General features: G+C 39.0%; 4 protein-coding genes and 2 long non-coding RNA genes across 9 annotated transcripts in view; 2 read left to right on the top strand and 4 right to left on the bottom strand.

Annotated features, from left to right (window-relative positions):
- Nucleotides 1-11,466: 11,466 nt before the first annotated feature.
- Nucleotides 11,467-21,307, bottom strand: LOC132125288 (uncharacterized). Its single transcript, XR_009426894.1, has 3 exons — nucleotides 21,133-21,307; nucleotides 19,208-19,404; nucleotides 11,467-12,228 (listed from the first exon to the last, which is right to left on the bottom strand). It is a non-coding gene; the product is annotated as an uncharacterized LOC132125288 (long non-coding RNA).
- A 2,968-nt stretch (nucleotides 21,308-24,275) lies between these two features.
- LOC132125387 (uncharacterized) lies at nucleotides 24,276-38,435 on the top strand. Its single transcript, XR_009426902.1, has 3 exons — nucleotides 24,276-24,745; nucleotides 24,905-25,094; nucleotides 37,378-38,435. It is a non-coding gene; the product is annotated as an uncharacterized LOC132125387 (long non-coding RNA).
- Nucleotides 38,436-45,951: 7,516 nt separating this feature from the next.
- Nucleotides 45,952-61,452, top strand: bnip2 (BCL2 interacting protein 2). Of its 4 annotated transcripts, XM_059535594.1 has the most exons (12): nucleotides 45,953-46,793; nucleotides 51,711-51,806; nucleotides 53,741-53,814; nucleotides 53,926-54,111; nucleotides 56,474-56,656; nucleotides 57,143-57,245; nucleotides 58,046-58,177; nucleotides 58,852-58,938; nucleotides 59,041-59,139; nucleotides 59,412-59,447; nucleotides 60,335-60,380; nucleotides 61,014-61,452. In XM_059535594.1, exons 1-11 carry the CDS (start codon nucleotides 46,435-46,437, stop codon nucleotides 60,345-60,347), a joined length of 1,368 nt encoding a protein of 455 aa, XP_059391577.1. In that variant the 5' UTR covers nucleotides 45,953-46,434; the 3' UTR covers nucleotides 60,348-60,380; nucleotides 61,014-61,452. The 4 variants fall into 4 exon arrangements, with proteins under 4 accessions (XP_059391575.1, XP_059391577.1, XP_059391578.1 ...); XM_059535592.1 differs by lacking the exon at nucleotides 60,335-60,380 and having other exon boundaries at nucleotides 45,952-46,793; XM_059535595.1 differs by lacking the exon at nucleotides 59,412-59,447.
- Nucleotides 61,453-62,409: 957 nt separating this feature from the next.
- Nucleotides 62,410-65,102, bottom strand: LOC132124820 (beta-1,3-galactosyl-O-glycosyl-glycoprotein beta-1,6-N-acetylglucosaminyltransferase 3-like). The gene is made up of 2 exons (XM_059535968.1): nucleotides 65,010-65,102; nucleotides 62,410-63,456 (listed from the first exon to the last, which is right to left on the bottom strand). Exons 1-2 carry the CDS (start codon nucleotides 65,100-65,102, stop codon nucleotides 62,410-62,412), a joined length of 1,140 nt encoding a protein of 379 aa, XP_059391951.1.
- Nucleotides 65,103-77,821: 12,719 nt separating this feature from the next.
- LOC132124819 (beta-1,3-galactosyl-O-glycosyl-glycoprotein beta-1,6-N-acetylglucosaminyltransferase 3-like) lies at nucleotides 77,822-79,205 on the bottom strand. The gene has a single exon (XM_059535967.1). The coding sequence runs from the start codon at nucleotides 79,124-79,126 to the stop codon at nucleotides 77,822-77,824; it is 1,305 nt and encodes a 434-aa protein (XP_059391950.1). The 5' UTR covers nucleotides 79,127-79,205.
- A 36,258-nt stretch (nucleotides 79,206-115,463) lies between these two features.
- Nucleotides 115,464-121,896, bottom strand: part of LOC132124955 (proprotein convertase subtilisin/kexin type 5-like) — a 25,875-nt gene continuing 19,442 nt past the window's right edge. Inside the window, exons 14-16 of the mRNA XM_059536122.1 lie at nucleotides 121,460-121,560; nucleotides 121,125-121,296; nucleotides 115,464-116,158 (exon numbers count right to left, since the gene is read on the bottom strand). Coding sequence (XP_059392105.1) covers nucleotides 115,758-116,158; nucleotides 121,125-121,296; nucleotides 121,460-121,560 — 674 coding nt within the window. The 3' untranslated portion in view covers nucleotides 115,464-115,757. The remainder of the gene's footprint in view (nucleotides 116,159-121,124; nucleotides 121,297-121,459; nucleotides 121,561-121,896) is intronic.

Raw genomic sequence — 121,896 nt, 5'->3', positions numbered from 1 at the left:
TTGACGACTGTGTCAGGGTGTCTGTGTAGAAACAGATGCACACAGATGAACAAATCCAAACGTGAGCACAGCTTAACATAATGAAGCGTTGACTGACCTATTACAGCTGAAATAGAGCTGAAACATACAGTTCTGAAACATACGGTTGTGGCCTAATGGATAGAGAATTTAACTTGTACCCCAAAGGTTGTGGGTTCGAGTCTCAGGTCTGGCAGAGATTGTAGGTGGGGGTAGTGAATACCCTCAATACCACGACTGAGGTGAGACTCTTGAGCAAGGCACCCGAACCCCTGGCTGCCGCTACATTGGCTCCCCACTGCTCTGGGTGTGTGTGTGTGTGTGTGTGTTTGTTCATTACTCACTGCTGTGTGTGTGCACTTGAATGGGTTAAATGCAGAGCACAAATTCCAAGTAAGGGACACCATACTTGGCCACACATTCTTTTCTTTTCTTCATTACCCAAATCAGGAGATTTTCAGCTGTACCTATTAAATCTGGCCACTTACAAGGATTGTCTATGACCTAAAGGACCATTTTACAGCTGCATTTTGAACCATAAGTTATAGCTTTTAAGTGAACTTTGACCCCATTTTTATACTAATGGACCCCATATATTCACTTAAATGCATGAAATAGTGTGAATTAATATAGAGATAACTCCAAATGCCATGACACCATAAAGCTACCCCGTGCTCTTTTAAGAAATATGAAATGCTCTTCACAGGAAATGCTAATATTGAGGGCAGGTTACAGCAGTAACAAATTTCTACATAAGTTATAATGTTCCATGATATGAAGTATTTTAATCTAACACACAATTCATAAGCACATCTGGCTAAACTAAATGTAAACAAATTTTACTGCAATACTATGACCATTTACACAGACAAATTACTCTTTTTTTATTATTATTCTTTTTTATTTAAACCCTGACCATTTCTACCACAGTAGTCTCAAATTACATGTTTTGCGCATTCTTTGATGGAAATGACAGTGGAAACTTCATTTTCATTAATTTATTTATAAATAATATATATTAATAATATATTTTATTTTATTTTGTTATTTTGCATAATTTGGTTGCTTTGTCTTTCTGAGGCTAATTTTAGGCCTTAATTACATCATTATATATATATATATATATATATATATATATATATATATATATATATATATATATATATATATATATATACACACATATTAATCTATATATTAAAGATTTCACATTTTGTTTAGATTATATAGTTGGAAACAAAATAATTATAAATTAATATTTAGATTTCCATATTCCAGAATTTAAAATATGTGTCTGGGACAAGTATACAGCAATAATGTCTATAAATAAAAGTCATGAAAAAAATGTAAATTAAAGACCTAAAATGCCTTCAAAATAAAAGTGCCTGCAGTTAAAGGATCACACAGCACAATGCTAAAGGGTCCTGACATTCTTGCCATGAGCCTTCAGTTATTTGACCACATAGATGCTAATGCTAACATATAATCCATTTCCTAAGCTGTATATGTTTCCCATTCCTGAGTAGCACAAGCTAGGCCTCTCAATAAGCCTGTTCTAGTAGCAGTAAGTATTCAATTTTCTCTCTTGTGGTCAATAGAAGCACAATGGCAATCAGGGGGCAAAGCGGATTTCAGCAGGTATCAGTCATTCTCTTTGTAGGAATTAGCCTAGCGCTATTACTACACACTGATATCTGCTGAGACAGGCACTAAAACTCCGGCTGACACAGACCAGCTGATTAGCCAAGCTTAATTAGCCACGCTGCCTTTTAAATGGGGAAATCTGACTCTGCCATTAAACCTCAGTTGGGACCAAAGACTGTGGAGCTACGAAGACCATTTCAGCACCTTAATGATGCTAAAATGGACCACTTCAGACCGCATAGAGAAATCAAGAGCGGCCGCACATCGTGGATAATAACCAATTGGAAAAGGTCAAAAACAACATACTGTTAAATAAGCCATTTGGAAATTTTGTGGGATAAATACAGAGCGAATGCGAGAGTCTGAAAGGCTAATGCTATATGCTAAAGGGAGCACGAAGGTTTGTACTTTCGCAGCAAAAATTGCCAGGTGTTATTTGGAGAAACTGGCCTCAAATGTCGATACTAGCCTGTCAAATGGACAATCAGGAGATGCTGAATATGCTAATGCATTCATAAGTGTTACTAGATGTCACTCATTGCAATTCAGGTTTATGTATTTAAAGCTCAGTAATGAATCTCAACTGCAGTTACCCCCCCCCCCCCCCCCAAAAAAAAGTACTCTTAAAAAAGGATATATTAATAATGTTCATGTGTGCATCATTGTAACATCAGATGTCACCATTCTGGTAATGAATCTTCACAGGAGCTAAACTAGACACAACAAATGTATTTGGAAATATTCTTAGATAAATCCAGAGCAAATGCAAGAGACTGAAAGGCTAATGCTAAACATTAAAGGGAGCAGCTCCAGTTGATAAAAGATGCGAGGTATGATTTGAATAAAAATGGCCTCAAATATCTTTGCTAGCCTGTGAAATTCAGAAAGACAGAACATACTGAAAATGCTAATGCACCCATCATCGTAACTAGACGTTGGCCATTACGATGGCAGTTTGTTTGTGCACTTAAAGCTCAGTAACAAATTTCAACAGGAGCTAAATCAACTCAGGTAAATCGACTCAATAAACGAGGCCAATAAAAAGCTGAACTATTTGGAAATATTCTCTGATAAATCCAGAGCTAACACAAAAGGCTAAAAAGCTAATGCTAAATCATAAAGGGAGTCCAAAGGTTTGTGGAACAAAAATGGCCTCAGATATAGAAACCAGCATGTGAAATTAACATACAGGATATGCTTATAATGCTAATGCTAATCAGCCATTCCAACAGTGGTTTGTTTATGTACCTAAAGCTCAATAATGAATCTCAATAGGAGCTAAACTAAAAAACAACAAAAACAAAAATCTGTTTAGGTATTTGGAAATATTCTCAGATAAATACAGAGTGTACGCTAGAGGTTGAAAGGCTAATGCTAAAGGGAGCACAAAGGTTTGTACTGTAACAACATAAGATGCAAGGTTTATTTTGAACAAAAATTGCCTCAGAATATCAAAGCTAGCCTGGGAAATCAACAAACAGCATATGCTAATATGCATGCATCAACATAAGCAGATGTCGTCCATTGTGATACCATTTTGCTTTGAACTTAAACTCAGTAATGCATCTCAAGAGGAGCTAAACGAAAAACAACACTGTTAAAATAAGTGATTTGAAAATTCCGTGGGATAAATTCAGAGGGAGCGCAAGAAGCTGAAAGGCTAATGCTAAATGCTAAAGTGAGCACAATGTTTTTTTGAACAAAAATGGCGTCAGATATTGAAACTAGCCCGTGAAATTGACAAACAGGATATGCTAATAATGCTAATGCGTGCATCATCGTAACTAGACGTCGGCCATTCCGACGCCGGTTTGTTTATGTACTTATACATAGCTCGGTAATGTATCTCAACAGGAGCTAAACCAACTCAGGTAAAACAGCTCAATAAACGAGGCCAATAAAAAGCATTTCATCTGAGGTGTCAACATGATTAATCATGCACTAAAAAGGATCCGGGACCTTCGAGTAGACGCGGTGATAGCAAAGACGATTTACATCTCGGCATTAGCGGCGGCAAGACAAGCAGTTAAGTGAGGCAGCCCATGCAACAGTATGAATGTTTAATTAATAATTAGTCATGTAATTCCTCCTCAGGAATTATCATCCCTAGAACTGGTTTGTGAATTTAATTATTAGAAGCCTTTTTGTTTCCATGTCCCCCTCATTACTGTCAGGATTGATGTAACACAAACTTCATTAAAAATTAAAGCAAGAGTCTTAATTACAAGGCTACCCTGACTGAAGTTAGAATTAGCCAACTCAGTGATGTGCAAATGAGAGCATTATTTAAGAAACATGCTGGAAGTAGTTATGCTAATTTGGAGGGTTCACAGTAGCAGACCTTTTCACTTGCAGTTGCATATTCATTAAATACACTATGCAAATTTAATGTAGCAGTCTTGGTAATGCCTTGTTAATTTATTCAGATTTATTGAGTACGACTTGTAAAAAGTACCAATTTAATTACTCGATCTCCTTGGGAAGGTAGCGGGATACGACGGCGGAGGTTTTTCCACTGTGTAAATCAGGATTACTGTGCTTTGATAGAGAACGAAAATGACACAGTTTTTAATAACTGGGCTTGAGAGACATATTTGATTTACTTAAGCCGCATGCAATGAGAAAATCACTTAAGTCATCTTAATGGAGAAAGGAGAGAAACGGCCGGAGATGTTGTGCTTGTTTGACCGAATTAGAATAGATGCTGAGTCCACAGCAGTTGGTGGGAATGAGACCACTGAGACCAGTAAAAATAAATGGAGGTGCTGGAGAGCGTGGTGGGAACCCTCGGCTTTATACGCGCATTTCCTTGCTTTCACACAAATGGTTCTATAATATAACAGAGTACAAACTGTATTTAGGGATATTTTTCAGTTTTGCATCTCTTTTGGTAATTTATATGACTTGGTTTATGAATAAGATGGCTAAGTAGCTGTGGCGCTTAGTGAACAAAGTGGGTTCGAGTTTGGCTCGCATCATTTTCCGTTCCTTGTGTCTTTCCTTTCTCGGCTGTGCTCTTAGTTCTTCTTAATAATCAAAACTAATTTAAATAAAACTGAAATGAATTATGGTCAACTTAAAAATTACACTTGAAATTTTTTTTTATGTTGCTTTGTCAAATAACTGATAAAATAGATTTAAGTTGAAGTACCAAACCTACTAAAACTAAAATAAAACTAAAACTAAACTGAAATATTTTAAAACTAATAAAAAATTGTTAAAATATAAAATGAAGAAAGCACACAATTACTAAAACTAACATAAAATAACTCTAGATAGAAAACTGAAACCAAAATCTAATAAAAATTACCAATTTTTTTTATATAAAAATAAAACCGAAAATATAAAAATAAAAGGTAATTCTAATAAAATGCAAAAATATTTTGAATACACCAAACTCAAAGATCATGACTCGTAAATGTCTGTTGAGATTCACACAGAGAAAAAAAAAGTATAATTGGGATAGAAAATAATATAAATTCAACAAATGCACTTTTTCATTTTATTTGCAGTTATTAATAATTATACAAATGCAGTGTATTATTTGAGAGGATGCAACCATCTAAATTCAAGAAATATTCAGAAAACAAACCCTCAGATTGTAAATACAAGTTTAATTGATAATTTCTAATAATTATGTATAATATTAAGAAATAATCATTAATAACTTGTATGATCTAATGTTGATAGATCAATGAATTAACAAATTCATTACTCATTTATAAATTCAAATGAATAAAAAAATAAATATTATTACATATTATAGTTACTTAGAAGCTACTTTTGTATAATAAAAGGGTCACAACTTAACGCCCATCATAAAATCTGAAAATCGCAAAACAAAACCAAAAACTACTAAAACACATAAAGTCATCAAAACTGTGTGTAAAGCTACTAAAACTGAGTTTGCAGACAGTCGCAACTCAGGTACATATTTCTTTTTCCCCTTGACATTTTGCACTGATTTTCATTTCTGTACAAACATCCCTTGGGAGACAAATAAAAATCCAAGTCAGTGTAGCGTACAACCCATGACAGCTTTCAGCTACTTTACAAACTTGTTTTGTAGCTCAGGGGCTTCGTTGAGATGATAAGAGACTGCGAATGAAAAAGCTTCTTTCCAAAACAAAACTTTCATCTCCCCTCGACTCAAACAAAGGAATTGGACCTTTGACCGCAACTTGTTAAAAACAGACAGTAAAAGAGACGCCACGCTCTGTTTTTCCACAGGACTGATGGTGTTGAACTTGTTCTCTCAGATCTTTGTGCCGTGGCCAGTTGTTAATGACTGGATGCCGTTCTCAAGGGATCGTCCCGCTTCTGTCATACTGGAAAACATCCTCAGGACTGTGGGCCAGTGAAGCTCAAAGAGCCAGCAAACACAGCCTGGAGTGGATCCACACAACACTGGCCGCGTCTAACAGACCTGCTCTCACCCCAGGATCTAATTACTTACTCGCATCTCTCCTATCATCTCCTGCTTCCTCCAGCAGGATCCCCATGGGTCTCTTGAGCTCAGACCCACACGAAACACACTGACATGGGGGAAGAGCTCAACCTCCGGCCCGACAACTGCTACAATCCCTATCAAAGCATCTTATAGACCATACAAACTCCTACAGACTGATATTTTGTCTTGATAATGTTCAATAAAATCTGAGACGTAAACTAAATCAGTTAATAAACGACTTTAGGCTATGTTTACGCCAAACGTGTTCTCAAAAAAAAGTTTGTTTGCCACAGTTTGGATAAAAGTGCGAGACATGCAAGCTAAAAAACAAAAAGAATTGCCTGAAGATGTGTACGATCATACAGTGTAAAGGCCTTTTCAAATTAAAATTATTCATTAAGAGTAGCATAATTATGAGCATCTTTAATAAGGATCAATTTGATGTTTATTTAATGAATTATTTAAATTTAAGTTTTATTAACATTATACTTAAATTACACACACACACACACACACACACACACACACACATATATATATATATATATATATATATATATATATATACAGTATATATATTTATAGATAATGTATAAATTATATTTTTTCCCTATTTTGCTTTTAATAATAGTACACAACTAATTTCTTCTGTCCTCAGAAACACTGTGGCATATGAATATGCATGTTATTTTATCAGATAAATTATCTCTCGTGATCCTCAGAGGCTACAGCACAGTAAATAATTCAGATCCTCCCACGTCACGTAAAGCTTCTCTGCCTAGCCACTTTTACTATATTTGTTTAATGTATTATCTAATAAAATTGAACTGCGGATTTCGTAATGTTTTTACATTGTGATTTTTTTAAAGACAAGATAGATGGCTTTGACATGACAGACAGCGCAGCATGAAGCCGAGAGGACAAGTGGCACTTCATCTTGATTAATCCATCACAAAGCATGAGTGAATTGTCGTTCGGTGTGTGTGTGTGTGTGAGAGAGAGTCTTCTATAGATACAGACAGTCATTGTCATTGTCAACCAGCCGTCTCTTGTTCTTTGACAAAAATACACACATTTTTAAACAACCTCAATTTAATTTTCTATAACTTTTAACCCCATGTTATAGTAACAACACTCATAAATTAAACATAATCTAAAAAATATAATAGCTTGTGAAATAAAAGTTTAAAATGACTCCACTGATTTTCTGTTTTCGTGTTATCAACATGTAGCAGAGATTGGGGCAAGTTGTCACAGTGGTTAAATGTATCGTAGAACTAAAAGGTTTAGACTCAAGTCTAATTGCATGTGTGTTTTCTTCTGCAGTGTTTTTACAAACATCTAGTTTAAAACAGTCAGAAATCAGGATAATCTTTTCTGCCAAATGATTTAATCGTGATATTTTTCTTAAATATTTGTTTTATCATTGTTTTTGCTATAGCTGTTGAAGTGCTCACTAAAAAAACAGCTCTGACAAACATTCAGACAAGTGCCAACATTATATTGGAATTAAGGAAGATTTTTTTTAGGGGCAAGTTGTCACATGTGTTTTATGTTATTGTTGTTGTTTTTGTAATTTATTAAGATCCTATTGTGACACCTCTTACATTGTGACAACATGCCCCATTATAATACTTCAGTTTCTACTGAATTTATCAACAAATGAATTCAGTCTCAGTGAGCCGAAGAGATTTCTGTCAGAAACATTCTGACCCCATACTTTTGAACTGTGGTGTATGACAACTATACAGTTTTTCAGTAGGGTTAAGTTAATATTTTCATTTAAATTTTAAATCAATGCCAAATTTGAAAGACTAAGGTCCTCTATGTTCCCACTCATTGGGCCAGTGCATGGAGGAGGCCCAGCCTAAAAACATAGCACAGAGTAAGCAAGGGCCCTGCTAGCCTGCCTGTAATTACCCCAGGCCCATGAATAATGGCAGGTCCGCTCGCCCCGCGACGCTTTGATAGAGATGAGATTAGTTTAATCAAGTCCACGGGCCGGCCGAGGCCTCTGAATCTCATCACCTACCCCTCCAGTCACCCGTCTCAACACGTCCTGCCCATCTGCCATCCCTCGTTAGCTCCTACGCGCTAGCCGTGCTAAATTAATGTCTGTGGCGATTTCTATAGTCTTTACGATTTCTAGCCCGATAGTTTGATCCTTCAATCATCAGACGTGGGCAGAAAAAGCACACAGTTTAAGCCGTACTGATGGCCTTAACCTTTAAAACAGCCATGGCTTTTGCGGACCAGGCTAACAGGTTAGCGAGATGTGATATTTGGCATGGCGAAATCGGATAATGTCAGCGAGAAAAACTCAAGCGCACACACACACCCTCCAACTTTCGCATACAAAAGGAGTATACATTTCCATATGCTGAAATTTGACTGAAATTAGCATCACATTGAACGGATCAAAGGCGCGCATTGCCTCTCTATTGCACTATAGCACAGAAGCGCTAACGCTCCCTTAGGGTCTGCCAGTTAAACTAGGGGATTAGTGAGGGTCTATTAAAGATTAAAGAGGTGGGTTTTACTTTATTATCCCAAACCAACAACTGTCAGTGTCAGGGAGATCCCCATCGCTCATTCAGCACAACAGATTGTCAATAATTCGTCAGAAAAAGTATTTTATGGGGGGATTAATAATGCATGTGTGAATTTTAGAATTTAAGTCGCATAATTGTTATTGTTTGCGTCTCTTTCTGCGTGACTATTCCTCAGAGACGTCCCAACAAATGACAAATGAAAGGAGTGTTTATGGTTATTTGAATTGTGGGATACTACAAGTAAATTTAACAAGAAGATGTGTTTGTTTTGAAATACAAATCAAAACTAGCCTGGAATGTTCTACGGTTAAACTTTAGATCAATAAACCAATACATTGCTAATATTTGATTGGGCCCTGGGCCACTTTGTACTGTAAAATTTGGGTCCTGACATCAAAAAGGTTAAGAACCCCTGCCCTATAGACTTCCTTTTTAAATATATGACTGTAAACCCAATTTTTACTTATTTTTTTATGAACTGAATGTTGAGTTTTTTTTTATTGAAAACAGCCTCCAAACACACCTTAGAAACAATCAACCAAATGCTATTAATCACTTTTGAGGGAATTAGTGCGTTGTACAGGTAATTAACCAAAGAACAACCATCAATTATGATGACCTTGCTATACTGATGGCTTTACACACATTGTAAAGTCAACTTCAATGCGTCCCAAATGTGTAACTAGAGTAGTATGTTTAAAATCATTTAAGCACCTCTCATTAGAAAGATCAACATTAGATTACTCACACTAATGTGTTTACCCCCTGAGGCGCTGCACTTCTTCTTTACAGACAACAAATAATTTTTTTGTCAAAACTGAGTGACACAGCATGAGATGGGTGCAGTACGTGATGTGTGTGTGGGTTACGACTGCAGACTAGAGGAACTTTGCAAACAAAGCCCAGAGTGAAGGGCTCCCCGTTTTGACTTTCACACAGCCTCTGTCAACAGCAGAGCCTCCGAGCTGAGAGATATCACACCATTACAGCAGTATTTGGGAGCCATTCATCAAATCAGACACAAGATTAATTAAGCCTATGGACTGAATTACCCCCGGTCTCTTCTCATAAAGGTGTACCTCCAGCCCTGGATGGGGGTCTCTGAAGGTGGGGGTGGGGGTCTGCTTCTGTCTTACACATGTAGACATGAGCTTGTAATATAAGAGTGTTCACAGCCCAGCATGAAGCGAGTCATGTTCACATGCTAAAGTCTGACTGATTGGCACTGATCACAATGGCAGGGTCAAGTTTGTCAGGAAAATGCCCATTTCGTCCCAAAATGTGGAATATATAGTTTGCAGAATATTTTGCATAAAGAAAATTAGGCTCTGTTTTGTATTGTTAAAATGGTTTGCATTGGCATAATTGTGATAATTGTCATAATCCTAATAATAATCTTACTATTAAGATAATTGAAAACACCAATTTTTCATTACTGTAATGTGTTATTTTTATTTAATTGTATTTTTTTGCAAGTCTGCAAAAAAATTACATTTATAAAATTCATTAAATACAAATATACCCTACAGTACATGTTAACTATTATGATTATGATTTTCCTGCATTAAAGTAGGGTTACAAACCTTTTATCTTTGCTAATATATATATATATATATATATATATATATATATATATATATATATATATATATATATATATATATATATATTTATATGTAGTCCTTTTTTAAATTTTCCTTCTATTTTTATTGTTTGTAAGAATATTTTACAATATGACAGCTTTCATTACAATTAAGAATCACACCATTTATGTTCATATATATATATATATATTGATATATTACTGCAAATCATACAAACATACATATATTTTTTATAAAAATAAATATTTATATTTTTGTTTTTTTAGCATTTTAGAATATATAATTTAGATTTTTTTTTGTATTGTAAAATATATAATTGAAATAATTTAAGTATTGTTTTTATATAAAATGCAAGCATATAAATATATCAATTATTTTGTATTCAGTACAGTAGTACAATAGTTTACAGTAATACTCTTACAATAGAAGTCTACGTGGCAAAGCATTGCAGTTTCAAAGGTATAGCAAGACGACTAACGCTATAACATCAAAACTAGTATCATAAATTTGTTTACTAACTTTGTACAAAGACAAATCTACCCAACAGGACTTGTGTTCATAACGCATAACCAGAAGCTGATGCATTCTGGACTAAAAAAATATAAATATATAATTTAGGGTGTATTTGTATTTAATGAATAGAACTAGACTCTACATGTTGTTATGATTGTACTATTATTTATTTTTGTAAAATAATCAAAAAAAATGTACATTGAAAAAATGTATATTTACAATTGTTTTAAAAAATTATATATTTGTATATATTTGTAATATTTTTATGAGATTGTATATATAGTGTGTGTGTGTGTGTGTGTGTGTGTATACAGTATATATATATATATATATAGAGAGAGAGAGTATTCTCATTTAATATGTGACAAATCATTATCAAAACTGGCAGAAAGCTTGTCACCCACATTGCTTAGCTAATAATTATTATCTATAAATATTATGTCACTTCCATAAGTGAAGCTCATAATCAAGACAAACACAGGACTAAAAGCTTTTCCTGTACAGTACGCCGCCTATGAAGGGGGCAATTCTGAAATGATGGATCTGCATCTGGAATAATTTTCTTCATAGTCAGTTTTCCTGGCCTTTGAATCCGGCACATAGCAGATATACATCACAGCTTTAAACAGCCATCATATCTGCGAAGATAAATGCTTGCAATCTGAACTGTGAGGTGGGGCTTTCCCTCTTTCCCTTTTACACAAACATATACATTAAACCCACAAGGCAGACGCGCGCTCGCGCAAACATCCACATCCTCCCACACGTGCCGACACGCGCACACATTTTAATGAGTTCATTAGCCCAGTGCATCCTCCGAGTGGGTCATATCTTGATGAATTGTGTGTGGCGCCTTGCTCCGGGGTAGGATTCATCGCTCAAGTGGCATGAGGAGAGATAGAGCAACCAAATCTGGATGGAGCTAAGAAAAATAAAGAGGGGGATGAGGAAAAAAGGGGCAAGGTGTTTGGACCACCAGAGATTTTCCTCCCACATGAGCGCGGCATCAACAGAGACATTAAGAATCTAATGTGCTATTATTCTCCATTGCACCCCTAAGCTTTAAACATCTGTCCTGTGGGTGGCTGCGGTAATAGGCATGGGCTTTAGGACCTGTTTCCGAGACTAGACACTGGCCCTCATGAGGGCCCTTGACACGCCGGCGACTTAATCTGCAACTCCTTCCACAAAATTGACATTGTCTAGAGAGTAAAGCAATCACCCAAACCGGTATTACAGAGCATTTATGTTTGAGCTAGGCTTCCAAACAGCAAATCTTGACCTTTTCGAGACACCCCGTCTCCAAACTCCTTTTCCTGGCCGAGTATTTCCAAACTTCCTTGAAGAATTATGTTTGTCATTGGACTTGACTCTCCTCGAGGTGGGCTGTGGGTTTAAATTCAGACCGAGCAATCTGTTTCACCTAATACCGTCGTGGATTTGGGACCTGAGAGAAAGAAACAGAGGATGAAAAGTGGTAAAAGGCAAGAGAGGGGGATACATTTCTACACTTGAATGATGGAAGGAGATCTTTGGACAGATTTGGTTAAGCAGAGAGTAATTTAGGTATTTGGGCCTGAGGTCCCGTGTATTATGACATGTGTTCGCTGTCATACAAACAGACTGAAGTGACAAAGACGGACATCAAACAGAAAAGATTGCAGACAGTTGTAATAAAAAAAAAAAACATTTCCCATGTCAATATGTTACACCACACCAAATATTAAGACTGTTGCGTTGATTTTTTTTGTAGAACGCAAAAGGGGAACATTTTAAGAATCTTCATGAAGGCCTTTTTTTGAAGGGGGGGTGGTGTGGGGGGGCATAACAAAGGACTATTAAAGTGGTTTTGAAAACATAATTTCTAGAAAAAAGACTCAATTCAATTAAAAATGTCATGTGGTGCAACCGGCAAATGAAAACGTGTTTTCCTTACACCCTAAATGCATGAGTGTACACGTCCTAATAATTATTTTCACAAATATTTCCAAATGTATTTTCTAAGGTAAAGTTTTTTTTTCTTATGAGGTGAATTATTAATTCATAAATACCTTTACATATTTGTAAAGTCATACCACATGACATTTACATTGAATAATTATACGTTAAAATTTAATTAATAAAAAATACACAAATGATTATGATATAAATGCAATTAAGAATATTTAAATTAGTTATTCATATAACCCATTACATATTTGGGGAGTCGCACCACATGACATTTTGTAACTTGACATGTAAGTTGACTTTTAAAAGACTTTATGACCTTGACGCACAGTCATGAGGGTATGCATATTTCATCATGACTTTGATTTGCTGAACAAATTAATAAGCATTGAAGCAGGATTAATAATAATAATAAAATAATAAGCTTTTTCTTCACTATATCATCCTGATATTTTTTTTTACTTCATGCCCCTCAAAAAATCTAAATTAATTTTAGAAATTAAAAACGTCTCGGGTTACTTGACTGTAACCCTGTTCCCTGAAAAAGCAGGAATGAGATGCTGCTCTCAATAGCGCTAATGAGAACATTCTTTGTTCGACCGGTTGTGAAGCATTTGTGTCAAACACGCCAAGAATTGGCTTAAATAACCTCGGCAGGTGACGTCACTGATAACGTGCACCTGCAGGTTATAAATAGACGTGAAACGGAACATCCTCAGGTTACCCCTTTGTCTGAAGAGACGTCCGGACGCATTGACAGTGCGGCATTGAGGCGCAGCATTGAGGCGCAGCATCTCGTTACCGCTTTTTCAGGGAACAGGGTTACAGTCAAGTAACCCGAGACGTTCCCTATCAAAAGCTACTCTCGATGCTGCGCTCAATAGCGCTAATGGGAATGAGAATACCAACGCCGCCACACTGTAAGTGTCTGGACCCCCAAGGTTGTTTAGTGTGTGCGCACAAACATCGAAGAGGTCTCAGACATGTGGACTCAAGGGCATGCGAGCCCGGAGAAGCATCGACATCCAAACTATAGAATCTGACAAATGTGTGCGGAAAGGACCAACCTGCCGCATCACACACTTGCTGCAAGGGCGCACCTCTTGCTCAAGTCATTGAAGATGCAACCCAACTGGTTAAATGGGCACTAACTCCTAGAGGCGAAGGTTGACCACATGCCTCATAGGCTAGGGCAATAGCAACCCTTACCCAATGTGAAACTGTTTGCCTGGTGGCAGCCGCACCCCTGACTGCGGCCCCCACGGCATATGAAAAGCTGCTCTGACTTACGCTACTGGCTAGTGCGGGGAAGTAAATCTGAAGAGCACATACTGGACACAGTAAGTGAAGTCTTTTCTGCTCCGCTGTTGTAAATGGCGGAGGACAGAAGTCTTTGGAAATGAGTAGGATGGACATCCAAACTATAGAACCTGACAAATGTGCGCGGAGAGGACCAACCTGCTGCATCACACACTTGAGCAGGAGCATCCCTCACCCAATGTGAAACTGTTTGCCTGGAGGCAGACGCCAACCTCCCCCAGTTGCGGCCCCCATGGCATATGAAAAGCTGCTCTGACTTATGCCACTGGCTAGTGCGGTGGACGTAAGTCTGAAGAGCACGTACTGGATACAGTAAGGAACATTCGGAAGATAATTAGGGTGAGGATGCAAAATAGCTTTGACTCGCCTAGGGGCAAAATCGGAACAGGATGGCAGGACTGACAAAGCCTGTAAATCCCGAATTCTCCTTAGAGAGGTAATGGCCATAAGAAAAACCATCTTTAGAGTCAGAAGCCTGGCAGGCGCTGATTCTAATGGTTCGAAAGGGGTGCCAGCCAGCCCCTCGAGCACTATGGCTAAATCCCTTGAAGGGGCCATAGCTCTAGTGGGTGCCTCAACCTCTGAGCCCCATGAATGAAGCGGGCGACTAGAGGGCGCTTCCCCACAAAAACCCAGTCAATCAAACCATGGCAAGCCAAACTAGCGGACATGTAAGTTCTGAGAGTACTAAGGCATGTGCCTGAGGACAATTTCTCTTGCAGGAACTCCAGTACTGAAACAATTTGGCAGTGAGCTGGGTCCGCATGGTGTGTCATGCACCAGCCCTCAAAAACACTCCATATGAGGGCATAAGTTCGTCTAGTGGAGGGAGTCCTAGCACTTAGAATAGTCTCTATTACTGTGGCTGGAAGGCCAGTATCTCTAGTTGGTCCCCCTCAGGGGCCAGACGTGAAAGTTCCAGAGCTCAGGCCGTGGATGAAGTACTGTCCCCTGTGCCTGAGAGAAGATCTCTCCTAACTGGAATCGCTCATGGTGAGCCATCGAGGAGGGATATTAGATCTGAGAACCAAACTCCGGTCGGCCAACGGGGCGCTATCAGTAAGAGGCGAGACCCCTGTCAACGGACCTTGGCCAGGACTCCCGGGAGCAGAGCAATCAGAGGAAAGGCATAAAGACGCAGTCTGGGCCACGCATGGGCCATAGCGTCCAGACCCAGGGGAGCTGGATGAGTCAGAGAGATGTAGAGGGGACATTGTGCCATCTCCTGTGAAGCACAGAGGTCCACTTCTTACTTAAAATCTTTTCCAGATTTGACTGACTACTTAGGGGTGGAGTTTCCATTTCCGTGTTTCACAGCTTGTCTTGACAGCAAGTATGCTCCCACATTCATATGCCCAGGAATGTAAATCGCCCTGAGGGACAGGAACTTGTCCTGTGCCCAAAGCAGAACCTGGTGCGCTAACTCGTTTGAGCAGCGCAACTGCAGTCCGCCCTGGCGATTTATGTAAGAGACTACAGATGTGTTGTCCACCCGCACTAGGGCATGGTAGCCTCTCGACTGCTGGAGGAAGTATTTCAGGGCCAGAAATACAGTCTTCATTTCGGGGCAATTGATGTGCCAATTCGAGAAGATGACCTCTCCAGATCCCTTGGGCTGGATAGCCAACTAAGGCCGCTCCCCCGCCCATGAGGGAAGCGTCTGTCATTAGCATCTTGCGATGACAACACGGACCTAAAATGGGACCCAAAGTCAGAAACCGGTGCTGAACCACATAGATAGGGTACGAAGTCCCTGGCGCGTAAACCTTATTTGCCACTGGGGATTGGCCCTTGGATGAAATCCCCTGGCTCTGAGCCACAACTGAAACGATCTCATGTGCAGGAGGCCCAAAGGTATCACCGTGGATGCAGCTGCCATGAGACCTGACAGTGACTTTCTGGCCTAGCTTGATGTTCTTTAGGGTGTTTAGAATGGATTTGACGCATGCAGGAGACAGCTGTGCCTGCATTGTGATCGAATCACATACCACACCCAAATACGTTGTCCTCTGAGCCGGAGAGAGAACGCTTTTCTTGGCATTGAGTCTCAACCCCAGAGATTCGATATGAGCTAGGATGACATATTGATGTCGAAGCGCAAGCTCTTGAGACTGGATCAGATTCAGCCAGTCGTTTATATACATTTTAAATGTGGATGCCCTGGAGTCGTAGAGGAGCCAGAGCTGCATCCATGAATTTCGTGTAAGTGCGGGATAACAAAGCTAGGCCGAATGGAAGAACCTGATACTGGTAAGCTTTGCCCCCGAAAGCGAACCTCAGGAACCTCCTGAGTTGTGGCAATATTTCAAAATGAAAATACACGTCCATTAGATCTATGATTGGACGCAGCCCCCCATCTTTCTTGGGAATCAAGAAATACCGACTGTAATAGCCTGACTCTCTGTCTGGCAGGGGAACACATTCTATGGCCCCTTTGACCAGCAAAGTCTGTGATTCCTGTGTCAACAGATATGCACGTGCCGGTTTCACAGAGGTGGAGACCACGCTGTTGAAACGCAGAAGACGATTTGCAAACTGTATCCTGTAGCCCTTCACTACAGTTCTTTCGACTCATGGGGAGATATTTGGCAGTAGCTTCCACGCTGCCAGCTTCTCCAAAAGGAGCACTAATTGTGACACTTTGTTTGTTGTGGGGGGGGGGGGTGTTAGATGTCTGGTGTCCTGAAACGTGGCAGGAAGCAACAGAGCATGTATCATTTCACTGGAGACCACTGCCCCCCGAAACACCGGTGGTGGCGTAGGTTGTTCAGTGATCCCCAGGAAGGAGCCTTACACTTCTGATGGAATTTTCCAAGGCCCTCCCTGAGGGGACACACCCTTTGTCCTGGGAACAGCTTAAGGCCCTTGATTTGGTCATGATGACCGTACTTTAGTCCAGCTCCATCTGCGGCTGCCAAGTGTTGCAAGTTGTTCCCCAGTCTTATGAGGGGGCGCACAACTCGCCACACTCTCTCTTTGAACCTCCTACCCCAGAGGAACTGGATCGGGTCGGGACTGTTTATTTATTTTTTTAACAGCCCCGACACTTGAGCACAGTGAGTGAGAAACATATTAAAAGTCTCCTCCTGGCACTCAGATTTTTTAGATCAGCCTGATACGCCTGCAGAACCCATGGTGTGCAGGGCAGCACTAGTCTGACCCACAGCATGAAATGCGTTCCATCCAAGTGTAGATGTTTCTACAGTACGTTTGGCAGGAACAATTTCTGTCTTTTCGTATATTATATATATATATATATATATATATATATATATATATTTGTTATTCATCATCATCATTTCATAATTTATATTTTTATTTAAATGATGTTGCTCCAATAGGGGAGAGATAGCAGCTAGCGTCTCTCTTACCTATGAAATCATAATGTACAAAATCAAATTTTAAGGCTTTAATCTGGTCACTGCACGAGTCACTACCTAGTAACTCCTCATGTCCTTATAATCGCGAGAGGAGCACTAGGAGAGAGCACTCTCAATGTCCATTTCAACAGGAGCTAGAGCTACAGCAACCTCTCAGTCTGCCCAATCCGAAGAAGTGCCTGGGCAGGCTTCGGAGGTGGGCGCGAGAACCGTTCGATCTTCCAGATCGGAGCACAATCTTAAGGCGGGCGTACACGGTGCGAATTCGGATGGTCGGAAGATCATATGTTCACGCACACGGCACGAGTGAGTTTATCTGAAAATCGTACGGACGAGACGATATACGACACGATTTTACAACCTGCGAATTCCAGAAGCAATCGCACGAAGTTGATAGACGCGTTCGACTTGAAGCACCGCTGCACGCACAGAAGAATCACTGTATGACATTAAAGTACCGCGAGAGCGATAAGAGAGCACACATATCCAATGCATTCGAATCGCTCTCGCGGTACTTTGATGTCATACAGGTGATCATTCTGTGCAGCGCTGCTTCAAGTCGAACGCGCCTAATATAACTGCTCTCCCTCTCTCATAACTGCATATAAAATATTCATACGAGCCGTGACTGTTTCCTACACGTAACTTACAGGTTATTTTTCAGCGATAGGAAACCGCGACGTTTGGTCACCCTGTGTGTGTGTGTTCTTGTATATGGTTTATAAATATCTGAAATAGGTATTACAATGTAAACATGGTTTGTGAGGACAATTCCAGTGCCCCTCGTAAACCAAATGGCCACATTTGCCGTGGCGCTGCCGTCTTCTTTCTTCTTCTGTGGTTTTCCTAGTTCGTAATTGGTCAACTTCAGATAAATCAACAAATCGGCTCGTTCAACCGCGCACACGTCACGAATTCAAACCGATAGCTCACGAACTTTTTAGACATGTAAAATGATCGGGAGGTCGGGAAGTGCTCCACTCTGCTCGGCTCATAATTCATCGCAAATTATACGAGCCGCGACCATACGAGCATACGCGATTTCCACACGATTGAAAAAAATCGCATGCGAACTCATACGACAGCAAAAATCGCACCGTGTACGCCCGCCTTTAATGAGCAGGAAGCAGCTCGTTCCTCGTGAGAGCAAAGAGCCTAGCGCGGATAGGAAGTGAACCGCGGTGCTTACAACTGCCACTCTAGAACGCGAAAGCAGCCTTTTTTTTTCTTTTCTTTTTTCCAAACAATAAACATGCGATTTCTCTTCAGAGATCAGCGATGGAGAGTGAGGCACGCATCTCTTATAGAATCAGCAAGAATAGTTAGAACTTTCTTTTCCCTTTTTTTCTTTAACTCAACATACTTTCTTTTAAACTAATACTTTCATCAGCGTGACACACACACGAACACACACAATGCGGTCTCTGAAGACAAAGAAACCTGAGGATGTTTCCGTTTCACGTCTATTTATAACCTGCAGGAGTGCAGGTGCACGGTATCAGTGACGTCACTTGCCGATGTTATTTAAGCCAATTCTTGGCGTGTTTGACACACATGCTTCACAACCGGTCGAATAAAGAATGTTCTCATTAGCGCTATTGAGCGCAGCATCGAGAGTAGCTTTTGATAGGGAGCATGCTTATCATAGAAAAGGTGTATCTAAGTCATTGTGTGCAGGAATTGCAATTTAATGTTTGTTATATATTTATAAAAATGAATAGATCTGACAAATAAAACAAGTTTCATGTCATTGACCCCATGCAGGTTTTCCCAATTGACCTGCGATAGTTTATTATTAACAGTCTTGTGCCATAATGAGATCCTGTCTGGCTTCATCGTTGAGCTTTGTAGTGTCATTGTCACTTACGTCCCCGTGTTTGAATGCTTCATCACATGCCGTGTGAGCAGACAGAGTGACCACCGGGGATTTGAGGCGGCCGAGCAGAGCAGACATTCATATTTATAAGTCAGGCAATCTGTGTGATAAAGGGGGAAGGACATTAACAGCATCAAACGATGCAATTTTCACCAAACAGTCTTAAAGGGATAAATGTGCTGCTTTCATTCTCACTTAACCTTTGATCTGCTGTATGTTGCTCAAACACTTACAGTAGCAGCTCAAAGTGGACATTAATTTCCTCTGATTTGTTTCATTTAATAGCCGACTGGCATCATTCTTGAGACTTATGGAAAATGCTGTAAATAGCATTAAGTGAATTAAGAACTTGCCATTGATTTCTGTTATATGTCTCCAATAATGTCATAGATATATATTTTTAGAGTCGTGGACTGTAGTACTGCACTGTTAGAATAGACCTGTATTCTGTAGTGCTAGTTAAGTTTGAAATACTTTGTATTCTAAGCAAGTATGATTTTTGACAAAAATGAAAAATGAGTTTTTTTTTTCTTCAAAAATGTCAGGAAGAAAAAGGCCAGAAAAAGTAGTTTTGTATCATTTTTTATTATTTCTTTGAAAATAAAAGTATAATATTTAACAAAAATGCTCATTAATATATATATTAACCAATATGCAGAAAGACCCTGTCGACTGTCTTTGTGGAATATCATGTGGTGCAGCTTGCGGAATATGTAATGATTTTCATGAATCAATAATTGATGATAAGGTGTAAGAAAATCATTAAATTTCATTAAATTAAATAAAATAAAAAGTTTAAACCAAAATGAATACATTTCTAATAACCTGGCATGTGTGTTTCAAACAAGATTTTTTCCTTTTCTTCATCATTGACCCTCTTACCAATAGTCACCATCCACTATCATTGTACGGAAAAGAGCCTGGACATTTTTCTAAACTTCTCATTTTGTGTTAGGCAAAATAAAATAGTTTGGATCGACGTAAGAGTGAGCAAATGATGACAGAAAGCCCAATTTCACCCTCAACAATGAGAACTGGATAGTTTAAAAGGGATTCTTTTCACACTTTTTTTTCTGAGACACAAGTGGAATAAAATTTGCAATAGATAGTTAATTGCCTCAAAACTGGCACCAGAGAATGAAAAATTCATGAAATCGGTGTTGCTATTAACAAAAAGAGGGAGACCGAGAAATCTGAAACTATGGTTTCTCACCATTAATTGAATTCAATTCAGTCTGAGGACAGATAAATCTGGCTTAAAGGCACCATATTCCCTCCAGGACCTAATTAAATATACAGTCTTTAAAACACAAAAATAATCATTTGATTCATAAAATATTAATGAGATGATGGAAGGCGTGCACTTCCAGACTGCAACGTAGCAAGCACTCACAATACATACGCAACGCAACACACCACAAACAACTCCTTGTGTGTGTAATCCAAATAAGTGTTGTTTTCTGCTCAGAGAGCATCTGTTAGCGAAGGAAAAACAGTTGCAACCCTCTGCTCCTCTTTTGTTTTTCACAAAAACAACACATCCTCTTTCCGTTCAGTCGTGGAGAGAAAAAACGAGTCTATCTAAATAGTTAACAGATGGCTAAATCTGGTGTCTTTGAGCAGTGTTTCCCAGCAATTAAAAGTTTCTGCCTGTTATTCTGCTCCCAGAGTGCAGATTGCAAACAATGCAAGAGGTCAAATATCTGGAAGGGAAATGAGGGACTGGAGCAACCGCATGCCGGTCTCATCTGGCGCTGCGCAGGACGAGCATTCACCTGAACGTCCGTAATCACCCAGCACCTATGTGAATAATTAGTACAATAATTACCAGCTTTAAAACAAGGCTGAACGCTGCCCTCTCGTACGACGCCATCAAGGAAAACAGGTGTTGCCGATGCCTGGAAGGGACAGAGATTAAAGATTATTTCACTATCTGGTCTCTCCTTCAGGCTAAAGCGATCTCCCCCAATCTCTCTCTCTGTCGAGCACGGAGAGGGGGCCAAGCGGGGGCTCATTTTCCTCCAGCGTGGCAGTTTTGGGAATGGAGAGTTTGACAGAGAGTGAATATTGTTTAATCTGGGAGAGTGATACGTCCTTGAGATTCCTGGATGCTCGGTGTCCACATAACCTAGAGCCAGGTGGAGGTTGTCTGTTACTAATGAGGAGTTTGCACTGTGGAGAAACAGAAAGAAGTGTTATTAAACAAAACTACATTATACAGAGAAAAAATGTGACGGTGCCATGTTGCTGGGCTGTTGCTGAGGTTATTTGTTGCTTGCTGCAAAATTTTGCTATGGTGTTGAGTTGTTCCCAGGATCTTTGTAGTTGATAAGGTGTCCTGAGTGTTTAAACATGTTGACATGTTGCTGTGCAGTTGTTATGATGTTCTGTACAGTTGCTAGGGTATTGCTCTGTAGTTGCTAGGATGTTGTGAGTTGCTGGCTAGGTGTATTTGGTTGATAAGGTTTTTTGAGTGTTTTAGCATGCAGTTATTAAGATGTAGTAGATAGTAGCTACTGTAGTTATGCTGGGTGGATGGTTTGGTGTTTTGGTGGTTGCCAGGGTGTTTTATCATGTTGCTATGCAGTCCCAGGTTAAAAAAGTTAACTTCCATAATGTACTTAAAGTGCTCTATTTTTGCGCACTAATTTTATACTAAATATACTAGAAATGATTGTTTAGTACTCCGTCAGATAAACTTAAGATCATCTAAGTGTACTCAACTGTGCTATTTTGGCAAACTACATTTTTAACATACTGTATCTGCATTAAAAAAAAAAAAAAAAAAAAAAAAAAAAAAAATAATATATATATATATATATATATATATATATATGTATGTATTGTATGTGTATGAAAGATGTGTTCAAGTGTACTACTTTTTAAATACAGAAATAGCATAAGCGCATTTTTGTTCATGCTCATGGTGTCCCAAAACATGTATGTTGTATGTTGCTTTGCAATTATTTAGACGTACTAGATGGTCACTAAAGTCATGTTGGGTGTTGGTATGGTGTTTGGGGTGGTTACTAGGATGTTACCATGGTGTTTCTAAGATATTGTGAGTTGTTGCCAGGGTCTGTGCAGTTGTTAAGGTGTTCTTTTTGTTTAATAATGTTGCTATGCAGTTGTCAGAATGTTCTAGATGGTTGCTAAAACTATTTTAATAAAATAAAAATAATGGCCAGGGTGTTGCTATGTGGTTGCTAGGATGTTGTGAGTGGTTGATAAGGTCTTCTTTGTGTTGCTAGGTGGTTGCAAGGGTGTTTTCGATTACTTCCATGGTGTTGCTATGTGGTATCTAGGATGTTGTGAGTCATTGGCAAGGCATTGAAATGTAGTTGTTAAGGTGTTCTTATTGTTTAATAATGTTGCTATGCAGTTGTCAGAATGTTCTAGATGGTTGCTAAAACTATTTTAATAAAATAAAAATAATGGCCAGTGTGTTGCTATGTGGTTGCTAGGTTGTTGTGAGTGGTTGATAAGGTCTTCTTTGTGTTGCTAGGTGGTTGCAAGGGTGTTTTCGGTTACTTCCATGGTGTTGCTATGTGGTATCTAGGATGTTGTGAGTCATTGCCAAGGCATTGAAATGTAGTTGTTAAGGTGTTCTTATTGTTTAATAATGTTGCTATGCAGTTATTAGGTTGTTTTGTGTTTGCAAAGGTGCTGTGAATGGTTGCTAAGCATTTTGAATAATGCAGTGTTTTCAGAATGCTGTTTTTCAGTTGTTAGGGTAACATTCTAAATTATAAGTTATATTTTAATAGTTAGAGTGTAAGATCAATACTTGTAAAAAAGAGGTTTGTTGAAACCTTTAAAGGGATAGTTACCTGTAAAATAAACATTCTGTTGTCATTTACAAAATACATTTTGAATTAATTGGAATTGACACTTCCATTGCAGTGCTTCGCTCACCCACATGCAGTAATTGTGCCGCTCTCGTAATGTGCTTTGATGCTGTCCTCTCAACAACTTAAGCAATGAAGCCAGGCAGCCCAAGGGTGTTTGTTCTTGTAGGAATTACTTAAAGACTTGTCAAGATGCCACCGTCACATGGCTTATTTTCTGTTTGTTCTTCTCACTTGTGTGTTTTTGAAATTACTACAACAGGTGCGACAGATTTGCACAACAGCAGTCTAGGATGTTTGATTGCAGACAATAAGAAGAGAGTTGTTTTGTTCCTAATGAAAGCCATTTGGTAACAGTATCGCATACCAGTGCACAATATCTCAATCAATATCTGTCATAAATTAATGAAAAAAGAAATGAATGAATTAATAAATAATTAAAATATGTAAAAATAAATGAAATATTTATATATGAGATTAATTGTGATTAATTCATTAAATTGAACAGTAGATCTTGTAATTCATTATATTTGTTTATTCAATTTAATTACAAGATATGGTGTTTAATTATCTAACAATAAATCTCATACATAAATATTTGCTGACAAACACCCCAAAATATCCTGTCATATAGAATTTAAATGTGCACATTTAATAGCATTATTATTTTTATTATTTACAATTATAGCAAAATAAACTGATGAAAGTTTAATCAAATTAATTACATTATATGCTGCTTAATTAATCAAATTGCTTACATATATATCATGTAATCAATGTCATTTAGGGGGTAATCACATCAGGAAAGCCAACATTTATTTCAATAAAAAAAATTACATGATATGCTTCTTTATTAATCAAATTGCTCACAGTTAATATAATATATTCAATATTTGCTGAACATCATGGAAGTTTCTTGTAAAATTTTTAAGTGATTTATTTATTTTTATAATCAGTCACACACACAATGTCTTAAACTGACATCCCTAGCATTTAGGAACTATTATAAATTGTCAGTTGTCATGCTAACATATTAAAATAATGGTTTTCCATCTAAATATTTTGGGTAAAATTGAATATCTTCACTGTGAGCTTATTTCGCTGGTCTTGTGGTGTTCTATGGCTCTCACTCTAGGAGCTCAAGGCAGCCGAGACATTCTTTGTCATTATTATTTGATTCCATTCATCATCCCGGCCCACAACAAAGAACACTGCTATGTACAATTTAAATAAAGTTTAGTGTGACACTCGCACTGACAAGCTGAAGTATCCATTCAAGAAGCAGCAGAATATGTGCATGTCTATGCAAAATAAAGATGAATGCTGGGGGAAACAGACAGTGGGTGATTAAGGTGCACAAGTTTGTGGCCGATCTGTCATGCTATCCCTATTGTCTTATGATACCTTATCATTAGTTTCCCTGACAATGATTTAGCAGTCATTGTCGGGGAAGTATTCCCCCTCATTGCCTTGCACTGTGTTTAAACGTAACCTTCTTTCAGGAACAGCTGCCATTCGTCACTTTTGACCTGTCAAGCAAGACAAAATTGGACACTTCCAACCGTGGCCTTTTGTCCTGACACGGGCAGGCAGGTATGCAGAATCAGGATGGAGGACGGAACCGTATGCATCCATAACATTTAACCACCACGGAATGATTACTGCCTCTAATTTCTTTGGGGACAATGGGACTTTGGTCCCACTGCCAAGTCGTTTTTATTAGTTTGTGTCTCTCTTTCTGCTTTATTGCAGGTCGTGGCCTCGTGACTGTTAAATAAGAACCAGGGGCAGGTCAGCGTGCAGGCCAAGGAACGGTTGAAAGCGAGCCCCCTGGTCCCTCTCTCTGGCAGCCAACAGCTGATGCAGAAAGTCACCATCCATCTCTCGCAGGATGTTAATGATGCAGCTTTTGGGAGGAGAGGAACTAAGACCTACTTTGCAGGTAAATCTCTGTTGATTCGTGTCTGCTGTTTAAAGTGTACGCCAGCGAAATGCGATAGGAAATGGGCCTGTGGAATCCCTTGAAGACATGGAAGGTGTGTTTGATGTCCTTGTAGTCTCGGTTTAGGCCTTTGGTTGTGTTCTTCTAGCTATGCTTGGTGCTACCATATCATGGCTCTTTCCAACACAATTTCATGGCAATTTTTTCTTTTCTTTTTTTGTGAACTTACAGATCATATTGTGTCCTTATAGACGCGATGCAGTAAAGGTAATTTTACAAAGTTTATCCTTTGTCAAAACAATACCTGTGCACATGCATCTGCGAAAACTACTAAAAAGCTGTATAATGCATGCCAGGCCAGTTGTTGGCGATGTCACTTTGTAAAGAAACTTGTGCATGCCTATAGACTGAACACATAATATGCATTCACATTACATTACCAATGTAATGGCAATTTGAACATATTTTACGAGGTGGCTAATTCATTTAAATTTGTACGACCTCACTTGTACAAATTCATCCTATTTTTACAAAAAAAATGTTGTATGTTACAAGGAGGCAAATTCATATGAATTTGTACGAAGGAACACCCTTAGCCCCGACCCTAAACCTACCCCTCACAGAAACCGTACCAGTTGGGTCGTACAAATTTGTTTGAATTGGCCAACTTGTAAAATACGTACGAATTCGTCAAGAAATAGCGTTGAACATAAAATTCGTGCTTCAAGATGATAAAAGTATCATTTTGAAAAACTTGTACTTTGAAACTTATTTTCAACAGTTTACGTTTTCATGCTCCAAAAATGCTGAACAGCCAAAACGTATTAAAAAAAATTCTGGTCTTAGCTGAAAATGATGCTGTGTAAACAGCAGCGACAATAATTTGTCTGTCTAGACACGACATGGCTATAAGACACAACAAAATTAATTAATAAGTGACAGCTTATCCAAAGAGCTTGTGGGCAGAGTCTCTCTGTACAAGTACATATTCCATAAATTTTAAAGCATTTTTAACTTATTAAAAGTACATACTGAGTGACTCATACATTCTTTGACTTGGAATACACCTGTTCGCATTAAGTTCACAATTTTAATGTTCATGTGTTTTGTGTTTAATTTATTTTTATTATCTGCTTTCAGAATGGTTATAAAGCTCATGCAAAATGATATTCAAACTCACATTAGACACGTTTAAGTTTAAATGAAGCTCATAATCAGTACCCGAGATCATAATTGTTATCGTTTTTTGTTGTTCCAGCCATGACGTTGCAGAAATAGAAACTCTAAAACAAAAATAATAACAATGTTAAAGTAAAAAATATGCTGTTGCTTTCGCGTATCGCCATCGTAGCTGGTTGGAACAAATATTCTGGACATATTTTAATCCACATGAATTTGTGTGATCCCATTCATATGTTTTTGTACAATCTGTCTGCACCCTGATGGATAGATTCATGTTTACTTTTTTCCAAAAAGTGTATGTTCTCGTACAAATAACAGTGTATGAATTCATGCGAAATTGCTTGTTCTTAAAAAAGTTGCATTTTCTTAAGAGACTGGTTTGTCCTTTCTGCTTCTTGAACTTTTCTGAATGGTTTGGACTTGATTGGCGCCCCTTGGTAATTCTTTGGAGCTGTTTGCCAAATGCTGATTTCATCTGGCCTTCGTCCATCTGCAAACAGTAGTTTGGGCAGGTGTGAAACTGGCCCTTGGAAACGCCAAGATCTAATTCATTAGACTTCTGTGACATTTTCAGACTGAACATGTGTTGCCAGGAAGTGAAGCACATGTTGTCCACAGGAAAGATGTAAATAATTATCTGCTCACAACAGGTTTTCTTTCCCACTGGGTGTTCTTCCAAATTTGGCCAGAAACTTGGAATAAATAAAATTATACTAATGATCTACACACTTGAATGAAGGACTTGGGCAAGCTTCTATCAAAATTACAATAATATGCCCTATGTTTTCATTTGTAGATTGATCATTTGAGGCTAAAAAATGTGGTTGTACAAACTGATATGACGCACATCATCTCTGGATATTTCAGAATTACAATGAACCAAATGTTTCCAACAAGCAGAATTTAGCTGCAAACACTTTGCTTTTGCCTAGGAAATACATACAAAGCATGAGAATTAATTTAGATGCACAAAATATTTTGTACTCTGTAGAAAAAGAAAACCTTGCAGCCCTAGAAATGAAAAATTAAATATAATTAAATATGTCGGCGAGGTTTGTGGAATCCAGACAAACAAACATACAAATAAATACATACATGGATTCAATTACATATATAATAAATAAAAAAAATTATAATAAAAACAATATTTGGTAAATTATGGAATTTAATTGCACATTTTTTGTTGTATTACTTTTTCAAAATTAATTATTAGTGGAATTTTAATAAAATTCATTACATGACATTCCGATTAATATAATTACTTATAAATAAAATAACAAAACTAAATAAAATAAAACTGATTAAAAACACATCAGAGACACCAATTTAGCAATTGAGCAATATACAAAAAACATACAAAATTAATATTAATGAGTTAATCTAAATTTGTAAAATCTCGTTTAGCCATATAGAGTAATTGTAGCATCACACTGTAGCATCTACACAAAGCAACATTAGGCAAACATTCTCTGCATAAAATATCATCATATCACATAAATATATCAGTTACAGGATCACGTTTAAAGGATAATTGTCTCGTACCTGGATTGTGACGATCAGTAACAGCAGCATAAATCTCCAGCATTCACAATGAACTATGATTAATCAGTCTTAAATCTGACACGTAGTGATCACAGTCTTTATTCTGTTGCTGAGGGCTGGTTCAACTACAGCAAACGTCAGTTTTAAATCTTGCTTGAGCAAAGTTGTCGCAGCAGAGATGTAATATGTTTGCCTTTCGATTCAATTAGCTTACAAAAGACCTTGAAGCGATGCAATCAATTATGGGATGATGTTCTTTTACCTTGCAGAACTGCTGCCTTCAAGTCACGTAGGAATGATCACATTTGTGTGCACTCGGATGTCACAAAATCATCACTGACAGCATACATTTCTAAGAATAATGGTGGTGAAATAGTTTTGATCATAATTTGTTGACGGTAAAGTGCATTTTGTGTATTGTATGGATTTTTGTGTAAAAAATGTTAAACACCTATCGCACATCAGCACATCAGCTCCGTGTAGCTGTTTTTATTTAATTTTTTCTCTAGAATCTTTATCTTACTATCACTCTCTGTTTTTTAAAGTGGTAAAATATAACTTTATTCACACCATATTTCTGATATTATCGATCAATCTTATCAGATTAACTTTGATCGTTCACTTTTATTTTATATCCGTGAGTGCAGTACACCTGCAAAGCGTTAGCACTCGTTAGCTTGTCATTAGCGTTTTCATTCGAACCTATCGCTGTTTTCTTTTCTCCTCTCCCTCGCTCCAGTTTTTCACAAGTTCATCAAACAACCGCAGTAAGAATATTTCATCAAGCACGGTGAGTAATGGCTTCTCCTATCATTGTTTCTTGCACCTCTTGCCACATGTACAGTTTATCTATCTCTGTCGCAGATGAGGAATTCACATGTGATAAATGCAGGGAAATAGTTAGGCTGACAGAGAAGATTTCAGAATTAGAGACACGCATCCAAACTTTAATTGAGGATAGTAAGAATGTTAGGGCTCTAGATACGGCTTTGGATGTGTCTAGCTCAGGGATTCCTGTACATTGTTCGGTTCCGGAAACAGAGCCCCAGCAGCAGGGCAACTGGGTGACGGTGAGGCAGCGTAGTCGTGGGTCAAAACACCGCTCTTCTGTTCCGATCAAAACATTAAACAGGTTCTCCCCACTCAGTGATGCACCCACTGAGAAACCTGATGAAAGTGCTCTAGTTATTGGTGATTCTATTGTACGGAACGTGAATATAGAGACACCAGCCACCATAGTCAAATGTTTACCGGGAGCCAGAGCGCCTGACATCTTGGCAAATTTAAAAGTGCTGGCTAATGCTAAACGTAAATACAGTAAGATTGTTATTCATGCCGGCGCTAATGATGTTCGACTTCGCCAGACGGAGATCACTAAAAATAACATTAAAGAGGTGTGTGAACTTGCAAGTACGATGTCAGACAGTGTAATATGCTCTGGTCCCCTCCCTGCTTACCGTGGTGATGAGATGCATAGCAGATTGTCATCACTCAATGGCTGGATGTCTAAGTGGTGCCCACAGATTAACATAGGTTTCATAGACAATTGGACGAGCTTTTGGGGCAGACCTGACCTGTTTAAAAGAGATGGTCTTCATCCCTCCTGGGGTGGCGCCACTCTTCCCTCTAGAAATATGGCAAATAATCTTCGTGTTTATACTTGACTAACTGGGGCCCAGGTCAGGAAGCAGACAGACTGGCTAAACCGACCGTCTGCTAGCTGCCTCACGTCACAGAGGTCAGTTAATTCTCAGCACATAGAGACTCTTTCACCTAGATATCACACTATAGAGACTGTGTCTGTTCCCCGAACTAGAAAATACAAAAAACGTCCAAACCAAGTTAAGATTAACAATTTAATTGAGGTTCAACAAATAAAAAACAGAAGCAATATGGATAAACAAATAATAAAGCTTGGCTTATTGAATATCAGATCCCTTTCTACGAAAACACTTTTTGTAAATAATATGATCATTGATCATAATATAGATGTACTCTGTTTGACAGAAACCTGGCTAAAACCTGATGATTACATTATTTTAAATGAGTCCACCCCCCAAGTTTACCGTTATAAACATGAGCCACGTCTAAAAGGCAAAGGTGGAGGTGTTGCTTCAATTTATAACAACGTTTTCAGGATTTCTCAGAGGGCAGGCTACAAGTATAACTCGTTTGAAGTAATGGTACTTCATATAACATTATCCAAAGAAACAAATGTTAATGATAAATCCCCTGTTATGTTTGTACTGGCTACTGTATACAGGCCACCAGGGCACCATACAGACTTTATTAAAGAGTTTGGTGATTTTACATCCGAGTTAGTTCTGGCTGCAGATAAAGTTTTAATAGTTGGTGATTTTAATATCCATGTTGATAATGAAAACGATGCATTGGGATCAGCATTTATAGACATTCTGAACTCTATTGGTGTTAGACAACACGTTTCAGGACCTACTCATTGTCGAAATCATACTCTAGATTTAATACTGTCACATGGAATTGATGTTGATGGTGTTGAAATTATTCAGCCAAGTGATGATATCTCAGATCATTATTTAGTTCTTTGCAAAATTCATATAGCCAAAATTGTAAATTCTACTTCTTGTTACAAGTATGGAAGAACCATCACTTCTAACACAAAAGACTGCTTTTTAAGTTATCTTCCTGATGTATCCAAATTCCTTAGCATATCCAAAACCTCAGAACAACTTGATGATGTAACAGAAACTATGGACTCTCTCTTTTCTAGCACTTTAAATAAAGTTGCTCCTTTACGCTTAAGGAAGGTTAAGGAAAACAGTTTGACACCATGGTATAATGAGCATACTCGCACCCTAAAGAGAGCAGCCCGAAAAATGGAGCGCAGCTGGAGGAAAACAAAACTAGAGGTATTTCGTATTGCTTGGCGGGAAAGTAACATATCCTACAGAAAAGCATTAAAAACTGCTAGATCCGATTACTTTTCTTCTCTTTTAGAAGAAAACAAACATAACCCCAGGTATTTATTCAATACAGTGGCTAAATTAACGAAAAAAAAGCCTCAACAAGTGTTGACATTTCCCAACACCACAGCAGTAATGACTTTATGAACTACTTTACTTCTAAAATCGATACTATTAGAGATAAAATTGCAACCATTCAGCCGTCAGCTACAGTATCACATCAGACAGTGCACTATAGACCCCCTGAGGAACAGTTCCACTCATTCTCAAGCCACGTTTCTAGCATTTGTAAAACTGCATTTTTCCATCTCAAAATATATATCTAAATTACGGCCTATGCTCTCAATGTCAAATGCAGAAATGTTAATCCATGCATTTATGACCTCAAGGTTAGATTATTATAATGCTTTATCGGGTGGTTGTTCTGCACGCTAGGTAAACTAACTACAGCTAGTCCAAAATGCAGCAGCAAGAGTTCTTACTAGAACCAGGAAGTATGACCATATAAGCCCGGTCCTGTCAACACTGCACTGGCTCCCTATCAAGCATCGCATAGATTTTAAAATATTGCTTATTACTTATAAAGCCCTGAATGGTTTAGCACCTCAGTATTTGAATGAGCTCCTTTTACATTATAATCCTCTACGTCCGCTACGTTCTCAAAACTCAGGCAATTTGATAATACCTAGAATATCAAAATCAACTGCAGGCGGCAGATCCTTTTCCTATTTGGCGCCCAAACTCTGGAATAACCTACCTAACATTGTTCGGGAGGCAGACACACTCTTGCAGTTTAAATCTAGATTAAAGACCCATCTCTTTAACCTGGCATACACATAACATACTAATATGCTTTTATTTTCCAAATCCGTTAAAGGATTTTTAGGCTGCATTAATTAGGTAAACCGGAACCGGCAACACTTCCCATAACACCCTATGTACTTGATACATCATTAGAAGAATGGCATCTACGCTAATATTTGTCTGTTTCTCTCTTGTTCCGAGGTCAACGTGGCCACCAGATCCAGTCTGTGTCCAGATCAGAGGGTCACTGCAGTCACCCGGATCCAGTACGTATCCAGACCAGATGCTGGATCAGCACCTAGAAAGGACCTCTATATCCCTGAAAGACAGTGGAGACCAGGACAACTAGAGCCCCAGATACAGATCCCCTGTAAAGACCTTGTCTCAGAGGAGCACCAGGACAAGACCACAGGAAACAGATGATTCTTCTGCACAATCTGACTTTGCTGCAGCCTTGAATTGAACTACTGGTTTCGTCTGGTCAGAGGAGAACTGGCCCCCCAACTGAGCCTGGTTTCTCCCAAGGTTTTTTTCTCCATTCTGTCACCGATGGAGTTTCGGTTCCTTGCCGCTGTCACCTCTGGCTTGCTTAGTTGGGGACACTTCATCTACAGCGATATCGTTGACTTGATTGCAAATAAATGCACAGACACTATTTAACTGAACAGAGATGACATGACTGAATCCAATGATGAACTGCCTTTAACTATCATTTTTGCATTATTAACACTGTTTTCCTAATGAATGTTGTTCAGTTGCTTTGACGCAATGTATTTTGTTTAAAGCACTATATAAATAAAGGTGACATTGACATTGACATTGACATCCTTTGCACCTCATTAGGTTAAACTAGTGCTAGCCCAGCTAACAAGCTAACAAATGTTTTTACAATGTTATCTCGAAGTTACAAACAAATCTTCTTCCAGTAATGTTAAAAGAATGTACATTTGGAGTTGTCTGGTCTTGAATAATGTTCTCAAAAGTTTGGCACAAAAATGTTAGTTATACATCGTTAATGAAACATTTTGTTTTCAGATAAATTTTAATTGGATGTTCAGCTAACGGTTGTTAAAATATATCATGTGATTCAGAACGTTCAGAGAACATTCAAAAGTAACATTCCCTTATTTGCAAAATTCTAAAATGTAACATTCCCTTAAAGGGATAGTTCAAACAAAATAAAAACTGTCATGAATTACTTACTGATATTGTTCCAAACCCGTGAGACCTTCGTTCATCTTCGGAACATGTGAGTCCACGTGACATCAGTGGTTCAACAGTAATGAAACTACAAGACACTCTTAGTTCATTGTCTATATTCTGGTTTAAATAAGTTAGGCTTGGCAAAACTTTGCAAGTCATCCTCTCTTTCAAAATCTTTAGACATGTTTACGTAGAAGTTTTATGCACATTGTATGTCTTCCTCTGCTTGTAAACAAGGCACCACACATGCTGTTCTACGTCAAAACGCCGGCTCCTGCATCAGCAGCATCACATGCATTGTAATACTGTCGTGAACGCTCATCGGAGACTGACACGGAAGAAAATAAATGAAATGTTGTTGTTTTTTGTTGTTGTTGTTTGTGCACAAAGGGTATTCTCATAGCTTCATAACATTAAGGTTGAAACCCTGATGTCAAATGGAGTATTTTAACGATGTCCTTGCTATCTTTCTAGGCGTAGTACATGACAGATGTGTTGCTGTCTGTACAGGGTTAGACAGCTCTTGGATTTCATAAACAATATCTTAATTTGTGTTGCAAAGATGAACACAGGTTTGGAACGAAATGAGGGTGAGTAATTAATGACAATATGTTAATTTTTGGGTGAACTATCCCTTTAACGTCTGCATAACAAACTACAAAAGTAGTGGTACTGAATGTTCAGAGAAACATAACATTAATGGGAGCAAACTGTTCTTAAGAATATATTTTTGTTAGCTGAGAAGCCTCCAATTCATTACAACAAAATCACTTAATCATATAATAATCACTTTTTACTTTCCAAATTACTAGCACATAAAAGCTTTCTAAGGAACTTGAAATACACTGAAACAAAGTAGCAGCATACTTTTGTTATTGCTAATGTTAATAACGTAGCTTGCTAAATCACATGCTATACTAACATCTAGTAAATTTCTATAACTTCACATAATGCTAAAAAAAAAAAATCACAATTCTAAAATATTCACATTAAAAAAATGCTAGAAACTCCTTTAAAGCAAACCACAGTTTGTCAGCTGTATTCACACATGTCACTTTCTGAGCCACCAACCCAGAGCCACGGAAACAAACAAAAACCCATCATGACAAGCAGGATATGGACATATTACACCTCCCCTAACATTTACTTATAGAGCCTGTGTCCACTAATGGTCTCCTCTTTGCCACCATGTGTTCTATCATTTGATCTCATTTGGCTAACAATAAAAGAGCCAATTAAAGCATAGCCACATTACTTTGTTAATAAAGCAGACAGATTGACTCAAGGGAACATTTCATTGGCAGTTAATTATGCACAGTGGTAGTCTCGAACCCACTGAGCCAATGTGTAGCAATAAAAGCCGTTATACTGCTGCCAATTCCCACTCACAGCTGCATTCAGCTCTAAAACCAATGGATAGTGGCTTGCTGAAGCCGGGCAGACACTCTCTGAAGAGAAATAGAGAGATTTGCAATTCCACTGCTACCTCTGAGAGTTGGGGTTTTTTTAATGAACAATGGAACAATGACGTCACTCTTTCAACAGAAAGGTCAACTTTAGGTCGCTGTTGGTTTGCCAAATGCTGTGGTTCTTGGAGTTGAGCAAAAAACGAAAGGCAGCAAGAGAATTAGCGTTTTGCTGTACCTCTAAAGAATGGCTTCAGCACTTGCCTACAACAAATCTAACAAAGACGCCCCATTGTCTCAGAGTCAGTTTAAAGCTATCAAGCATGAATCGATGAAACTTAAGCCTGTCACTGCGTTGGATGGCTTGACCTTGAGTGATAAACTTGCGTGTCTATCAGCACAGGCTGTATCCTCATATATAGCAGTGTGTGAACAAGGACTCGGTGTGGCAGACTGACATTTTGTCAATACTGTATTGGCATTCCACTTAACCCTGGAGACAGAAGGATTATGATGTTGTTTCAGAGTGGTAAATGGGTTGTTTGAGCTGTTATTTTCCTGGAAGGTTTACTCACGCAGGATCAGTCAGTTATTTATGTCCCTGTGTGTGCTGCGCAAATGTAATTGTTAACTGTTTTGGCGCTTTCGTGATCCTAAACACCTAATTTTTTTCCACACATGAATGTTGATGAATAATAATTGTAACTTTATGCCTGAAGAACACAGTTTCAAATTATTATTGGTGGTTCTAAATTTGAAATGTTTTAACATTAAAGCAAATAAACCATGAGAATTAATAAAAATAATTCTGTCAATAAAAACATTATATAGCCCAGGCTTTCATCCGTTACACAACATTGAACATTAATAGCAGTGCCAGTGTTCAGAGGTTTCAGATCATTTCAAATAATATTTTTAAGCATAGCTTTTCCTGACAGCTTATAATTCTTTATAATTAGTCATCAATGCAATAAAAATGATGCTTATTGATATTACTCTACATTTCAATATTTATATTCTTAAAAAGGCACATTTTGCAATAATTGTAGGATATTCATGAATAAATATAAAATATGTATGTAATGATATAAAATATAAAACATGCTTGTATAAAATATTTTCTTGAAACTAGTATTCCTAATGAATATAATATAGTTTAATAATTCTAAATATTTAAATTATTTTATAATACTATTTAAATGTTATTTTATCAGCATACTATTATTATTATTATTTCAAATTGTTTGACATTTAAAATATTATTTAATATTTTAACAATATGTTATATGTAAATGTAATTAAATTAGTCACTATTTTTTCTTGAAAAGATTTAATCAAATGCCTTGCAAACCATGGTTATTGCCCAATATATTCATATTCACAGCAAGGTACAAACAGGCACATTTTGCAACCACTGTAGGATATTTATTATTAATAATAATACAAATATTTCATATAATATTATATACTCGAAGTACTTAATTATGAACTACTATTATGTTATGATATTATTATTAATAATATTAGTAATTAAAAACTATGACTATTTAAAATGCATTTTAAGTATTTTAGAATCATATTTAAATATTATTTAATCAAAATCCTATTTAGTCTTATTTAAACTGTATTTAAAATATTATTTAATATTCACACAATATATAATAATATGTGAATTATTATTTAATACTAATATTAGCTTTGTTGTTTAAAACTATTTACTGTTTACACATTTTCTTTTAAAGATTTGATGGAATTCCTTGTAATGCATGTTTATTAAGCAAATAAAATTAGCTGTATTTATTCAGATCAACATTAATACCTTGAACTGTGCTACTGTCCTAAAAAAAAAAAAACAGTCAGTCCAGCCAAAACCAAATCACTCCAGTTGTCTAGTTATGAAGATCAGTTACATCTTCATGTCATACTGCATGGCCTTCCAGCTGTTTGTGATAAATGATGCTTGAAAAGCACTTAGATCAGTCAGCGTTAAAAATCTGGCTGCGAGCTCGCTGGTACAACTTCATTTCCAAGGGTTAATATGACATGCCCTCTCCAAAACAATGAGAGTTTAAGCACATGTTCCTGTCTCTCCAGAACCTTGGCTCTTTGATGAAGTGATGGATGGGGTGGGTGAATGCAGATATGTTATACAGACACATACATCTTGACGTGATTACTTTTGTGGCCCCATAATTCAGCGAGAGCATGTCATCTACTTAGATCTTCCCATGATACTGCTTTCTAGCAAACCATTCAAAGACAATGGACAGGCCGGTGTCGCTGCTCATGAAATCCATTACCTGTTTAAAATTTATAAAAAATGATTTACTACCCTCATGTTGTTCCAGTGGGAGATTAAAATTTAATAACAAATTAAATTTAAGCCTTTTCCTAAGTCTAATGACTTCAGAAGAGTTGGAAAATAGCACACGTATAGACCAGTTTTATGGCCCATTTAAATCATTTCAGAAAAAATTGCAAAGATGAAAGGTAATTGTGATCTTTTAATTCATAATTATGAATTTATTTCTCGCAATTGCACATTTATAACTCATAATTGAGACTTTTTCTCAGAAGTACAAGTCAACAATTTCTCAGTTAATGGTTTATGAGTTTACGAGTTTACATCTCACAATTCGAACTTTGTTTCTCTCATTTACTGTATATCTCTCAAATCTTACTTAGTTTTTCGTAATTCTTTTTCTCAAAACTTGTAGACTTTTTTTTCAGAATTGCGAGAAAATGTCATGAGATATAAATGTAAAGTTGCAAGAAAGAAAAAAATATTAGCCCATGGTGGAAACAAGCCATGGGTTGAAAATAAGGGATAGACATACAAATTGTATGTAGTACAAAAAAGCTCCAAGTTGTGAATATTCAAAGATCTAGGATCTTTATACAGTGCATGCCTAGTTTTCATTTGTGTTAAATTCAATATGGCGTCTAACTTGATTAAGGCCTATACGAGTTTGGATTGTCATGAGGGTGAGTAAATAGTTAAATTTTTGTGTGAACTATTTCTTTATACTTAAAAAAAACAATGAATGCATGGTTTTTGTGAGTAAACACATAGAAGCTCCTAAAAATAATGTAAATAAAAGCTAAATGTGTGCAAGTCAACCGAGTGCAGTTAATATGCAACTTTTTTGGTTGTACGGTTTGTTCCATCCATCTTTCAGTCAAATTTTCTTTTTTTTCTCCCAGATCATCCGTGCCTAAAGCTGGGGGAATAGTGTCTGGAGAAAGTCTATCCTCCACAAAACCAGGAGAAATATTGTCTTTTAACAGCCACATGAAAGGAGAGATGCTGTGAGCCACTTCAACACGACAGAATAGCCTGCAGGGATTTAAACCGACTGAGAAGCGTCTCGGGCAGATGCTGTCACGTACACCGTGCAAACTCACCGTTTATGTGGGAATTATAAGCAAATAGTTATTATTTTCATGAAATGGAGCATTCCCATTTTAACTAGGGCTAGAAATGTTAAAATATTGAAAAATCTATTAAACATTAAATGTGGAATACTTGCTACATCTGTCTCCAGCTAATTGAGATGCTACCAAGAATGTTAGGACTCAGGAGAATAATTTGTCGGTGCAAAAACATGGAATGGACCAATTTATTGCTCGCTGCAGGCTGCGGAGTTCCAACAGGCTTTGATCAACCTTTTTAGGTCAGTATCACTTGAAATACAGAGAGGTCTCAGTAACCACAGAGAAAATATTTCATCTTTCTCCTCTTTTTTTTCTTTTAAAGAATGAAAGAGGGAAGTATTTTTGTAGTCGTCTGGTTGGTTGTGAGGGAGATGCTAAATTCTTTATGGCACAAGAAAACCAGGATAGCGAGGTAGTTACTGCAGATTCGCTGGTGTTGTTTATTTGCTGGTAATCAGTTAAACATTTATGATAGCGAATGCAATTATAAGTTTAGCTGCAACACCATCAGATTCTGTCCCCTTCTACAGATCAATGGATCCACGGTTGTCAATAGGCCTTTCCCACAAAGCTCAAACAAAGCTTGTGCTTATATCCTGAGAATTTTAAAGTCAAAGCAAGGAAATATCAAACGGGATGCACTGACAGCTCGCGCGTCCGAGTTGTGATTCTGACAGACAGACAAACCGCTGAGCTGATGGGAACAAACTGAGCTTTTTTTCTTGTTTTTTTTCCAAATCTTGTTCGTAGGGGCTTTGTTCATTTCCCTATGTATTTATATTCATATTTATATTTAATTTTGCTTTCCATTTGCCATGTCAAGCCCTTAAAATAACTTCAATTTATGATGAATCAATATTATGAGGGTAATATTCCAATGAGGATCTGTCAAAGAGGACTTTGTTGGTATGTTCAAAAGAGTGAAAATAAAAAATGTAATTCAGAACAATTGAATCAGTAAACTTTTCATCAGCGAGTCCAGAATGAATCTGTAATTTTGAACTAATTGGTTGAATGATTCAATGGTTCGTGCATTTTACATGCTTTGTTTCGGGACGATTTAGAGTTTTGAACTGAATGATTCAATAAATCAGTTATAAAGACTTTTACATACTTTTACAAGACTTTTACTATTATAAAGACTTTTATATACTTTTGAATTAAATGGTTAAATGAATGATTCCATGGTTCATTCATAATACAGACACTCGCTTTGTTTCAGAAAGAATCAGGGTTTTAATCCAAATTATTAAATGAATTGATTGTAAAGACTGTCAGATTTTGTACTTTTGAACTAATTGGATAAATGAATGATTCAATGGTTTATACATAATAAAGTAACTTGCATTGCTCCTGAATGAATCAGTACTTTTGAATTGGTTAAATGACCGATTCGGTGGTTCATTCATGATACAGTCACTCGCTTTGTTCCAGAATGAATCAGGGTTTCAATGAATCATTCATAAAGACAGTCACATTTTGTCACCATATACTGGTGTAATGGTTTAACGCAGAGCATTGTTTAAGAACTTTTAAGAAAGTTTTTATAACCACAAATGTATGCTTTCAGATGAAATGCTAGTTGTTATATCATTACTGTCCATTCTTTTATAATGGCACTTATTGTAATGCTAGAAACAATCATTTATCACTTTATAAGGTACAAGACACAGTCCATTGTTCTCCATGCTGACCATACACTATCAGTTTAACCTTGAAGATGTGTCTAGGTGCCATCTTTCCCAGGCTTTTGCCCTGATCCCATTCATTATCACTCGCAGTGATCCCTCAGGTCACAGGGCAAGAGATTTTAATTACGGGGCCATAAATGGAAGAATTAATGTGTGCATTTAGAAAATGCTGAATGTGTGAAATGAAGTTTTGGGACAGCAAAGCTGCACCAGTCAGCTCTGGTCGTTAGTTTTGTAGAAGTGAAGCCAGGTCATCTATCTGGGCTGTGCGCAGCCGTCTTTAAGATGCAAACACTACTATTATTCTGCTTTACGGGCTTGTCTGAAAATACTACACTGTAACATGCAATGCCACACTTCACCTTAGTAGTAAAATCTGACTTAAGGTTTATATCCAGCCTGGGTTGTAAATTACAAGAAGATTCAGTGCTATGGTAAAACAAAACAATGTGGGATGTGAGACACTTGATCCTCGGCAGCCACCGTAACAGCACAGACCGTGACTCTTAATATAATAAAATAAACACCTGTAAATTAATTTACAGTCAAAACAGTTTAATCATATGGGTAATAGCATGGAGATAATCAAATTAAATGTAATAAAGCTATTCTTTATAAAGATGACATGTATTAGTGCTATTTTGATTCTGTTGTGAGAATTAATTAATTCATTAAATTTAATTATTGGTTATTCATCACAAATTCATTATAGCTGAACTCACTTAATTACTAATAAAAAAAAAAAAAAAAAATTAAAACATGCTTGCCATAAACTGAACATATAAATATCTTCTAATTTCATATAGAGTGGTGCATAAAAAAATCCACAATTTAGAAATAATATATAAATATTATATCTGATGCATGTTGTAGCATCATTTCCAAAACTATAAAATTGTAAAATGTCGTATTGCATTCTTTGACAAAAAAAATAATTTGTATATACAGTATATATGTGTGTGTGTGTGTGTGTAATCTCACATAATTTGATAAAGCTAAATAAACTGTGCATTTATTCAATTACTGTAAAAATGCTGTAATTAGCAAATTAATGAACAGTCAGCTGGGCATTATATAAAAATAACCTTAGTTTCGCAATAATGACCAGTTACACAACTTTACGTATTTTCCTTATATATAGTGTCAAAATGATGACAGAGTCAAAATGATCTGTTCTTTCCTAAAATCGAGCCTAGTATCCACAGATGAATGATTCCTGAAATAAGGATGGAGGATAAGCCGAGCTGTGTGTGCGCTTGAGGGCCCCGATTTTATGCGAGAACCATGACCACGCTAACAAAACGTGAAGGGCTGTCCTCCTCATGGGGCCGAGACGCCCACCGCGGCGTAGGGAAATAAACGCGCTCACTCCGGGCTGCCCTGCACATCAGTCACGGGGGTAATGATCTTCAACCGTGGACAGGGTTACAGCGACGGCTCCGATCGCTCTGTCTCATGGCCCCACCAGCAGCACGGGCCCCCAGATACAGCACACTGTCAGCAGAGAGACACGATCTGATGTATGGGCTGTGTAGGTCACTGAGATTAGTGTCACAACCTTCAATACGCTTTATAATAGAGTTTAACATGGGTGTCATTGTATTATTTTTGTCAAGGGCCAGTGCAGGACAGTTACATGCAATGATTAGTGTAAATAAATAAAAAATCTATCCAGGATGAGGATGATAAACTGTAAAGAGAGGCATTAAAATGTATTCCTGCTTCAGGAATGCCATCTGAAGCAACGAAAGAAAATATTTAAACTGAAAATGAACATCCAATCATTATTTACTCACGTTCATGTCTTTCCAAACCTGTATGACTTTATTTCTTTGGTGGAACACAAATGGAGATGTTGTGAGAAATGTTCCCGCTGCTCTTTTCCATATAATCAAATAGGATGGGGACTAGATGGAGCTTCGAAAAGGACAAAAAAAGCTGCATAAAGGAAGTCAGTACAACTCAATTGCCGTATCACACACTTGGAGAGCTCCTCCACTCAATTATTTTGTAGTATGGTAATTAACCAATTCACTATGCATGGACAATTCTCAAAGGCGTCTTTGAACTAATTGTTCTCATTGACTCTATTAATTATTTGTTTGCTGATTTAATTATTTTCAGATCTGGAAAAATGGAAATTAAACAAGAGGCCAATGAGTGTTGCCAGAAAATAAAAACAACAATACAAATACAATACAAAACTCTTTTTAAAAAGAAAAAATACTACATAAAAACATGTATAGATTTCTATTTGATTGCCAATATCTTATACTATAGGATATAAAATAGCGCCACATCAATCTTTGAGTTAAAAGAATGAGAAAATATGTTACATACAGAAAATTAATTTACTTGAAATACTGTTTATTAAATAGGCTACTATATATGCTCAATTTAGTCCAAACTAAGAAAAAGAAAGAAAAAAACTGCATTGCAGTAAATGTACTTATTCAGTTTTGATTACATCTATTTATTCATCCCATTCCAGTTGGGCTCCTCACAATATTGTATATTGTATGTGAAATATATTGTATTTCCAAATATTGTTCTGAATTTCATATAAAACAAGGTTATTGGTATATGTTTTACATGAAGATACTATTCCAGTTTTTCTACTCTATGAATTTGAATTCTGCTTTGTGAAATTTACTACCAAATCATAAAAAATATGTGTGCTGCAATTATTAAAAATATATTAAATACAACAAAAAAAGTTCATTTTCCCAATCCAGCATATGTCATGTTAATAATTTTGCATATTATTTGATTTATATGTATTGTAATACTAAAATATTAAAACCAAAGTTTGATTATAACAACATTTTTGCATGATAAACAGTCGGCATTGTGATTTTCAATGCGAAATCTGGGGCCTAAAACTTTGTCAATGAATAGGAATTCTTACACTGATCCTGCTTAAAATCTGTCCTTTAATCTGGAAATACAGTCAAAACATTCTTAACATGTTCTGATCTCTGGTTCCTGGTTTTTATTTCTCCTTTTCAGACAGAGGCATAAAGCATCATCTCAATGCCAGCTTGTAGCTACCAGACCGGTCACAGACACATTAAATCGTGACTAGCCCGTGGCACCCATCCAACCACTCTCAACAAAAAGCTAACATTCCCCTGCAACGTGCCAGCCCACGCACACTGACCGTGCCCCCGTAACGACCGGCATATGGAAAACAAATTGCCGAGGCCGGGATCAGACGCCACGCGGATGTTTAAGGCCTCGTGGCAGCCCACCCGACAACTCCCACTATTATTTATCATGCTGTTTTAAATGTTTTTCTCACTTGTTTCACCTAAATATTTCATAATCCCTTAAATATTCATTTAACTTCTTCTGCTTTTGAATTTTTTACCATCGTGCGCGTCTTTCTCGGGCTCAGCAATCATAAATAATTATGCATGCGCTCAGAGACAGACTGCATAAATCATGCACCAGAATTCTTTTTTGTCTTTTCTCATTAACACGTGTACTTCAACTAGCCTAAATACTTCCCACTGCCCCACTTGTGGAAATTGGATGCCCAATCCAGTAATATCATCGCTGCCTCTTGATTATTGCACCAATTGTGTTACCTACCTTTCTGGTCATCTTGAATGATGCTTTGTTAGTGCGACCGTTTTAAACTCTCGCTAACTTGTAAACATTCAGCCAATTATCTTTTCTGGAAACCAAAGCGCTGGGTTCCTCGCCCTGAGTGGCTCTTTCACGCGAGCCGGAGCAGGGAAATATGTTTGCTTAATAGCTTCCTTGTTATGTCCTCATAAATTAAGAAGTCACTTCATCTCAACGCGCTCCACAAGAGGCAAAAAAAACATCAAACATCTCGGCGCGGAACTCGCGCTCCGACGCGGGAAAAAGAAAGTTTGCTTTTGAAACATTCACAACACCGGCGGAGAGAAAGCGAATCAGATACTCAGCCCGGATCACACACAGGTCTCCAAATGTTTGAGGAGGTTATTTGTGAGGAACGAGTGTATTTGAGCTCATTTGCATACAAGCAAATCAATATTTTATTCTTCCTCCGAGTCGCTGCACTGTTTTTACTCCTGTCACACAGATACCTCAGACATTTGTTTTAATATCGTACAACAAACATTTAATAATTAGAAAGCAACCTGTTTAATGAGTTATTAAGCAAATTGACTCTAGTTAATGAGAAACCCAGGACTAGTGTGTCCAGATTTTGTGCACATCAAAGTCAGCATCTGGTCTGTGTTTGTGTATAACGCCTGAACGCAGCCTCGGCAAACATCTCAGCAAGCAGAGACTAAAAGATACTGTAAACTTTGAATATTGTGGGATTATCTGTTACTTAACGAGGCCGTTCGATCAGACAGAGCAAATAGCAGTATGTTAATTAGTGATTATACTCAATGATCCTGAGCACACATCTCAGATATCTGGTTCACATGTATCAGTCTCCTATAGCCAGAAGCAATTAGACACATGCATTCAAATCCAGATAAAGCATCTTAATGTGCACGCTGCACTGAAATCAGTGCAATTCATCTAAACATCGTTGCATTTTACAATGCATTTCGGATTTATTTTAAAGGTATGCATGTGCAAATCTATAAGCCCTGTATATTTTCTTTGTTCTGTCACAAAATTAGTGAAAGCTCAGAGTCCTGTTTCATTTGCATACACTAATTGCTGGTATGAAGTAACCTCATTTGATAATAAGACAAGACTAATAAATCACGGACTTCATCATTAAACGAATCACTTCCTGGGGGAATTTTGATTGTTTTATCTAATTGTTTAAAATAAGACTAAAAGCTAGAATATTTCTACACCTGCCACTTATCTGTGAATATAATTATTCATAAATGACTTACATAATAATAATAAGTTGATAATAAAAGTATTTGATTTGAGGGTGTTAATAATTGCTTGTTTTTACATTGGAGATTTTGAAAAAAAAAAATATATTGTTTATGAAATATTTTGACATTTATTTCGACATTTCAAAATCATTCCGGAGATTTTCATCTCTCTCTCATACACAGCATATTTTTAAACTAGTGTGTTAAAATTTAAGCCCACAGCAACAAAGCCTGAAGAACTGCCTGTTTTATTATGTATTTTCATTTTTCATTTTTAAGAATGAAAATCTGTAAACATTTTATTATGCTATAATTATAGGCATTGCATTAATTTAGCATTGCTTTTCAAATCTCTCTCTCTCTCTCTCTCTTTCTCCCTCTCTATCTATTCATCTATATACCTGCTTTAGACATCTTAGATTTGCATTCTGCATCATAAAATCAGTAACTTACCATAAGCACTAAGCAGGTGTATTGTAGTAATCAATAGTAATAATCAAGTAAATACAGTCTTATAAATATTGATTTGTGGAGAAAAAAACTTCCATGCACCACCATATTTTTGAATATAAAAACATTAAACAAAACAAAACAAAAAAAATCGTTGTGACTTCATTATTGACACTGAATCACTAATCTTCAGTTATTGGGGAGGTCCTTCTATTCTGAGATTAATTACAGCAAGAGAGTTAATAGTGTTCTGTCGCCACCTAGTGTAGTGAATAGATCAAAACGTGACAGCCATCCATCAGGTCAGAATATATACTGTTGGTTGCATATATTGATGTTTCCTTAAATATGGACACTGTTAAAAATAATAATAATAATTTGTCTGCTAACAATATGCAACAGTCGATATAACATGCATCACAAAATAATTAAGTCACTGCCATTTTTCATAACAAAAAATATTTTCTTCTTTGTCATTTCCATTACAAATCAAATTATGTATCGAGAATATTGTTCTCCTTAGAATTTCGGGAAGGGAAGTCTTACTAAGGCTGATTTTTATGACTAGCATTCTGTAATATAGGACTACTTAGTAAACTTAACTAATACACGTCCTTCCAAAATTTGGCAAAATGGAATAAATATTCTGTCTAAATATTTATATTGAATTTATTTATTATTTATTATGGGCATGGAATATTCTATTGGCATGGAAGGCGTGGAAAACTGTTTAATGTGACCTCCATACAGTATTATTTTAGTGTCTTTTAGATATTGTTTTTTTTTTTTTTTATATTTTAGATTTTTCTCTTTTAATTTTAAAGTTTTATTAATTTTGTGTATTAATTTTATTAGTTTTTTTTTAATGTCTGTATCGTTTTCTTCATTTTTATTTCAGTTGTAGTTTGAGTTACATCAAGATAAATTAAATGTAAATGACAAATGTTGCCCTGTCAGCTATCAGAAATAAATAAGCTTAAGTTTGTATATATTCTTTTATTTTCAGACACATTTACTTTATCTCAAATAATGAGCTCTTTATTTGTTTGTATTAGTTTTAGTTAAATATATTAACCCCGCCATAATAAAAAATACGTTTTAAAAGTATTTAAATACATTTAAACACAAATTGAATCTCACATCCCTCATTTATCTAATAAACAACCACTAAAACATTTCCACTTTAAAAAATCTAAAGTAAGAAATACGTTCTTGTCAATGTACTCTTACCATTAACCTGGCACTAATATGTACTTCAATCTTAACATCAAACATCCGAATGGTCATTCGTGACTTTTAATAAACAACCCGGGAGACTTTTATTTTGAATGCGATCAATATTGTGCCCGGATGTTGTGTGCTATTGAGTCAGACTTCACTTTAATTTACCCGACGCTTCCAAAAGAAGAATGATGAGATGAGATGAGATGGGTCTACGGAGTTTGTCAGCTATTAATACCGTCCTCTAAACTGCTATCGACCGGTTTAAACGCTTTACTATGATCGACACGCATTTCTCAACGTTATATGTGTTTAACTGACAGCAACCTTGCTGTTAGAAGGAAACAGGAGAGGAAAGCGTCCGACTGCGCACTGCTGGCCCTCTAAACACACTCTCATCGGGGACTTCACTTAAAAGGGCAAGATTGTTTTGCAACAAACCTGATATAGCTACACCAATGCTTGCATTTTAAACACACAGTCTGTTATAAATATTAACATTAATCAGATATATCAAAGACTATGTGAAGTCGATGTTGATTGAATATCACGGTTTGTTTTTCGTGCAAACGCTTGTTTTCTTGCATTTCTGCTGATCGATTGTCATCGATCACACGTCGATGATGGCCACAGATGCAATAGCGACTGGAGAAGTCTCAAACCAGAGAGACTCGAGCGATCTGAACGCCAACAGAAGTAACCCCGAGTCAGACACACCCAGCCGGACATCTGAGACGCAAGAAAACAGAAACATAACTAGCCCGTTATCGTTATCATCCCCATCGGTTCACTCCGTGGAAGATCCACCTCAGGACTCCAGAGCAAGGGATGATCCGCTGGAGAACGGAGACCTTCCGGTCCGAACAGGAGACACGCCGCAGGAAGAGACTCCAGACAATAGACAGAAACAAGGCGTGAGGACTTCAACTCCTGTGAGAGAGCCGCACACACTCTCCTCTCCTGAAGAACACAACGGAAGGTAACGGGGACACTTTCTTGTGTCTCGAAAACAAACTATGCTTTAGGACTATCACTTTAACATTCCTTGAACATGCTACACTTTGGTCTCCCATGACTGCTTTTGGTCTGATGGACTATAAATCTGACAACACGAAATTAGCAGCAAGAAAAACTTTAACTAAATCAAACGTTTGTCTCTCCTTAAAGGAATAGTTCAGGCAAAAATGAACATTTACTCACACTCAGGCCATCCAATATGTAGATGAGTTTGTTTGTTCATTTGAATAGATTTGGAGAAGTTTAGCATCACTCGCTCTTCGGTGCAGTGAATGGGTGTTTTAATCAAATAGTTCACTCAAAAATCGAAATTTGCTAAGAAATGACTTGCCTTAAGGTCTTCCAAGATGTAGATGAGTTTGTTTCTTCATCAGAACAGATTTGGAGTAATGTAACATTACATCACTTGCTCACCAGTGGATCCTTTGCGGTGAATGGGTGCCGTCAGAATCAGAGTCCAAACAGTTGATAAAAACATCACAATAATCCACACCATTCCAGTACATCATTTAAAAAGTGAAAATCTGCATGTTTAAAAAAACAAAAAAACAATCCATCGTTAAGATCCATTCTACCTCCGAGGTCTTCCCCCTTTCGACTGTATCAACAGTTAAAATCATACTACAATATAGTTATTTTGATCTAATCAATTGACATTCATTTCATTATAATGTTTATGACTGAAAATGCGGTATCTAGTAGTGTCTCACGTTTTACTCCACCCTGTTATTATATCTTTTTTTCTCTTATAAAAAATTAACATTATTAAAAATTTTGATTTAGTGGAAGTAAAATCATTTGACACTTTCTACCACATGAAGGGGTGCCAAATAAATTAACTTTGTCTAAATTTTTGCACACTGACTGCATCAAACTGAGCCGGTCAACCCTGTTACTAAAGTTATTACAAGAAAAATGTATTATTCAAAACTCTGAAGAGTTAAAGGTCCCATTTTTCATGCCTTTTTGAAGCTTTGTGTTTACAGTGTGCAATATAACATGTTCATGTTTCGCGTGTAAAAACACAGTATTTTTCACACAATTCACCTATCTGTATACCGCTGTTTTCACTGTCATAAAAACGGGATGATGTCTTTCCTTGTTCTATAAAGTCCCTCCTTCAGAAATACGTAACGAGCTCTGATTGTGCCAGCGGTTCCTGTGTTGTGATTCGACAGCAGCTGAGCGCACGCGGCCCTCCTGGAAACGCGATTGGGCTAGTTTTGAGAAGGAAGTGGGCAGGATTTGTTTTGAAAACCTGGCAATCCTGATCTGAACGCACGTGCTGGAGATGTACTTTAAATAACAGAACGCCTTTAATGACGAAATGTCCATGAAAATCGCATTTGATTTTTTTTGCACAGCCCTAACATCTAGTTAACAAAGCTAAACAGCGTTGCCCTTTGTGTAATAAGTTACAGAAACTGTTAAACGCACAAACTTAAATAATAAAATACATTTACCGGTTGTGGTCCATAAACAACACCTTCTCCAGACAAAGAGGGAACTGCTCCATCTTTCAGGAATAATCTTTGTGCGAATCCGGCATTAAACTGATAACTGAGATTGAGGAAGCTCGCTGTCTTCAGCAAAATGTGCTGCACATAGTATTACATGTGGATTATAATTTTCGGGAACTGCGTTAAACATAAATTGTAACCATTGATCTCTAAGTACAGCATCCATGGGAAGCCCAAACAAAGATGACTGGACTCCGAGATGAAAATAACAGCGTTTCGAAAGACATGGCGACAAACACAAACGCAACTCTTCCTCTGCTCCGTCGGAGCGCAACAAGACCACGCCCCCTTTTTTGTGTATTCATGTGAGCGGAGGTTAGTCAAAAACTGTTCTAGTGACGTCATTACTGCAGGAACTAGAGGGATGTAGTCCAAACTGGTTGTTCGTTGTTGGCGAATTCTGTTAAATAAAATATCTCGCTTGGCATTGAACTTTGAGCTTTAGAATTTTACAGATATAATTTATACTCTAACAACAACATTACACACTAACTAAAGTTTGAAACATGGGATCACGAAGAACGGGACCTTTAAATCTAAAACAATTTTCTTTAACTGAAATAAAGATGAAATAAACTAAAATATAAATAATAGATTAAAAATTTGAATGTAGAAATTTAAAATTAGAGATGTCGTCTTGACAATTAACTTATAATAAGTTTAGCTAGTTGAAGTACTAAATTTAAAAAACAGAAAATAAAGCAAAATAGAAAAATTTGAAACAAACTAATCAAAGTGACGAAAGCAAGTAACAACAAACTTAAAAATAAAAAAAAGCTACTTTGAAATCTTGATACATGCTATGATAGTATGAAAAAGATACTAAAAGAACACATTTTGATGATTTATTCTGGTTGATTTTAATATTAATCTAATGTCAACTGCTGGAAAATTGCAAAGTCACAAATCGAGTGTTTTTTTAGGCACATACCAAATGGTGCTAACAGTGTATTATTATATAATGCGGTTATTGTCACTTAAAGTAGGTGTGGTGGTGACATGCAAAACATACGCCTGTAGGTAATGCATTCATAACAGTGTCTAGGTGTGTACAGTCTATTCAGTCATATGCTTAGTCTCAGGCGTGTACATAGTTACTGTAAAAATAATAATAATAATAATAATTCTCTGTGTGCAACTTTATTTGGTACATTAATCCGAGTCCAAGTCTATGATTCTGCTTCATAATGACAGGTTTAAGAGTTTGAATCCTTTACTTAAAATATCATTCAGAATCTCAGAAATATGTCACCCAAGATTGAAAATTGTTGTTTATGTTTAGTGAAAGTCAGTGGATTTTAAAGTTCTTTTGGACCCCATTGACTTTCATTGTATGGCCAAAAACAGTTAAAACATCCTTCAAAAGATCTTCTTTTGTGTTCATTTATTTATGCAATACTTTAGCAAAGAAACATGCTGTGTTGTGTCCCATGACACGACAGTGTGAACTGTTGCAGATCTCTTGTAGGAGGGTGGCATAAAGAGCGGGAGACTTTCCTCCTGGAGGAGTATGAGGGATACCACATGGATGGCATTGCAATTAGCTCCCGTCCTCAGTTAACCAGTGTCTCACATCTGAGCGCCAGCCTCTCTTTGAAATGACTAAACAGCTGGTGGATGAATGACTCTTTTGCTGAGCCTTATATATTAAAATCAGAAGACAAAACAGCCTGTACACACAAAACACACGCCAATAACCGGTTGATGGGAATACAAGATATTTTTAGATTATGAAAGCCAAATTTACTTAGAAACTTAATTGAATGTGATGTAGGGCGTTTGACTGTGTTCACAGTAATTTGCATGCATACTGCTATTTTTACAGGATGCAGTATTAATATTGTGTAATATGTAAATGCATATATATATATATATATATATGCATTTACCAAAATATGCAGTTGAGTGCACTACATAGAATACTGTATCCCAGCTTGCAATACACTCAATATTATATTGTTTTTTTCTGTGAAAAATAAACACTAACATTAATTTGAATATTTTTAAGTATTACAATTAATGAAAATAATTTTTATTTTATGTTAAGACTTTACAGTGAGGTTCTATAAGTTATTATTAATGAACAACATTTTACAACATTTATTAATCTAGGTTAAATCTATGTACATTAGTACATTTTTAACATTAGATTAATATTATATTCAAAGCTAAAATATTATATAAATAATATTAAAACAACACGCTACTAGGGCTGCACAAATCAATCAAATTTCTAATCACAATTACAATTATGGATGCCACAATTATGTAATTGTTCAAAGCAGCAATTAATCCTCCAAAGTCCACTTATGTTATTCTGCACGCATAAGATGCATTTTGTTTTCTTTCTACAGGTTATCTTAAAGGTTTTTCCCATTATGTTTATTTTAGTTTTAGCATAACATTATAATTCCGTTCATATTTTTACTTTTTTATAATTTAAAGAAACCAATCTGATGAATAGTTTACATATGAGGTTTAATACTATAGAAAAGCTTATAAAGTTATATAAAAGTTGTTCATTTAGAGTGTTTTCATCTTGTTTATGTTTATATAAAAATACGGCATGCAGTTGCATCAAACAATGTTATAATTTATAATGTTATAACTTATAAACATCATTCGATGTGAAATGAGCTACTCCCATTTGCATCCCAGTCTGTTAGTATTCCAGTCTGAACATGAGGATGAAGCTCATGAGAATGAATTCGGTTTTCTGTAGTTTGTGCTCTTTAGTTACAGTCAGAATTACAGATATTCAAACATTGGATCTAGTGTTTAGTAATACTTTATTTGAGAAGCGTCGCACCCTACCAGTGATCTCACTGTGAAATGACTTTAGTTCTAGGAAGAAGGGCATCCTAATCTGCTGCATTTCTAAGAAATTAGAGCGGGTTTGTTCTCTACGCTGAAAATTTTGAACTTTGAACAGACTCCAAGAATTTCAGGCCTTTCCAGTCACCACCCAAATCTTTTCCCAAAGAAGGTGAAACTCTTTCGCCTACTTCCATTTATAAAAGAACTTATCTCGTATGTGACATAATTCAATGTGTATGAAGTCCTCAGGAGTTTACATGCTTTGTATTGGAGATTAACTCAACAAAGATGCCCACATGGATTTTTGTTCTTATGTCATAAACTGTGATATTCTGTGTCTTGATGTGCAGTGGTGGCATTAGGCAGTTTGAAGCTATTTCTCAGTTACTACAGAAGTTTGTAGCTCTGTGTTGAATCTTCTGGAATCTTTCTTTCAACTCAGAAGTATTGGGTTTTTTAGTGAGTGAATAACATGCTATGAACTAGGGCTGTTTTAACGCCAGAATGGCTCCCAAATGGTTCATTCTTTTTTTATCCTTCAGTTTTGAGCACCAGGAGTCAGTTGCTACCACAGAGGCGCGGCTGAGAATGGAAGGGGTGGAGCTAAAGGAGGAGTGGCAAGATGAGGACTTCCCCAGGTAGGCTGTTAAGATGTGTATATGAAAGTGGTGGGTGGTATGACCAAAATGGGTTTTTTTTTCTTCATGATATATATATTGCAAGATGCCTTACCATTTAAATGGATGGGGTCATTAAAGGGCACCTATTAGACCCTTTTTACAAGATGTAATATAATGTAATGATGAGAGCCAGTGTTCAACCGCTGAGGGAGAAAACTATGGCAATGCAGGACTGTCAATCAAAGACTGTGGGTGAGGCCTAAACAACGTGATGTCATATTGCTTAGAGAATCAAAACGGTGATTTGGTTTAATGGGGTTTAAAATAAGGAGTGGGTGGATTTTTATCATTGTAGGGTGGTTTTGTTCAACCTGCCAACACACATTTATGTCCAAACTCTGTGTAAAAGTAGATTTTGCATTATAGGAGGCCTTTAAGATTTGAAGAAAATAGTTTTGTTCAGCCAGGACGCATTAAACTTACCAAAAAGTAAAATCAGAGACGTTTACATTCGCACGAATTGCTATTTCAAATAAATGTTGTTTTATTGAACTTTTTTTTTCAAAGAATCCTGAAAAATACTTTCCATGTTTTCCACAAAAATATTATTTATTGATGTTTTCAACATCGATATAATAGAAAAATCACCATATTAGAATGATTTCTGAAGGATTATGTGACACTGAAGACTGGAATGATGGTGAAAATTCAGCTTTGTATGACAAGAATACTGGTAAATTGCATTTTGAAATATGTGTTTTTTTAAGCTGTAATAATATTTCACAATATTGCTGTTTTTATTGTATTTTTGATCAAATGAATGCAGAGCTGAGTTTGCAGCCTCCTAAAAATTTGTTATATTGCATAAATGGACAATAACGATATATAATATTATTTCGATATAAAATATATTTATAAATTATAGTTATTAATTGATAATTATTGCAGATTACACAATTAACAAATGAAAGATATTCCATCTCATTTGGTTTGATTTTTTTTCTTCTCATTTTCATTTGGAAATTAAAAAAATATCTGCACTCTAAATAATAATAATAATAATAATAATAATAATAAATTTGTTACATTTATGTAGCACTTTTTGTGGGTACTCAAAGAACCCAGTTAAAATCTTGGTTAAATAGCCTTTTTAATGTTAAAATTCATAGCAGGGGAGAAGAAAACCAAAATGGGTGCAAGAAAAGCTTCTCACCCAACTTGTTAATCAAAACAAGGATATAATCAAAGGAAAATTTGAGTTGGGAATGGGATAACCTCCAAAACCCCAAAAAGCTGCTTGGGAAAACATATATGTGCAGTGTTTCAAAAATGTTTACTTTTCGAGGAAGATTGCCGGCAAGAGCCATATTAGCCCTGCTTAAAATAAATAAAACAATATAAACCATACCAGAATTCTTTATGGTTTTACTGGTTATAATGGAAATTTTACTGGTTTTAAAGGTAAATGTAATGGTGCCTGTGGGTCTCTACTGGTAATTGGTTACGTTCTATAGGTGGCTTGTTAAAACCACTGAATCCTAATTCATTTTTTAATGGTTAAAAGTTGTGGTTTGTTTGTAATGTTTATAATGGTATTAGTAGAGGAAACCATTAGAATTTCTGTGATAGTGTGTATTGTTTTTTTTATGTTTTTTCAGCAGGTTGGATAGTTTGTGATTTGGTCTTAGCGACTTTGGAGTTTTCTTCCTTACTCCTAACATTTCACAGATTTAGGAGCTAGTTTTAGCACTAAAATGCTTTGTGAATTAACTCTTGGAGCAAACATTTAGGATTAACACGCCCATTATTTTTTAAGATTTTCTCCTAAATCGCCAAGTTATGAGCTACTTTTAGCCTTGAGATGTTGTGTGAATATGGGTCCTGGTTTAAATGATAGCAGATTCTAAATTATATTACGATAAGTTTCAAATGCATTTTATTTGGGTTGCCAGGCCACTCCCAGAAGAGGAAGATATGCATCTTGATGAGGAGCTTTTCACCAGGTCTTCTGGTGAAGGAGCACCTGGTAAGCCTTAATCATAGATATTCTCAAATATGGATTATGTAGAGACATCTATACATTTATCACTAGCTCAGGAAACATTATGAGCAATTAATATTTTTTTTGCAATGGCAGCTTCACAGTCTTATGGACTAAACAGTGCAAAGAAAACCAAAAAGAAGCTTTTGGCTCCGGACATTAGCCTAAACCTAGACCACAGTGAGGGTTCAGTCCTTTCAGATGAACTGGATGAGAGTACAGAACTGGACCTGGACGACATAGACACCCCTTCAGACAACAGCAATGAGTTTGAGTGGGAAGGTATGACTGTGGTTGAACCTTTACATGTTGATAGTTTAACATTGTTATCCTAACAGCAACTAATCTGCTTAATTAGTCATTGTGCAGCCATTCAAACTCATGTCTTTCTAGTCCTGAAGAAATGTTCCTTACTGACTAACATTAGAGATCTTTTCAGGGACCGGCTTTGTGTAACTTAGTTAAACAGTATTGTGTGTTCTTGTTTTGTTTTTCTGTCCCGCTGCTCTCTTCTCTCTTTCCTGGAAGGATTGTTTCTTCTCATTGGTTTGCGTCAGGCCGCTGGCCTGCGGTTAGTGGTAAGGTTACCCGACTGGATGTTTTACTCCCTGATCAAGTTCTACAGTATTGATTTCATTTCCTTTTTGTTATATCACCCTTTGGTGTGGTTTGATACAGCACAACAAATCAGATGTTATCCATTGTTTTTGTGTGGAGAATGTTGATGGTTGGATTTTGATTTGTGCATGGTTTTCCTTGAATCTCATCAGATCTGATCCTATTAATCAGCCTCATTTTGGTGTCCCGATCAATTTTTTTTATTTTATTTTTCAATGCTTGAAATCAATCGCTTTGAATTTAAAGGCAAAAGCAGCCTTCCATCGTGACAATTGCCATTTAAGCATTTGTTTAAAAAGCAAACCTATTATTTATTTATTTTTGACCTGCTTCAGTATATCTATTTTTTAGTACGTCTTTATCTATAATTTCATTATTGCTTGTTCTGCTGAAAGCATTTATGGAAAATGAAAATATACTTTCATTTCTTTTGAATCATGTTTGTCTCATGTAATTTAATGTAACGATAACTGCATTTCTTACATTTAAAATGTTTTAACTTTGTAGTTAAAATTATAATCAAGAACTTAACATGCTCTAGGATGTTAGCAGACACATTAAAATACTTTAAGATGAATTAATATATGACTCCTGAAAGTCCCTTATGAGTTTTATTATAGTAAAATAGTAACCCTTCTTTTTTGGCATATTGATTACCATTTGTATAACCGCAGATACTATGATCAAACTATGGTTAAGTGTAACAAAGCCAAGGTTAATTTGTAGTCAACATAGTTAAACTATATTAACAATGTTTTTGGGTTTTATTTGTAGTTAAACCATAGTTAATTTTCTTAAGGAAGTTTACTTTTTATTTCATAAATATTGTTATCTGAAAGTACACTTTTTATTTTCTTTTTTTTTAAACGCACTTTAAAGTTTTAAAGTACACTACAAATGCACATTCAGTATAATTAACTGCACTTTTCACAAGGGTTTTTACATCATGTATCTATAATGAGCTATTAAAATCTTATGTATGTATTGAAAACTAGCATGTGTGTAAGTAGGGTTGTATTAGCATTAGCTCTGTTCCAAAACCTAGCTAGCTGCCTTGCTGTCTGCTGTGTTATTTACTATCTACATAGGCAGGGACCTTCTAAGACATTATACCAATCAAATTTGTCTAATCTGAAGAGCTCAAAGAAGTTACCCACACTGGATTTCTATAATCTTACATTAGCATGTTGCCAAGCTAGCAGCTACATACTTTTAATTAATAAATTAAGAAAATACACTGCGCATACAAAAAATACTTGCAGTCATACTTCAATAAACATGTATATGACCTTAAATCTTCAATTTTGGTTCTATAATGCCATTGTTCCCAACCCTGGTCCTGGAGGCACCCCAACATTGTACACTTTTCATGTCTCCTTAATCAAACACCTAATTAAGGTCATCAGTCCAATTGGTAGAGACTCCAGGACCTGAAATTGGTATTTCCTACAAAGGAGACATGCAAAATGTGCAGTGTTGAGGTGCCTCCAGGACCAGTGTTGGGAACAATGCTCTAATGTAGTATGCGATTGTCTCATTGAAATAAATAATATTAATTATAAAAATGGATCAGCCTGGGATTTTTTGCCAAAAATCTACATACTTTGTGCTCAACACTCTCTTTGATATCGGACTTGTCATAAAGATGTACATATTATAAAGTATACTCCTCCTCTTTAATTTTTTTGTTTTTGTAGCTTTTTTTGTTTTACTCGTTTGTTTGGCTGCTTGTTTTGGCATACAGAAACCAGTACACAGAGTTTTAATCTGTACCTTGTTTTGTGCTCGTAGGAGTTTTGTAGTTGGGTTTGCTAAATCGAAAGACCACAGGACAAGTGTATTTATTCATTTAGTTTTATTTATTTATTTATTTATTTATTTTTTGGAGCTGTGAATCAGCAAAGCATCATTCCTGATCATATAAATGCACAAACAGTCACTGAACTGAACACTAAAAGAAAACAGTGCACATGCATTCAAAAATAACCATTATTAAATCAAATAAACCCTTTATTTCTCTTGTCAGATGACCTCCCGAAACCCAAAAACACGGACCTGCTGCATAAAGGAGTGGAGTCGGTGCAAGAGTTCACCAGCACGGAGGTACGGGAGGAGGGCCGTCGCTGGAGAGTCTTCCGCATCGGAGAACAGGAGCACCGGGTGGACATGAAGGCCATTGAGCCCTACAAGAGGGTTATCAGCCACGGAGGTCCGTGACCGCACCTTTCCACACAAATGTGTCCTGTCTGTTATCTACACAAGGATGTTTTCTGTTCTGTTCAGGAAGTGAACTTGTCAGTGGGTGAAACTGAAAACATTCAGAGCCGTTTTATGGTGTTTAGCTGCATTCTCATTCTCAAAATGGTGCTTTTGATCTTTTAGACCATTACTGTGGCATTTATTGTCATTTATAACACCACAGACCTTTTCCAGGTCATCTCTTAGTCAGAGGAGCCTGTTGCCATCTGTATTTCCTCTTTTTTCCACTTCCTCCCCCTCCCTTTTGCCATCTAACAGCTGTCGCTTTCATTCGGTATGCCTCTTGCATGCAGTTACAAAATGAACAGTTGCACAGACATAGAGCTGTTGATTCAGATGAATTGGATCAGTCAACTTGTGTAATTACTGTAAAAACACAGCTAAAGTTCACACGTTTGCCAGTAGCCACTTTTAAACATTGTTCCCCTTTTCTCAGGTTACTATGGTGATGGATTGAATGCCATAATCGTCTTCGCCGTTTGCTTTATGCCTGAGAGCAATCAACCGAATTACAGATACATCATGGACAATCTTTTCAAGTAAGTTCTAGGTGGCTGTTTTCACATGGTTTATTCTGGTCAACATCCCTTTAAAACAATAAGAGACATCCTGTAAAGCGATCTTACTGGAAAAATTTGGTGTAGAAACAATTTCTTTCAGAAATTGCTAGTTAATCCCTAATTAATTACAAAGAAACATCAAGTAACGCATTATTAGTATTAGTATTTTCTTGCAAAATGCAGTCCAATAATCAGCTTTTAAAGTTTTTACATTGCAATCCATTGCAGAATAGTCTCTGCAAAGTATTGCATAGACAGCACTGATGAAATTAAGGCACTTATTTTGTTGCTATTAAATGCTTCCAAATCAATTTGTAAACAGCTTTTCAATTTGGACTCATGAAAACGTGTGCACATTTTTAATCTGGTCAACAAAATGACAACAAAAAGTCACCCACATCTTGGAAATATCCTGGGGGTAAGCAGAAAAATATAACGTTTTCATTTTTGGGTGAACTATCCCTTTAACTAGCATGTCTAGCAGTCGCATTTACCATTGTTTGGTGAATTTGTATTTGTATATTTTTCGTGGGAAAATAGTCATTTCGACAAGAATGTGGAATTGTGTGTGAAGTGAAAGATTTCTTCCTCACGCAAATTCAATGCCAACAGAAAGTTGCTTGGTTTGAAAGCTAACTGCACTATTGACAATAGACAAGGGAATTTTTTGCCCCCAAATTTCTCTACTGTGGCCACACCTTAAGTTTGTTAGGACAAGTCCTCACCTGATGCCTCAAATCTTATGTGGTTTCACAACTAACATTTTGTGTGTCATTCAGGTATGTCATAGGAACTCTAGAGCTTCTTGTAGCTGAGAACTATATGATTGTATACCTGAATGGAGCCACTTCACGCCGAAGGATGCCAAGTGTGGGCTGGCTTAGAAAATGCTATCAGCAAATAGATCGAAGGTGAGAATCTCATTGCCAGTATTAACTATCACACTTAATTTTTGAGTGAACTGTCCCTTTAAATTGCTCATTCTGTTTTTATCTTCAACTTCATTTTGTTCCAACCCCAAATAACCCAGAAAAGCAATTTCAAACAAACAGATGTTAAACTATCTATAATGTATGGGAACAAAACAAAGTACCGTATTTTACGGACTATAAGTCGCACTTTTTTTCATAGTTTGGCTGGTCCTGCGACTTATAGTCAGGTGCGACTTATTTATCAAAATTAATTTGACATGAACCAAGAGAAAACATTACCGTCTACAGCTGCGAGAGGGCGCTCTATGCTGCTCAGTGCTCCCGTAGTCTACCCCTGAGCAGCGTAGAGCGCCCTCTCGCGGCTGTAGACGGTAATGTTTTCTCTTGGTTCTTGGTTCTAAATAAATGCGACTTATAGTCCAGTGCGACTTATATATGTTTTTTTCCTCATCATGGCGTATTTTTGGACTGATGCGACTTATACTCTGGTGCGACTTATAGTCCGAAAAATACGGTAATAATAATAAATGTAAATCAAAATGCATTATATAAATCTATTTTGTGTATAGTTTTCTAAATAGTATTAATAGAAATATTTATTTTCAGTATAAATAAGTCTACATTTATGTTTGCACCACAATGTTCTGATACAGGTTAAGGAAGAATTTGAAGTCTTTGATAATAGTGCACCCATCTTGGTTTATTCGCACCCTCCTGGTCCTCACAAAACCTTTTATAAGGTCAGTCCTTTTCTAGTTACCTTCAGATATATTTTAATCTGAACTGAAGTCCTGCGATGACCTTATAAATGCATTATTCAATGTAACTTTTTCCAATTACAGCTCAAAATTTAGCCAGAAAATTAAGTATGTGTTCAGCCTGACAGACCTGGCTGAGCTTGTCCCAATGGAGTACGTTTCCATTCCAGACTGCATTAAACAGTAAGTATCTCTTTATTATGCCCTACTGCTTCCTTTTTTTTTTTTTAAGCAGGAAATGATCAGTTTCTACTGTCCGTTCATAACTCTGTTTAGACAAGCTATGTTAAATGATTACCTTCCCTACTGAAGTTTCCATACTGTTCTCCTCTCTCAGCAGGATTTTAGCTTTGTAATTATTTTACCGAACGTCTGATATGCTCCCAAGTACTAGCTGCTGTTGGCTGTTCAGAAACTCTCTATGCCCTAACCCTTCTCCCTGCCTTTCCTCTAAGGTTTGACGAAGAAAAAAATAGGAAAAAACATAAAAGGTATCTGTATTTTCATTCCAGAGATCCCTGTCGTATCTCTGTTGACCTTGCCTGAATTGCACGAAACTAACAATTAATCATTTGGCTTTATTAAGTGCACACCTACACTTTGTCACTGGACCAGAAATTGCTTTTTTAGCTTCTTCTTTAATTGTCATCAAGATGCTTAATTTTTGTGTGCCATCTAACTATAATCATTTGTTATAAATGCAGCTGTTTTGCACTTTAACTCAATTGAGCACAATTTGTCACTTATTTCTAAAGCAAACATGCTCTGACTTGATCTAAAATTCCTGCATTGGCCTTTTATTATTAAATCTATTGAGGCGAGCAGTATTTCCTGACGTTTTTGTCCTGTCGCTATTGCCGTTTCAGTTTTCTTGCTGTTCACTATAAAAAATACAAAACATTCAAAGCAGTTAAAATGCAGGGAAATTTATTAATTATTTTTAAATAAAAAAAAATAAAAAAAATACATTTGTTTAATTTTATTTTATAAAATGTACAGAGGGGTTTAAAGGACTAGACAAGATTTTTTTAAAGGAAAAAACAGATTCTGCACTTTTTCTTTCCTATTTACTAAACACTTAATTTAAACTATGCAGATAATGTAACTTGTAATTAGTCATCCTGAATAAATTTTATATAAAAATATATATAAAAAAGACTGTTTTTTTTTATTTTTTGAATCTTGTTAGAACACTTATTTAGCTCTAATTCAATAAATCTCTTGCTTTTACCTCACATTTTTGAGTATGCAGTGAGTTTTACTCACTGATACTCCAGATCTGAATCATCCAGTAACTGTTATTAATTTCATTCAGGTTTTTGGCCAAATGCACAACTTTTGGCACAACTTGCTTGTGTTTTAAATGAACGTCTCACAGATTTAGATTCTGACGTTGTGTCCTCTGTTCTGCCGCTGTTAGTATGGTATGTACATAACCATGCTAGTAAAACAGACTTTATGGTGAAGGATGTGAACAGTAAAGTCATGGGTGGTTTACATTTATTTATTTTTTTCAAATGCATGCCTGGCCAATGCACATACTTACTGCTCACTGCATGTCCAACCCTACATGTGACAAAATGCATTGTGTAAACCTCACAGCGGTGATCACACGGGACAAGATGGAGCATTACTGTTTTCCACACATAAAACACTCCATAGCAACTTCCTTGTGCACAAGCTTCAGTTAAATTTTCTTCAGGAAATTTATACAGTGCCAGTTTGTACAATAAACAATGCAGAATCAACTGACTTAAGTTCTACATTCATTGATTTAAATGATCTTTTTGCTTGTGTTTGTATAACGATGTTTTTAACCTCAATCAAAAAGTTGCCTTGACTAAACCTTTGAGTGTAATGTCATGAGATCTTTCTGTGTATTGATTTGTGTATAAACGGCTGTTGTTCCCTTTCAGTCGGTCACATCGGATGACCGACGAATTGGGACGTGACATCTCTGAGGGTTACAATATGTAACCAAGACGTTTTTTAATCAAATTGAACTGTTTGTATTGATTTGGTTCTGATTCCTATTATAATTTGTTCTCCCAATTTAGGATCGACCAGGACGTGCATGGAAAGGTGGAGATAGCCACTGCTGCAGTGTCAGAGTGAGTCGAAGAGAGAAACTGGAAGAATCAACGAATGTGCTGGGTTTCTTTTAACTGGAGAACGCAAGATATTGATGTCAGAAAAGTGCCTTTTAAAGGAGTAGTTAATCACAAAATGAAAATTCAGTCATTGTTTACGCTCTCTCGTGTCATTCCAAACACGTGACTTTTTTTTTCTGTGTGGCACAAAAGAGGATATTTAGCAGAATGTCCAAGCTGCTCTTTTTGATATTCGTGCTCCCCATTCACTTTCATTGAATGGAAAAGAGGAGCTTTTGTGCTCCTAACAAGAGTCATATAGATTTGGAACGACGTGAGGGTGAGTAAATAATGACAGAATTTTCATTCGTGGGTGAGCTGTCCCTTTAAAGTTTTTTCTCCCGGTTGCATTTGTGTGCCAAACACTTGTCAGATGGCATCTGATTTCTGCTTTAAACATTTTAATAACATTTTATATGTATAATTTCAATAAGTAGATACTGTCAACACGTTCTAGTTCCAGTTGTATCTTGCTCTTAGTTAAGGCACTCCGTTTTCGAACTAGTCGATGCATGTTCTGTGTTACATTTAAATATCTATATTTATATCAAAAGGTGATCAAGGAGAAAAAAATAATATATTTTTATGATTGAAACTTTATTTTTAGGGCCACAGTCTGCCGTTGTTTGCCATCTGCTCACTGAACATCTCATAGTTATACCACCGTATTGTTTACTGCTGATTTTGTGTATGATTCAAGATCGTGGAGTAATGTACAAAGGAGACCAGAAGTATTTAAGCAAAAATGTATTGCACCAGTAACATTTCTTCAATTCACTTTCATTAATGGTTGGGGTTCCTCTATGTTATGTTCTTGCAAGTAAACTTCCACACAAAAATTACATTGTCCTAGTGAATGTTCTACAACACTCGCAACAGTTCAATTAAAAGAAAAACTCCATCAGGCTCCTTTTGAACAAAATTGAAATGTATGTTTTTAAGTTAGTTTGTTCCTCATGTTTTACAAAAAAAAAAAAAAAAAAAAAAAAAAAATATATATATATATATATATATATATACATACATACATACATACATACATACACACACATATATATATATATATATATATATATATATATATATATATATATATAAAACAAAGGGAAGTTTTCTATTTACATTTGCATATAGTTGTATTTATCCATTTGTGCTATATTATACTCTATGCTATACTCTATGTGCTATAAGTATACTGCCAGTATAAAAAACTAAATAATAAATTACAGGATTTCTATTCAAATGAATAAATAACACTGACAATTTTTTAACTGCATAGACAGGTAAAGTATTACTACTGGCATCATAAAACAATGTCTGATTTTTCAACTGTTAGTAATGATTGACCATAAATTGCTTTGTACCTTAAAAAGGCTTCCATACATTTGATTGCCACATCGTCTACTTCTGGGTCAAACTTGTTTGCCAAAAGATGGTGTTGCTGCACAATCCATTTCAAGTCCCCAGCTCCATAGACACACACTGCCCTTCTGTGCATCCCAGTGCATGGTGGGTAGGGAGCCCCACTCTTTAGATCTCCTTCATGGTAGCTCCACTTCACCAGACGAGCAATTGCATTCATGTCTGATTGTTCATACTTGACGTTTGCAGGATTGGATCCTGGTACTGAAGGCATCCGCTGTAACGTAGCCCACATGTGCTCATCTGGACTGTACGTGTCTTTCTCCCATTCCATGAAGTTTTGAATCTCTTTGCTTTTGAAGATGTGCTCCACAAACTCTCTTGAAACCACAAAGTAAGCATTTCCTGAGAACATGGGGCTCTGTATTGGTGGAGGCGACTTTTTGACATCTGTCCGAGTCACAACGTTCGTAACCTCGTGATGATACTGCCATCGACCCTTTTTGGCCTCTACATTCTCAGACTCCAAACTGTTCTTTCCATTCAGGAGTTTTAGAGACTGAACTATTTCTGCATTGGTTTTAATGGGGAAATCAGTGCCACATGTGTTGAGCAGATACTTCCACTGGACGGGTGACTTGAGCAGATCTTGCATGCAGTTGATGTCCGCTTGAACTCGAGACCAAGAGGCGTAGATCACAGGCTCCAGTTTGCTGGCCACAAACACGTTGGTCAGGCAGGACGTAATGGCCCTTACTGCTTCTTTAAAGATCTCAGGAGACTTCTGGTCCATGTGAACACAGTACACATTGTGAGGAGTGTAAATGGCTCTCAGCAGTCTTTCAAACATCTCAATCTTCTCATGTATCACCATGGAGTAAGCAATGGGGAAATCTTTCTCCTCTTTACTGAGAGAAACCATCAGAAATCCTCTGTCTCGAATGTAGGACGGACAATCCTGGGTTGCGTTGAGGTCTGAGAGATGTAACTACCAAAAGTCAGGTGTATAAAGTAGTCAAGGTAGTCACCCATGAGAAAACCCTGGTTACTAGCATTCATTCCTATGGGGTTAATTAAAAGTAATTTCCTGGGCTATAATAACAAAAACAAAATGAGGTCAATTTCTGTATAGACAGTTATGGTTACTAAAACTATTTAAACTTTTTTAAAAGTATTTAAGGAAAGAAAATTATGATGTAAGTGCAAACAGCAGAGCATGTTTTCATATTACGTGGGGTAATTTGTCACAAAATAAAATCTACAATTTTATGACAGAACATTTTAATGAAACAAACAAAACGTGCACGTAGACTATGATTACAAAGTAAAATTAATATTTAATAAAACAAGCATATGTGTTTCTGTGATAAGTCTTGGCAATAGCTCAGGCTTGCACACTGTAATTACATCAGCACTCAAATTTGCTACTCCATAGGTCTTTAACCCTGCTCCTGGGGACCCACTGTCCTGCTATGTTTATTTCCAGCCTGCTTTTGTTTAGAACACCTAGGGCCCGTTCTTCGTACGTCGCTAACTCAGTTAGCTGGATTTGAATGTTGACGATTTGGCGTGATCTCATCCCGGGGCTGCTGTCATAGCAACAGGTCCGTAAACTTAAACCTGCTCGGGAGCAGGCTTATTTCATGTAAACAGGATTAGATCGCTTCTTTTCAACCAGAACTGATACTCAAAATATGTCTGCTACCACCGGTACTTTATTACAAGAGTATCGTACTGATCCAGGGACAATAATTTAAAATAATAATCATTAAAAAAATTATTTAAAAATAATATAAAAATGCTGTGTAGTCCATAAAAGCCTACTATGACAGCCAGTTTTACTCACTGAAATATTTATGTCATAAAATTATTACTTCATAATTGTATTAGAGTCTTACACACATGCTATACAGATAATAGAGTCGTGCATTATTTTGAGTGATGACTGCTATTATAAGAGTGGCTTGATGGAGTGCAGGAGATGCAGATAACATGATATTGACCCTTAAGAAACTTTCATTAATGCTGTCACATAACAAATCTGTCCAAATATAAAATGAAATGAATGGATCATTTCTACATTGAAATAAAAATGTAAAGACTGTACAACTATTATAAATTGCGAATATAAATAATTGGGAAACATGAAAAAAAAATTCTAATAAAATAAAAACATGCATCTATTATCTGTTTCATGTATCTATTATAACATTTCTGTAGTTTTGTTTGCTTGGCTGTTTCCTTATAAAAGTCCAGAAATTTGTCAAGTTTTTCGTCGGGTGTTTTTTAAATTATATGACGTCATTACATTGCCGTCTTGCCACCAGCCAATCGCAGCACTGCTGATCATGGTTTCGAGTAACGATACATATCCCCTTTTAAGCCAACACATGAACGCGCAATTATCTCAGATAACTCAATCCAGCGATATTAATCATACACAACAGGTGTGTTCGAAGAACCCAATTAGCCGGATCATGATTAGCACGATGATATCATCTTGGATGTGTCATTTGATCTCGGATGTAATAAGCGACGTACGAAGAACGGGCCCCTGGGCCTGTGACTTTTCAAGCGATCCTGAAGATTAGGGTTGGAGGTAAACTCTGCAGGACTGTGGGTCCCCAGGAGCATGGTTGAAGACCTATGTGCCATTTAGTGCACTGAAATTCACTACATAAATGTATAGTAAATGAGGTAGCTATTTATTGTCAGATTATGGGTATGGTACCTGCAGCACTCTGAATGAAATGTGATACGCAGCTGCTATTGTATAATGTTGCCTCTTGGGAAGATCATACTTGAAAGTTAACAAGTCATAATTACAATATCAGGTGCGTTCAAGTCACTTGGTCGGAACAAGATGGCAATCTAAGTTCTCTTACGAGAGCTCTCTCGTACTGCGTCTTAGCTAAGACGCTACGGGAAAAGTCTCTTTTCACGAAATACTGAAGCAAAAAATTATCCTTAATTTTGTATTTTTGTAAAGCGCATTTGCAGCAGTACACAGCCATAGGCGAGACGGCTCGTTCGCTCATTGGCTTGTTCTGCGGCAACTGCACAGCCTATCGAGCGCGGGCTGATGCAACATCAGACCAATAAGGGCGCTTCGCGCCCTTCTTGCCACTTCCCGCCGAAACGGGTGTGGCCCAACCTATAAAAGGAGCTCGAAAAGGCTGACTCACCTGATTTTTCATCTCTTCAGCGAAGCTCACGCATCGCTGGATCACGGAGGAAGCAAGCGCCGTCTGAGAAAGCACATCAGCAGGACGAGCCATTCTGAAGCTGCTGGCATCGCCGCCTTCCATTGCCGTTCCTGCTGCGCTATCCGGCGCCTATATCCTTTCAATCCTGTTATATACAAGCTGTTCTTTATGTGTGTGTGTGTGTTCGCCCTGCGACACACACTCGTAAAAGAGCTCGCGTCTTTTTTAAGATGCCTTCCTGCGGCTCGTCAGAGCCCCACTCAGCGAGGGAGACCGGTACGTCATCTGTGTCTCCTGCCTGGGTGAAGATCATGCAGCGCTCGCTCGCTGACGGCGGATGCCCCCACTGCGAGCTGTTGCCATGGTGACTCTGAGGACTCGCCTGGCCTTTTTCTCTGAGCCTGCATTCTCCGCTGCGCTGAGGCGCCGTAAAAGCATCGCTTCCAGCGGATTCCGGAACCGTCTTCAGCTCAACCGAGCTCGCCGGTTCGCCCTGCTTCACCGGCCCCCCCCTGCATCGCTTCCCGGTGGGCAGCGCCCGCTGTTTGCCGGCGCGTCGTCCGAGGAAGTCGATCTCAGGGCCGCGTCGGGGGAAGAGGACACGCGCTCTCTGCTGGCTTCGGGCAGTGATGGCTGGGCGAGCTCCGAGGATCTCGCGCCTTCTGCTCAGAAGCCCAGCAGACGAGCTGACATCGAGAAGGAGCCGGGGCGAATGCTCGTGTTGGCCGCGATGTGTCTCGGCCGCGAGTGGTTTGCACCAGCGCCCCCCCCTCTCGTTCCCGGCTGGATGGTATTTCCCTTTCGGATGAGCGTACTTCTCAAAGCCCGCCTCATTTCTTCCTGAGCTTCACGAAGAGGTGGCGAAGGCTTGGAACGCTCCATATTCAGCACGAACTCGTTCGTCTGTCTCACTAGCATTCTCCACACTGATGATGCTAAAAACAGGAACTACCACTCACTTCCGCCGGTGGAACAGGCGATAGCGACGCACCTTTGTCCGCCCTCTGCTGGACGGCGGCAAAAGCGGTGTTGCCATCTAAAGCCTCCTGTGTGACGCTGCGTCGGCACTACTAACGATGGCTGCTTCATCGAAGCGCAGGTGTACGAGTTCCGCTGTGGCCGAGCTCTCACCCAAGCGCGCCACTGTTTCAGTTCCAGGAATTGTGACTGTCTCAGCGTTTTCTGCAATGCGCAAGCCTGCACAGTTGCCCGCTTGCCTGCACACAAAAGCCGTTATCACAACAGCTTCAGCAACGCAGCTCGAGACCCCCGTTCTCGCTCTACTGGCCGTCGCCCCGCGCCGCGGGGACCGTGGCAGAGGATTACGGTGAGGCCGGGAGCCCCGAAGCCATCCTGGGAAAGCCATCTACGCATGCTGCATGACGCTGCGTCGGCACTACACACGATGGCTGCTTCATCGAAGCGCCGGTGTACGAGTTCCGCTGCGGCCGGGCTGTCACCGAAGCGCGCCGCTGTTTCAGTTTCCAGAGATTGTGACTGTTTCAGCGTTGTTTGCAATGCGCAAGCCTGTACGGTTGCCCGCTTGCCTGCACACGAAAACCGTTATCACGGCTACCCAGATATTTCCCGAAAAAGGTGTAATTTCTGGTGTCCCGGCCACGGCCGATGGTGCTATAAATGTAGTGACGATGCCCACTGCTCAGTGCCCATCTCCGCATATAAGCACAGCCCTTCACACAGGGCTCGCGCCTATAAAAGCGACTCAAGTCGATCACGCGCACTACATAGTAGACGTGCCCACTCCTCAGTGCCCACAATCACTATGTCACACGCGTCATGTGGTTTCTGTAAAAACGAAACCCGTGCACGTTCGTCCGGCCACGGCCGATGGTGCTATAAATGTAGTGACGATGCCCACTCCTCAGTGCCCATCTCCACATGTAAGCATAGCCCTGCACACAGGGCCTGCGCCCATAATGTCGACTCAAGTCGGTCGCGCACACTGCATAGTAAACGTGCCCACCCCTCAGTGCCCACAATTACTATGTCACACACGTCATGTGGTTTCTGTAAAAACGAAACCCGTGCATGCTCGTCCGGCCACGGCCGATGGTGCTATAAATGCAGTGACGATGCCCACTACCCAGTGCCCATCTCCACATGTAAGCACAGCCCTGCACACAGGGCTAGCGCACATAAGATCGACACAGATCGGTCGAGCGCGCCGCATAGTAAACGTGCCCACTTCCCAGTGCCCACATACACTATGTCACATACGGCGCGGGGCTTCTGTAAAAATGAGACCCGTGCACGTACATTCGGCACAGGCAGACAGCGAGTTGAAAGTGGTAAAAGTGCACACATGCAGCCCACGGTTACTCGCAGATATATCGAGTCCCACGGGACCCGCTCAGCCTCCCTCCAGTCGGTTAAGCGCCGGAACGGGGTCGAGGAAGAGCGATCTGCCCGCTGTGATCAGCGCGCTCCCCGCCTCAGATGCGCAGCACACTCGAGCGCCGCCGTTGCCCAGTCAACAGAGCGCGTTTCGCATCCAGCCCTTAGCCATTCATGCAGATGCATGGTCAGTGCTTCCAGGGGTTTCGGATTGGGTGCTAGGCATTATAAAGAGAGGCTACTCGCTACAGTTTTCTCGACGCCCACCGTGCTTTTCAGCGCGCGTCGAAACTACGGTCAAAACAGAAGTAGCACACATACTTCGGGCCGAAATATCAAAACTGTTGAGCAAAGGGGCTGTAGAGCCTGTGTCTCAAAGCGAGGGGGGGCTGTACAGCAGATACTTTCTGGTGCCCAAGAGAGACGGGGGTCTCCGGCCCATACTGGATCTAAGACAGCTGAACAGGCATTGATGAAACACAGTTTCAAAATGTTCACGACCAGGAAGCTCCTCGCGCAGATTCGCAGAGGGGACTGGTTCATGTCAATAGATCTGAAGGACGCGTATTTTCAAATACAGATAGCGTCAAACCACAGGCGATATTTGAGATTCGCCTTCGAGGGCCAGGCATACCAGTTTGCAGTCCTGCCATTCGGCTTGTCCGTAGCTCCTCGTACGCTTACGAGGTGCATGGATGCAGCGCTCGCTCCTCTTAGACTCAGAGGCACACGAGTGCTGAATTATTTGGACGACTGGCTGGTTCTGGCCCGATCATGAGCGGAGCTCATGGACCACAGAGCCGTTTTACTCGATCACCTCGAGAAGCTCGGCCTCAGTGTCAATTGGGTGAAGAGTTCGCTGAACCCCAGTCAGACGATCCTGTTTCTGGGTATAGTTCTGAACTCGTGTTCCATGACGGCGCGGCTGTCACCACAGCGCGCGATGGGCATTCAGCGTGCAGCGAGTTCTTTCCGCTGTGGCGCGACTGTGTCGCTCAAACACTGTCAAAAGATGCTGGGTTTCATGGCCTCAGCATCTCCGGTTCTGCGGCTGGGCCTGCTCCGCATGCGCCCCCTGCAGTTCTGGCTGAAGGCTCGGGTGCCGCGCAGAGCGTGGGCGTCTGGCCGGCTGCATTTCAAGGTCGATCAGAGCTGTGTTGCGGCTCTAGCACCTTGGACAGCGAACGGCTGGTACCGATCAGGTGTAAGCCTGGGGACTTCCCCGAGTGTGAAAATGGTGTCGACGGACGCCTCCACTTCGGGATGGGGAGCGCTGCTCGAAGGCAGACCGTCCTTTGGCCTATGGTCAGAACGGGAAAAGCTCCATCATATCAACTGCCTGGAAATGCTGGCAGTGGAGAATGCGCTGACGCGCTTTTGTCCCCATATCAAGGATCACCACGTCGTAGTCCATTCGGATAACATGTCCGTGGTGTCCTACATAAATCGCCAGGGCGGTCTCGGGTCCCGAAACCTGTACAGGCTGACGGAACGCCTCCTGATTTGGGCTCAACGCAACGTGCGCTCGCTGAGAGCGGTGCATGTGCCTGGACTGCAGAATCTGGGTCCAGACAGGCTGTCCAGAGGCAATGTCCCTACGGGAGAATGGTCTCTACACCCGCAAACAGTTCGGCTGTTGTGGGAGAGATTTGGCATGGCGGAGGTGGACCTCTTTGCGTCCCACGGAAACGCTCACTGCCCCACATTCTTTTCCAAGAACGAAAGCGCGCTGTCACGGAAATGGCCGTGCTGCCCGCTTTATGCGTTCCCTCCCGTCTCCCTCCTTCCGCAGGTGATAGAACGGGTGAGAGAAACGAGATGTTCAATACTGCTTGTGGCACCTCTTTGGAAGAACCATCCATGGTTCCCAGATTTGATGCAATTAGCAGATGTCGCCCCATGGCCGGTACCGTTGAGGAGAGATCTCCTCTCGCAGGCCAGGGGCTCGATTTGGCACCCTCGACCGGAGTTGTGGTCCCTCCATGTATGGGCACTCAACGGTTACCCGCTAATCTCGCAGGGGGAGTGCTAAATACCATCACTCAGGCTAGAGCTCCGTCGACACGACGTCTGTATGCCTCAAAGTGGTCGGTGTTCTCCAGCTGGTGCACAGCTCGAGGTTATTCACCCCTTAGTTGTGAGGTGACGGAGGTCCTCTCCTTCCTACAGGAGCTGTTGGATAAGGGCAGAGCCCCATCCACGCTCAAAGTTTATGTGGCGGCCATCGCGGCGTTTTCTGAAACAGCGTCCGGTCAGTCAATAGGAAGGAACGATTTAGTCATCCGGTTCCTCAGAGGAGCTAGGAGGCTGAATCCTCCCAGACATCCGTCAGTCCCTATGTGGGACCTCGCGGCGGTTTTGGAGGCCTTGAAGGGTCCCCCTTTTGAGCCTATCCAATCGGTTAGCCTTCAGCATCTGTCGTTCAAGACAGTATTCTTGTTGGCTCTCGCTTCTGTGAAGCGTGTGGGTGATTTGCACGCGCTCTCGGTGAGCCAGTCGTGCTTGGAGTTTGGGCCCAATGACGCAAGGGTCATACTCAAACCTAGGCACGGTTATGTGCCGAAATCCCTCAACACACCGTTTCGGGCTCAGGTTATTGCCCTGTCTGCCCTGCCGGTGTCAGGGGAGGATGGAGACTCGAGTCTTCTTTGCCCTGTCAGGGTTTTAAGAGCTTATGTGTCTCGCTCTGCTGCCTCTCGGCAGACGGAGCAGCTATTTGTCTCGTTCGGTGGACGTTCCAAAGGAATGGCTGTTTCGAGACAGACTCTATCCAGATGGATAGTTGACGCCATAGCGTTAGCTTACGCTTCCAGGGGCCTTCAGTGCCCGTTGGGCGTCGGAGCACACTCCACAAGAGGCGTCGCCTCGTCGTGGGCGTGGTCTACTGGGATCTCCTTGCAGGATATATGTATGGCGGCGGGTTGGGCCTCGCCGTCTACATTTATCAGGTTCTATAACCTGGAGGTTCCCGCCTTGCAAGCAAGGCTGCTGTCGGTATAGAAGAATCAGGGCCCTGAGGGGAATTCTGAATTCATGAGCGCTAGGCGCTGCCGACTGTTATATGGGCAGTATTGCGTAAGACCCGCATTGCCACATTGGTCAGGCCTTGCCTCGGCTGTGTGATGTCATATTGCCGCATCTACGGATGCTGCAAGATATGGGACGGAGGGTTTTTCCCCCTTTTTTCTGTCCCGGACTCTCTGTGAGTCCCTCAGGTGACTGTGCACTGTAAATCCTGGGCGTTGCTTCAGGTTTATCGGTGTGTGATCCCTGCGCGCACGGCGTTTTACATCGGGTTCCCGTAGCGTCTTAGCTAAGACGCAGTACGAGAGAGCTCTCGTAAGAGAACGTACTCGGTTACTAAACGTAACCTCGGTTCTCTCTAGAAGAGCGAACGAGTACTGCGTTCTCTGCCGTGCGTACGATTCACTCTGGTTCGCTTCGGCGATGAAATAAATCAGGTGAGTCAGCCTTTTCGAGCTCCTTTTATAGGTTGGGCCACACCCGTTTCGGCGGGAAGTGGCAAGAAGGGCGCGAAGCGCCCTTATTGGTCTGATGTTGCATCAGCCCGCGCTCGATAGGCTGTGCAGTTGCCGCAGAACAAGCCAATGAGCGAACGAGCCGTCTCGCCTATGGCTGTGTACTGCTGCAAATGCGCTTTACAAAAATACAAAATTAAGGATAATTTTTTGCTTCAGTATTTCGTGAAAAGAGACTTTTCCCGTAGCGTCTTAGCTAAGACGCAGTACTCGTTCGCTCTTCTAGAGAGAACCGAGGTTACGTTTAGTAACCGAGTACGTTTTCTGCATAAATTTTTCTCTTTTTTTTAAACTCTACATTTACAAAGTGATTAATAAATTATATCATTGTTTTATATCATTTTTTTAATTTATGAAGGTGATGTAAACTGAATCATTATACATTCTATGGTAATTATACAATAATATAATGTTTTGTAACTTAGCTTATGTAGTTTTACTATACATTATTTATATATATATATATATATATATATATCAACAAATTTACCATCAATACAGACGCTGCATATAGTCTTCACTGAGGGCTTAAAGAATGAGTTTCCCACTTGTAATAACGACATTGTGGTGGTCCCTTCATGTGCGTTCAACTCGTAGTTGAACTAAATTCGATCTATCCCACATGACTTGATAAGTAAGGGATTTTTTATGTCACTTAAGTTATTTTTTTTTTTATAAATAAAAATAATAATTATAATGATATAATATGAAACCGATTGCCATTCTACACAATGAAAAAAAAAAAGGTTTGTCATTCTAAGGGATTTTAATGAATAGCCAATAGCTATATGGAATTAAATCAACTATCAATTGAATTAATTTAGAACTTTATTGTTTATTAAGCTAAAATGAACTAGACAACAAGATGATCAAAATTTGTATATATATATATTTTTTTTTTGTAAACTGATATACAATTTTTTTTTCATGTCACATGGGAGTAGGCCTTGCAAATGAGCAGCAGTCAGGTGAGAATAAAACATGGACAGCCTTTTGCACACATTACAACTGTGTTTCCAACATTGACTGCAGTAAAGCATTTTGCACTTCTTTTTTTTTTCAAAGGATAAACCGATAAATGTTCAGACATTATTGACACTCAAAAAGAAATGATTGTCTTTCACAGTCAAGTGAACTAGAATTATTATTTGGCTTCTCAGAAAAGTCAATGCAAAAAGAAAGTAAAGTCAAGGCAAAGCACTTTGAAGAATGCATGGTTGAGAAAAGGCAAAATCATGATCCAGGTGAGAATGTGAAAAACTGAGACGTATACAGAATCTGAAAGCTGAATAAATAAGCTTTCCATTGATGTATGGTTTATTAGGATCGGACAATATTTGGCCGAAGTACAACTATTTGAAAATCTGGAATCTGAGGGTGCAAAAAAAATCTAAATACTGAGAAAATCACATTTGAGGTTGATCTGTTATTCAAGTCATGGGTGTATAAAGTACCTGAAAGTCATAGGCTACTCAAGTAAAAGTACAGATATCTTACCAGAAAATTACTTTGGTAGAAGTGGGAGTCACTGTTTTGAATATTACTTGAGTAAACGTCTTAAAGTATGTGATATTTATTGTACTTAAGTACAAAAATATTTTTTTTAATCTTAAATGTACTTCCGAGTATTGAAAGTAAAAGTACAAGTAAATGCAAAATGGGAAAGAAGCAAATATATATATATATATATTTATTCATACATAGCTTATGTAGCAAGATTGTGTTTCAACTATTTCTTCCATGTTATATTTTTAGGGGAGGAGTAAGAAGCACTTCTTCCGGTAGGCTACTTAGTGTCTTTTATTCCAACATACGAAAACATTTCTGGATTCTGCATCTAATAGCATGTATTTATACAGTTTATGTATCTCAGGGAACATGGATGCATTTAAACTGCAGATACAGATGTATGAATAGGCCTCATGTTTTGTTTTTAACATAAAATGTTGAAAACTAATATTTGAAATAATTTTAAACATGAAAAAATGGTCGAATTGTGAAATTAAAACCGCCAGTAGGCGACAGCAAGTGGAGTGAGTCATTGAGATTCAATGGCTGGGATTTGTTTATCGTGCAGTGGCTACTGGTCAGTGGAGTTGTTGGTGAACTGAACGGTGAGGTTTTTTTTTTTTCATTGTATTTTTTTAAACACCATGATTCCTTTATCTTTGGGATATTATTAGCCTGAATAATCTGAATAATTACATGATTAAATGTAAAACTTTACTTAAGATGGCTAACTTAATTAACATGGCTAAACTGTAAGTCATATGTAAAATATTGCTACTTTTCATTACCGAATGGACTTAAGTACATATTTAAAGCTCAAAAGCATTTGAACAGAATGACTCACATTCATAAAACATACTGTAAAGTGTTCATCTAGGTGTCAGCTATAAAGCACACGTTTTATATTTTTCATAATTATTCAAATAAACTGTAAATCATATGTAAATATTGCTAACTTTCATTACCGAATGGGCTTAAATACAAATTTAAAGCTCAATAGCATTTGAACAGAATGACTCACATTCATAAAACATACTGTAAAGTGTTCATCTAGGTGTCAGCTACAATGCACTCCTTTCAAATTTTTCATAATTATTCAAATAAACTGTTAATCATACGTAAAATATTGCTAATATTTATTACAGAATGGGTTCAAATGTAAAATATGCCATAATTTGAAGCTCAATAGCATTTGAACAGAATGACGCACATTCATAAAACATACTGTAAAGTGTTCATCTAGGTGGCAACTATAATGCACACCTTGAATATTTTTTGATAATTATTAAAATAAACTGTAAATCATATGGAAAACAATTGCTACTTTTCATTACAGAATGGACTTAAACACAAATTTAAAGCTCAATAGCATTTGAACAGAATGACTCACATTCATAAAACATACTGTAAAGTGTTCATCTAGGTGTCAGCTATAATGCACACCTTTTATATTTTTCATAATTATTTACAGTTTATGCAAGGCTGCAGGCTTCTGAACTGAGCGCTGATAACAACTTGAGTTGTCCTCGTCCTCTTTAGTCTGGATGACATGGCGTCCCAGTTTTCCAAAAAGAACTTCAAATTTTGATTCGTCTGACCACAGAACAGTTTTCCACTTTGCCACAGTCCATTTTACATGAGCCTTGGTCCAGAGAAAACGCCTGAGCTTCTGGATCATGTTTAGATATGGCTTCTTTTTTGACCTATAGAGTTTTAGCCAGCAACAGCGAATGGCATGATGGATTGTGTTCACCGACAATGTTTTCTGGAAGTATTCCAGAGCCCATGTTGTGATTTCCATTACAGTAGCATTCCTGTATGTGATGCAGTGCCGTCTAAGGGCCCGAAGATCACAGGGATCCAGTATGGTTTTCTGGCCTTGACCCTTACACACAGAGATTGTTCCAGATTCTCTGAATCTTTGGATGATATCATGCACTGTAGATGATGATAACTTCAAACTATTTGCAATTTTTCTCTGAGAAACTCCTTTCTGATATTGCTCCACTATTTTTCGCCACAGCATTGGGGGAATTGGTGATCCTCTGCCCATCTTGACTTCTGAGAGACACTGCCACTCTGAGAGGCTCTTTTTACACCCAATCATGTTGCCAATTGACCTAATAAGTTGCAAAATGGTTCTCCAGCTGTTCCTTATATGTACATTTAACTTTTACGGCCTCTTATTGCTACCTGTCCCAACTTTTTTGGAATGTGTAGCTCTCATGAAATCCGAAATGAGCCAATATTTAGCATGACATTTCAAAATGTCTCACTTTCAAAATGTGATATGTTATACACAGTATATTCTATTGTGAATAAAATATAAGTTTATGAGATTTGTAAATTATTTCTTTCCATTTTTACTCACAATTTGTACAGTGTCCCAACTTTTTTTAAATTGGGTTTGTAATTATACATTGGGGTCCTCTAAAATTAAAATCCTAGAATCGCCCCTGGTTGGGTTAATATCATTTCTGTTAAAAGAAGTTACAGATGCTTCGAGTCCACATGAAGTTTGGTCAAAATTATATTAAATGTGAAGCCATTCTGTAGTAGAGTTTGTTCTACATGCCACTATTTCTCATACTGTACTAGAGTCAGAGTTTATTTAAATGATTCTTCAGTAGAGGGCACCATGACATCAGCTTGTCAAACAGGCTTACTTAAGCACACTGAGCTTACATATACATTCATCTCAAACGCATTTGCCTGGTTAGCACAGAAAAACAAGCATTCTGATACTATAACTGTATTATCTGATCATTCACGTGATGATGATGATGATGATGATACTAATAGGCTGATGGAGCCAAAAAATTGGGCACAGTACCTTAATCTAAGAGCCTTGGCATGAAAGACAGCAGACTGGTTCATTTAATACTTTTAAGATCTAGCAAAACAAAACTGGGCACTGCTAAAAACATCTACTGTAATATATTAAATATAAACATTTATTGATTCATATGTATGTTGTTTGTAAAAGAAACCATTCAGAATACCCAGTTACTTGAATGGCTGTCGGTAGAAAAAGTGCAAGAGTAGAGTTTGGTCAAGGTACAGTATCTACAAGAAGGTGCTTTCTGGGTCACAGTAAATTTAGCATTTGACCCCTTTATTATTGCCTTTTTTTTACCTATACATTCTGTGAACCTGCTCACAAGTGAAATTTCAGTACCCCAGTTATACACAGTTTTGGTTCAGTGTGTAGTATCTTTGTGCACAGTTGCATACTGTTCAACTTTGCTGTTCTGTGGTTTGAACAGGAAGAGATTGTATCAAATGGCTTGCATCAATTAGCTCTTTTTCTAGGTTAGATAGCCACAGGGTATTTGCGTAATGCTATTTGGTTCCTTCTTTGATGATTTATTACTTATTTTAAATTTTTGTTATACCTTTCTGCATACATTCACTTTCATGTTCATTTGAATCAATTCATATGAATTGAGAATTTCATATCATTTTTAGTTTGTTAACTCCTTTCTTAAAAATAGGGCAGTACTTCATTAAAGCTTTCATAAATTGCTCATTAATAAACATTAGAGATCAGTAGTGTACAGGATACAGATGTGGTGAATGTAAAATTCAAGTGTTATAAAATTGGTCTATGAAAATATTATTATTGTTAAAGGATATTACCTTATTAATCTATTTGTCATGGTTTTCTTAGTGATATTTAAGGAAACCAGTACTTCAAGTGTTGGTCTTATTGTTTCATTTGTGATTACAGTTTTAGGTTAGTCACTGAAGGTGCCTTAGATGACAATCTCGAAGTCAGTGACAGATGAAGTTTCCATGCCACACTCAGTTGTGTCTCTCACCACACAGTACACCAGTGGCTATCAGTTCTGTTCCAGCACCAAACCTCAATATCTTTTTTCTAATGCATTGCAGAAGTTTTGTCTATGTGTGATGGCATTGAAGAGTGTAGAGTAATTGGCAGTTCCATGTATGGTCTAAACAACTTCCCTTATATTTTGCAGCCGAACTGAAGTTTTTAGTAAATTTTGTCATTTTTGCAGGAATGTAATATAAAGATTGTACAAAGTTACATATGTATCTTCGGCAACAGTGATTTGCACATGTAACAGGCATATAAAAATAGATATCTATTGGTACGTGTCGCATTTGTTGTTTTTAAAAACCTCCTTTTCAAACTTTCAAGCTGTTTATTAGAGCAAAAGTTTCTTGTTTTTTTTTTCAGACATGATATGCAGGTATACAAGAGTCTGTTCGTGTGTTTTTAACCACACATTCTGCGTATGCTTTATTTTAAGGAAAACCTTTCTTTTATTTATAGACACATTTCTTCGGTACATTTTTACATAAATGTAAATTTCTTGTTCATTTTATTTAGAGCAAAATATCACTGACAACTCATGACAAAGAATATTTTCTGTCAATTTATTGCTTTTAACATGATTTTTACTGTTGGTAGACTGACCGAATAATTATGTTAATGCTAATATTTCTTAAAACTTATTAGCAAATGTGTTGGTTTATATTAAATGTTATGCATAACAAAAAGAGAGCTTCTCTGAAAGGGTACAAATAGTTTGTAAAATTCATTCATTTAACAATTTGCAACATCCTAAAAGAAAAAAATAAGACCTGCATAGAAAGTTTAACATTTATGTAACACAGAATATAAATATTTCAATATAAATAAAATATATATCATATCAACATATTTCTTATCAATAACAAAGAATGATACATTATTTACAAAAATTTACTGTATGCATCAAACAATGTCTGATTTTTCAACTGTTAGTAATGATTGACCATAAATAGCTTTGTACCTTAAAAAGGCTTCCATACATTTGATTGCCACATCGTCTACTTCTGGGTCAAACTTGTTTGCCAAAAGATGGTGTTGCTGCACAATCCATTTCAAGTCCCCAGCTCCATAGACACACACTGCCCTTCTGTGCATCCCAGTGCATGGTGGGTAGGGAGCCCCACTCTTTAGATCTCCTTCATGGTAGCTCCACTTCACCAGACGAGCAATTGCATTCATGTCTGATTGTTCATACTTGACGTTTGCAGGATTGGATCCTGGTACTGAAGGCATCCGCTGTAACGTAGCCCACATGTGCTCATCTGGACTGTACGTGTCTTTCTCCCATTCCATGAAGTTTTGAATCTCTTTGCTTTTGAAGATGTGCTCTACAAACTCTCTTGAAACCACAAAGTAAGCATTTCCTGAGTACATGGGGCTCTGTATTGGTGGAGGCGACTTTTTGACATCTGTCCGAGTCACAATGTTCGTAACATCGTGATGATACTGCCATCGACCCTTTTTGGCCTCTACATTCTCGGACTCCAAACTGTTCTTTCCATTCAGGAGTTTTAGAGACTGAACTATTTCTGCATTGGTTTTAATGGGGAAATCAGTGCCACATGTGTTGAGCAGATACTTCCACTGGACGGGTGACTTGAGCAGATCTTGCATGCAGTTGATGTCCGCTTGAACTCGAGACCAAGAGGCGTAGATCACAGGCTCCAGTTTGCTGGCCACAAACACGTTGGTCAGGCAGGACATAATGGCCCTTACTGCTTCTTTAAAGATCTCAGGAGACTTCTGGTCCATGTGAACACAGTACACATTGTGAGGAGTGTAAATGGCTCTCAGAAGTCTTTCAAACATCTCAATCTTCTCATGTATCACCATGGAGTAAGCAATGGGGAAATCTTTATCCTCTTTACTGAGAGAAACCATCAGAAATCCTCTGTCTCGAATGTAGGATGGACAATCCTGGGTTACGTTGAGGTAGAATGACTCCGATAGCAAAGTTTTTCTTTTTTTAGAGGCCAGGAGCTCCCTGAATGCGGCCTTGTCCACTCCATCCATGTCTCCTTGAATAATAGCAGAACAAGCCTGTAGTTCTCCAACATCCTGCTTTAGTGAGTGATTCAAGTCTTCACCTTCCTTGTGAGGGCAAGGATTATCCCTTTGTCCAGAATAATTAAGTATAAGGAAACACATGGTTACAAATACAGAAAGGATGGACATTATTTTCAAATTCCTCTGATTAGTAAATCTCATGTTGAGTTAAGATCATAACCTGCCAGAAACAAGTCACAGGAGAGGAAACCTGTGTCAGTAAGTTAGGAAACAGTCTCTCTTGTTCACAAACCAGAAGCGTGTGGCAGGAACTAAAAGATAGCGAATCGTATTCAAAGGGGAAGGGCTTACCTCTGCAAAAATGCATAATAATTATTTCACAGGAAAGGTGTGGTTATCATCTTCATGGAGGGTGTGAGTGTCTGATACCATGGTCAGTAAGAGCATGTAAAAAAATTCTGAGTATGGGTCACCATACTTGGCTGAATGTCACGTCACTTTTTTCACTTTAAAATTTAATACTTTTTATGTGAAAGTATGGAATTATATTCCGGACTTTATTCAAAAGGAATTGCAAATTGTATTTGCAATTGCGTTTTCAATTTGTGAACGCATAAAATGTGACATAATCCAAACGCAAATGCAAATCGCGCCTTACCGTTTGCATTTTCGTTTAAGCGAACGCACAGTGTCTGCCAAATTTAAAATGGAAATGCAAAGTCCGTTTGCAATTGTGTTTCCCATATCTTATGAGCTGTGAGCTTGTCATATTTAAATAGCAATATTAATTACCACATTTGCCTTTTCACTCTCTCTGCACTGTGCATGTAAACTGCCAAAACTCAAATGAAATCGCAATTTCTTTTGCATTTGAATTTCCAACGTCTACACGGACACCTGTCAATCAAGTGACAGGGGTGGGGCCATTTTATTGGGCGTGTTTGCATTGGGAAGTGACGTCACTCACAGTCGACGGTAATAAAAGAGGCAATTGATATAATATTTAGTTTCATTTGTAATGACTATATATATACACACACATTTCCCTGAACTAAGTACATTTCTGCTGCTATTATTATGTTTAAATGAAAAATGAAAGGAGGCAGTGGTATTTCATATCCTTTTTGTTTTATTGTAAATATACAGTTAGGAAAATTGCAGTAGTCAAGGCGAGCTGACATGTTATCAAGTACGCTGCTGTTTGCAGAATTACCGGACCTGCGTCCTCACAGACATCACACTCCTGAGTCGAATGCACAAAGTCTGAACTACTGAGGATGCAAGTCCGAAATCAGCGTACTTTGTATTGAGAAACGCGCGCAGACCTACGTCACCAGTCTATTTGCCTAATCTTCCCAGTGTTACGGTTTATCTGGTTACCATGTTATCTGGTGACCAATTTCCTGGTTCAGTTCTCTGCTGCAGATGTGCTGGAACGACGGCAGCAGACTCGGCGATTCTGAAAGCACAAACTGACGCGATATTAAGTGTTTAATAAACGCAGACTTGCTCATTGCATGATTCAGATATTCTTGTAAAGATTACAAGTTATTAGTATGATCGCCCGTTTCGTGGCTGAAGTAAGTAGGATAAACACAAAATGAAGTCCATGTTGGCGCGGGTTTCGAACACACGCTAAACGAAGGAACGCCGCACCGCAAGATGAGTCACTAACCACCGAGCTAACGATCTACACAGAATCAGCTCCAGATCTATCAATTCAAGACAGGACTCTCGGCGGCACATCGTGCAACTGCTGAATCGAGGAAATGTGACCGTTAACTTGTGACCTGTGTTTACATATTATGAAAATAAACCATAGCAGGCACTGACTACATTTTATGGTTCATGATGTTAAAGAACATTTCATAACGTCTCAGACAACTGTACATTTGTGGCTACTGTGGTTTAATTATAAACACTATCGATAACTCATATTTACCATAGTAAAACATGGTACATTTTAGTATGATCGAAGATACAAAAATTCTTCCAGAACAGACTTGTATATGTACATTCCCAGAAGAGATGAGAAATGGATTCGTGTTCAGCACCACAAAAAGAACATAAAGTGTCAATATCAGGAAACATCTTTTTTAAGTAAAGCTTCACAGGATAGAAAAGATGAAGTAATTTTTAAGACAAATCCTTAACCTTATTGGTTATTAAGTATTTAGATGACAGTGTCCACACTAATTAATTAATAATTATTTATTACCGTCGACTGTGAGTGACTTCACTTCCCAATGCAAACACGCCCAATAAAATGGCCCCACCCCTGTCACTTGATTGACAGGTGTCCGTGTAGACGTCGGAAATTCAAATGCAAAAGGAATTGCGATTCCAATTGAGTTTTGGCAGTTTACATGCACAGTGCAGAGAGAGTAAAAAGGCAAATGTGGTAATAAATATTGCTATTTAAATATGACAGGCTCATAGCTCGTAAGATATGGGAAACACAATTGCAAATGAACTTTGCATTTCCATTTTAAATTTAGCAGACACTGTGCGTTCGCTTAAACGAAAATGCAAACGGTAATGCGCGATTTGCATTTGCGTTTGGATTATGTCACATTTTATGCGTCCACAAATTGAAAACGCAATTGCAAATACAATTTGCGATTCCTTTTGAATAATGTCCGCAATATCATTCCATATGAAAGTGTGTTAATTTTGTAAGTTTGCAAGTTAAGAACCTTTTGCCACTCTTTCAGGTCACTATTATAACCTTTGTTTGCAGTTTTCATTGTATATAAGCAGACGCTGCCCAAAGTCAAGTTTTCATTTTTTTTTTTATATCTTCACTTTAAATCACAACACTATTGTTTTTCTGCGCGATCTCTGATCTTAAATATAAAATAGCACTACATAGTCTTCACTGTAAAAATTAAATTAACTGTCAAACCAAAATGTATTCAGACACCTTCAACATTTCTTACATTATCACAGTTAATTTGCTCTAGTTTATAAAATGGTAATAAAATATGATAAGAAATCAGAGTTGAACTGTCAGAACAAATTCATCTTGATAATATCAGATAACTTTGATAGAAAGATATGTAATGGATAACAATCAAACCAAACTTCAGACAACTGTTAGTATGGCAATATTTACACAACTATCAATACTTTGTTGAACAATTACCAAGCAATGCTCAGTCTGTGGTGTGAAAAGGTTGCATTAGCAATTAAAGAAAAACATGAGGTCAAAGTGTATGAATAATTTTTGGTCCCATTTTTTTCTATCAATTTCACTAATTTTCCACTGTATGAATTTTCTTTTAGGTTAAATATGTCACAGTTCACTTTATTTTGCTATACTCACTTATCTAAATTAATTATAGTGTCCTGCCCCTACTATTAATTTTTTTAAATTTTTTGTAATATATGGTGTCTGAATAATTTTTGGTTTGACTGTGCACTCATTCTTGTTAAAATTAAGGAGTAATTCAGTCAAGAGCAGTGAGTGATTTTCTTAATGTGTCAAGAATATGACACACTATTTCAACACTAATCAGCAATAACAAAAATGTGTCATTTTTGCCTATTATGGTTGAACTGGATCATCAAAGGTTTGTAGCAAAGATACTGGTTAATAAAATGGGATTAAATACATAAATTATATTTGTCTTATATTAAATTATTGCAGGTTTGTATTCTAAGTTTGCATTTGACTGTTCTTATTCATTTTGAGGAATACCGAATCTGTTTTTGCAGGTGATATGAGTAAATACACGTTCATATTTAGTCTACTACAGTGAGCATCACGTTCAGACAGCACGCACAACACATCTGCACTCTCCTGATTTCTCTCAACATGAGGAAAGGACAGCTGTCAGTCAAGACATGGGAACCAAAGTAACTGGCATTACTTATTTGGAAAAGTAACTCATATATTTTCTTTTAAATTGAAAAGTAATGCATTACTTGTTACTTAAATGAATCTGATTTACGTAACTCGTGTTACTTGTAATGCATTACCTCCAACGCAGTCAATTCCAATCAGAGCATTTACAACCACCTCCAAATGTGCCTTTTTCTACCTCATACAGGCAACATCTGCTTCATAATTTGACATTAAGAAAAGTAATCTGTGGCCAATGTGTCTCCCTCGCCTTGTGATGGCTTGGAAATGCAATGAGAATCAGATTTACATGTTTAGACTAGGGATGTTGTAAGAATTACAGAACCTCAGATACTTGATCTTCTGAGACATACACACATCAACTAGTGCTGATCATTACAGATACCAGCCTATAAAGACCTTTGCAGAAATGGACATCATGCGGAGATCGTCTAAATTGTGGCCCCACAGGGACTGCTCCAAGTTTGCCCCAAGGGGCCTGGGGAGGACTGAAAGGATGGATTTTACCAAAACTGAATTCAAGTTTCCTATCCTGTATAAAATAATAAAACTCACTAATCTGAAGAGAGGATTTATGGGAAAAAAAACACAGAACAAACAGCTGGTACAATCTCTTCTCACCCACCCTCTCCTTCCCCTCAGGTCTCAGTCAGTCATGCAAATGTCACAAATCTGTTGTTTCAAGCTGTTTTATCTGTGGTCAAAATAAATACTTCAGGTGTGACTGGTAAGGTGGTTTCACTCTCGCATGTGGGAGATAAAATAAAGATCCCAATAAAGATCTTTGATAACTATTTGTTTTCATCCCTAAAACTAGGTGTGTGGCCTTTAGGGTTATGAGACCCTAACAGCCAAAAGGTCTTTTATGTTTTTACAACTGATTTGAAGATTTCTTTGTTCTGGTCTCAGTATATAAGCAAAGTGGCAAAACATTACTGGGCCTTCTGTAGCCGGTATGAGCTACTGTAACCATGGTGTTGTGGTAGAAATAGTCAAATGCATTATCGGAGAGAGAAAGAAATTGAGAGAGAAATTCAAGAACTTTTCAATGACTTTCAAACATTTCACACAACTATTTCCAGCACTTTAAAGCTCTATAAGATGATCCAGTTTGAATGTTATTTTTAATGGGATGAACAAAATATAGCCTATTTGTGGTAAACAAACACTTATGTAAAATTGTAAAAATTCATACAATCACAATTATAACCAGTTGACAGCAGAAGAGGAGCACTTATTGGCTCATTAGTCATTCATTTCTACCTTTTCTCTATATTTTGAAATGAAAAAAATCCCTATTATAAAATATCAAATCATCAATAAATCTTTTTTTTTTTTCAGAATTGTACACTATTTTTGTGTATGAAGTAAGAAAAGTCACAAACTTTTGTTCATACCTTTTATGGACCTTGACGCTGTTATTTACTTGGCAGTCTATGGGACACTCCCAAGCATCCAGGTTTTCATCCAAAATATCTTCAATTGTGTTCCGAAGACGAACTGAGCTTTTACAGGTTTGGAACAACATGGGGGTAAGTGATTAATGACAAAATTTTCATTTTAGGGTGGAGTGTCCCTTTAAATGTAATAACTTTGCACACTGAAAAGAACGAACACACATGAAACCTTCAGCCAGCACTGGATACCTTCTTTTCTCTTTGGCTTTTGACACCTAGTAAGAAGTCGACTTTATTTACTTGATTCAATTTGTTACTTTGAATGCTTTTATTGTGTGGTTATAAATGGTACTTATGTTTATTTTATCTATTTTATTTTTATTTATTTATTTATTTTTCTGTACAGCACTTTGGTCAACTTTGGTTTTTGTAAAGTGCTTAACAAATAAAGTTGGTATGGTATGGTATGGTACCTTCTTTGGACCAAGTGTGTGGACCTTACAATGTCATGGTGAGGAAATTATATATCTGGTATATAATCTTTCAATAAAATAAAAAAAAATGTTGTGCTAGTGTAAATGTAGCCATAGACGCTGGCAGTCATTTTCTGAAATTTAAGAGCATTTAAGAATAAACATAACAACAATATTAAATTTCTTCGCTGTAAATTAATGCACACAATATAATGTGAATAAACCCAAAAATATGATATTTTGGTTCTGATTGCTTATTTTGTGACACTCAGCTTAACATTTTTAAGAAAGGAAGTCAGTCATCCTGATTTTGAATAGACAACTTGTTTGTTCTTCCCAGAATTTCAATGGTATGTAGGGTGAAACTGTGGCCTGCCCCCAGAACATCGTTTACAGGACTCGTCATAGGCTTTACAATCCCATCATCACCACTGAAAGTGACATGTGGGATTAAATCTATTATTGGGTTTGAAAGTTACAGTGCATTGTTTGCACAGCTTAATGTGGTTCATTAAAAGGTTTTGCTTACACAGACTGTAGTGTGGGTGTTTATATAACATAGTTTCAACTGAAAACATCTTTCTTGTCATTTGTAAAATATGTGCAAAATCATAGGGCGAGTATGTATATATATATATATATATATATATACATATGCATATCTCTGTTATTTATACAGTTCATACATTCAACATTTTTAGAGTATTAAAATTTTTTGTTCTCATGTCAGATGTGTATGTATGCATGTATGTTTGTATGTACCAGGAGCACCTAAAAAAAAAACACACAAATTCCTTGTGTTTGCACACACCTGGCGAATAAAGCTAATTCTGATTCTGATTTCATGTAATATTTGTTAAAATGACAAGATTTTGCCAAATACGTAATCTAGGTCATGTATTAAGTTTATACATATTTTAATATAAACAACAATTAACAATATCTATTAAATTATGCTTTTTCTTATTGATGTCACATTGGAGATGTATGATTTTCATAGTAGTGCACCTTTTTAACTCACCTTAAATTTACAGCAGTGTAAAGTCACAGACCAGCAATAAACTGTAAAATTCTAATATTATGGATTTAAAAGTATAAGCCAGTAATGCCTGTGAAGTAATATATTAGCGTAACACACTTTTACAGCTAGTCAGCTAACTGTGTTCTGTAGCACCTGCGCCTTGTTGCTAAAACTATCTTTTGAACCTAACTAATTTTTTCCCACATCCAAGTTCCAGTTTATAATATGCAAAAGTCTAAACATTAATCTCTTAATTTTACAGTAAGTAGTGAAACTTAACCAAAATGAATGCTTAAACATCTAAAAATGCACATTTAAGGAGCTCCTCTTTTGGTGAAAGTTTTTAGCTTTCAAAACAAGCGCCAGACAGTGTGAAAATATATCAGTGTGCAATGATTTGATTGACTTGAAACTATAAGGAGGTATGTAACGAACACATCAGTTGGCACAATATGTAATTTTTCGTTGCTGGAGGGCATGTATTCAAAATAAACAAAGAGACAGAGGCATAGTTTGATGAGGCTGACTGAGTGTGGGCTCATGGAAGTTGTCGTCTTCATCATTGAGTTAATGATTTATTAACATAGTAGAATGAAGCAGGGTGAGGCTGAAAGCCATCTAAGTGTAACGAGGCTGCTGAGCGAGTGTAACACATGCATGGCTCGAAAGCAGCGGAGCTTTTATTATGCCACAGTCGATGGCTTTCGCTCCTTCCGGTTGTGAGTATGCTGGAAAAAAAAGACGTGCTGTTTTATCATACTGGATACATTTGAAAGTTCTGCTATAATGCTACTCAGTCGTCACCGGTCTATTAAAATGCACAATATACAGTATTAAAGCGTCTTTGGTGTTCCCATGTTTTCTACAAAACAAAACAGGTTTTGACGTCATTGGCAGATGAGACAATGACACTATGTACACGGTCTGTGTCACTAGTTAAAATTGCTTATTTCTCTTGTTTTAAACATTATTCTAAACATTTGGGATAATGCACAAGTCAGATATATATATATAAATTTTGTCATTAATCACTTACCTCCATGTCGTTCCAAACCCATAAGAGCTTTGTTCATCTTCGGAACACAATTTAAGATATTTTGGATGAAAATCAGGAGGCTTGTGACTGTCCCATAGACTGACAAGTAAATAACAGTGTCAAGGTCCAGAAAAGTAAGAAAGACATCATCAGAATAGACCATCTGCCACCAATGGTACAATCTAAACTGTATGAAGCGATGAAAATACTTTTTGTACGCGAAGAATAAAGGACTCCTGTAGTGAATCGATGCATATCTATATAATATATCTATATTTAAAATATTATAAATACTTTTCCTCACTTCCGCTGACTGATGTACGTACAAGCCGTTCCGGGCGGAATGAGTAGAACGTATGTACCATGTGTGCATGCCTAAGAGATATGCTAATCTCATGAGTTTGTTTACAGGAGCAAAGGAAGAAAAGCTACCTTATTTTACCAAAGAAAAACCAGCCTTTTCATTGTTTATAACTAAATCGTCCTACATTTTTCTTTACAAATCCTAATTTTGTGCTTCTAATTCATGACCGGCTTTGTGTCTTTCTGTCCCTCCTCCATGCTTCCACGTTCGTCACTAATCACCGGCACGTGCGAGACATGTACGAGGCCTTTATCCCAGGGCAGGGTGAGGCATGCATTATTATTGATGTGCGTGCTTTATTTGACTACACCTCCAGTCATATACACCTAGGATGCTTTCAGGGCGAGTAAAATATTGGCTAACATTCATTTTTGGGTGAACTATCCCTTTAAGTTTTTTGACAGCAGTTTGGGAGGGGCCCTGTTTTCTAGCATGACATTGCAACTTTGCATAAAGTGAGATTTATAATCTTATTAAACACACCTGAACAAGCTAAACAGGATCTTTCAAAGGGTATTCCAGAAAACAGCTTGTTTAAAATACCTATTACATTTACAGATAAGTAAAAGGATTACCTTGAATTTCGTTTTTAAAAACCTTGGTAACTTTCAGGTTATGTAGCCATAGCAACTTACTGTCTGAACAAAAACTGCTCCAGAACAGGTCATGCCATAGTGCTAGTTTTCAACAATTACATGCTCAGCATTAGAGTATTCATCGCATGCATACCCATTTAATGAGGCACCTGTGGGTGTGATGGCACAGATTATGCAAACAAGCAAATGTTTATTTAACTCACAAATTTTAAAACCAGGCCTCAGAGAAACATTGAAAGATCCGAAGCTTTCACCAGTTTGATGGTGTTTATGTTACAAAAAAAAAAAAAAAAACACTAGAGCAAAAAATGTCCCTAATCATTAAACCCTAATCCCAATGGAGATAAAAAATGTTAATTATCTGGTTTTCATATACTCTCATTACAGTTTTCATCTGCTGAAGCAGAATGTTAATGTCATCTTGTGCTTCAGCAAGGTATCTCTGGCTACCCACATGGAAATAACCTTTATAAACATATGTTTTAATATAGGTTTTGATATAGGTTTTTAATATATGTGACATATATAAAATTGGCAGTTTTCCTATATTATATGTACATATATACACATATACAGTACAGACCAAAAGTTTGGAAACATTACTATTTTTTATGTTTTTGAAAGAAGTTTCTTCTGCTCATCAAGCCTGCATTTATTGTCACAGTGTCTGGTTTGTGTTCCCTGGGTATCCACTAGATGTCTTTGGGATTTAAATCCTGCCATGATTCAAAACTGAAAATACAGTTCTGAAAGGTTGAAACTAAGTGTTCGAAAACTCAAAATCTTACAAAAAAAAGTTTTGCAAGATCGAAAAATAAGATTTGCAAGCTTGCAAAATGTAAAAAAAATAAAAATATCTATGCAAACATTATGTTGTTTTGTTTTCCAGGTTTGAAACCTTGTAAATGGTGATCTGAAAACTGGTGTGCGAATGTGAATGCGAATGCTTTTTGGAAACTCTGAAAACAGAGCTTTGCAGGCTCGCAAAGTGGTAAAAAAATTACATCACTTCAAACATAATTTTGTTTTTGAGTTTTCCCTCTTCAGAAGTGCAACACTCTTTTTTATGGTGTTGTGCAATCATTTTTTCAGAGTTTCGAATTTGTCACTGTTCTCCCAGTGTATAGTTTGCTTTCAAGATTTGAAACCTTGTAAATAGTGATCTGAAAACTGGTGTGCGAATAGGTGAAAAAAAGTTTTGAAACTCTGAAGACGTACTCGGTTACTAACGTAACCTCGGTTCTCTCTAGAAGAGGGAACGAGTACTGCGTCTTAGCTAAGACGCTACGGGAAAAGTCTCTTTTCACGATACACTTAAGCAAAAAATTATCCTTAAAGTTGAATTATTATAAAGCGCATTTGCAGCAGCCCACAGCCATAGGCGAGACGGCTCGCTCGCTCATTGGCTGCTCTGCGGCAACTGCATAAGCCTATCGAGCGCAGGCTGATGCAACATCAGACCAATGAGGGCGTTTCGCGCCCTCCATGCCCCTTCCCGCCGAAACGGGTGTGGCCTAGCCCTATAAAGGGAGCTCGAAAAGGCTGACTCACCTGATTTATTTCATCTCCGAAGCGAACCAGAGTGAATCGTACGCACGGCAGAGAACGCAGTACTTGTTCCCTCTTCTAGAGAGAACCGAGGTTACGTTAGTAACCGAGTACGTTCTCTTACGAGAGTTCTCTCGTACTGCGTCTTAGCTAAGACGCTACGGGAACCCAATGTAAAGCGCCGTGCATGCAGAGATCACACACCAATAAACCTGGAAGCGACGCCCAGGATTTACAGTGCACAATCACCCGAGGGACTCACAGAGAGTCCTAGAACAGGAGGGGGGAGACCCTCCGTCCCATATCTAGCAGCGTCCGTAGACGCGGCAATATGACATCACATAATCAAGGCAAGGCCTGACCAATGTGGTAATGTGGGTCTTACGCAATACTGCCCATATAACAGTCAGCAGGGCATAGCGCTTGCGATCTCAGAGTTCCAATCAGGACCCTGATTCAACTATACCGACAACAGCTTTGCTTGCAGGGCGGGAACCTCTAGGTTATAGAACCTGATAAATGTAGACGGCGAGGCCCATCCTGCCGCCATACATATATCCTGTAAGGAGATCCCACTAGACCACGCCCACGACGAGGCGACGCCTCTTGTGGAGTGTGCTCTGATGCCCAGTGGGCACTGAAGGCCCCTGGAAGCTTAAGCTAATGCTATAGCGTCAACAATCCATCTGGATAGGCTCTGTCTCAAAACAGCCATTCCCTTGGAACGTCCACTGAACGAGACAAACAGCTGCTCAGTCTGTCTAAAGACAGCAGAGCGAGACACATAAGTTCTTAAAACCCTAACGGGGCAAAGACGACTCAAGTCTCCATCCTCTTCTGACACCGACAGGGCAGACAGGGAAATAACCTGAGCCCGAAACGGTGTGTTGAGGGATTTCGGCACTTAACCGTGCCTAGGTTTGAGTATGACCCTTGAGTCATTAGGCCCAAACTCCAAGCACGTCGGGCTCACCGAGAGCGCGTGCAAGTCACCCACACGCTTCACTGAAGCGAGAGCCAACAAGAACACTGTCTTGAATGACAGATATTTGAGGCTAATCGTTTGGATAGGCTCGAAAGGGGAACCTTCATGGCCTCCAAAACCGAGAGGTCCAATACAGGGACTGACGGAGGTCTGGGAGGATTCAGCCTCCTAGCTCCTCTAAGGAAGCGGATGACCAAATCGCTCCTTCCTATTGACTGACCGAGCGTTGTCTCAGAAACGCTGCGATAGCCGCCACGTAAACTTTGAGCGTGGAGGGGGCTCTGCCCTTATCCAACAGCTTCTGTAGGAAGGAGAGAACCTCCGTCACTTCACAACTAAGGGGTGAACGTCCCCGAGCTGTGCACCAGCTGGAGAATACTGACCACTTCGAGGCATATAGCCGTCGAGTCGACAGAGCTCTAGCCTGAGTGATAGTATTTAGCACTCCCACTGAGAGATCAGCGGGTAACCGTTGAGCGCCCACACATGGAGGGACCACAACTCCGGTTGAGGGTGCCAAATCGAGCCCCTGGCCTGCGAGAGGAGGTCCCTCCTCAATGGCACTGGCCACGGGGCAGTGTCTGCTAACTGCATCAAATCTGGAAACCATGGTTGGTTCTTCCAAAGTGGTGCTACAAGCAGTACTGAGCATCTTGTTTCCCTCACCCGTTCTATCACCTGCGGAAAGAGGGAGACGGGGGGAAAAGCATAGAGCGGGCAGCGCGGCCACCTTTGTGACAGCGCGCTTTCGTTCTTGGAAAAGAACGCAGGGCAGTGAGCGTTTTCGTGGGACGCGAAGAGGTCCACTTCCGCCCTGCCAAATCTCTCCCACAGCAGCTGGACTGTCTGTGGGTGTAGAGACCATTCGCCCGTGGGAATGTTGTTTCTGGACAGTCTGTCTGGACCCAGATTCTGTAGCCCAGGTACATGAACTGCTCTTAGCGAGTGCAAGTTGCGCTGAGCCCAAACCAGGAGGCCAACCTGTACAGGTTTCGGGACCTGAGACCGCCCTGGCGATTTATGTAGGACACCACAGACATGTTGTCCGAACGGACTAAGACGTGGTGGCCCTTGATTCGGGGACAAAAGCACATCAGCGCGTTCTCTACTGCCAGCATTTCCAGACAGTTGATATGTTGGAGCTTTTCCCGTTCTGACCACAGGCCAAAGAATGGTCTGCCCTCGAGCAGCGCTCCCCATCCCGAAGTGGAGGCGTCCGTCGACACCATTTTCACTTTCGAGGAAGTCCCCAGGCTTACACCTGATTGGTACCAGTCGTTCGCTGTCCAGTGTTTCAAGGCTGTAGCACAGCTCTGATTAACCATGAGACGCAACTGACCGGATATCCACGCTCTGCGCGGTACTCGCGCTTTCAGCCAGAACTGCAAGGGGCGCATGTGGAGCAGGCCCAACCGAAGAACTGGTGATGCTGAGGCCATGAGACCTAGCATCTACTGAAATTCTATGAGCGAAAAGGTCGCGCCGCAGCGGAGAGAGCTCGCTGCGTGCTGAATGCCCAACACGCGCTGTGGCGACAGCCACGCCGTCATGGAGCGTGAGTCCAGAGCTATACCCAAAAACAGTATCGTCTGACTGGGGTTCAGCGAACTCTTCATCCAGTTGACACTGAGACCAAGTTTCTCGAGGTGATCGAGTAAAATGGCCCTGTGTTCCTTGAGCTCTGATCGTGATTGAGCCAGAATCAGCCAGTCGTCCAACTAGTTCAGCACTCGCATGCCTCTGAGTCTGAGAGGAGCGAGCACTGCGTCCATGCACTTCGTAAAAGTACGAGGAGCCATGGACAAGCCGAACGGCAGGACTGTATACTGGTATGTCTGGCCCTCGAAGGCGAATCTCAAATATCGCCTGTGACGTGACGCTATCTGTATTTGAAAATACGCGTCCTTCAGATCTATCGACATGAACCAGTCTCCTCTGCGAATATGCGCGAGGAGTCTCCTGGTTGTAAGCATTTTCAAACTGCGTTTCGCCAATGCTTTGTTCAGCTGTCTTAGATCCAGTATGGGTCTGAAACCTCCGTCTTTCTTGGGCACCAGAAAGTATCTGCTGTACAGCCCCCCTTCGCTTCGCTCTCCCCTTTGCTCAACAGTTTTGATATTTCGGCTCGAAGTAGGTGTGCTACTTCTGTTTTGACTGTAGTTTCGACGTGTGCTAAAAAGCGCGGAGGGCGTCGAAAAAACTGTAGCGATTAGCCTCTCTTTATAATGTCTTGCACCCAATCCGAAACCCCTGGAAGCGCTGACCATGCGTCTGCATGAATGGCTAAGGGTTGGATGCGAAGCGCGCTCTGTTGGCTGGGCAACGGCAGCGCTTCGATGTGCTGCAACATGGGCGTTAAGCCTGTGACATTTGAGGCGGGGAGCGCGCTTATCACAGCGGGCAGATCGCTCGTCCTCGACCCCTCCACGGTGCTTAACCGAGTGAGGGAGGGCTGAGCGGGTCCCGTGGGACTCGTGCTGTCTGTGAGTAATTGTGGGCTGTGAGCGTTCACATTTACTGCTTTTGACTCGCTGTCTGCCTGAGCAGAACGAACGTGCACAGGTTTCGTTTTTACAGTAACCACATGACGTGTGTGACATAGTGTTTGTGGGCACTGAGGAGTGGGCACGTTCACTATGTAGTGCGCGCGATCGACCTGAGTCGCTTTTATGGGCGCGAGCCCTGTGTGAAGGGCTGTGCTTACATGTGGAGATGGGCACTGAGCAGTGGGCATCGTCACTACATTTATAGCACCATCGGCCGTGACCGGGACACCAGAAATTACACCTTTTTCGGGAAATATCTGGGTAGCCGTGATAACGGTTTTTGTGTGCAGGCAAGTGGGCAACTGTACGGGCTTGTGCATTGCAAAAGACGCTGAGACAGTCACAATCCCTGGAACTGAAACAGCGGCGCGCTTGGGTGAGAGTGAGAGTTCGGGCATCCGGCGTCAGCGAGCGCGAGCGCTGCATGATCTTCACCCAGGAAGGAGACACAGATGACGTGACGGTCTCCCTCGCTGAGTGGGGCTCTGCACGAGCCACAAGAAGGCATCTTTAAAAAGACGCAGCTCTTTTACGAGTGTGTGTCGCAGGGCGAACACACACAGGATAAAAGGAATTGAAAAGGATATGGGCGCCGGAGAGCGCAGCAGGAACGGCAGTGGAAGGCGGCGTTGGCCAGCAGCTTCAGGAATGGCTCGTCCCGCTGAGATGCTTATCAGACGATGCGTTACTTCTTCTCGTGATCAAGAGATGAAAAGTCAGGTGAGTCAGCCTTTTCGAGCTCCCTTTTGTAGGGCTAGGCCACACCCGTTTTGGCGGGAAGGGGCATGGAGTGCCCTCATTGGTCTGATGTTGCATCAGCCTGCGCTCGATAGGCTTATGCAGTTGCTGCAGAGCAGCCAATGAGCGAGCGAGCCGTCTCGCCTATGGCTGTGTGCTGCTGCAAATACGCTTTACAATAATTCAAAATTAAGGATAATTTTTTGCTTCAGTGTATCGTGAAAAGAGACTTTTCCCGTAGCGTCTTAGCTAAGACGCAGTACGAGAGAACTCTCGTAAGAGAACTGAGGTTCGAAAGGGCGAAACTTATTACGTTACATTACATTTGCACTCCTATTGCAGACTATTTTTTTCAGAGCTGAGTTTACAACACCCACTTTGCGGAGATACGCCCACACAATTGCGAGCTTGCGACTCACGTGATTTGTGGCAGCGTTGTCACGCAGCTCTGCTCTGAAACTCAGACTGAGCGAAAATGAAGCTTCTTAACCTCGCAACAAAAAAAAAAGGCTGGAGGGAGGGCCTTCTGCTCTTGGCCAATGCTTTGCTGTCTGCTGACGTACAGTCCAATCACAAGTCGTATTTACTGGAAAGGTGGGATTGACTAACTGCTCCGCCAATGACAAAAGCGCACAGGATACGCAAAATAAACGGTCCTAAAATTTAAAATAAGGTTACCGACTTGTCGCTGAAATTCACCATACAATTGCCAGTAGCCACTGAGTTTACCACTGATAGGCCGGCTGTGCATCAGTATACACTCACTGTAGCTAATTTCACATAATGATTACAATGATTTTTTTTTGTGTTGTTAGTGGGCTAGTGCTTGCACCTTGTCTGGTTTAGGCCTGTCATTGATAAATAATGATGACAATAAAAACGCCAGTAATTGACAGCAAAACCATGGTTTTAAGTAGGCTATTTATTGAATCGTTCAAATCAACATTTTCGTTCAAAACGGCTGATTCTATTAGAAAGGAAACAAAGGAGTCCATTTGAATGGACTGTTGAATCACTGGCTCACTTGATTCGTTGAAAATCTGATGAATTCAAGGAACAAAACACCGTGTTAAGGGCCGTTCACATGTGCGCCTAAAAACGCGTGGAAAACGCGTCGCTTTCTCCTTTCCAAAGCGCTCGGGCAGTTGCACTGTTGTAGCTATAAAATTAATAGCACATTTGTGCTCGCGCACGTGCTGATACTCAATAATTAATGTTCAATGAATATAAAAACGTACACCATTTCATGGCTTAAATTATAAGGACATTCTAACTGTATTTATTAATTCTAACAGGCTTCATTGCGAAGTGAATGCTTTTGGACTATTAGGACGTGTTTTTGTTGGGTTTTTGCAAAGTCGGTGACTCAAAATGTCAGCTCTATCCTCTCTCAATCCGTCACAAACAGCGTATGAGGACAATGGAAGCAATAAAAAACAACAAATATACAAGTGCTATAACAAGTCTCAGTTAGCTTACACGTAACAAAGGCTTTTAAATAATATAATAAATACTGATAACAGATAGAATAGAAAAAAGAATAGAGCAAGCTAGAGTTAGAGGTCTTTTTTGCCTTTGTTAATTGTATAATAAAAGAAAACCGATAGAATACAAAAGAATAGAAAGCTTAATATTATTCTTTTTTTTTTAAGAATAGTGAGTGTTAAAGTTAGAAGGTCAAATACATTTGGAAGAGATGTGTTTTAAGATGATTCTTGAAGATGGATAAGGATTGAGTACAGACAATCCAGTAAAGATTTACCCAAACGAAGGTCTGAGACTACAGAATATCCTCAATGCAGAAAGCACTCTCTTTCACACACACACAGTATCAATTTTAGTGATGTGGTGGAGAACAAATAGTTTATCATATGTTTTAAACATTATATATTTATTAGCCTACTTATTTATGTTATATATGTTACGGATCACTCGGAGACAGAGGAGTAACAGATGAAAGATGGTATTTATTGAATTGACACAAGCAGAGGAGCAGGAAGTGAGGAGTGGATGGGTGTTGGGATCCGTGCCGGGAAGGAAGGGGCCACACACACGCACCGTGGGGTTTTGGAGGATCTTGGAGGCAATCCTTGGAGAGAAGATGGAAGAAGGGTCTTCGGAGGTTATCCTTGGAGAGAAGGTAAAGAGGAGTTAGTCCTAATAGTTAGCGCAGGAATGATCTTGTCGCGAACGTGACCGGACAATGACTGGGTGCGTGTGTGTGGCTTTTATGGTGCTGTGGTGGATGACAGGTGATGAGGATCAGGTGGTGATGTTTAGAATTCAGGTGAGGGTGTGCGCCTTGATTGTGTGGAGGTGGAACCTGGCGTTTTTGTGACAGTACCCCCCTCCCCAGGGCCCGCTCCTGAGGGCCGGGGACCCCGACGTCATGGTGGGCGTCCTCTACCCCTGGGAGCTGGTCGGTTGGGGGGTCTGGAGTGGAAGGTATACAGCAAGGCGGGGTCCAAGATGTCGTTACGTGGGACCCAGGAGCGTTCCTCTGGACCGTATCCTTCCCAGTCCACTAAGTACTCCAGCTGCCCACCACGCCGCCGGGAGTCCAGGATGTCCTTGACCAAATAGGCTGCGCCGTCATCTAGGAGGAGAGGAGGGGGGGCTTCCGTCTTGCCAGGTTCTGTGGAGGGAAGAACAGAAGGATGGTGAGGTTTCAGGAGTGAGACATGGAAAGTGGGGTGAATCCGGGAGGAAGTTGCATTTTTTTTAGGTGACCGGATTGATCTGCTGAGTGATTGCGAACGGGCCAATGAATCTGGGACTAAGCTTGCGGCGGGGTAAACGCAGGCGGATGTCCCGGGTAGACAGCCAGACCTTCTGACCGGGTTGGTACTGGGGGGCCTCGGAACGGTCGTCCTGCGTCTAAGGAGCGCCCGTTGTAGTTGGTGATGGGCCGCGTCCCAGACCCTCTCGCTCTTCCGGAACCAATAGTCGACCGCGGGAACATCAGAGGGCTCTCCAGACCAGGGGAACAGAGGTGGCTGATAGCCACCCCAGGAATTGGTTCCAGGAGTTCTGGTGGCCGTGACAGAAGGTACGGAGTAAGCGTCTGATCACCTGGACCTTCCTTTCCGTCTGACCGTTGGACTGCGGGTGGTAGCCGGAGGACAGGCTGATGGCCACACCTAGGAGGGAGTGAAATGCTTTCCATACCCGGGAGATGAATTGGGGGGCCCGATCCGACACAATGTCCTCTGGAATGCCGAAGTACCTGAAGACATGGTTAAACATCAGTTCTGCCGTTTCCATGGCAGTGGGGAGACCCTTCAGAGGAAGAAGACGACAAGCTTTAGAAAATCGATCCACAACAATCAGAATACATGTGTTATTATCAGAGGGAGGAAGGTCGGTCATGAAATCCACTCCTAGGTGTGACCACGGGCGATTGGGGACGGGCAGAGGATGGAGTTTGCCAGATGGTAGATGGCGAGGACTCTTGGACATGGCGCAGCTGTTACATCCACCCACGTACCTTCTGACATCCGAGGCCATGTTGGGCCACCAGAAGCGTTCCCGTAGCAACGAGAGGGTTTCATTGACCCCCGGGTGACCAGTGCCAAGTGATGTATGGGTGGCGTGGATGAGAGGAGTGCGACGTGTCCTAGGGATGTACTGTTGTCCTGGTGGGCAACCCGGCGGAATGTTGTTAGGAGCTTCGGCTGGAGGTAGGGTCTCTGGAGACCAATTGATAGGGACAACTATTACCTTGTCTGGGAGGATGGGTTCGGGGTTCTCAGACCTCTCTTCGGGTTAGTAACATCTGGACAGAGCATCGGCCTTAACATTCTTTGCCCCAGGGCGGTAAGTGATGGAGAACTGGAAGCGGGTGAAGAATAGCGCCCAGCGGTCTTGTCTGGGGTTGATTCTCTTGGCTGCTCTAACGTATTTCAGATTTTTATGGTCAGTGAGAACTTGAAAAGGGTGTTTGGCTCCCTCCAGCCAATGTCTCCACTCCTCCAGGGCAAACTTGATGGCAAGTAGCTCCCTGTTACCAATGTCGTAATTTACCTCCGCCGGGTTGAGCTTCCTGGAGAAGAAGGCACATGGATGGAGGCGGGTGGGCGTCCCCTGCTGCTGAGACAGGACCGCACCCACTCCGGTGGTAGAGGCGTCCACCTCCACGACGAATGGCAGATCTGGGTTAGGATGCACGAGGAGTGGGGCGGTCGTAAAGGCCAGCTTCAAGGCCTGGAAGGCTTCCGTGGCGGCAGGAGTCCATGACAGGGACTTGGGCTTCTGACGAAGGAGGTTGGTTAGAGGACTGGTGATGGTACTAAAGTTCTGAATGAATCGTCTATAGAAGTTAGCGAAGCCAAGGAATCGCTGTAGTTCCTTTATGGTGGTAGGAATGGGCCAATCCCGGACGGCGCTTACCTTCCCCTCGTCCATCCAGATGCCACTGCAGTCGATGGTATAGCCAAGGAACTGCACTGAGGGCTGATGGAATGAGCACTTCTCTGCCTTTAGGTAGAGCTGGAAGTCCCTCAGGCATTGCAAGACCTCCGCAATGTGGCGTCGATGTTCGGCCTGGCTCCGGGAGTATATCAGGATGTCATCGATGTAAACTAGGACGAATTGATGGAGGAAATCCCGGAGCACCTCATGCATGAAATCCTGGAATACGGAGGGGGCGTTTACTAGCCCACACGGCATCACACAGTACTCGTAGTGGCCAGTAGGGGTGATGAAGGCTGTCTTACACTATTATCTCTCTGGTTTCCCCATTTCTTTTTTTACCTGGCCCTCCGTCCCTCCCACTGAACCTCCACCTGTCCACCTCCCTCCTGGTCTTGTTTTGTTAGTCATGTCTTGGAGCGTCTGGTAGCCGCTCCGTAGTGAGGGGGTATTGTCACAGTGTCTGGTTTGTGTTCCCTGGGTATCCACTAGATGTCCTCCTTCCCCACGGTGTCTGTCACTTCATGAACCACATTCCCCACGTTCTCTGTCTAATCATTGCACTCAGCTGTCACTGGTCATTAATAATTGCACTCAGTCAATTCCCCATTAGCGTTTGTCTCTCCCTGCGTATTTATACCCGGTCTGTCTTAGTATGTGGCACAGAGTCAGAGTAGTTTTTTGTAAAATGCCTTTCTATATTCTTGGAGTTTTTCCATTTCAAATAAATTGAGAAATAGAGCTATCTAAAGAGTAAAAGAAACACTTTGGAATAAAGACCAGTATGCATTGAAAAAGATACAGAAATTTAGGCAGTACATTCATTTTAATACAATTTATCCTACCCACAAGAGAAAGAGGCAATAGAGACCAACGATGAAGATCTTCAGTCAATCGATCCAACAGAGGAGAGAAATTACAGTTAAACAGGTCAGAGTAGTTCATGGTTACACAGATGCCCAAATAATTGAATTGATCTAATGATGTCTTAACTGGCAAGTTTGAAAGAGGGTAAGATAAGGCCGCGGAATTTATAGGCAAGAGTTCACTCTTATGAAGATTCAATTTTCCCCCCCGAAACCTGCCCAAATTCATTCAGTAGATTTAAAATGTGGGGTACAGATCTCTCTGGCTCAGAGACGAAAAGTAAAAGGTCGTCAGCATATAAAGACAGTTTGTGCACAGCGCCCCCTCTTATAATGCCCATCATTTGACCAGATCTAAGGGCTACTGCCAAAGGTTCAATAGCAATGGCTAACAATAAGGGGGAAAGTGGACAGCCCTGCCGAGTACCACGACCAAGGGGAAAATAATCAGAATAATCATTGTTTGTGCGGACACGAGCCAAAGGAGAAGCATAAATAAGCTTAATCCTTGAGATAAATTTACAGCCAAATCCAAACCTTTTTGATCATCCCGGGCGGACGCTCACAAGTCCGGGGTAAGTATACAGCGATCTGCTAACAGTCCCACCACGTCTACTCCGTGTGTTTCTCTGCACAGGCCCGGTGCACCCAGGACGCGATCTTCCCAGATGTCCTTCACTGCGATGCCGGGACACCACGGACCCTGGGTGCATCCACAGCGGAGGACGCGAGCCGGGTCCCGGGCGACGACTTCTCCCCCTCCTGCCTTCGACATCTCCATCCGGAACCACTTCGCTCCCCTCCACGAGACAGGACGCGACGCTGTGATCATCGGAGACTCCATCGTCCGACACGTAAGTGCTACGTTAGCCGAAGGTAAAGTGCACACTCATTGTTTGCCTGGTGCTCGTGTTCTCGATGTTTCTGCGCAGATACCTGCGATCCTGAAGGCCGACGAGAGCCCCAGAGCGGTCGTGCTTCACGCCGGGGTTAACGACACCACGCTGCGGCAGACGGAGACGCTGAAGAGGGACTTCAGCAGCCTGATCGAGATGGTTCGCAGCACGACGCCCGCGGCGACGATCGTCGTGTCAGGACCACTGCCCACGTATCGACGAGGACACGAAAGGTTCAGTAGACTTTTTGCTTTAAATGAATGGTTGTTGTCATGGTGTAAAGAACAGAAACTGCTATTTGTTAATAACTGGAATCTTTTCTGGGAGCGTCCTAGGCTGTTTCGCGCTGATGGATTACACCCCAGCAGAATCGGAGCGGAGCTGCTCTCTGACAACATCTCCAGGACACTTCGCTCCATGTGACTAGTAAGACAATTCTCTAATAACTATTATGATGAGTTTTGTTCCACCCGCTTAAATGATAAAAGTACTTGCGCTGTAAAAACTATTAAGACTGTGTCTGTTCCCCAAATAGTGAGGTCAAAATATAATGTAGGATCTAGAAAAAATCTTATCGTAATTAAACCAGAAAAATGTAAAGTAAATGAACAAAAACAATTTTTTAAGTTTGGGCTCATAAATATTAGATCACTCACACCCAAAGCAGTTATTGTAAATGAAATGATCACAGAAAATAGTTTTGATGTACTCTGCTTGACTGAAACCTGGCTAAAACCAAATGATTATTTTGGTCTAAATGAGTCCACTCCACCAAACTACTGTTATAAGCATGAGCCCCGTCAGACTGGTCATGGCGGAGGTGTTGCAACAATATATAGTGATATTCTCAATGTTACCCAGAAAACAGGATACAGGTTTAACTCTTTTGAAATACTTCTGCTAAATGTTACACTGTCAGACATGCAAAAGAAGTCTAATGTATCTCTTGCTCTGGCTACTGTGTATAGACCACCAGGGCCGTATACAGAATTCCTAAAAGAATTTGCAGATTTCCTCTCAGACCTTCTAGTTACAGTTGATAAGGCGCTAATCATGGGAGATTTTAATATTCACGTTGATAATGCAAATGATACATTAGGACTTGCGTTTACTGACCTAATAAACTCCTTTGGAGTCAAGCAAAATGTCACCGGGCCCACTCATCATTTTTATCATACACTAGATCTAATTATATCGCATGGAATCGATCTTACTGCTATAGATATAGGTATCGTGCATGCTGCGTATAACTGATATTAACTATATGTCTCAGCGTTACCGTCTGGGCAGAACTATTGTTCCAGCCACCAAAGACAGATTCGCAAATAACCTGCCTGATCTATCTCAACTGCTATTTGTACCCAAAAATACACATGAATTAGACGAAATTACTGACAACATGGGCACTATTTTCTCTAATACATTAGAAGCTGTTGCCCCCATCAAATTGAAAAAGGTTAGAGAAAAACGTACTGTGCCATGGTATAACAGTAATACTCACTCTCTCAAGAAAGTAACTCGTAGTCTTGAATGCAAATGGAGAAAAACCAACTTGGAAGTTTTTAAAATTGCATGGAAAAACAGTATGTCCAGCTATAGACAGGCTCTTAAAACTGCTAGGGCAGAGCATATCCACAAACTCATAGAAAATAACCAAAACAATCCAAGGTTTTTATTTAGCACAGTGGCTAAATTAACAAATTACCAGACGCCACCTGATTCAAATATTCCACCAACGTTAAATAGTAATGACTTTATGAATTTCTTCACTGATAAAATAGATAACATTAGAAATACAATAGCGAATGTAGATTCTACAGCGTCTAACACTTCAGTTTCATCCATCGCACCCAAAGATAAACTGCAGTGCTTTACAAATATAGGACAGGAAGAGCTAAATAAACTTATCACTGTATCTAAACCAACAACATGTTTATTAGATCCTGTACCCACTAAATTACTAAAAGAGCTGTTACCTGTAGCCGAAGAACCGCTTCTCAATATCATTAACTCGTCGTTATCTTTAGGTCACGTCCCAAAACCATTCAAGCTGGCGGTTATCAAGCCTCTTATTAAGTAACCAAAACTAGATCCTAGTGTACTGGCAAATTATAGGCCTATTTCAAATCTTCCATTTATGTCTAAAATTTTAGAAAAAGTTGTGTCTGCTCAACTGAGCACCTTCCTGCATAAAAATGATCTGTATGAAGAATTTCAGTCAGGTTTTAGGCCCCACCATAGCACAGAAACTGCACTTGTTAAAATTACAAATGACCTGCTTCTTGCGTCAGATCAAGGCTGCATCTCATTTCTAGTCTTACTTGATCTTATGGTTCGACACCATAGATCATGACATACTCATAGATCGATTACAAAACTATACAGGTATTCAATGGCAGGCTCTAAGATGGTTTAGATCCTACCTTTCCGATCGCTACCATTTTGTTTACTTAAATGGGGTGTCATCTCATTTATCATCAGTAAAATATGGAGTGCCACAAGGATCCATCCTAGGTCCCCTTCTATTTTCAATATACATGTTGCCCCTTGGTAATATTATTAGAAAATACGGAATTAGCTTCCACTGTTATGCTGATGATACTCAGCTATATATCTCAACGAGACCAGATGAAACTTCCCAATTATCTAAGCTAACAGAGTGTGTTAAAAATGTAAAAGATTGGATGACAAATAATTTTCTCCAATTAAATTCGGATAAGACAGAGATATTAATTATTGGACCAAAAAACACCACACAGAATCTTGTAGATTACAATCTGCAACTAGACGGATGTACTGTTACTTCCTCTACAGTCAGAAATCTGGGTGTTATATTGGACAGCAATTTGTCTTTTGAAAATCATATTTCCAATGTTACAAAAACTGCATTCTTCCATCTTAGAAACATTGCCAAGCTACGAAACATGTTATCTGTTTCTGATACAGAAAAGCTAGTTCATGCTTTCATGACCTCTAGACTGGACTATTGTAATGCACTTCTAGGTGGTTGTCCTGCTTCTTCGATAAACAAGCTACAGGTAGTCCAAAATGCAGCAGCTAGAGTCCTTACCAGGTCAAGAAAATATGATCATATTACCCCAATTTTACAGTCTCTGCACTGGCTACCTATTAAGTTCCGTATCAGTTACAAATAATCATTACTTACCTATAAGGCCCTAAATGGTTTAGCTCCTGCGTACCTAACTAGCCTTCTACCATGCTACAATCCATCACGCACCCTAAGGTCACAAAACGCTGGATTTTCGGTAGTTCCTAGGATAGCAAAGTCCACTAAAGGAGGTAGAGTTTTTTCACATTTGGCTCCCAAACTCTGGAATAGCCTTCCTGATAATGTTCGGGGTTCAGACACACTCTCTCTGTTTAAATCTAGATTAAAAACGCATCTCTTTCGCCAAGCATTCGAATAATGTATCTCTTAAATTGCGAGTGTAGTTGCATCTGCATTTTTATTCTTTAGCTTGGGTTAAACTAATTTTACTTTGTTGGATCAGCAGCTATGCTAATGATGTCTCTATTTTGTTTCTATGTTTTGCCACGGGTAACTAGGATTTACACAAGCTCCAGTCTGGATCCAGAACACCTGAGAAGAGATGATGCTGACCCTCAGAGGACCCCAGATGATCCTAACCTTGAATCAACAAACAGAACTAACAATTATTGCTACATGTGTGACTGCATCATATAATTACTATTAATTAATAATATTGATAGTTCATCATCTAGCTGACTACGTCTTGTATTATTATTATTATTTTTATTTTTCTAAAATCCTGTCAAACGTGCACAAACTACTAGCTACTACTAAATATTGTAGAAACATAATTTTCTGTAAAGTTGCTTTGTAACGATTTGTATTGTAAAAAGCGCTATACAAATAAACTTGAATTGTATGGAAGAGATAAGGCCACTCCACATGATCAAATGCCTTCTCTGCATCCATCGAAATAACCAACTCAGGGGTGATAGAAGTTGAGGGAGAGAACAATATATCAAATAGACGCCATCATTGGATTGGATATGGAGTTGTGTGCTCACTCCCGGCAACTCTGGTCACACCACTTGGCAAGAAGATACACTGGGTTCAAGTTATCTCATCTCCTCAACAAATCCATCCACCGGAGTATCCACTTACCTGCATCACTCTCTCTGTTTCAATATTACCTGGTTCCATAAAATCCTGCATTCCACTCACCCTCTGCTGTCAGTCAATTTTGTTACAGAAGATCGGATCATAGCAGAATGACCTGGGGGGACGACTACCTCTATGGCCTCCGGCAGGATGAAAGGCCTTTGGAGGAGTATGTGGAGTTCCTGAGCTTGATACCTCTGGTGAGATGGAGTGAATCCACACTTAATGCTTTCTTTCCAAATGAGACTAAAAGCTAAAGATCTGTTTTGTTTTTTGACTCCTGAAGATTGCTGCAGACCTGTAGCAGAGTTTATTAATTATGTTTAATTATTTATTAACAGTGTTGGGGAGTAACTAGTTACATGTAACGGTGTTACGTAATTTAATTACAAAATTATTGTAACTGTAATTAGTTACAGTTACTACGAAAAAATGAGTAATTAAATTACAGTTACTTATTTAATTTTTTTTAGCGATTACAAAGGGGATTACATTTGAATGTTTACACGCATCCACATACAGATTTAACTGATTTATTTCCCAAATTGCACTGACTATTCTGAGACATACCGCCCTAATAATTTCCGGGATGCGGAAACACAGTCTGGTTCGTAGAATCCAGTCATAAAAACGGAATGCCTAACGCGGACGCAATATGCCACATTTTGGATGACTAAATCAAAAGTAGGTCAGTACACTTGAATCAAAACATGACATGGACTAGTGTCTGTGAATATAAAACCCCAAAAAATGCAATATATGACTTGCACATTCTGCCTGTCTGTGGAAATCAGGCGCGGACTGGACACCGGGAGAATCGGGACAATTCCCGGTGGCCTGGCAGCCGATTTTGCCCCACTATTTAATATCATTATTGTATAATTGCCTGCCGAATGTACTAAAGCGATCATTTGCGAATCCGCCATTTGAGAATTAAATCTCTAATAAATCATGAAGTGTTAGTCATGACTCGCGCGCTCTCCGCCCCTCCGCCAAACGCTTTGGATCAGACTCCGAGTAATCAATGCGAGCGAGAGAGAGAGAGAGAGAGAGAGAGAGAGAGAGAGAGAGAGAGAGAGAGAGAGAGAGAGAGAGAGAGAGAGAGAGAGAGAGAGAGAGAGAGAGAGAGAGAGAGAGAGAGAGAGAGAGAGAGAGAGAGAGAGAGAGAGAGTGGACTGCTGGAGCAGAGAAGCAGAACTCCTGTTCAGGGTTTCAGGTCAGTTTCATCTGTAAAGATGCTTTTTTGTCTTTGTGTTTTTTATTTATTTAATCAAGCAGCAGCACGTTGCTCACCAGTCAAAATACTATATAAAAGAACGTCATTATTATCTGTTGTAATGTTACAGTAGTAATTTAGCTGAAAAAAATTCAGATTTTTTTTATAGGTTTAGGGGGAGCTACGACAGACAACAACACAACCCTTACGAAAATTAACATTTTAATATTTATCTATAAATCCAGAGAAAATGGTTACTATTGTTTAACTGTGATAACCAAAAATTTAAAATTATTTTACAAATGCATTTATTTAAAAATAAATACAAATCCATTTGCAAAAAAAAAAAAAAAAAAAAAAAAATTAAACACGGTTATTTTACTTTTATATAGGCTATTAAAAGCATGGTTAATTTTTGTAAGGGAAAAATATGACTCGTGTACAGTATTAGGATTTTTCTATAAAGATATTGTAGTATTGTAGAGTATTGTATTGTAAAGTATAGTTTTGTTCAATCTTGAGTATTAAAGTCACGAGAGAGATGCGTAACAGGGCAAAATAAAGAAACTGAAGAGAAAAATGGAAGTGAAGGTGCAGTTCAGGAGAGAACTTTTAATTATTTTGCATGTCCCCAAATTAAAGATTTAAAATAGATAAAAATCGTTAGATAAACGATTATAGATGAAATAGATAAAATAAAAAATAGTTTGGTCCATGAATTTGTTTGTATGAGTTTGAATTTTCCAGTCTGAATTTTTTTCCATGGTTTTTTTCCATGGTTTTTATTTCCAAAGACATGGTTTCATTTACTACACATAGGCCTACTGAAGCTCGCAGTGTTTTCAACCCCTGCCGCCTCAATATAGGAGTAAACGAGCACATAAACACAATTTCTAGAACTGCTCTGTGTCACTTCATGTGCATTTTACTTATTTTGAGAAAACTATCATCATATACAAAGAGACAGCAAAAACAAATGTTTAGGAGTTTATTACACAGAATACGTCACATGCTTATTAGATAACTGTATTTAAGTTGATGTATATGCTTTTATTTATTATTCTTTAATTTTCACAAATTTAGAAAAGTAATCAAAAAGTACTCAAAAGTAATTAGTTACATTACTTTAATAAAGTAATTGAAAAGGTTACACTACTATTACATTTTAAACAGGGTAACTTGTAATCTGTAACCTATTACATTTCCAAAGTAACCTTCCCAACACTGTTTATTAAGTATTAATTATTTTTTGTTGATTTGAGGATCCTAATCCTCCTCCCATCTGGAAGCATGTAGGTGCTCCAGCTCACTATAAGCCAGCTCCATCCACATACCACTTCAAAGAGCTCTCTCCCTCCTTTCCTTCTGCTCTTCCCCGAAACCTCCAACGGAACCTTCCTCTGTCGTAGTTCACTGCATTGACTCCATTAACTTACCTTTTGTGCTTACCTTCTCTCCAGCAAATATCTAATCTCCTAGTGTCTCCTGTGATTCTCCAACGAACGTTCCCTCCTAGTCTCCATATCCAACCATCACTGAGGTGTGTGCTCACTCCCGTTTACTCTGGTCACCCCACTTGGCAAGAAGATACAGTGGGTCACCAAATCCATCCATCGAAGTATCCACTTACCATCATCACTCCCTCTGTTTCATTATTACCTATCTTAATAAAATCCTGCATTCCACTCACCCTCTGCTGTCAGAGACTAATTAAATTTCTCTGTTTTAAATTCTTATCCAATGAAAGGATACATATGTTGTTGTTTTTTTTAAGATCAAAAGAATTAACGATGCAGATGATTTTTCACAGCCTTCTTTGATCATTTACAAAGGGTGTTGATATTTTTGGCCATGACTGTATATTGCTCATAATTGTTCTACCACTTGATATACCTATTCAGTTTGAATGTTTGGAAGTAATTACTACTATGTTGCTGTTTGACTGGTTTCTATCAGTTTATCAAAGAACATTCAGTTTCTTTTAAAATGATTGTGAAAGTATTTGGACCGTTTCACTTCTGTCGTTTTATATTAGTGCTCCTCAACAAACCGAAAGAAACTTGAATGACTGGCATGTCGGGTATGCACCATTTTTTGGCATTAAAGTCTATGCTAATCCTCCTAATACATTTAATAAGATTAACAGATGAGTGATGACTGTAATTTAGCTGTTTTAAAAAAATGAAAAATTCTTTTTTCCTGAAGTTTTGCCATATTAGATTAGATTCAACATTATTGTCATTATGCAGAGTACAAGTACAGAGATATAAAATATATAAAATACACAAGAATATAGTGTTTTATATACATAAAAGTGAAGAGTAAGTAAAGCTATGATATACAGAATGTACAGTGGAGTTGCTATATACAATTTTGATCAGACTATATACAGAATATAAATATGAATGCAATGTAGGGATTGTATGTACATTATGAACAGAGCAATGAAGGATTATATATACATTATGAACAGCAGGAACATGAGAACAGTGGTAATAAATACAGTTGGATGAGTGTGCAAAAGTATTGTTAAACAATGTATTCTATGCAAAATAACAGTAGTGCAATGATATTTTTTTATAGAAATAGTTTACTGTGCTTGTACAGTAACAACTTTAGACAGTTTATAGTGTAATAGCTTTAACCATGTGCAGTCTGTGCAAAATATGAATAGTGCAAATACATGTATGTAAAGTACTGTGACCAGTGCAGGTAAAGAGCAGGTGCAGGTTAGATTGGTGGTGTGGCGTTCAGAAGTGTCATAGCCTCGGGGAAGAAGCTCTTCCTGAGCCTACTAGTGCGAGAGCGTAGGCTCCTGTAACGCCTGCCGGATGGAAGGAGGGTGAAGAGTCCATGGTTAGGGTGAGAGGCATCCTTGATGATGTTTCTTGCCCTGCCCAGACAGCGCTTGTGATAAATGTTCTCGACGGAAGTTAACTGGGTGCCGGTGATCCATTGAGCAGTGTTCACCACCCGCTGGAGTACATTGCGGTCAGATGCGGAGCAATTGCTGTACCATACTGAGATGCAGTTTGTGAGTATGCTCTCAATGGTACAGCGGTAGAATTCAGCAAGGATCCTGGGACTCAGTTGAACTTTTTTAAGGCTCCGTAAGAAGTTAAGGCGCTGCTGTGCCTTTTTGACCAGGGTGGAGGTGTTTAGGGACCAGGTGAGGTCATCAGAGATGTGGATGCCAAGGAACTTGAAACTCGACACATGCTCCACTACAGCTCCGTTGATGTAGATGGGTGTGTGTGCATGATTCCTAGTCCGCCTGAAGTCCACAATGATCTCATTTGTCTTCTGGGTGTTTAGTTCCAGGTTGTTGGTGGCACACCACACAGCCAGGTGCTGCACCTCATCCCTGTACGCTGACTCATCATCATCCTTGATCAGACCTACCACCGTGGTGTCATCTGTAAATTTGTTTATGATGTTGGAGCCATAAACAGGAACACAGTCATGGGTGAATAGGGAGTACAGGAGAGGGCTAAGTACGCAGCCTTGTGGCACTCCAGTGTTCAGGGTGATGATGGAGGAGGAGAGGTTATCTAACTTAACAGACTGAGGTCTGTTAGTCAGAAAATCTAGAATCCAGTTGCAGATGGGTTTGCTGATTCCAAGATGGCTGAGCTTGGAGATCAACTTGGAGGGGATTACAGTATTAAATGCAGAACTGAAATCTATGAACAGCAATCTCACATGTGTGTTCTGACTGTCCAGGGCCCGGTTCCCTGATAACGTTCACTCTTAGCGCGCTAAGAAGACATCGAAAGATATATCTTAACAAAGTTGTTGATGTTTCTAAGTGTGTTCCCCGAAGTGTCCCTTAGGAAGCTTCTTAGCACGCTGCCTCTTACGTCCGACGTTACAAGAGCGCTGTCCAAAGTCAGGGTGCTGAATTAGTTGGCATCGATTGCTCAGGAATCGATTTTCCACTTCACATGAAGGTGCATTACAGTGTTAAGAAAGACAACACGTTCTATGCAAATGAAACATTCCTCAAATTATTATAGTAACATTTATTTTAACATAGTTTAAGTTATCAGTAGAATATAGACTATAAATTAAATTATCAAATGGTCAGTAATATGTTCACACAATAGACTATGTTGTGACGGTTATACGAACCGGGTATCCCTCGCTAATCATCCACCCTCCTTATCCCGTTGTGCCGCTTTTTGAAATGGGTTTAACGACTTATGAAAATTATATAATACACTTTTATATTAATGGTAAGGTACTTTACAATCAGAATTGATTGACAAGCAGCTGCAGTTACTTCTGTTTAATGCGGTATTGATTGCAATTGGTTTATGTTTTTAATAAAAAACAACCTATCTACAATGAACAGAGAGAGAGAGAGAATTAGATACAAAATATGCTGGGGAAGCAACGTAAACAAGGGCACCAAGCTTCTCGTCAGGGAACTTGAAGTTTTGCTGGACCTTGCCACCAAGTCGAAGATCACACTCCTATGGTCCACTATAACCTGCATGTTTATGGTCGCGTATCCCTTTCGCGATATTTCCTCCCGATCAATCACTGATGGATTGGCGATAGGGATGAGTGTGCCATCCACCAGGATGTAATCCCCGGCATGGCGCAGAAGGGCGTTGGTGACTGTGTGGACACACCTCCACACCGAGGTCTTCCGCCGCGTTAACCTGGCCAGCGCAGGTCTGGGAAGGTCCAGCTGCTCCACAATGAGTTGACTTGGGAGGGGATTTTTTTTAATATAGCCACGTCAGGCAAAATGTCAAAAGGGCTTAAGTTTTGCCGAATAAAAAAACTGACATGGACTAAACGGCTCAGAGTCCGGCTCCGTCTTTGATTCAATACAAGGACACGTACGTTGGATCGCTGCTATAGTTGGTCGCTTACTGGACACAACCACGATTACCCATTTAAAGATCTTAACCATTTAGAGCCAAATTGTTTGCCAGATTTTAATTATCAAAAAAATTATTGCCAATTCGCTTAAAAGCCTAGTCTAATTACCTCCTTATTAGTTCTGTAACCACATAAAGCCAACTTCATAAATAGGCCTGTATCCATTGCGAACATAATTTATTATGAGTCTTAAAAAATAACAGAAAATTATTGTTGAGCCACAAAATTGTCAACATACCATAGTTTGACTTGTAATTCGCTGCGCTGGTTTCTAAAGACTGCTGTACAGTAGCGTCATGAGCTCAAATAACGCTAAGAGAGAGCTACGAATGGTCCAGACCAACCTTACGAAAGTGTGACTTACAGAAGATATACTTAGCGTACGAACGTGTCGGGAACCGTGCCATAAGGTTAAGAGAGAGGTTAAGGAATAGGTTAAGAACTACTTAGCGATAAGAACGTTTTGGGGAACCGGGCCCAGGTGGGTGAGGGCAGAGTGAAGTGCTGTTGAGATGGCGTCTTCTGTTGACCTATTGTGGCGATAGGCAAATTGGAATGGGTCTAATGTAGCAGGGAGACAGGATTTTAAGTGGGATGCAACCAGTTTCTTAAAGCACTTGGCAATGATGGGGGTGAGTACAACAGGACGGAAGTCGTTAGGGACTAAGGCAGTGGAGTGCTTCGGTACAGGCACGATGGTGGAGGTTTTGAAGATAGAGGGGACAGTTGTTTGGGCCAGGGACAGATTGAAAATGTCCGTGAAGACCTCAGCCAGCTGTTCTGCACAGGCTTTAAGCACACGACCAGTCCATCAAGGCCAGCTGCTTTCCGTCCATTCACTTTACGCAGAGTGGAGTACACATCTGATGTGGAGAGTGTGAGATCTCCTTATTATGTTGATCAAATGTTAAATAAACTGCTATTCAGGTTTTGTATGTAGACAGGTTGTAGCTACAGTTGTACATTTACGAACCAGCTGAAACCACCTGCTCCCATTAACACCAGAAATTAAATGTTTTGTGTAAACAGAACAACGAAACACTGTTTTTCCTTTGTACTGCACTCTAGATGCAAGAAAGCAACTGAAAGCAGATATACAGTCCCATCCCTTTGCAGGATACCAAAATAGAGGAAGCTGCTCCCTGACATCAAATAGTAACACAATATATTTGAAATTCAAATTCACTGTAATCTAATTTCCACTGTAATTCAAAGTAACCATTTGTGAAACTTATACATAGATGGATAGCACAAGATACTTTAACATGGAAGATTAATTTAATTTCATCCTGTTAGTGTTTCTAAAAGGCTCTTAGTGCCCATTTATATCTGTTTGTACTCTTATTGTTGAAGTCTTGAACAATCTGCATTTGTAGTTGCGTGCGGTGTAGCTCATTGGGGTGAAGTTTTGTCTTTGAAACGAAGCCAGAGCTTTCCCTATCCAATCTTTTTTCCCCCATGTTCTTCCGATAACACACCGTCATCTCAAGAAATATCTGCGTACACACAAAACCACTTAAACCAGCTCAAAACGATGTAGTATACATGCTAGGCAGAGATAAACCTTACGTGCTGTATACAAACCGAAAACAACAAGAAGATTTTGCTTTATTTAAAGCTAATAGGCTCAGTAGCTTCTGCAGCACGAACACAAGCATTGAGTCCGCCGTTGTTGTTGTTGTTGTTGTTGCTGTTGCATTACGTAGCGGTGTCTGACTAGGGTCAAGACGTGGGGTAATGACATGACATGTACACATGAAAACACAAAGGTGTCATTTCCAGATTTATCCACTCTGGGACCCAGTTAAAAAAAATAGTGGTTTCAGGCTCCCAAAATACCAGATACATCTGGACAAATCGTTGATATGATACAAAAGTTTTGCGAATACAGCTAAATGTGTCTCTGTGTGTACGGTGCCTTAGATATGAAAGGCACTGTGTGCTTTTGTTGAGGTCATTGCAACATTTGTATGTCCCCAGCTCAGTCTCAAAATAACCTCTGCAATAAACTCAACATATACAAGTTGTTTTTCCAGTATAAACTTCCCATGGGTCCCCTTTAAATTTACCTTCATTTTTGTAGTTATTTTTTAATGATCTTTCCAGTGGGTTGAATTTAAACATTAAGTCTCTCAGAAAAATAAATAAATAAACATTTCTATTTCTATTTCTAATTTTTTAAATGTACTTCATCTAATTTATACATTTATTTTTATCATTCGAAAGAACATCTTGTGGGCTAATCTAGATTTACCTCTGTCTTATGTTAACAAAGTTTAACAATATTGCAGTGAAAATGTAAATTACATATGTGTGTGTGTGTGTAAGGGATAATGCACAGCTAGCTGTGTTCGCAGCACAATATTTTACCGGAAAGGTAAAAATGACTTTTTAGTTATTTAGTTACTTATGCCTCATTAGCTCTAGCAGTCTACATGCTTCAAATCAGACACAAAGATGAAATGGTGCAGTAGATATCATTTATATGAAAGAATTCTAGAATTTATTTGAATAAATTGTTGATTGATTGATCGAGAAAGGGAGAGAGCGAGAGAAAGAAAGAGATGACAGTGTGTGTGCATTATACCTGCTATGCAAGTCAATGGGGACCAACTGAAGGTGAACTATCCCTTTAAGAGCAGCGTATGAAGGGGTGATCTAATGAGTCTCCAGAAGAGTGCACCATAAGATAAACTTGTCAAATCAGCTTTGCCACGTTATGTAAATACTTCAGTAAATGGAGTTGTAAAAACTTACCTATAGAAAAATAACAGATTATTCTAACTTAATCTGAATGCTGTCACAGGGATGTGTGCAGTATCCACTTTTTTCCTGACGTAAATATTGCCCAACTCATACCAGAACAATACTTTACATATTCAGTTATCAGTGTTTTAGTAAAATTTATTTATTTTCCGAGCAGATAATATAAATGGTAAACCTGAAAATGGTTTTATAAAGAGCATGGTACTGTACTTTAATAAGTTTACTGTCACAATGACTGACACAATGGCCATCTTTCTGCTGTGACTCAACTATCAGAGTTGAATGAGTGGGTAGATGACAGGAAGCGGCCCGAGGTAAGCTGCATTGAAAACAAATGGCCGTTCATATCCTACATACCAGCACCTGATCAGGGTGAAGTTTGGGGGATTTTGTCCACAAACTGATAAGAGTGCACATTATTATTATTTTTGTTTTTACATATTTTTTATTATCATTGTACACTGTATTTTAACTAAGGTGTTGCAAGCCATGTTCATTTTCTCTTGTCAGCATTTGACATAGAATGCAAGGTATTTAGTTATCACAATGTTATAATATAAATCATTACGGTAATAACATAATATTATAACAATCATAACATAAATATAAACCGTAGTATTACAAGATTAACTTAAGTGATGGTGAAGGGAATTTAAGTGACACGTGCACTCTCTTCCAAATAGATGGGCTGCACTTTTTGTGTGTATGTGTGTGTGTTTCTGTGATTTGTGGGGACTTACCATAGACTTCTATTACTTTCATACTGACCAAATTATATTTTCTATCCCCTAACCCTTAACCTGACCTTTACAGAAAACCTGTTTGCTTTGTTACACTTTCAGACAAACATAATTGACTATTTTTAATCATTTTGTTCCCAAATGTCAAAAAATTCAGGTTTTACTACCTCACAATGTAGCATAAACAAGTACAAACGTGTGTGTGTGTGTGTGTGTGTGTGTCATCTACTATTTTGGTAATCACACTTTAACCATACATCTTGTTTATACCATTTTGCAAGAAATCATATCCTATTTTTATGATTATACTGTAGATACATTGGTGTAGAATAAATGGTTTGTTATATGAGTGATTTTATTTTATTTTTCTTAACAAGGAGATTTTAAATTGATCCACAAGGATTTTATTGTTGGCATTTTTTGCACAGTGATGGTAAGTCTTGCTTTAATCCTGCACAATGTACATTTACATTCTTGGTTTGTTTATTGTGCTGCTGACCTTTGTTCAAATAAAGTTTTCAACTTTATTGTTTGTTATAAAGAAGAACATTTTTGTCCAAGTCTCAGTGAATTTAATGTTAATTTATAATGCCTCACAATAAAGTACATTTGTCTTACAGAAGAATGGCTGCAAAATGCTTTGGAGTTTGGACAATGAACATGACACTAGTTTGCTAGTAAAAAGCTGCTATCTTTATAAAGGGATATATACTGCATATTTCTGTCAATATAATTTTAACAGACTAACATTTTGTTACCACAGGCAGGTGCTGGCCACGCTTGCAATAATTAGTAATGCTAATAGTTTTCATCTTTTCACTTAAATAGTAGTTCTGTCATGTCAGCTCTTGGAGGGATTGTCATGGTAATGTACATGACAATGTTAATGTATTTGGTCTTGGCAGAATACATCTGCTATGCATCTGCTGCTGATGCTACAGCAGAGCAAGTACAGAGACTTGTGACTGCCAATACATCTACAATATGCTGCTGTGAGCATGTAAGAAATACTGCTGCTGCAAATATAACATACATGAAATAACCCCCATATAGCATACATGAATCACCTCATAACAGATGTATACAGATGGAGCTGTAAGTTCAGAATTATGAGATATAAAATCGTAGCTGTAAGAAAATAGCCAGTCTTATTTTATGAGTTTATGACTCGCAATTGCAAGTTCATTTCACAATTCTGAGAAGAAAATATATGTGAGATTGTCTGTTCCAAACATCTTGGGAAAAGTTGCGAGTGGTTCAACTGTTCTGCTATATCTCTACAGGAGTATTCTATGAGTTTGAGGAGTTCTCATTCCACTTGTGATTTCTGGATGTGTTTGTTGCCCAGCGCTGGATGACAGTCATGATCGTTTCCTCATGTGTCTGGGCATCTAACATGCTAAGGTTGCTTTTGTGGATGAGTCATGTTCCCACTGCAGGAAGATGACCATCTCAGTGCTGTGGTCAAACTCCAATACCCTGATCTAGATCCTCTTCTTGGCTTCAGAAGAGGGCTACTTTGGTAAATAGCTATGTTGACCTAAGGGTTACAGAGCTCCACAGTGTCCCTAGCCTTCGAGTTTGGACGATTGGTATCTCTGGGTGGACAGAGCTGGTTTTCAGCCCTCTGCCCTAGTGCCATTCTTTTCAGAAATGCATTAGGAGGATACTAGTCCATGGATGGTTCCTTTTTCTGCCCAAACTGGTCTGCTTCATTCTTCCCCTCACTACCCTTGATGGTGGGGCTGCCAAGGGGTACATGGAAATCCCCCCAGAGGAGGGCACTGTTGTGATGCAATTGTGAGAATTGGTCGTAAGATGAAATGTAGGATGGTTTCTAGTCTGTGGTATTATGCTTTATTGTAACTGCATTATTAAGACTTAATGTTCAGCAGAACATCTAATAAAGAGATGGAAAATTACTTTTCTGAAATTGATTGAATATTCTTTATTAAAAAAACAAACAAAAAAAAAAAACAATAAACTGTCGCCTTTTAATCACCCCCCACCCCCAAAAAAACAAAACAAAAGTTTGGTACCACTTTATAGTAACTGTCATTAACAACATTATCAAATATTACATTACATTATGGAAAGGGTTATATTACAATAACATAAAAGTAATCCACATGGACACTGACAGCAATATTCTTAATTCTGAAATATATACAATATATAAGAATAAATGTATCAGGAAAGCACATATAAAGATGCTATCATGTATCGATTAATCATTAATCTTTACCATCTTCCAATCCAGTGAGTTCTGACTACAGAAGTGTGCATTTAAAGAATTAGTAGACCGTGACTCATTAGTTACCATATTTTAGGCTCTGCTGAAATATGTGTTCACATTCGCGTCGTCCTCGTCCAGCTCCTCTTCCGTGTCTGGCTCGTGAATGAAACCGTAGCGTCGGTACACAGATCCGTCTTGACTGGTGTAGACCACGTCCACCTCGTCTCCACTGTCCTCTGGTTCTGGTACTCCATGTGGCATGGGCCGAGGACTGGGCTGTTCTCTAGCTACCCCACTCAGTCGTTCATAACTCCGTCTCCAGCATAACCTTTTTTTGGCCCTCGCCTGTACCAGAGCAAACACAACTAGTGCTAGCACTACAGCTAGCAGCAGAGTAGCAGGTAAAGCTACAGATGCATGCTGTACCGCTTGGGACCTCAGAATAGCATCATCCTGACTTATACTTGGTACAGGCACCTCAAGACACAGTGCTGTAAAAAAAAAAAAAAAAAACACATTTTAAATACATTAATTAATAACAATTAAGATAGAGTTTTGTCAAATAAAAAATAAAAACTTTAACTCTTTAATATAGGGACCAATTCTCACCACTACGCCAATGTAACAATTCACTAAAATGATTTCCCAAAACTGCCCATTTAGTAAGTTTGAGTAAAATTAGTAAACAGCTCCATTATTTAACCTAAGTTAACTACATTAGTTAAATATATTAGTTAGCATGAATTAAAAATGGAAACTATTAAAGCCTTTACTAATCTTAATTTCTAAATTTACTAAAACATTATTTAAAAGAAACTGAAATCTGCAGAAATTTTACTCTCCCTCAGGCCATTCAAAATGCAGGGGAGAGCTGGGCACAACGTAACACTTTTTAAATTTCTCAGTACTGTATGTGTAAATTCACATGGGGTTATAATTTATCCACAGTCACAGTCATCCACAATGGAAGGAGGGTGAACAGGAGCAGTGACAAGTTTGAGTAAGGACACATGGAAGGTTGGTGAAATAAGGTATTGTCTGAGTACCTGGAGTTCAGAAGTTACTTCATTTATCTGCCTCAAGATGTTGAAGGGACCTATGTAGAGGGCACTCTGCTTTTTGCAGGGTAGATAAAGACCTGGTTGAAGGGGGCCTCTGCAGTTTCAAGGGTGGTAGGTAGACCCTTTAGCTTGGAGAATTGATCTACTTCAACGAGGATGTTGGTAAAGCAGTTAGAGGCAGGGAAGTCAGTGGCAAAATCAACTCCTAGATGAGACCAGGATCGACGCGGAATTGGCAGTGGCACCAGCTTGCCCTCAGGTAGATGGGCACAGACTGAGCATCCTTTCACAAATCGGGTGACATCCTGGGCCACGTTGGGCCACCAATACCTTCCCTCAAGGAGTGAGAGGGTTCGCAGCCTGCCTGGGATGGCCTGATCCTGAAGATGCATGTACTGAGTCCAGAAGGGAAATCCGGAAGGAGGTTGGTACATAGGATCTAACTTCTGGACCTCCTGGCAGAAGGTTCTTCTTTGGTGGAGGCACGGATGTCATCGTCGAGAAACCAGATGATTGGACATACAAAGTGGTCTGGAGAGAGCAATGGTTCTAGCTCCTAAGATACAGGGTCGGGTGAGTGGATCCTTGATAAAGCATCAGCATCAGCAAGGTATTGCAAGTTCTTATGGTTGCTGAAGTCCTAAAATGGATGATTTGCTCCCTTCAGCTAAATGCTACCACTACTTGACGGCCATCTTAATGGTGAGCAGTTCTTGTTTGCCAATGTCATAATTCTGATATGCTAGGGATAGCTTCTTCGAGAACTAGGCACATGGATGAAGTACTGGGGGTTCCTATTTCTACTGGGAAAGAACTGCTCCTACTCAGAGATGAAGCGTCCACCTCTACAAGGAGGGCTCTTGTGGGGTCTGGGTGCCAGAGAGCTGTAGCAGTGCAGAAGACAGCTTTTAGCTTCTGGAAGGCTTGAACTACATTCAATGTCCAACAGAGGTGTTTAGATTTTTGGCCTAGGAGAAAGGTCAAGGGAGCTGAGAGTTCACTGTAGCCACAGATAAATCGACAGTAGAAGTTTGTAAACCCCAGGAAGTGCTGAGGATCCTAGATGTTAGAAGGTTGTGGCCAATTCTTCACCGCTTCCACTTTGGTACGATCCACCTGGATACCTTCTGCCGTGATGATGTAGCCGAGGAACTGGATGGTAGGTTGGAACTCAATTCTATCTAATTTCAGATAGAGATGATATTGTCAGAGCCGGCTAAGTACTTGTTTCACATGGTTGATATGGTCAGCGAGATTGAAGTAGTAAATGAGGATATTGTCTATGTAGACAAATTTGTGGAGCATGTCTCAGCAGATTTCAGTCATTAAAATTCTGAAAGATGGAGAGCCTGTATGGAATAACCTGATATTTATAATGTCCAGATGGAGTAATGAATGCAGTCTTCCATTCATCTCCCTGAGGAATGCAGATTAGGTTATAGGCACTGCGAAGGTTAGCTCCACGCAGTTCCTTGAGTGCCTCTGGTACTAAAGGCAGGCGGTAAGCAAACTTTACCGTCTGGGAGTTAAGACTGCAATAGTTAATGTAAGGTCAAAGTCCTCCATGCTTCTTGGCCATGAAGAAGAAGCTAGAAGCCGCCAGAAAGGTGGATAATTGAATGAACCTCTGTTGAAGTGCTTCCTGGATGTACTCATCCATGGCCTTGCGCTCTGGGATCGATAATGAGTATACTTTTACTTCTGTAATTTGGTGCCAGGCAGGAGGTGTATAGCACAATCCCATTGGCGGTGTGGTGGAAGTTTTATGGTAGCAGTCTTGCTAAAGGAATGTGCCATACTCCTGGAATGTGCCATACTCCTTTGGGAGGTTGATTCTTGTGAGAACAGAACGGACTGGGCATATGCCTACGTAACTCCAGGTTCACATACTCTGTCTGTAATGCGTATTTTTTCGGGGCCCTTGGATCAGAGTGTTCACACTGCACACGGTAAAAGATGGGAATGATGTGAACAGAAAACGACAGAAATAGAAAGGTGCAAAAATAATTCATATCTAGGACATGAGCATAGAGAGAGTTGTACGTGCACAGGATGCAGTTATAGCGAGACGAGACACGTTTTAAGTGCGTGCACTCTCTCAAGGCAAGAGCAGCACGCATGTCTGGTTTTGTGACAAAGCAAAGGAATTTTAATTGCGCTTTATTTTAATGTGCTTTCGCGTTACAATAACGCGCTCTCGCTGCTGCTTCTGTACCACATGCTTCTGCTGCTGCTTCTGTGTGAACGTGTATAATTTTTAACAAATATATTTCAACACCAGAGGCACCGCTACAATGAACTCTATGACCAATGCATGGCAAAAAAGAAAAAAAAAAATCCCTGGACATCGGAATTTATTTATTTATTTTATTTTATTTTATTTTTATTTATTTTTTGCCATATGTCTAGACATTTTGTCAAACCTTTACTTAGTGTTTATTTTGACTTATGTCTGTTCTAGAGACATGTTACAACTTTTTGATAAAGCTCCGACTGATTTTCAAAAATCAAAATTAAATCAAAATTAAAATTGAAATCGCATAATCGATCAAAGAAATCGTGATAGGTTTTTTTTTGTCCATATCACACAGCCTTAATATGAAGCTATTACATTCTGACACCTCACCCAAATAAACTACTGGTTGGGCCATGGAACAGGAAGAGGCAGGTTAAGTGACTGATGGTTGAAGTGCCATGCAAAGTGTAGTGACGAATTCGGTGACTGGATCTGGTTCAGAAGGTTTTCTGGTTTCCATAATGTTTCTTTAAAGGCCTGGTCTTCTGTCACAGTGTGCCAAAGATGAGGACTAGGAGAGATCTAGGTAACGTAAGCTTCACTTTTATTAAGTAAACACAAACTCGTCACAATGAAGGTATATCCTTGAAAGCAACTGAGATGAATGTTGCATAGTGTGTATGGAAACAGTCTTATCTGAAGCACCTTATTTCCAGTCCACAGTCTAATGAGCACACAGTCATCTTGGAAGTAGGCAGAGCACAGGTAAGTAACAGTCTTTTAGCAGAGCCGAAAAGAAAACTGAAGGAGTATCCTTGAGAACAGGCAATGAGCCAGAGGGATGAGTGTGCTCTTATAGTGCTCTGATAATAAGGTGCAGGTGCTCAAAGATTGGAGTGATTGGATCTGTGGCTGTGGACGGTGTGTCCGTGATACTCGCTTTGTTTCATAGTTACAGAGTATACAGTTTTCTTTATTTACCCTCAAAAAATACATTGCAACATTTGAGGGGAATGCTGAAATATGGCCATATGACAGCTTAAAATGTTATCTGATCTAATAAAAAAAATATTTTGATAATAAAATAAAATAAAATAAAAGAATTAACTTTCAAATAAAATGGTGTTTTTATGAATTTAAAATAATCTGATTTTGGAGTAAAACAATGAACATATTGCAACCATACTTCGGACGGCCTATTTCGGGCGGAGCCAAAATGCTTTACATTTCTTGAAATAATAACTTCTGAACATTAAACATTGACTGTCAGTCTTTATTCACCTGTTTCTTTTAGTTTCTCATTAAAATCAATTAAAGTAAATGGTGTAAATTACATTGCTAATCTCATAAAATAGCATAGTTTAATAATAGCAGGGCACATTGTAACGCAGTGTTACAACAATCCCCATCTGCACAACTGGAATTTAAAATCGATTGGTGTCTTCTAAACTGATAAATGACAGATTGGGGATTAAAATAATAGCAGATTTTTCTCATTTGAAATTAATAATGAAAACTGAAATGAAAATTTTATTCAAGACAGTAATTTTCTATGTTACTAACTATGAACTATGGTACTTACTATGGTAAAAATAAATGTTCAGCAATATCTTCAAAAGATTTCAGAATTTTGGCACACCTTTTTCTATAGTGCTGATATGGCAACTAGTAAATGCCTTAAATTTTGTTATGCTAGCATGTGTGGAAATATTAAACCATGTGTGTTACATCTAACCCCGTGTTACTTTGTGCCCCAAGCTCCCCTAGATGAGTTTGTTTCTTCATCTGAAAATTTATCTTAGCACATTTTCGTCCAACAGTTTGACATTTAAAACATCTTCATGGAATTGTTTATTACAATTAAACAGCTTTTTGCTTCACAAGGTGTTAACAGATGGACCGGAGTCATGTGGGCTTGTTTTGAATTATTGTGATGATTTTATCAGCTTGTTTGGATTCTCATTCTAACGGCACCCATTGACTGCAAATTATCCATTTGTGAGCAAGTGATATACCATTACATTTCTCCAAATCTGTTTTGATGAAGAATCAAACTCACCTACATCTTGGATGGCCTGGGATTGTGTACATTTTCTGCAAATTAATTTTTTTTTTGGGTGAACTAATATGTCACAAACCCATGCTTAAAGTAGAAAGTACCTGAGCCTGAATCACAAAGGCAACACTTCTCGTTCTTCTCCCCAGACTGGCAGCAGGGCAAGCATTGACTGTCAGGAGCATGAAGGGCGAAACCTGGGTGACAGGTAAGACAGCTCTGGGGCCCGGCACTGGAACAATGTTTACAGGACTCGTCACAGGGTTCACAAACTCCCTAATGCCATTGAAAAATACAAAATATCGTTGCTTATATTTTTTGATGAAAGTATTAATATTTTTAATGGTTTTCATCTTTTGACAAAAATAGCAGTATGATCAGATGCTACTATGAATGAAGGCATAAACTTCCACACACACACTCTGTCATCAGCACTTACACTCTGTGAGTAATATCGGCTCTCCTCACAGTGTGGGTAACACACCCCATCCTTCAGGACGCTGCCCCAGTCACACGTCGCACAGCCCTGAGGAGTGTTATCTGCAGACAACACAGAATCACTCAGAGGAGAAAGGGTGAGACACCAACTGTTTCATTTAAAGAGATGGTAATATGGAGTTAGTTTAAGGTCCTAATTTTCTGTTTATTTATAGTAAGGTAGTTGTTAAATTTAGGTATTGGGTAGGATTAGGGATGTAAAATTTGGCCATGCAGTGCTTTAAAAGTACTAATAAACAGCCAATATGTCAATAAGCATGCTAATACGCAACTATTTAATATTGAGAATTGGTCTGTATACTAAAGTATTACATTTCTTAAGTCATATTATGAAAGATAAATTTATGTGCTCACTTTTTTTTAAAATTGGTTCGGCTA

This window comes from Carassius carassius, chromosome 43 (assembly GCF_963082965.1).
Source record: "Carassius carassius chromosome 43, fCarCar2.1, whole genome shotgun sequence".
NCBI lineage: Eukaryota > Metazoa > Chordata > Actinopteri > Cypriniformes > Cyprinidae > Carassius > Carassius carassius.
This window is presented reverse-complemented; position numbering and strand designations above follow the sequence as displayed.

Coding starts and splice junctions, on each gene's coding strand:
- bnip2 (XM_059535592.1), top strand. CDS start 46,435: ATGATGGCCACAGATGCAATAGCGACTGGAGAAGTCTCAAACCAGAGA. Junction 51,807..53,740: donor CAAGATGAGGACTTCCCCAG/GTAGGCTGTTAA, acceptor TTGGGTTGCCAG/GCCACTCCCAGAAGAGGAAG. Junction 59,140..59,411: donor ATTCCAGACTGCATTAAACA/GTAAGTATCTCT, acceptor CTTTCCTCTAAG/GTTTGACGAAGAAAAAAATA.
- LOC132124820 (XM_059535968.1), bottom strand. CDS start 65,102: ATGCTCCTGGGGACCCACAGTCCTGCAGAGTTTACCTCCAACCCTAAT. Junction 63,457..65,009: donor GGCCCAGGGGCCCGTTCTTC/GTACGTCGCTTA, acceptor GACTTTTGGTAG/TTACATCTCTCAGACCTCAA.
- LOC132124819 (XM_059535967.1), bottom strand. CDS start 79,126: ATGAGATTTACTAATCAGAGGAATTTGAAAATAATGTCCATCCTTTCT.